We start from the raw sequence: 118,716 nt of genomic DNA, 5'->3' as shown, positions 1-118,716 counted from the left end.
ATGCCATCGACTGTGTAACCTTGGCGAGGAAAGCGTGGCGGGAGGATGACTCTACCACATTGATGTTAAGGTTGAGCTCAACTGTTTTGTTGTAGTAGGAGATAAAACACGACTGCATTCTGTGGCAAGAGCTAGAGCTCTCCTTAAAATAAAAACCAAACTGGTTAGATTAAATAATCTAAATCACAAGTTTGAGGATTGCAAACCTTTGTTATCTCGCTTGAGTGTGGTGACAACTGGTGACACACAGGCGATGCCCACAGGCAGCCATGCTCTAGCATTGATGAAGGCTTGAGATGCTCGTGATATAACAAAAAGGCTTGGGATGCCCGCGATACCAAACGACTAGAGTAATTTGGTTATTGCATCTAACTATTCCTTGATTGAAGTTGTTGATTTATTTATTTAGTGTGAAAAATACTCTATATGGCAAGAGACACTTTGTGTGGCGTGCACTTGGCGAGGAAGGCTCTAGCTTGGCGAGTAAGTGGCAAGGAGTACCCCGTGAGTGGGCAATTGGCGAGCAGCGTCTTGTGGCGAAGAATTGTGTATGGATCATCTCTTAATGGTGAGAACCGATGGCGAGAACCGATGGCGAGCACTGGTACTGCATGTGGCAAGGAGTGTCCCATGAATCCCGTGAGTGGGCAATTGGTGAGTAGCATCTTGTGGCGAGGAATCGCGTATGGATCAACTCTTAATGGCGAGAACCGATGGCGAGAACCTTCTATTGGCGAGCAAACTCAGTGAGTGACCACTTTGTTCTGAGCTGCACTGCAACTTGCAACCTGCCTGAGTGGGTAGGCGACTAGTTCTTTGTCCGCTTGCCTCCTCTTCTTGTATTTTGGCCAGCGTGAGCGGCTCCCGTGGTGAAAGAGCTACCCCGCCGGCAACAAAAAACTCCGGCAGTTTTAGTGGCTATTAGTGTTGCCCCTGCCAACTCATGGATGCAATGTGTGGGCCTCCGACAGCTTGACCTCCATCAACTGTTGAAAACTTGCAACCTGTGGTCAGGAATGGCGATGGAGGTGAGGAGCATCAATGGTGGCCAAGAAACACCACTCCAGAGGCAGAAATTGCCAGCAGTTCTAGTGGCTTCTGGTGGTGTCTCTGCCCACACACGGAAGCCTGTGAGTGGGCCTCTAGCAACTACTTTCTTCTCAATCAACACTATGCACAACGTGCACTATTCGCTACTGCGGTACTGAGTGACCTGTACTTTCTTCTCTTTCCTCGTGCATGTTGCCCTCGCATAGTGCATGGTCAAGGTGTGAGCTGTGCGGATGGAGGAAGCCAAGGAAGGTGTTGTCCAAGGGGTGGTGCTTCAAGCGCCGTGGAGGGGCTGCCGAGGAGTCTACTCACGTGGAGAGTTTGTGGCCGCGTAGGTTGGCCGTGGGTGAGGAGAAGGACGCCGCCATGAGCTGGTTGTGGCGTCCTTGGGTCGAGGAATGGTTATGTATGCTTCCCTTACTGATGCGTGGCTTCAAACTGCCACTGGCCACCTTGTGACAGGGGGCAAATGCAGTACTAGGCCGAGGACAGAAAATGCCGGCGGTCCACATGGTGGCCGTCGGCACCCCCCACTGAGCCATGGTGCTACTGGGCCGAGGTTACCTTAGTCGTGGGCAGTTCTGTTCGTGTGGCTACGCGGTGTGGTCCTTGCCTTGTGGGGAGGCCGTCGGCCATCCCCACGGGGACAAACGGAGTCGGTGGTCACAAAGGTGACCGCCGGTGCCACTCCAGCCCGACGCCACGGCGGGGCAGTGGCTCTTCTCTTTATCCCACTATTGTGTGTGGTGCAGATCTCGTTCGTTAGCCGCCAGAGTAAGGTGTCCCACCTTCAGAGACAGAAGGCGCTGACAAACCCAACGGTGGCCTCCGACAGGTCCTTCGAGCTCACGACGAGGTAGAACGGACCTCCTGGGTGCCCGGCAATGTGCACTTGTGTGCACTTTGCGTGGCACGGTTTGTGTCATGCATGGTGTGTACGTGAATAGAAAGACCTGTATGCGTCCATTGTTTTCTAATGTACCGCATATTCAAAGTACATGCAATAATATTTAAAGCTTAAAAGTGGCCGGGAAGTTTGGTTCCCGGCCCTTCATGCTAAATATATATATAAATATTTAAACGCAGTGCCTTTTTAATCGCCCATCTCTTAGTGTTTTTCATGAAAATAAAAGTGGAAAGATTGAAGATACTTATCTGAAAGAATTTCATCTGCTTCTTTGAAGATAATTTAGAGCGTCGGAAAGTCATCCTTCTTCCGCTTCCAATATAAAAAATCTAGATCCCACAGACGGTGCTAACTGTTAATACCAAAAATTGTACAACAGATCGAAAAGGAAGAAAGAGTCATTCAGAACCCACGTTGGTGATTCAGGCTTCAATACGGTACTCTTCGTGTTCATCCATGAAATAAATAATAACAAGATAACAAAAATAAATAAAGGGAGACACATGAATTTATGTGGTTCAACATAAAAGTTTACGTCCACGGATTGTTGGGGGCAAAATTCACTATAACAGGTGATGATTTTACAATGTCTCATGGTCTCACATATCGCTCAATACAATGGGAGAATTTAGTCTCAGGAGAGTCCCTCTAGAGAATTGGTGGAGAGTGCATGGAGAGAGTTTGTCCGATTTGTAGAGGAGCTGCTCTTTATATAGATGTTATTTATTTAGAGTGATAAAGTCCAACTTGATTTGTGATAACTTTTCTTTTTAGGAGTTTGAGCCATCTTCCCTGCCTTATCTTTTCTGCATTTTCTTTTAGCTTTATCTCTTCCCTTAGTGATAGGTTTCTAGAGGGTTTAACCCAGTCAATTTAGTCTCTAACAGATATCATAGTTGATTTTTATCATAGTTGATTTTTCTGGTTTGATGGGGTCTGAATATAAAATGTTTAATAGCTTTATAGATTTGTAAACTGAGAAATTGGAACAAGAATAATTTAGGTGGAAGAAAAGTTAGCCATTTTAAACCTTCTTATATGAAAGATAAAGTGTTCACAAAACCGGTGAAAGTTTTGTTACCCTACCTAAACATGGTTGTGTGTATTTGTTATAGTCTTCTTTTTTGTTGGCATGACGCAAAGGGTCACTTATTTTTTGGTTTTGTTGTGATTATAATTTATTACCATGTTACAAGGGCTTGGGAAGATAACATTAGATTATTATTAGAAATGTGTGAAACACCAAGTCAGAGGAAATTGGAAGGATAAAATGTTACGACTTACGATTCCTACTTTTACGGTCCAAATTAAAATGAAGTTTATAGAAACATGGTGTGATTGACCTGGAAGTATCCCTTACTTTGAGATATCCATATAGCATACATAACCTTAACGATCTTGGTGGCTTTTCAAAGTCAAGAGTTGCAATTTAACATAGATATGAGAAGTTCTACTACTTTAGTTTCTTTTTTCCATTGTCTGGAGGCTTCTCGAGTTATCTAACATTTAATAGATAGGCATATCCTTTATAATGTAATTTATTTATGAGATGAGTAATCATTGAGTTTTACTATCTTTATGTTCTTATATTGATTGTGAGAATTTTGATTACTATATTCTTCAGAAAATAATCTCTTTACATGAAGTCATTAGTGTATGAAGGGCGAAGATAGCAACGATCTTCCCTATTGCCATAAAAATTGTTACTGGAGGCAAAAATGTAATTCTAGATATGGACTTTTATTTATTCCCATTGGCTTTGTAGAGATGATGTCTATAAGAATGTGGCCTGAATTTGGTTTGATATTATCTTTGTCATTTCAGTATCAGCTGCAATGTCTTAATCCAACTATTATTATGGCAAAGTATAGTGACATTTTTTTAGTTCTTATAGTCAAAGAAATAATTACGAATGCATGTACGAAGTTGTCATATTTTTGTATTTTATTTTTTTAATAGATGTACAAAGTTTTCATATTTAAAACGTGAAATTCTTGAATTATAAGCAAGGAGAAGGTAAGATGCCAATTTTTCATACAGGCAGATATACTTCAATTGGTAGAGAAAAAAATCTTGACAAGAGGAATGCAGTTCGAAAGAGGAGTCTATTGTACTAATTTTTGGTTGGTTCGGACTATAGATGTATCGTGTTACTTTTAATTGTAAATAGATAGTTTGGATCGTAATCGTATGCTATATTCTCTGTATGACAGCTTATTATGGATGCTAAATTTTGTGTTTGTGAGAATGGTAATGGATGTGTTAAATTGTTGCATCCTCTCTGTTTGTGAGAATCCGACGGAAAATGCATTTTGATATTCTCTAAACATGCTTACTTTGTATGCTGCAATCATTTAAGGTTCCAGGATTGAGCAGTGGTGCTATCAAGGCTCTTTCTTTTCTTGTGAGCCTTGAGGAGTGCAGTACGTACAAAGGGCCAGGAAAAAAATTGTGATTCACTGCCCTCTAGAACAAAAGCCTTTTAGAACCTGAACTTATGCTTACTCTTACTCTTTTTCTTCGTTTACCGATCAAAACAAATAAATCAAAGTACATGTACAAAATCAAAGTAATACACAATTACCCATTTACCAATTTATATACACAAATCCAAAACTTTTTGGAGAGTCTAGACTATTGGAACTGTTCTCTTCCATGGGCAATCTCTGGTTGGATCTTTCGTCAATAGCTAAATAATTCTTTTCTCCATGCATGGCTTTTCCTTCCCACACCTCCTATCACGACATTTTCAAATAAACAATGTGTATCATATCTGAGTTGATGAAATTGAGGTAGAAGGTCTGGATGGCCTTCCATCTTTCTCATCGCCCATCACGTTATTTCAACTGAGTTTTGAGAACGACAATTAATATCATATAGCAACAGGAAAACATACATGTTGATCTCTCACTCAGAGAAGTGGTTTGATTATTATTTTTTTTTTTAATCACTGTCTCCCTAGTATTTGGCAAATTACTAGTATATATTTTATTTTGAAGTGGTTCTCTGCCATCATTATGACAATGCTAAAGTCATATGGAGCTTGTCATATTTTTACATCCTAGCTTTGAATTTATAACCACTGAAGGCTAAAGTCTAAACCCATCATTGCTGGAGTGGACAATATTATATAATATGGCATATTTGTGATCATGACATCTATGGGAATGGAATGAGAAATAAAAAAAATAAAATGGGAAGGTAGCTCTAAACGCACGTTTCAATTATTAAAAAAAAAAAAAATTACACGTAAGTTGGGGAGGTTGTGTAGATGGCTGATTCTCCTAACACTACTCCTTTATTTTCTCCTCAAAAGATGCATTCATTTGCTGCCACTCGTTATACCGACCGTCGAAGCAAAGAAACGGAGACATTAATCATTTGCAACAACAAAACACAAAGAAATTAGCAATTAAGATCCTGTTTTGGATCAAAGAAAGCAGGGAATCGAAGTGGAAAGAAAATGGCAGAAATGAGTTTAGAAGAGGACCCATGTACGGGTAAACTAACAGCAATATTTACAAGGGCGGCAAAACATGTTTTCGGTTTCTTCTTAATGGTGGTTCTCTGCAATGTCACGCATTTCCTTTTAAGGCCCTTTTCACAACCTCGTATCACCTCTGATACCATTGTAAGTCTCTCTCAGCCTCCATTTTGGGTCAATAAACGAGCCAAAAAAAAAACTGTCTGTTCATTGTTCTCAACGTTGAAGCACTGTTAACTATGCATATGTATATATTCGTGTGTTTCCTACGTAGATGTCTAGCTTATAAATTAAGTTTTGTTAAGACAATATATAAATAATAAAATCTCGGTATATGAGGTCAAAAAACAAACCACCACATATATTACACAACTTTCCACAATTAATGCATTTCGTGCATATATCGTAGGGGCTAGAAGTTTGGTTTGAGTTTAAGGAATGAAGATAGTTATAATCATATGGTTGTTGTCTGGCATGACTTCTTCATCCCAACTCCAAAAAACTGTCTCGGGGTCCTAACCATGACTAGTGCAGGCATATTTTGCAACATGGAAGGGAAGGGGGGTCCTAACTTGATCTATAATGGTGCATGCCATCATTGGAAAAGGGGATCAGAGTTGCATGATGCATGAAAAACACAAAACCTACTACCAGTAACTTGCATTGCATGAATCACCTTAACCTCTTTCATTGTGACTAAATTTCTGTCTTTTTTGTTTTTATATGCAGATAGGGATGCTCATTGGCAACTTAGGCATCGTACATTCCTTAATTGATAAATCAGCTCAGACTTTGCGTTTCATAATCGATTTTGGGATGATATGCTACATGCTTGTGTTGGGTATAGAAATGGATCCATATGTGCTCTTTAAAGTTCCAACTCGGGATGCTAAAGTGGCCTACGCTGGAATGCTCTCCACATTCCTCCTAGCCTGCTTCCTAACCCCATTTCTTAATCATACACACGGATTTAAGATACACTTCACCCTCACCCTCTCCACTGCCCTCTCCGGCACTGCCTCCCCTGTCCTAACCCGCATAATTACCAATTGTAAAATAGGCAAGTCAGACATCGGCCGGCTTGTGATTGCTGCAGGAATACACTCTGATTTTATAACCACTCTTCTCATTTCCATTGGCTATATTGTATGGCCAAACAGAGAAAAACCTTCAGGTAAGAGTCGACTTCAAGAAGGCATAGAGATGAGTTCTGCACTAGTTCTCCAAACAGTGATCACTGCCAAAGTTTCACCCATTATTATGAACTGGGTTAACAATGAAAACCCTGAAGGCAAACCCATGAAGGGTTCACACCTAGTGCTCTCACTTGCCTTCATGGGCTTGGTATGCTGCTGCTCGCCTGCGTACGGGTACAGCCCCATACTTAGTGCCTTTATGGCGGGGATTTTCTTGCCCAGCGAGGGGAGAGTATCAAAATGGGTTATTAACAAAGTCAACTACTTGTTAACTACCATTTTCTATCCAATTTTTTTCATCTGGATGGGGTTTGAAGCTGATTTCCGAGAGTTTCAACCTGGCCAAATAGGAACTTGGACACGCCTAGTTCTACTCTTTGTGATAACGACAGCTGGGAAGGTAACTGGAACAGTCATCTCAGGGGTGATGCTGGGGTTTCATTGGCCGGAGTCAGTTGCACTTGGGTTGCTTCTCTCTACAAAGGGCCATTATCAGATCTACTTGGCTATTGCTGCTAGAACTGTAAGAATCTATTTTAGTATCTTCTTCACAATATTTTGTTCGGAGGAAACTTTATATGTTCTCTTTTTCTTGTGACTGGATAATCACTATGATATTTATGCTAAGACGCGTCTAAGCCACTGTCTACTTGCTTTTTTTAAATTTTTCCTCAACCCTTCCTTTTCTCTGGTAGGTATCTTCACGAGTTGTTAAAAACACAAAATGCTTCTAATTGTAGTACAAGGCAAGCTTTTTGGGGCCTAAAAGCAACAGGCATATAAACACTAAGGTGCCTATAGGCAACCATGAAATGGGATATTTTTATTTTTGTGTTTCTTGTATGATTCTTTGACACCAAACTATATAAGAAAAATCATGACAATACGTAAATAGATGTGCAGCTAAGGCTAAACGGTTGCACTGCAACCTGAAAAAAAAATTCTTAATACTCAATAAATGATTCCGCATAGTAAATAAGAAGAATTATCTTAAACAGCTAGCAAAAATAAAATTGACTCATTTCATATCAATGCAAGTAAGAAACAGAGACTGAAGACTGCAACAAATGATGGTGACAGATACAACTGTCAATAGCTATGATTTCCATGCCCATGAGCACTAGAGAGCTACTCATTACCATTAGAACGACCATAATCTTGTGACTTTGTGCTCTTGTAACCAATGCAGGCTGGTACCACATCAACTACAACCAGTATTGTGATGGTAATTGCAATCTTTTTCACTGTTGTGCACACCCCATCAGTTGTTGCGCATATCATCAAACGTGCAAGGAAACGCGCACCAACTCATCGAATGGCACTTGAATGGCTTGACCCATCAAAAGAGCTCCGAATCTTGGTGTGTGTTAACGGGCCTCAAAATGCATCTGCTGCCATTAACTTCATGGAGATCTCTCGAGGCGCAGCTGACCCTGGAATAGAGGTGTATGTCACTGACATGATCGAACTCACAGACCAGATAGCAGCCACACTTGTGCAAGGTGATGATGGAGTGAACACGTTGGCTGTGACTGACGAGTCAGTGACAGACTTGAGAGAACAAGTAACTACTGCAGTTCAAGCCTATGCAGATATGAGTGGTGATGGTGTCACAGTCAAGCGAATGCTTGCACTCTCCACGATCAATGGCATGCCCCAGGAGATTTGCAATTTGGCAGAGAACTTGATGGTAGCACTCATCATATTGCCATTTCACAAGAGCCAGCGTGCAGATGGAAGATTGGATGCAGGCCATTCAGGGTTCAGATATGTGAACCGCAAGGTAAAATCAGAATATTTTACCAAACTTTTAATCAACCATCTCTCATCCAATTATTTGAAAGCTTGTCTTCCAAATTGTAGCTTGCTTATAGATGTGGTTTTCAACAGGTTCTCAGGAGTTCCCCATGTTCAGTGGGGATTCTGGTGGACAGAGGTCTTGGATTGATAGAAAAAATATCAGGAGCACATGTATCTCTCAATGTTGCAGTTATTTTCATTGGTGGCAAAGATGATAGAGAAGCACTAGCCTATGCGGGGCATGTAGCACGACATCCTGGAGTAAAACTCACGGTAATAAGATTCTTAGTGGATGCCAATTCAGAGAATGCATCAAGAAGAGCAGGCAACAATAGGGTCAAAATTGCAGAGCAGGAAGAGGAAATGAAACTTGATGATGAGTGCTTTGCTCAGTTTTATGGAAGACATGTTGCAGGGGGGCACGTTGCATATATGGAGAAGCATCTTATAAATTCATCTGAGACCTATTCTACTTTAAGGTCATTGGAAGGGCAGTATGCACTCATCATTGTAGGACGAGGGGGAAGGGTAAACTCAGTATTGACAGTGGGAATGAATGATTGGCAGCAGTGTCCAGAATTAGGTCCTATAGGAGATGTTCTTTCGGGTTCTGATTTCTCAGTGAAGACATCGGTTTTGATCATTCAACAACACAACGTAAAAGGAAAACTAGATGGACTTGAAGATGACTTCTCGATTATGTAAATGTCAAACTAAATGTGGTAGCGTAGGACATTAGGAACTAATTGTAACAAGGAAACAGATGATTTCTAGAACCTTAGTTTGTAAAAATGACAACCAATATGTGAGAGTTTGCAGTGGGATTGGCCAAGATTAGTTATCTAAAGGGTGCAAAAAAGAAAAAAGGAACAAAAAATATTAGAAGGCAGAGATACAACTTGTAGAAACAGCTATTGACAGTGTGCGAGATGAGTGTTGACCTGTTACAGAGGCGAGTCATTCCTTTATTTTCTGTTAGTGGTGAAGGGTCATGGAAACGATGACTACACTTAGAGCTGTTCTTGAGTAGTAAAGCGAAAACAATGATTACTCAAGTGTCCTGGTATCCAGTTGCTGATGTGATATATGTTCGATCCCATTGTCCACCCGTTTGGCCTAAAATCCTAGATCCATTCGAAAATTTCCTTTTTTTCCCCATGAGCTATCCTCCTATCAGGTTGAAACAATTAGGCATACAAAAGAAGTCCATCCAAACTACTTGGCACGAGCCAATCAAGCTTCTATCAGGATATAACTTCAATCGTAACATATGGTAATAACACATAAATCGTAACATATCGTAACTTCCCAGTGCAGAACGAAAATCATGAAGCAGTAACGCATTACCACAATTCATCTTCAAAAGATAAACTAAAATCAGAGGGGCTGCTTGCGAATGAAACCCAGAAAGGGTAAGTCGAATGTCCATTCATACAAAGATCCATATGGTCCAGTTAATTCTGCAATTTACTTCAAGGGCTGGGCACATCAAAATGCTATTAATTGAACTACGATCAAATTCTTCATTAGAACATTTTTTTAATAAGAGACAAACTCCTCATTAGAATATTTAACATTCTTCCCGACTGCATAGAAGTTCATTAATCCATTACACAAGATCAAATTCAAAGTAAAATTCCTGTAAAATTCTGACCCTTCCAAATTCCAATTGAGAAGAAGCACCCTAAACGTGAACACTGAACACGCTGCTCCTTTGCTTGCCTTCAAAGCATATTAGTACTCTCTTGAATGCTTTGCCAACTCAGTCTGCAAGCAGGGATTTAAGATTGTAAGAAATGAGCAGTTTGATGTTCACAAGAATATGAGAATGCTTGAAAATATGAGATCAGCATATCTTCAGAACTTAACCCCTTAAATTATTTAACATTAAGAGTGCAACACTCATATCTCTCGGTATCATTGACGGAAAGTTCCTAGATATTTTGTTCTTCAACTTCATGTTGTCCAAAACTAAGAGGACCAAAATCAACGCAAACACACGATCCACTTATCACTTAGATATGAGGAATTAGGAGCGTTGTGACAGACAATAACGCAGCACTATTGCCTTTTTCTACTATTAAAAAAAAATATATAAAATGCAAGCATCATCTTTGTATGTAATGAACTAAAATTTATTATAGAGGAATAGCCACAAGTACACACATTGTACACACATTGACATAGTATACACCAAAACCTCCAAACAAAAGGCGAAACAGTAGTACAGAGAATGGTAGACATTGAACTCATAAAAAGATTATGCTTGGTTAAAAAGAAGAAAGCACTAGGTCCAAAGCTAAAACTAAGGAAGTTGCAACTTTGAAGAACCCACAGCAAGTATCCTAGTTTTTGTCTGTGGAAACCTATGTAGGCACTGAATGCTCTGAAGGAAATGGAATGATTCTACATCATCTCACAACGCCACAGATCTTTCCATGCAAAGAAATTGTGGGGTAAAATATGGAACAAAAAAAACACACTAGAAAGTAGATCCAACTGGAGGGAATAGATGCCCTCTCTGAGTATAAAACAAGATCCGTCCATTCTAGACTCCAAAACAATATTCATCCAACATACCAACCTTCCCAGCATGGCAAGTGAGGCACCCATGTTGGACCCACCATGAGACACAGGCTCTTTCACTCACAATCTTGGATCGCAATTCATTTCTAAGACTATATACAGCAAGATGTCACCATGGAAAATATAAAAAGATTATTACACCAAAGAATATGACAAACTAAAACCTTTTCCCCCCGATGCTTATATATATACCAGTGTCTTGATACATGAGATTTTATAAAGACGCGTGCTTGGGAAAGATTTTTTTATCATTAATCAAGGATTTTATCAATGAAATCATTGGCATAGCCAACGTACACAGGATCTATACAAGAAAAACAACATGGAAAAGAGAGATTAATATTTACGGATACTTATACTTTCAACATTCTCTCCAAATGCAGGATAAATAGGGATGTTATACCTCGAAAGCATTCTTCAAATGATCAAGTTCCTTGTCAATATCATTGATAGCCTGGTTATACGCCTGCATTGGTGATGACTGGCTTGTGGTGTGTATCTATAAAAAAAACCCACCAAAGCATGAAGAACAAAGTCTACACAACATTAAAAAGTACAAGAGACCAACTCATGAAAAAAAAAAAGGACTTTTCAATCATCAAAATATAGTATAGATATTGGTAGTTGTATCAGTATGAGATGCCCCCAAAAAGACAGACTGAAAAAGAAATCATCTGACTGAAATGCAAAAATAAAAAACATTCAACTAAGATAGGTTTTATAATTAAAATACCACAGTGGAGTTACCCTACAGACTGCGTGCACATAAAGATTTTTTTTTAATAAAAAAGGAAGAGGGGAGAGAAAATCACTAACTCTAACAATGATTTTATACTGAAGGGGGTGAGGAAGCTTGTACCCGGCGAATAAAACGTTCGGGTCCCTGTGCAATTGCCTGATAAAGACTAAAAAAAAGTAAGAAAAGCAGGAGTTTTATTAAGCTATTTTAGGAAAAGTAATAACTTAAGATAAATGGAATAAGCAATTCGAAGACAGTACATGCGAAGAATGTTGCCGATTGTGTGGTCCTCTCTCTCGACGGTGAACGACGCAGCGTTGATTATCTTCGTGTCCCTCTCGTACGATACCCTGAAAATTAAAATTTTAAAGAAACTAAGAAAATGAGGGTCAGAAAGAGAGGGGTTTAGAGATAAATCTTTGTAGAAAGATACTTTTTGGTGCCTTCAGGGACGACGAAACGTTCGTAGCGGTCGGGAGCGTTCATATCTCTTCTTCTTTCTACCGCTGCTTCTGCTCTATGAACGCTCTCTCATGGAACTGAAGTCATACGCTTCTGCTATGCTACACCATATTGAATGATGTCGTTTATATAACTTTAGAAAAAGAGTTCTGCTACCAAGAAAGCTCCTCTATTTTGCACACCCTACACATCCGGTGACGTGGCATTATCTAGGAAGGAAGGAAAGTTTACCTCTCGCACAAAGGAACTCAATTCATTTCGGAAAATTGCTTGTGTCTATCTGATTATGGCTGCCTAACAGAAGCATTAGCAATTTAGCAAATTTATTCTCTCTCTCTCTCTCTCTCTTTCTACCTTGAAGATACTCGAGCTTTGTCCCAAAATCAAGCATTTTCTTCATTCTTTCGATTCCACTCTTTGTCTATGTTTGTTCACCGCAAACCAACCAAAACCTCTACCTGTGTTACTTTCTCAAAAGCTTGAGAAACATGAGCTTTGCGAATCAAAGTACATGGGCCCAAACTTGTTCAATGTTTATGCAAGCAGGAAGATCCAGACCCCCACCTTTCCAAAACCTTCATCCTTTGAAGAACATACCCATTTCGTTCATATCCTCGGAATGCCGACGAAGATCCATTTATGTGGGAAGAGCCTTTCTGTAGATCCTTTCTGCGATTTGTGATTGCCTGAAGATGGTTTCCGGTCAAATGGCTGAAGGACGAGAACTTCTCTACCAAACGTGAAAAGTTTTGCCTATGAGAAGTGGCTTTTGGAGGAGAGGGAGAAAGCAGTTTTAAACAAGGGTAGAATTGACAATCATACCTGGTGACGTGGAGGGTGTGCGTGGTGTGCAAAATAAATAAGTTTTCAAGGATCGTGCTACAGCTCCCGCTGGGGCTCTGGGATGTAGTGTATTTTTGTATGTGTTTTTTTTTAAGTTATTTTTTATATAATTTTTTTTAATATTTTTTAATATTTTTTAAAAAATAAAATGAATTTAGAACATTATTAAAAACACTTTCTTAGTCAAGAAGTAAAAAAAAAATTATTAAAAAATACTTCCTTAATCACGAAGTAAAATAAAAAATCATATAAAAATATTTTATATTTTACTTCGTGATTAAGCAAGTATTATTTAATAATATTATAAATTTTTTTATTTTTTAAAAATATTTAAAATCATTAAAAACATCTACATAAAAAAAAGAATTAAAAAATACAAATAAAAAAATACACTAGAGCTCCAGCGGAAGCTCCCAGCGGGAGCCCCCAGCGGGAGCTCTAGCATTTTCCTTTCAATAAAATTTTTCATGGAGATATGCTGGGGACAATCGGAACCCGCAGCACATTGTAAAGAAAAATTTTTAAAATTTTTTTTTTAACTCAGCATATTAGGTGTGCTAGGGCTTCTTCACACAGTAGAGTGTGAAGAAAATTTATTCTTTTTCATATGCTCTTTTTTCGAGGGTTATTTTTTTTTTTTTTAAGAAAAAGTTACTTTGCTTTCCAATTGTATAGTTTAATTTGACTATTTGATAAATTTTTTTTACTTAGTGATTTTAAGTGTGTTAGAATTTTTTATTATTTTTTTAAATATTTAAATATATTAAAATAAATAAGTAAAAAAATTAAAAAATAAAATTTTTTAGTACTGTTGTTAAATTTTAAAAAATAAAATTAAAAAATACATAAAAAATGAAAAATGGCTTTGTTGGTGGGCAATGTCGTGACCCACTCTGGGTGGATCTAGCACTGCCCATAGAGTGGGTCACGACATTGCCCATAAATTTAACTTCGTTCTCTCTCTTTTTTTTTTTTTTATAAAAAAATAATATTATATGTACTTATAATTTTACTTATATTTTTACTTACAATACGTATTTTATTAGTTTTTTTTTTGAAATTCAAATTTTATGATTTTCAACATCATTTAAAAATACTTCTTTAATCATTAAATAAAATAAAAAAAGAATCAGTGGCTGCTTTCGGTGGCCTTCATATGTGGATTAAGCATTATCCATATAACAATGCTAAATACAGTTTTAGAATATCCAAGTTCTCGTTTTCTTTGAAAAAAAGTGAGCTCAACATTAAAAAAATATTTTTTTTATATAAATTTCAAATTTATCTATTTTTTTAAAAGAAGTGTTCATGATTTACACACTCTATAATTACAAATATCATTTCTTCTATATATATATATATATATATGAGTTTTCATTTTTTTTAGTTGTCACTTCATATGTTTGATTTACGAAAATAATTCTTTAAATTAATTTAAGTTCGATCTAAGCATGTTTTGAACATTAATTTTCTTAATTTCTAAAATAATTTGTTTAAATTTTGGAAATAAAAAACTAAAACGAAGACAAGTTTTAAAAATAAAAATAAAAACCTCTTCATTGAGCTTACATTCCATTGATATAAAATCTAATTTAGAAGTTGTTTGGATTCAGAGGAATCCAAACGAGGCCTTATTGATGGCTGGAACATATCTCAAGATTGGGTCTTGAGGTATTGAACAAGAAAAACAACCACCTCACTCATATTTCACCCTCTTAGCTCATAATATAGTTTATTATAGCAAAGTTCTTAGCGATATATGTTATATGCTATTGCCATTATTCTACTTGTGTAAGGGGATTTTTCCTCCTTTAGGCCCGTGTGACAAGCCCATGAGGGATCTCGAGGGGCCCAACTCGACCCAACAACCATTCTCTAGAGAAGTCACTGGATCCCTATGGAGTAGTTGGCCCATAAGCTAAACTAACCCTTGAAGCAACCCCTATGTAGGAAAGACGAATTGTAGAGATATATGAGACTCACCACTCTGACACCCCCTAATGACACCTAACACTCGAGAACCTGTATAGAAAGGCGGGCGAGAGATGCGAGGTACTCTCGATCTCCTGACATAATGTATAGAGAGACTCAGCGATGATCACCTGTAGGCTAAAGTCTATTCAGGGAGCCACACCGCATTAATGGCGTCACACCCCGGACTCCACACCGTATTAATTGGCACCACAGTGGCCTCAGCTTCGGACGCATCAACCAGAATCTTGGCAGCTCATGACACTACTCTCGCCATTTGCATCTAGGACAACTTTGTCACCTCCACCCCCTCAGAAACAGCTTCGGTCGAGACAACCTCGACTTCGGGAGAATAGGCAATGGGAGATTCCGGGATGGAAACCTGGTCAAGAGAGTCCTTGGCCCCAACAGGACGCTCCTCAGTTGTTGGCGAGGGAACCATCTCGATATCTATTTTAGGAGACGAGACCATTATTTGGGACACCCAGGTATGAGGGTCCAAAAGGACTCCATAAAACTGCAAGGAGAGCAACTCATCCCCACCGGTAAAGGTTCTTGATCCCCCTCTGCGTTACTTGGCGAGGTCAGAGAAGGAACCTTCGAAAAAATTGGAAGGAAACCCTAAGGCTGAGGAACATCGGCCATCGAAAGGTTGGCCTAGACCTGCTGAAAGGCCTCGACCCCACCTGCCTTGCATGGTGAAGAAGAAGAAGACGTTGCTTTTGGAGACGAGGAGGGTTTCCCACCCCTCTTCAAGGATGGCTTTGGCCGCCAAACAAGCATCGGAATAGAAGACTGTCATGTGGGAGTCATCGATGTCAAATCAAAGCTGTTGCGGGCGGGAATGTATCTCCCAAGTTTCTTTCTTTTCCCTACCGTCAAAGGGCTAGGGGAACGCCTGTGAACCTGGAGAATGGCTGGTTGCATGGGTATACATCGATCGGTAAAACGCATGTTGGCTAGGGGAGCCAAGTATCGCTAGAGGCTACTCTAATCCAATAAGGCCTTGGAGTAACATCATTTGGGTGTGCCTTCACCCAAGCCCTGACAATCTCAATCCAACTCCCCTCCTCGTGAGTTGCCGACGACCGAAAGCTTTTGTCCTCACCGACAACTCCCTAGATGGCGTGAACGGGATAGTCACATCGGTTGACCTGGCTGACCAAAAACTCCCATCTTTTGCTAGACAAGAAAAAGAAATGCCGGTTCCACCCCTTCACCCGATTGTCTTGTAACTCTAATGCATGGATGGACTGGAAGCTACACGCGTTGCCGTTTTGTTTCAAGAGGTTGTGGGTGAGGAGGAACTCGAGAGCAGTGAGGTCAGGGCATTCTGAACCCACCTCCTCCAACACCCGCGTGCCAGATGATGCAATAGGACACCAAGATCCTCCATGCCTTTGGATGGAGTTGTGCTAGTGCCAAGTGGAGGTAGTCTAGCACGTTGCAAACCGGACGCCAGAAGGGTAGTCGAAGGCCACTAGAGAACATGCTGGGGTACAAGGCCACCTTTGAGGTGTAGCCTTTAGAGTCCACCACTCCTTTTTGGGGCACTGGCACCACAAACTCCATAATGCCAAGCACCTTGAAAGTTGATTTTAGAGACTCCAACTCACTGGGAGTCACCATCGACTATTAGGAAAACCCGTCGAACTATTGTGACTCGATACTAGCCTCAAGAAGGTCTAAACCCCCAGGAGCCTGTGAGGAACCAGAGAGATTGACATAGTTGTAGCTCTTGGGAGTAGCACAGAAAGAGTTATTGAGAGCCATGAGAATATGAAGATAAATGAATGAGAGGCAAGAAACACGCAGAAGAGGGGAAGAAAGGGAAGCACGAAAGCACGAGGGATTCAGAAGAGGAAGACAATGGTAAGAAACATAGGTAAGCTCCAAATGACGAAGGGGTTAGGGTTTAAATAAGCCTTGGAGACGGTTGAGGTTTAAATTAGCCCAGCGAGTCCAGTAGATGGGCATGAATCCCGTAATGCGTGCTGTATGATGTGATGTGGGAGAGGGAGAGCCACTTGAAACAATCAATGCCAGGGAAACTGAACGGATGCAATCAAGTGCCAAATCTAACTTTCAGAGAATGTGCCACAAAAACCAAGAGAGGAACAACTGCCTGACACCATTAATGATAGAGAAACCGAACGGGTGCAATCAAGTACAAAAAATCTAGGGTGTGCAACCAAAGTCGGGAGTAGTAACCGCCCATTTTGAAAGCCCAAAAGTTGAATGGACACAACCACATAAAGGTCAAAACAAAAAGATAAGGGAAATAATAAATTCCCATTCGGACCAGTTTGATAGGAATTGACAGGATAACTGTAAATGGATTTTCCCTCCTATAAACCGGTATGACAAGCCCATAAGGGACCTCGAGGGGCCTAATCTGGCCCAACAACCCTTCTCTAGAGAAGTCACTAGGTCCTTACTGAGTACTTGGCCCATAAGCTAAACCAAGCCCCACGCGGGAAGGACGAACGATAGGGATATATGAGATTCGCCGCCCTGACATCGCCCAATAACACCTAGCACTTGAGAACCTGTACAGAAAGTCGAAAGAGAGATGCAAAGGACCCTCGATCTCTTGACATATGGTATGGTGAGACTCAACGATGATCACACGCAGACTAAAGTATATTCAGGGAGCCATGCCTCATTAATGGCGCCACTCCCCGGACTCCACGCCTCATTAATGCCGTCATCTCATGAACCAAGCCGCATTAAATGATTATGACCAAACAACAATCGAACTGACATGAGCCCCCTAAGGTAAGGTATGAGAAGTCCCCAAAGAAACCTCATATAAAAGTCGACATCCAGGTACAAAGAACTCTCTCTAAGCTTTATCACTCTAGCACAAACTACTAAAGAGATATACTGACTTAAACATTGGAGGCTTCCCACCTGCCACCAAGCCCCCCTCCCCCCCTACCCCTTTTCTCTTTTTTTGGAGTGTGCAAGTATAAAAATTCAAACCCGAGTTGCAAAAACTCGACCCAAAGATGTATGAAACGCGATGTTAACAACTTGCGTGCTAGATAATAATAAAAAAATAATGTTAGATACAGTTTTATGGTATGTAAGCCTATAAATTATTATATTAATTATTAATTTTTGTAATAACATGGTGGATAGATGACATCATATTAACAAAGCAAGATAATAAGTAAAGTATAATACTAGATACAATTTTAAGGTATGTAAATCTCATGTACTTTTTTCAAAAAATGTAAAGTCTACACTTTAAAAATATTTTTTTTTCACGTAAATCTTAAATTTATCCACTTTTATTAAAGAAAATACATTGAATTTACACATCCTAAAACCGAAAATATCATTTGTGATGATAATAAAATGGGTACAAACATCATTGCATCATTGGGTGAGGGCAAAGCACCTCCCCCTAGACAATAATATTGCGTTGAAAACTCCCAGCCCAAAGGCAAACAGATGGCCGCTTCACTTCAACAAAATTAAATACATTCAAAAGAAAAGAAAAGAAAAACGTAGGCCGCGAGCGGAGCCAGAGAATAGCGATCCCTCGCGCGCGCGCGCGCTCACTCAAGTCTCAACCAAACGCTCAGGAAACGAAAAAAAAAAAAAAAGGAAAAGAAAAAAAAATTATCGTCTACAAACTACATGGCCTTTCATGCAGCTTGCCCAATTACATGGTATGGTTTCCCTTAACCAACACCCCTCTCTTTAAACACACACTCTCTCTGAAAAGTTTCTCTCTTTCTCTGCTTCTTCGTGTGGTTGCAGTCAGCGAATTTGTTGCTGTTCGCTAGGGTTTCCGGGGAGCCTTCACAGCGCCAATGACAGGATTGACTTTCTGCTCGATGTTCATACAATCGATCAGTTTCTCAACGATCCCTCCTCCTCCGGTATTTCGGCCAGTCCCGACTACGCCGCCGCCAGTAACCACACCTTCCAGGTTCTTGTCCCCAAAGTCGTCGCCCTTCCTTTGGTTTTATCCGACGGAGGGGTTGTTGGTGGAAATGCAGTCGACGAGGTCGCGCCCTCCGCATCGACCCGGAGCAAGCGCATCGCCCTCCAGAAGAAGGCAGCCGACGCGATGGTCGCCGCAGAGGACTATGCCAGGCGGTTCGAGTCCGGTGATCTTTCGGCAGTGAGTGAGCTTCCTTGCATCTCAATTCGATGTGTAAGGGTGACTTTACGTGCGTTTTGTTTTTGGGGTTTGGATTCTGTTTCGATTTTAGTTTTTCTAAACTTTCTGAAATGTGAGTTTTTGCGGTTGATTGCGAGCTTTGGTTTGTGAACTTTAGGAACTAGGTTTTACTTAAGCTTGCATTTTGTGTTTCTATTTTATCTATATGAAGATTGTTTAAAAAAAATCCAACGTACGAGATTTTTGGGGAATTAGCATTAGTTAGGCTGTTGAATGTTTACCAGATGAAGTTCTGTTTTTTATATTTTTGGCTGGACATAGTTTGTTTGTCTGGGAATGTATCTTGCTATATACTAGCAGTTTTATGCTACATGTTTTTTTTTGGTATTTGTGTTTCAATATACTAGATTTTTAATTTTCTCAATGTTGTTTGGTTCTTGAATGCCAAAAAATGTGGAATGCATTCTAAAGTTTTCTTAGTTTTCTGATGCTAGATTGACCAATAAAAAAAAATGGTTTTCTGAGGCTAGAGTTTGGGAACTATAAGTTTATACTGAGTGGTTTTCATTTCAATTTGGAGTTATGTGGCAATATAAGTGAATTTAATGCTTGCGATTCTGTTTTGTGCTGCAATTAACTTCTGTATTCTTTTTGTTTTCATCTTGTTTCCATGTTGACTTCTTTTTTATGCTCTATTTTGTTGCTGTGGCTATACTGATTGGGCTTTCTATAAAACAGGATGCCTCAAGAGGTCAAGCTGGGGAAGATCAGTCCAATGTGAATGTAATGTGTCGTTTGTGCTTTTCTGGTGAAAATGAAGGTAGTGAGAAAGCAAGAAGGATGCTTCCATGCAAGAAGTGTGGCAAGCAGTATCATAGGAGCTGCTTGAAGTCTTGGGCTCAGCATCGAGGTAAGATTTACTGGTTAAACATCTCTATGAAGTTACAAGCAACGCATTCTCTCACTTGTGGGACTTGATTACAGATTTATTCCACTGGAGTTCATGGGTCTGTCCCTCTTGTCGGATATGTGAGGTAAAAAATGATGTGCAGTACCGCTAAATCCTTGTTACATCTTTTCATTCCAATTAAAATTATTCTTTCTTTGAAGCTCTAGAATGGAAAAAAGGTTGCTATTTATCCAGTTGATTATTTTTTTTAAGTAATTGATTAAAAAAGAAAATACAATGGAGGGTTGCAATCTTAGTACATGATAGGAATTGCAACTCGTATTCGTTATCCAAAAGTTCCAAGACTATGAATATATGTGGACTATGGCAATAGTATAATATTACTTGAAGCCAATGGATAGTGGAGGTAATCTTTGTTATTTCTTTAGTCCTTGCCAGTAGAAATCAAAATATTTCTTTACTATATTTTTCTCGTCAGTAACTGTTATAATTTATTTTTTATACCTTTTTTAATTGATTTGATTTGCGCATTAACAAAAATTAGAATCTGTGTGATGCTCAAGATCAATCAATAGAACTATCAGTTCATAGCACTCCCTATTGTCCATTTTATTAGCATTTTTTCCATGTTTTTGTGTTGTTTTGAATTTTCACTTTGAATTGTTTTGATATGAAATTTAAAGTAGATGCAGACAGATTAGGCTTGTTTGGACACTTGGAGTATCTCAAAATTCTGTGAATAAAATTTTATTGACCGATAAAAAAAAACAATTATGTGAATAATAGTGAAATAGTCTATGAATAGTAGTGAAATAGTCTATGAATAGTAGTGAAATATTTTGAGTTAAGACGTTTTATTGGGTTTTTGGAAATGTGAGAAAAAGTTAAATAAAAATATTATGAAGTTAAAAAATTGTTTGAATATTATTTTTGTTTTGAAGTGTGTAAAAGTTGTAATGATAATTAATGATTAGGCCAATGACTTGTGGGTCAACTGGCAACCACCCTAGTCCTTAGGGATCATGGGGCCTTCAGCTAGAGTTCGAATCCCCCAAAGAACATTAGCATTAACATTGGATTGGCTATTTCATTAAACAAATTTCCCCAATTGTGACCTAACTCTAAAATTTTTTCTCTTCGTACACTCGAGGAAAAATGCTGTGTATTTTCATTGGTGTTTCTTCCATTAACGGTGGTTGAGACCAGTGTTGTTTTTGCTCAATTTCTTCTCAGTTCTTTGTTGTAGTGGTCTTGTGATGGGGACTAGTAGGAATGTTATTATTGATAAAAAATTCTTTGATTTTAAGAAGGTGAATGTAAGGTGGTGGAGAATCACGAAAAGCAGCTGTCGTGTTGTGAATCGCATTTTCATTGATAAAGACTCGTTGGGATGGCTGGCAACCATGGTGGAGGAAGGTCTTGCTTTTGAGGGACCCTCTATTTTCCTCAGGTCGCGTAGAAATGGTTCTTAGGTGTTGGTGGTTCAAAGGCAGAGGAACTCTTATGGGAGTTTTTTCTCCTTATCGGAGTTTGGTCAAGAGAAATGCCGCGGCTTACTGGCGATACCGGAAGGGAGGAATGGGGTAGGTTGGAGGAATTTTGGTGAGTTATTGAAGGATATTTCTGCAACTTCCTCTGTTTTGGGAAGGAATAATAGAGGAAGCCACCCTTGGACGCCTTCTCCACCGCAGGGGTACCAGGCCTTCTCTTCGTACAGAGAGGCCTTGTCTCGAGCTCCAAAACCTGCATAGGGGACAGGCTATTCTTCCTCTCTGGTGAAGATGCGGCTCTGTGAAGAGGCAAGTTTGGGCAGGAGTCTGTCGAGGCCAAGTTTGGCAAATCTGTTGCATGCTTTGTCTGAGATGTAGACGCAAGTGGGGTTTTTGCATTTTAATATGGGGATTATTAAACGCAGCGTTGAGGAGGGTCTGCAGAGGGAGAAGGCTCTTTAAATGGGCCGGTTTTTGTTTTTGGACTTAAGGGCAAGAGTGTGGCCTTTGAATGTCCAGTGGTCCAACAAGTTGGCCTAGCCCGTCTTTTAGGCCCAGTCTCTAGGTAGGCCAGTCTTCAAGTGGCCCACCTCGCAGGCCCAGCCTGCCTCTCAGGCCCAGTCTGCTTGGAGACATAGGGTTGCTATTAGTGAAACCCCACCGTCGTGTGGGCCTCAACCTCCACCTTTGGCGGTGGGTCAGGGGTCGATGGAGGCGGTGGTGGGTTTGTCGGAGGCGGTGGTGGGATCGTTGGCAAGGTCTGGGGTGCTGGAGTTGGCGTCAGTAGGGATTAGAGCTCTTGAGCCGATTCTAAGTAGTGCCGTGAGCTGTTTTTTAGCTCCGAAATATGCACAGAATATGCCGTGCATCCCAGAGGGGTAGATGGGGGAAGTTTTATTGGCGAGTTCTGGGGTTGTTGGGAGTGTGTCGGCAGAGGCTAGAGAAGCAAACCCAAGCTTGTGTAGGTTCATTTCGGCGCCGGAGTTGGTACAGAATCAGACGGCTTCACATGCGTCGGCGATCCAAGCCCCCGATGAAGCCATTTGTCCTGCGCAATCTTTGTCGGAGCATGGGGAGCTTATGGGTGGGCCGCCACCCATTGAGGTGGAAGAGACTTGGTCGCCGCAAGCTCTGGCCTTTCACCCGACGCTCTGGCGGCGAAACCACTACTGGTGTTGTCACAGTGTGGTGTGTATGCATCGGCACAGATAGACAGTGTTTTAGCTAAGTTCTCGAGTCTGGTGGTGACACAGACAGTGACGCTGTCACCTTCTGGGTTGCTTCCTGTCCCCTTGGCGGCGAAGGAATTGGTCCAGTTGTTGGATCAAATTGGGTTGGGTAGAAGAGCCCAGTGTTTTCGAAAATTCTGGCTCTTTGGTTATGTTTACAGCTAATAGGGATGGGGAGGTTGAACCTACTCCACTCAATTCCTTTCATCCCAATGTGTCAGATTGGGTTATCCAGAGAGCGATGGACATTAAGCATATGGTAGGAATTTTTTACAGGGATTTTGAAGCTAAATTTATGGCCCTACTTACAGCTGTAGAGGCTGTAGAGGCTGTAAATGCTTAATCCAAGTCCGATCAATCATTGGTTTCGGCCAAAAAAAGGGAAAGAGAACTCAAAAGGCTAACATGGGCAATGAAAGAGGATGGGGGTGAGAAGAGCTTTACTTGGGAGCGTTGTAAGGGGAGGGGTAAAATGGTTGTCCCAAGAAGCCAAAAATATTATCTTGGAATGTGAGGGGGCTGCACGATCCTAATAAGTGGCTCCAAGTCAGAAATTTACTTCGCCAAATGGAAAGGAAACATCATATGCTTACAAGAGACTAAGTTGGAAGTTATTTCAAGACAAATAGTTCGTAGCCTATGGAGAGGACAATATGTCAGGTGGTCTTATCTACCATAAAAATGAGCTTCTGGGGGAGTTCTAATTATGTTTGACACAAGGGTAGTTGAAAGGGTACAGGAGTGTATGGGTGATTTCACGGTTGCATGCTCCTTTGTTAATCTTGAAGATGGTTTCAAATGGGCATTTGCTGGTATTTACAGGCCAAATATTGATTCGGGGAGAAGGTTTTTGTGGGAAGAACTGGTGGGAGTCATTAGTTGTTGGGAGCTACCAAGTTGCATTGGGGGGACTTTAACACATCTCGCTTTCCAAGCGAAAGGTTGGGTGCTTCTCACATCACTCCAGCCATGAGAGATTTTTTTGATTTCATTTCAGAACAGAGCTCATGGACATTCCACTATCAGGAGGCACGTTTACCTGGTCCAACAACCGTGATTGTCCATCTTGGTTGAGGATCGATAGATTTTTGCTGACTCCCGATTGAGAGCCACATTTTTCGGATATTGCTCAAAGAAGATTATCCCGTTTATGCTCCTATCACTTCCCCATCATTTTAGATTGTGGAGGCTTCCAATGGGGTATAATGCATTTTAAATTTGAGCATATGTGGCTTAAAACTGATGGTTTTGTCAGGATCAGACAATGGTGGACTTCCTATAGTTTCCAAGGCTCTCCAAGCTTCATTATGACAAAAAAGTTGAAAGCGTTGAAACAAGACCTGAAGCAATGGAATGAACAAGTTTTTGGTAATGTGCTTCAACAGAAGTGCTCCCTTATGGAGGAACTACAGGGTCTGGAACGCGAGGAGGAGGCCAGAACCCTTTCAGAACTTGATAAAATTCGCAAGAATCAAGTAGTTGCTGATCTTGAAAGGGTTACTTTGATGGAGGAGATTTCCTGGAGACAGAAATCAAGGGTACTTTGGCTTAAGGAAGGGGACAAATGCACGAAATTCTTTCATAGGATGGCTAACTCTCACATGAGGAACAATGCTATTGATGTATTGATGGTAGATGGGACAGCTTCTTTAGATTAGATGGTAATCAAAAACCACACTGAACAATACTATCAACAACTTTTAACTGAAGAACACAATTGGAGACCGAGAGTGGATGATTTGTCTTTTTCAACATTAGACCAGCAGAGTGCAGGGTGGTTAGAAAGGCCATTTACAGAAGAGGAAGTGGGTAATGTTATTAGAGGTATGACAAGTGATAAGGCTCCCGGTCCGGATGAGTTTACTTTGGATTTCTTTCAAGTTTGTTGGGAGGTGGTCAATGAAGATATTATGCAAGTCTTTCATTAATTTCATTCTAATGCTAGATTTGAAAAGAGTCTCAATGCCACATTTTTAGCCTTCATTCCTAAAAAGGTGGGGTCTAGGGATGCGAGAGACTATCGCCCCATTAGTCTTGTGAATGAGATGTACAAGATTCTTTCTAAAGTGTTAGCAAATAGATTAAGCTCAGTGGTGGAAAAGCTAATCTCGAAGCCACAAAATGCTTTTGTTAAAGGTAGACAAATCCTTGACTCGGTACTTATAGCAAATGAAGTCTTGGATGATAGATTGAAGTCTAGAGAACCCGAGCTACTTTGTAAGTTAGACATGGAGAAAGCATATGATCATGTCAACTAGAGTTTCCTTCTTTACTTACTTGGAAGATGTGGTTTTGGGGGTGGGGGGGTGGGTAGAATTTTGCATCTCTTCAGCTCGTTTCTCTATCTTGGTAAATGGATCACCGGTGGGTTTCTTTAACTCCTCTCGTGGCCTAAGATAGGGAGATCCGCTTTCTCCTCTACTTTTTTTATTTGTCATGGAAGCTCTTAACAAGATGATTGAGAGCCTGGTAGGCGGTGGGTTACTGCATGGTTTTTCGGTGGAGAATGGTGCTCTCAACATTTCTCACTTGTTATTTGCTGATGACATGCTTATCTTTTGTGGTGCACACCTTGGACAAAGTCCAAGCCTTGAGGGTAGTACTCCTTTGTTTTGCTGTTGTATCAGGTTTGAGCATCAACCTTGCAAAGTCGGAAATAGTGCCAGTGGGGGTTGTTCCCGATGTGGAGATTTTAGCTACTACCTTGGTATGCAAGATATCTTCGCTTCCTATGAAGTATCTTGGCTTACTGTTGGGTGCTTCTTTTAAATCCGAAAGGATTTGAAATGATGTAGTTGAAAGGGTGAAGCGCAAATTGACAGCTTAGAAGAGGCTTTACTTGTCGAAAGGCAGTAGGTTGACTTTGATTAAAAGCACTCTTTCAAGCTTACCCACTTATTTTCTATCTTTGTTCCCGCTTCCCACTAAGGTGGCTAACCGCATTGAGAAGTTACAAAGAGATTTCTTAAGGAGTGGATTGGGGGATAAGTTCAAATTCCACCTGGTTAATTGGTCAACAGTTTGTACCCCAATTTCTGAAGGAGGGTTGGGGATTCGCTACTTGATGAAATTCAATCAAGCTCTTTTGGGTAAGTGGTTATGGAGGTACCAAAATGAAAGGGAGGCCTTATGGAAGTTTGTTATAGACTCACAGTTTGAGGAAGCTTGGGGAGGATGGTACTCGAATGAGGTACGAGGCACTCATGGAGTGGGTTTGTGGAAAAATATTAGGAGCCTTTGGGGGAACTTCCGAGAACATGAACATTTTATTATAGGCGATGGTTCGCGTGTCCGTTTTTGGTTTGATATATGGTGTGGTAACCTTTGTCTACGAGATACCTTCCCTGCCATCTTTGTGCTTGCTAGAGTAAAGGAGGCATCGATTGCCGAACTTCTGGTCGTTTCAAATGGCACCCCTCAATAGAATATTGACTTCATTAGGGCAGCTCATGATTTGGAGTTGGAGTCTATTACGGAGTTCTTTGCGACATTATATTCCGCAAGTATTCTAGGGGGCATCAAAGATAAGATGCTTTGGAATCATTTTAAGAAAGGTATTTTCTTTGTCAGTTCTTTTTATCAAAAGCTCACGAACTCCGGATTGTCTATGTGCCCGTGGAAGAGTATATGGAAGATGAAAGCTCCCTCAAAAGCAGCTTTATTTGTCTGGACATCATCTTTGGACAAGATGTTCACTACGAATAATTTGAGGAAACGACGGGTTATTGTCCTAGATTGGTGTTGTATGTGTAAGAAGCATGGAGAGTCAGTTGATCATCTGCTTTTACATTGCGAGGTGGCCAAGGTTATATGGGATGATTTTTTCTCAAGGGTCGGATTGTCTTGGGTCATGCCTTGCAGATTGGCGGATTTCCTCACAAGCTAGAGAGCATTATACGGCAATTCTCAGATAGCGGCAATTTGGAGATTAGTCCCAATATGCTTGTGTTGGTGTATTTGGAGGGAGAGAAATGCTCGATGTTTCGATGATCAAGAGAGAACAATGGATGAGCTTAAAGTTTTCTTTTTTTAAGTCATTGGTCTTTTGGACTTAGCTATAGTTTGTAACGGACTTAGTGTTCATGACTTTGTTCTTTCTATTGTAACCTCTAGCTAGGCGTTTTTCATGTATACTTCCTTTTGTACTTGGGCTTTGCCTATTTCTATGAATACAAAATCTTTGAGAATTTCTCATCTCATCTCAGCACCCAAACAAAGCCTAAATTTCCTAAGGAAACTTTGTCTAGCTGTGACCTGCATTCTAAATTTCTTCTACTTGCAACAGAAGGGGGGCGAGGGATCTAAAACTCTCAAGTTATATTTGGAACTGACGGGCTTGATTTATTGGAAATGGACAGACCCCCTCTGGGTTGGTATTGCCCAAGCATAGGAATTTAATTGGAAGAATGATGATGTGCTACAGGAAGCTTTACTAATTTAATTTGTGGCGGAGAAATGTCTTTAGTGGTTGTTCTAATGTTGGTATATTGGGAATGAAAAACTGATCGAATGCCATTTTTTAGATGTGTTAGCAAAGATTCCCTCACGATGAAGGACTGCCAGTCCTGCAAAAAATGTAGCTAAACGACAAGTATGGGCCCCTTAATTATAGAAGGTCTGATGTCCTGAGTATTCAAATGATCAAGCTAGTGCACCATAACATTTGTGGGATTCCTACTGATCAAGCTTTTAGTAAGCACTTTCCATTCAGCTAAATTTGCTTTCTTCTCAATATGCTTGCCTAAACTCATATTCAGAGATCAGCTATGGACTTTCAAGGATATCAAATTATTATAATAATAAGCTGTAGGAGATATATGATATGATGCATTTTTTTTTCTATGTTGTACTGTGTGCTGCCTATGAGTAGAATCAACAGAAATATCAGTTATGGGTTTGAGAAATAAGCAATCAAAGTAAGGTCAGGAGTCAGGAGTAGGACTACAACTTTTGTAGCTTCTTGGGATCTTTTTTTTTTAATCTAAACTTTGTCAATAAATAATAGGAATACCTGAAGGTTAGCCTTTTTTATTGGCTGTAAAGCGTTTTCCCCTTGGAGTTGCATTTACATTATAACTTTACTCGGCAAGCTCCTGCATATCTGGTTGGTATCACCTAGTTTTCCCTGTTTATAATTGATATCTTGTGTATCACATTTTTTTTTTTTTGCCTTTTACTTTCTCCAGGTATGCCTAAAAACAGGAGACCCAAACAAATTTATGTTCTGTAAAAGGTGCGATGGTGCTCACCATTGTTACTGCCAAAAGCCTTCTCACAAGGTGAGTGTAAATTGTTTGTTCTCAAGATTCTATATCTTAGTTAAAAGCTTGCTTATGCTTGTGAATAGTGCAGAATGTCAACTCTGGCCCTTATTTGTGCCCGAGGCATACAAGGTGTCACAGCTGTGGCTCAATTGCCCCTGGAAATGGCTTAAGCGTGAGGTATTGATTCGTAGATGTGATATGCTGTTTGTATTCCTCCTGTGTACTTAGGCTATGCCTATTTACTTATATTAATAAAATGTTATCTTATAAAAAAAATTATTCTTAGACATGATAACAGACTCTTTTATATGCATTTGATATTTAATTGATTGTTATAGTGTTGTGCACTGAATTGAAGTGCTTAGGGTGTCAATGTTGGGTGCTGGGAACTATTTCGTGATCATTAGGCCTTCTAGAACTATGTTTAGTTGTGTCCTACCTTTAATGTACAAAAAATGGGAAAAAAGTATATTCATTGAGATTTAGTGCTCATGATATTTAATGAGCTTATGGCAGTAGCTCTATTGACTAGTATATAAGAGCTTAACACAGCTTGCTAATGGTCTTTTAAATCAAATTGCATGTCCCTATCCATAAGCAATGGGTGCAGTGCTTCAATTCTGTATGGACGTGGCATTAAAAAACATTGACGCAGCTTATTGTTGTTTGCACTTTTAGTAATTTAAATACTTATCTTTACTGGTTGTGCAGCCTGGATTTGGAGTGTGGTTCTGGATTTGTACCGCCAAATAAAATGTGTATTTAATATTCATGATGCTTCTTTCAATCTTTCATTTTTTTTAAAAATTTTTTTAAGAGCTGTTCAAAATACTTTTAGATATTTTTACCATGCTTTCCACCCCCAAACTCTAGCTAGCAAATAAATAGATGGAAAGTAAAGACCAGTTCACCCTTCTATTTTGGAGTTGAGTACAGGGTCTACTATACACTATGGATTCATGATTTGCTTTTTAAATTTACAGGTGGTTTCTAGGTTACACTTGCTGCGATGCATGTGGAAGATTATTTTCGAAGGGGAACTATTGCCCTGCTTGTTTAAAGGTTTCGATTATGCTCTTGATATTTATCGTCCTTTTGAAGTTCCTTTACATGATTCATTTGCATATTTCGCATTGGTTGTATAATGCACACTTAATGGTTTTAGTGAGATGATTATGACAAAGTGCATTCAACAGTTGTATGCATGAATGTAGTACATGAGTTCTAGTTCAATTTACACGTCCTCCGCCAATGAAAATGGCAAGGAGAGTGTTGTGAACCTTTAAACATTAAAGGTTCATTAATGTTTAAAATCTGTTATTCTCTCTCTCTCTCTCTCTCTCTCTGCGCCATGAGAGTTTGGAGAAAGTTGATCCCCCCCCCCCCCAGCCCATAAAAAAGGAACTTGACTTAGTTGTGTTGGTCCAATTTTGTAGGTATATCGAGATTCAGAATCAACACCAATGGTTTGCTGTGATGTTTGCCAGCACTGGGTGCATTGCCAGTGTGATAACATCAGGTTCATTTCTGCCTCTGTTCTTAATGGACCAACTATGTTTGTTCTGTGCTATTGTGTTTTTTTGCTGGTTTCCTGGGACAGATCATTAGGAAAGGTTAGTTGCAATAGTAAATGTCTTTGAAAATAATTCAATTTTTAAAAAGTAGCTATTTTTTTTTAGCTCTGAACTGGCGAACCATGTTTTACAGTGATGAAAAATATCGGCAGTTTCAAGTAGATGGAAATCTTCAGTATAAATGCCCCACATGTCGTGGGGAATGCTATCAGGTTTGGTTAAAAAGAGAGTGCATTCTTCCATTTGTTATCAGGTTTTGGTTTGGGGGTTCTTGCATTTGACTGTTGTTTTTGTAACTAAAAATTTCTATATGTCAGGTCAAGGGTATTGAGGATGCTATTCGGGAGCTTTGGAGAAGAAGAGATGAAGCTGATTGTGATTTAATTTCTAGCTTGAGGGCTGCTGCAGGTTTGCCAACCCAAGAAGAAATATTTTCTATTTCACTTTATTCAGATGACGAAGAAAATGGTCCTATGAGAATGAAGAATGAACTTGGACGGTCCTTGAAGTTTTCTCTTAAAGGGTTGGTTGAAAAGTCACCAAAAAAGACCGAGGATTATGTAAAGAAATCGTTGAATAAAAAGAATGCCAAGAAAAAAGAATATGAGGCACCTTTAGTCATTAACCTAGAATATCAGGAGAGTTTTGAAGGACACAACAATGCCCAATCTTTTGGATACAGCTCGGATGACAACAACAATGATGATAAGCTGTCCTGCAGAAAGGAAGGTCTACAAAGGGATTCCTTTCCTGTGGCTGGAAGTCTGAATCATAGCAAAGGGATTTGCTCAATCAATCAGCCAGGTGTTATGAAACACAAATTTGTTGATGACGTGATGGTGAATGATGAAGATAGGGCCCCCAGAGCTGTTCGACTCGAGAATGTTAAGCCTTATGGTTTAGATACTGGAGAAGACTTTGGAAAACATTCTTGTAAGTCAAAAGATGTGAGAGGGAAGAAGATAGTTATAAGTTTAGGTCCCCGAAAAAAAAATGTAACCGACTCTCCTATGTCAGATGCTTCAAGCTGCCAAAGAGAAAAAGATCTGATGACCCCTAAAGGTATGTATACCACTTAGAATTTTGTTTTCTCTAGTTTTTTATCATAATTATTGTTAGACAGGGATGATTGTTATGATATGAGGATAGCCGCGCGCTTGTGTGTGTGTGTGTTTGATTGGGATTTGTAGGTATTGCACAAGATTTGTTTATTGCTGCTGAGTTTGATATGGTTCGTCTTTCTTCTTCCTGTTTTTAGGAAAAGGCATTGATAATCATGCTAAGAGGAGAGTAGTTTTATTGATTTTTTGTCTGTGAATGGTATAGTTTCTTCTATCAATCTGAGATAAGTGATTACATTGTGTAGTTTTATGAGAGTTAGTATACTTATCAATATAACCAGAGAATTCAATTGGATGTCTTCCATTTGATTCTTGGTATTGGTGAATGATACTTCAAAGGATTTTTCAATAGTTATTGTGATTTGCACAACTCACAAGGGAATCTTGTATCTCCATTTTTTAAATCATTGTTAATGAAATATTGTGTATGATATCTGCTATGGTGCATGAGGATTTGTTATTAGGTTTGCCGTGGGACCAAGAAATGTAGATAAATTGATTATTTCACATGTAATATCCTAGATTGAGTACTGGAGGGTAGAGAATGGGATAATGTACTGCCTGGGAGAGAGAAATTCTAGGGGGTTTATAATGAATCTAAGGGGTTCCAATTTTAATCTTCGCTAGCCTTTTTGGAGTATAAGGTCAGTTGTGGCTTGGGATATTCATGGGTTGTTATAAATGGTATTAGAGCCAATCCTCAACTAGAAGAGTGGAATTTGTATTGTGCCACTTACAATGAAAAGGCCTGATGAGAACTTCAGAGATTTTTAGCTAGGAGATTGAAATATCCCAGACTGAGTATTGTAGGGTAGTGACTGAGATTCCACATTGTTTAGGAGGTAGAAATTCTTGTGATTTGTAACGATTCCAAGAGGCTCCAATTGTAAGCTTGGCTATTCATTTCGGAGTATAAGGTCATTCATTTAAAGGAATGAAGTAGCAAATGGTTAGTCAATAATACAATATGGTAGCATGTGGGTTGGATGGCATTTAAATGAGGCCGGTTCCTTACGGAGTTGGGGTGTGGAGGAACAATTATCTATTACTTTAAAAATGCAAAAACTGATATTGAATGGCAGCTATAATGATTGTATATTCCCACGCCTGACCTGCATCATTCTCAACCTATTCGCTTATTTTAATCTTTTCCTTTGCTTGTTGTCTTCCACATTTTATCTAATAAAGCGACTTACTGAGTGATTTTACTTTCAGCAACTTGTTTATTCAAATATTATTTTCTAAGCTCTTTCCTAGAATGTATTTAGGTGTTCTTTGTTTACTTCCTGTTTACACAGGCTTCGCCTACTTCATTCTTATCAATAAAATTTTCATTTTACTTATAAAAAAAAAATTATCTTCAAGGCTCTTGCTTCTTTGGTTCTGTTGTTTAGCCTGATCAAGGAGGAACGCAAAATGCATGTTTCTAATATAATGAGTTTAACTTTTTTTCTCTATAAACTACAATTTTCTGTGTATTGAAAGATGATAATTGTAGTATGTATCTGTTTTGGGATGACTTGTTGATTGACAAATTGATGTTGGGGAACGCAAAATGCATGTTTCTAATATAATGAGTTTAACTTTTTCTCTCTATAAACTACAATTTTCTGTGTATTGAAAGATGATAATTGTAGTATGTATCTGTTTTGGGATGACTTGTTGATTGACAAATTGATGTTGGATAGACATTTTGGCACTGCAAAACTTGGTGATGAGGTAGGAGTTGTTTGGACTTTTTCATCCACTGAAAGTATGATCCTCCCACTCTTTATGTCTAAAACCACTTCTAATTTACAATAATAATATATACTTATAAAAAAATTTACAATAATATATGAAGTTGATATTTATTTTAAGTTGCACTAAAAACTTCATTTGAACTCTGCAATTGGCAGGAGACAGAACTGATGGCTTTGGCCAATTGAAACTTTTGAAGGTTGCCGGGAAAGAAGGAAATTTCCTAAAATTGGGAGAAGTTAAACCTGAAACTTCTGATGTGAATATCAAATTTGGCAGAGGTGGTGCTGAGGTACATGAAAGTATTACTCAAGAGTGTACACGAATGTTATTGGGAAAGAGAAACAGTGAAGGAAACATGGCTGCAGCAAGGTCCTTAGGTGAAGTAAGAGGTAGCAAGGAATTGTTGGGGAAGCCAGCAGAAAGGTCTGAGAAGTATGACGAATGCAATGAAGATTATGGCCAGACAACCGGTTCACATTTGACAAAAGATATCAAATCCTTGCTGAAGTTCAAACTTAAGAAACCCACTCTTGAAAACCAGAATTCTCCTCAACCTGAGGAAGAGAAGAGTTCTATCAAGGGTCAAAGGTCAAAAAGAAGGAGACCATCTCCCTTGGAGAAATCATCATTTAATGAAAGCGGTTTGATGGATGAGATCATGGATGCTAATTGGATATTGAAAAAGTTGGGTAAAGATGCAATTGGAAAGAGAGTTGAAGTTCATCAGTCATCTGACAATTCATGGTGAGTTATTATTTTCTTTCCTAGTTTTTTTTTTTTTTTTGGTGGGTGGAGGATGGGAAAAGGTAATCACGAAGGGAAAAAAATGAGAAAAATATAGTCCACTAGAAACAGTGTTTTAGTTGTCAGCGGAAAGAGACCTTTTTTTTTCAAGTTTTGTTTACCAATTTTTGTCTTCAAGCAGAGAACACAGAGTCCACTAAATAGGTAATCAATGTAATCATGAAGGAAAAAATAGAAAAAACATAGTCCACTAAAAATAGTGTGTTAGTTGTCAGCTGAAAATGATCCCTCCCCCTTTTTTTTCAAATTTTATTCACCAAATTTTGTTTTGAAGCTGAGAACACATTTGATTGTTCTATCTATCTACAATAGGAAGTGGAGAATTGCTGTAGGATGCATAAATAGTTTAGTATGATTACTTAGAGGTCTTCTCGTTTCTACATCTTGTCGCTTGGATTAATTTAAGCCCCTAACTTTACCTTCACCCCCTTCTCTCCACTGCCGAAAATTGATTGAATGAAAAAAAACATTTTTTTGATCAGTAGGATTAAATGAAAAAACATGTCCTCATTCCTCATGAGTTTGCAAACTCCATTAACACCGAAGGAAAAAGGAAGTAGTTTGCTGTTTTGTTGCAAATGCCATGAAACTGAATGATGAATCCCATTCTTGTTCAAACTCAAATGTCTCCATTTCTTCTGAAATAATTATGAATCCCTCAATTGCCACGTCTCTGCATTCTGGGTTAATTATCCTTCCTTATCTAGGCACAAAGGAGTGGTTACCAACATAACTGAAGGGAAATCATTATAATATGTGACCCTAGATGATGATAAAGTGAAGACGTTGGAGCTTGGCAAACAGGGGGTTCGCTTTGTTCCTCAGAAGGGAAAGAGATCGAGAATGTGAAGAGCTTGTTCTTGATGGGTGTGCAATTTGTTTGTTTCATGTTAAAGATGAAGAGACAGCTCTCTGTTCCCCAAGGTCTGAAGAGGTTCAGCATTCGTCCAGTCACTTGTAGTAGTGCCGATATTTTGCAGCAGGATTATGTTATCCATCTCTTTTCAATGTTCAACCTAAAAAGTTCCCTATATTTCATTCCTATTCCATACATGAATCTGAGAACACTTGGTCCTAGCTTTGCTTGGGTCACCACTTTGGTGGGGAACTCAAGACATTTAGGGATCCCACTGTAACCAAGTAGGAATGAGTGGCCTGAAAAATGATAACGTTCTTTATTTTGTTGACAGCCTGTGATGTCTCTGATTGCATAAATAAAATCTGATTAAGAAAAGGCTTGTTTTAAAGGATGTAACATTATTGGGAGTGATAAATTAAGCACATATTAGAATGAAATCTTCCTGTTTGCATGCCCGCCTGATAAGGTCTGCCGAATATACAGCTTGTGGAGTGGGGGGACCTGCTTTCACGTGGCCCCTTCATAATTCAATTTCTTATTTGTCTCTGATTATTCTAAATACCAGAGATAATTGAGTTTCTTGCCACCCGCATCAATGATAAATGGGCGTCGATCAGTAGACCATATATATAAGAAATATCAATGGACTTTGTCCCCAAAACTCTGATTGATATTGAGTTTCATCTCATATTCTAACTCTTCTTAATTCCCATAGATAGGCTCAAACTGGCTCCAACTAGACTCAAAAGAAAATAATGCCCCACAGTTATTGCTGTACAAAATACAAAGAAACTAGACGGATGAATGAGTCTGGACCATATATATGTGTTTTTTGTCTTGGAAAAAGCTGCGACCATGACATGTATGGCCCCTACTCTCAGCACAACGTTGCCAGTCATGATGACTTTTGAGTACCGGACAGACATACGACAGCCCGTGCCACCAAAGTCTCTAGGAATGTTAGGTCGTCGATGATTTTGCTGAAAAATATCTTTTTCTGTGGAGATGCTTTGAGCTGGAATGCTAAATTATTTGATCGATCGCAACGTCTTGAGAATTGTCTTTTTTGTTTTTCAGCTTGCCTAACATGCCTTAAATCATGATCGTATTTCCTTAATTTTTCAGTGGCCGGATTTCTTGGAGGAAAGCATGCATTTTCCGCGTGTACGTACGTACGTATCTGATCCTAAAAACTTAGTCGGCACTAAGAGTTGGCTGAAATCATTCATAATATCATACGATTGGACCTTCAAAAAAACGTGCTCGTATTTGGAAAATGATAGAGCAACCGCTGGTGGCTCTTGCTGAGTCATCATTGGCTTTATCATGTGTTTTTTTATATATTTTTTTTACAATTATTTATATATATATTTTTTTAACAATTTTAAATATTTAAAAAAAATAAAAAATATATAATATTATTAAAAAATATTTCTTTAATCATAAAGTAAAAAAAATTATTTTTTTATTTTATTTCGTGATTAAGAAAGTATTTTTTAATAATTTTTTTTACTTCATGATTAAGAAAATATTTTTTAATAATATTATAAATTTATTTATTTTTTAAAAATATTTAAAAATATTAAAATTTTTTTTATAAAAAATAATTATAAAAATATATATATAAACAAACGTATGCTAGATCAAGCAGGAGTCACCAGCGGTGGCTCTAGCTGTACTCATATTAAAATCAACACGCTAAACATACGACTCATAACGAAATTTGCATGTTTTAAAATGTGACATATCAAGCGGGAGCCACCAGCGGTGGCTCTAGCTGTACTCGTATTAAAATCAAAATCAACACGCTAAACATACGACTCATAACGAAATCTGCATGTTTTAAAACGTGACATCTTTCATTATACAAAAAATTTTCACAACATCTTAACACTCCACATTCTACTTTTTTAAAAAAAATTATTATTATTATTTTTTCTTTTATTAAATATTTATTATATAAATAATGAATAGAAAATTTGAAATAATTTAAAAATAATAAATTCAAAAAAAAATTAACAAATTTAAAAATATAAAAATATATAAAGTATGAAGTGTGGTAGAAGTTATGTAGCAAAACTCTTCATTTTATTATCGCGCGTGTACTATATATCTGCATGCAGACTGGCAGATCAGATCATACTTGCTGTAAGTTGATGTATTTGCGACGATATTGAATTTTTGGAGGCTCTAATAATTATAATGTCATATTTTAAATGAAAATGATTAACTTGTAATTAATTCTTTTATAACTTCATGTGAATTGAAGAGTAATTTTCTAAAATTACAATTTATTTTTAATTAAGTGATCGATATTTGAAGTACAAATAAAAGAAAAAAATATATTCATCATCAATCATTTTTTTCAACATCTTTTATCATTTTATAATATGACATTAAATAATAGATTTACAAATAAAACATAATGAATAATCTCTAATTATTTAATGTCATTATATTATAAAATAATGAGTAAATAAATAATGAATAAGAATATTATTCCAAATAAAAATCGAAGGAAATTAGAGGGAGGTGAGCATCATGCACTATGAAAGAGTGAACTGGCCGCCTGGGACAACAAATTAATAATAAGCTGCATGCGTGCTCAACGTTATAAAATAAAAAAATGATTTGAGAATAAAAGAGGTTTACAGTAGAAAATATCTTATTTAAAATAAAAAAGCCTCTCATACATTTAAAACTCTCATACCCAGACTTCCATGGTCTTTTCTTTGGACCGTGCCCGTCCTGATGCGTTCTGCTCATTTAGTTCCTGTTGGGGGAGGGTCATATATAAAAATTAAAATAAGTCGAATACTCATTAAGCATTACTTCATACCGTAAAGATATAGCAACATAAGATTTCAGTCATGCATTCATCACTTATACATACATACATACAAGACAATAGGCAAACATTCATTTTGAAAACGTCACTAGGTGGGGATTTTATTAAAAGGGTTGGTTTTCTTTCCGTAAAAAATTTCTTGCTCACCTCCCTCTAATTTCCTTCGATTTTTATTTGGAGTAATATTCTTATTCATTATTTATTTACTCATTATTTTATAATACAATGACATTAAATAATTAGAGATTATTGATTATGTTTTATTTGTAAATCTATTATTTAATGTCATTATATTATAAAATAATGAGTAAATAAATAATGAATAAGAATATTACTCCAAATAAAAATCGAAGGAAATTAGAGGGAGGTGAGCATCATGCACTATGAAAGAGTGAACTGGCCGCCTGGGACAACAAATTAATAATAAGCTGCATGCGTGCTCAACGGGGAACGGAAGAAGCTAGCTAGCTAGCTAGCTAGCGACGTCTTGTCAAGTTGCGTTGCAAGCTGATACTATTTAATGGGGGTACTATACTATGATCATATCATATGCCTCAAGCTGCTTTCTTATTAGAGAGATCAGAGAGAGAGATCAGATAGAGAACATGGAGGCCGAGGAAGCAAAGGGAGTGGCGAAGCACGTATTTATAGCAAAGTTCAAAGATGGAACTTCAGCTGCACAGATTGAGCAACTCATCAAAGATATGGCCAACCTCGTCAACCTCATCCACCCAATGAAGTCTTTACACTGGTACGTACTCATCATCATATATGATTCCTGATTCACTAATTAAGATCATGAGAAGACCCTAGCTAGCTGCTTATAAATTGATCTCACCATGCATATAATATATATATATATATATATATCCACTTTAATTCGTTTAATTTTGAAAATTAATACTTGATGTAGTCGTCATAAATATTATTAATGTTTTTATTTTATGTAATAATTAATTAATCATATAATTAATGGTAATAGGGGCAAGGATGTGAGCCCTTGGAACAAGAATGAAGGTTACACTCATGTGTTTGAATGCAACTTTGAGAGTATGGAGGGAATTGCAGAGTATGTTGCTCATCCTGCCCATCTGGAATACGCAAAGAGCCTCCTTCCTTGCGTGGACAAGTACATTGTGTTTGACTACAATCTCAGTACTACTCGGCCGGCGGCCATCATCTAGATCATCATCATCATCAGCCCTGCTTCAACTGCTTGCTTGCTAGCTTCAATAAATAAATATATATATATATATATCATGTAATGATCTCTAGCTAGCTAGGGAATTAATAAGCTGGACATGCACGTCCAAGTGATCTTTTCTAATTAATTATATTATTAATAATGCATGCTAGCTTAATTATAATGAACTTATTTGAATTAATTATGTAGGTACGTGCATGCATGATCATGATCTGTAACTCATGATCATCTCAATAAATCATGTACGTTCTCGAATCTATATTATATATATGATATTCGATCATATTCAAATAAATGTGTTTCTTTATATATATATATATACTCGATCGTATCATGAAATGTTCTTCTTAGCTAGCTAGGTCTCTCTAATTTCTTCTTCTTATATAGCTATGAGAAGTAATTAGGAGATAAGGATATGATCCAACATCATATCCTTATCTCCTAGCTAATTCCCTTGCCGTCTGCTCGAGGAAGTTCTGACGTTTGTTAAGGAGTCTCGATCGACGATATAATTAAATAGATAAGTAATTAAGAGGCTTAATTATTACGTACGTACGTCTGAAATAATTATTAGAGGTGGACATATCTTGTGCCCGCTATCTCACTCGTATCCACTTCTTATATAAAAATTGATTTAAAAGATAAGATAATAAAAAATACAATTGTAATAAGTTTATATTTTTTAAATATATAAATTATAAATTATAATTTAAGTTATATTACAATTTGAGTCTAAAAAATAATTTTAGACCCAAAAATAATTTATAGACCCAATGAGTTCTTGGGTTGAGCGGGACGGGGTGGGGTGCAGTTTCAACCAATGTTTTGAATATCGTACCGAAAGTCGTACCGGTCAAGACACTGGAACGAAATATTTCGATATCAGTACCGTTTTATTTACTATTTCAGGATAATCGATATATGAATAAATTATATATAAATACATATATATATAAATTATAAATAATCTAGTCTGAATTGGGAGTCAAAAAATAAGCTTGTAGTTTGAAAAAATAGAAATAAAAAAAGGTTTGAAAGTCGAAATATAGGTCGGTACAGACCGAAATTGAGGCCAGTACCGACCGATAAGGCCGGTATTTGGATCAGTACGAAACGTATATAATATCTTTACCGACCCAACGGCCGGTATGGTAAATATCGGCCGTACCGATTAGTACTGTACGAAATTGAAAACAGTGATTCCAACCCCACCTCCTGTACCAGGGCAGGGGGCCCGCCCCTACCTCCTGGGGGTGGGGGGGAGGGAAACCCTCCCCTGCATGATGCGGGGTGGGGTGCGGGGTTAGGTCCATCCCGCCCCACACCATGCAGGTAACATCTCTAATAACTATATTTGACAGAGACTCTTAAATATCCGACAGCCCCAACAATAATGTAATAACTAAAAGATAAAAAGAAAAAAACAACCTTACTCTTCATTTAAAATTTTATTATTCTTGGCCCTACTAATAATCTCGCACAATTTAAATAATTGATACATAACAAGCATTCCAAGTACTACAAATCAACGTGCCCATATTGTGATGTTTTGGTCAAACCAAGGGAAAAATCATCGTAAGATCAGATCGAGGCCATTAATTATAAGTTTGTCCTCCGGAATAAGCTGACTCATGCATGTAGCTAGCTAGGTTGTAACAAGTGAGGTTAATTAATTATAAAGTGAGGAGGTGCCGTCCTCCCTTACACGAAAAAATATATATATAATAAATAAATAATTATAATTGATATATGATATATCTTGTATGTTCTTGAGAAGAATATATAAATTAAGTAAACCATAAATTGATATAATTTATAATTTATTTTACAATATAACATATGATATCAAACCACAGCTTCCGTTTATGAATTTACACATCTTTTAATTTTAATTACATATGAAACGTTAGATTCAAAGAGTGCACATGAGACGCACATATATATATATATGTCGACTATGCCGAGGAGTACTCGAGTCTCCAATTACATTAATGCTGGCCTCTAATTAATTAGGTAATTGGGTGCTATAAATGAATTCAAAGCAATGGAGATATCCATGATCAGATCTGATCGATATTTGCTCTGCTAGCCGTTTGGAATCCCGAATTCCTTTCTTCATTTATTTGCAAATTAGTTAAGAACGAGCAAACATGATGGCGACCACATTCGCGGCAGGAGTACTTCTTCCTGTCATACTCGATAGATTGGCTTCCCGTGGGTTCTTGAACTTCGTTCGGGGGGGAAAACTCACTGATGAATTAAGCAAGTTGGAGATAAAAATGCTGTCCGTGAATGCTGTGCTAGAAGACCCGGAGGGAAAGCCAGATACAAATCGGAACGTGAAAGACTGGATTGATGACTTAAAAGATGCCATCTATGATGCAGAGGACATTTTGGAAGAAACTCTTATTAATGCTACAAATGCCAGCTGGGGTAAGTTACTCAACTATTTCTTTAGCCCTGCCATCATCAGTAAAGTGAAAAAGGTACACGATAGATTGGCACTTCTAGCAGAACAAAGGGATCTTATGGACCCACTTCAAGGTGTTGGATGCAAATCATTCATAAGATTGGCTCCCACAGCTTCTTTGGTCCAAGAATATTTTATTCTTGGTAGAGATGATGATAAGGAGGCTATAATTAGCCACTTGCGCTCAATTGGCCATTGTAGGCCGGATGATAGCAAGATACGTGTGATTGCCATTGTAGGAACGGGGGGAATTGGTAAGACCACCCTTGGTAAGGTTGTATACGATGACATTAGGGTGAAGGAGCATTTTGACATTCAAGCTTGGGTTTGTGTTTCCAAAAAACTTAACATGTTCAAGGTATCCAAAACATTGCTTGAAGCGATATCTTCGTCAACTTGTACTAGTAAGGATCTAAACATGATTCAACTTAAACTAATGGATGAATTGAGTGGGAAGAGGTTTCTATTAGTTTTAGATGATGTTTGGAATATGAATTTTACTGTTTGGAACATCTTAAGTAATCCCCTCAAATGTGGGGCGCAAGGAAGTAAAGTCATTGTAATAACACGCGATGAAGATGCTGCATCAATCGTGTGTGCTGATGCAACTCATCATCTAAACCCGTTGCCAGATGAAGAGTGTTGGTTGCTATTTGTAAAATATGCAATCCAAGAAGGTAGTTCTAATAACTCACCTCTTGATCAAGAGCTAGAGGAAATAGGTAGACAAATTGTGAGAAAGTGCAAAGGCCTACCTTTAGCAATCAAGACAATCGGAGCACTCCTACAATGTAACCAAGTTGTTGCTGCATGGAAACAAGTATTGATAAGTGACTTATGGGATTTTCCCAATGAGCCGATACTTCCTGCTCTAATATTAAGTTACAAATGTCTTCCCTTAGAGTTAAAGCGATGCTTTGCTTACTGTTCAATTTTCCCAAAGGCTTATATTTTTGAAAAAGATGAGTTAGTCTTACTGTGGATGGCAGAAGGTTTCCTGAAAGAATCGAACAAGACAATGGAAGAAGTTGGTGATAATTACTTCTTTGATCTTGTGTCAAGATCGTTTTTCCAACAAGCAAGCGGCAGTAAGTCGTCATGTTTCGTTATGCATGATCTAATCAATGATTTAGCAAGATTTGTGTCTGAAAAGTTCAGCGTTGCGCTGGAGAGCAATGATTCTAAGGAAATTGTGAGCAAGACTCGTTATTTCTCATATATCATTGACGTGTTTGAGAAGTTTGAGCCTCTTTGTAAGGATGCTCGAAGGTTGAGGACGTTCTTGCCACTTGAATTGTCACCAAGGAACTGTGACTTCCTCTTAACTAAAAGATTACCACGTAATTTATTTTTGAAACTAACACGCTTACGAATGCTCTCTCTATCCCACTATCAGGATTATATGATTGAGTTGCCTGAATCAATTGAGAATATCATATATCTACGCTATCTGGACCTTTCTTTCACTAAAGTTGGAAAGTTGCCTGATTCTATATGCGAGCTGATCAATTTGCAAACTTTGAAGTTATCAGGTTGTAGAGATCTTTCTTTATTGCCAAGAGAGATGCGAAAGCTCGTTAATTTACGTCATCTTGATATTACTGGAACTAGAATAGAGTATATGCCAATTGAACTGAGTAGGCTGGAATGTCTCCGGACCTTGACTACGTTTGTAGTAGGCAAAGATGGTGGGTCTTGCATTGGAGAGTTGGGAAAACTTAAAAATCTCCAGGGAAAGCTTTCAATTTTGGAGCTCCAAAACATTACATCTGGTAAGGATGCGTGGGATGCAAGCTTAAAGAGTATGGAAAACATCGAGAAGTTGGAGTTGAAATGGAATGCTGTCGATAATATTTCAGAAAATCAGAGAATTATTCTCGACAATCTCCAACCTCACACAAACTTGAAAAGTCTCACTATCAACTATTATGGTGGTAATAGTTTTCCAGATTGGTTGGGGCATCAATCATACCGTAATATAACATCTCTTCATCTGGAAAAGTGCAAATATTGTTGCAGCTTGCCAGCTCTTGGGCAACTACCCCATCTACAGGACCTCTCTATTATTGGGTTTTCAGGAGTCACTACAGTGGGTCTCGACTTTTATGGTGGTGGTTCTTCTTCGATTGAGCCTTTTGGAGCTTTGGAAGTTTTGAAGTTCCAACAGATGATGAAATGGGAGGAATGGTTACCTTTTAGCGCTGAAAGTGAAGCAGGTAAAGCTTTTCCCCGTCTCGGAGAGCTTTATATCGATGACTGTCCAAAGCTGAAGGGAGGGTTACCCGTTGGTTTTTCTTCTCTGGATAAACTTGCAATTAAGAAATGTCCAGAGTTGGTGGTTCCACTCCCAATGACTCGTAACACATGTGAATTGGAGCTAATACATTGTAACGAGGTTCTGTTGAAGGAGTTGCGGAGTGGAGTGCAGAAACTTGCAGTTGAGGGATTTGATGCACTAGACTCGCTACCAGAAGGGATGATGAACTCCAACGATAATCTTCAAGAATTAAGAATCACTGATTGTTTCTCGCTCATGACACTTCCTGACGGCAGTCTACTCTCCAAGTTAAAAACACTCGAAATTAACATGTGCCAGAAGTTGGAGATTCCAATGCATTCGCAGTATTCTTCCCTTGAAAGATTGAAGTTGTTCAAAACCTGTGAATCTCTCACGTCGTTTCAGTTGGACCAATTCCCAAAGCTTTCAACAATCACCACCTCTTGCTGTAAGAATCTAGAATCTCTTGCGGTTTCAGAACGATATGAATATGATTCAATGGTCTCGTGGATAGAAATCCATAACTGCCCTAATTTTAAATCTTTTCCGAAAGGTGGATTGCGTGCTCCAAATCTTACATACTTTTGTCTCAGTAATTGTGAGAATCTAAGTTCCCTGCCAGACAATATGCACCTACTCCTTCCTTCTCTTATGTGTCTCCATGTACTAAATTGTCCTGAAATTGAGTCTTTTCCTAAAGACGGCTTGCCTTCCGGTTTGAATTCAATTATCATCTACTGCTGCGACAAACTTTTTGCTAATCGGAAGGGATGGGTTTTGCAAAAACTACCCTCTCTTACAAAATTGGAAATCGGGGGCAACTCAGAAGACTTGGAGTCTTTTCCTGAGGCTGGATTGCTGTCCACCACTCTGACCCATCTTTCCATCAATGGATTTCCAAACCTGAAATCTTTGGACAGGGAGGGGCTTCAACACCTAACTTCTCTTCAGCGTCTTCGGATCGATTATTGCTCTACCCTCGAGTGCATACGAGGAGTGGCCTTGCTCGCCTCCCTTTCTCATCTACAGATTAATCACTGCCCCAAGTTCAAGGACATGCCAAAAGAGGGGCTACATTGCTCCCTTTCTCTTATACAGATCAATGGCTGTCCTTTGTTGGCCAAACAATTCGATGGGAAAAAAGGAAGAGAATGGCACAAGATTGCCAAGGCCCACCGTATAATGGTTGACGGAGAATTTATTGAATGAGCTGAAAATCAAGCAAGAATCCCCACTTTCTGCTGTATCTGCATAAGGAATCTTTAGTAGGGTACGTGCTCTTTGTCAACCATTTATTATTAGAATTCCTCTCACTTGCACTCATAATTTTGTCAATTCTTTTTTTTTTTTTGCATATGATTTTCAAGCTCATGAGGAAGCATAGGTGTGTAGTGCAGGCATATGGATTCTGCATGGTGGATCCCGCGACCCATGAATGCCAGAAGGTTTGCTTGTATTTCCAACTCCTAAATACTTGCTCCTCTCGTTTTCTTTACCTTTTTTAATTGAGTCTTCTTTTATCCTCATTAATTGCTTGTATTGTTTAACAAAATTTACTGAGGGAGGGAGGGAGGGCGGCGGCTTCGAGGGGAGGGACGTGCCGTCCTCGACGAAGGCGCTTCTAGGGGATGGAATTGCCATCTTCGATAGAAGGGTAATCGTGGAAGAATTGAGAGAGAGAGTTCTAAACTAGGAGAGGAAATGCAGAGGGCGGGAATGAGGAAGGAAACTTTTTGGAATCGAAACAGTGCGTTTCAATTAAGGCCTCATTTGTTTTGGAAAAACATCTCATCTAATCATTACAATTTTTTCAACTTTTAATATAAAATAAAATAAACAATTCAACTTTTTTAAATTCTAAAATAAAAATAATATTAAAAAATATACTCTAATAATATTTTATTCAACTTTTTAACTTTAATCTCATCTCATTTTATCTCATCTCTAAAAACAAACGAGGCCTAAATGAATCCACATCAACAATCACTTACGCAGCGTTTACCTCAGGCGACTGAGGTTGCGTTTGGATGTTGAAGTGAGTTGAGTTGAGTTGAATTGAAATAATAAAATATTGTTAGAATATTATTTATTATTATTATTATTATTTTGAGATTTGAAAAAGTTGAATTGTTTATTATATTTTGTGTTGGAATTTGAAAAAGTTGTAATGATGAGTTGAGATGAGTTGAGAGAAGTTGTGATTCCAAACGAAGCCTGAATGTATAATTTCTCCTTTTAATATGATAATCTAGCTCATATGCTATTCCCCCCCGGATGATAGATGTTTGACAAATTCACAATTGTATCATATTTGCTAAATTCATTTGGCTATATATGCATTAATCTTACGATTTATTCTTTATTATCTTATCTAAATAATATTTCCGAGGAACCAATTGAATGTAATTAATAATTGTAATAAATTTTCATATTTTACTATTGTTTTTCTTAAAAAAAAAAAAAAAATTGAAATCAAAACGACCTCGTATACTCGAGCATAGATGTCGACGATAAAGTAATATTTGCCGCGGGATGTAGAAACAAGAAAAAGTGAGAAACTACACGGTTCTCTGGATCCAGCTCTCTCCAACTATCTCGGGTGCAGTCCTGAAATTTCCCTACGGTTCTCACGGCGACTGTCTACGCACATACACCTGTATATTGTTTGTGGATCTGTGTGCGTCTATGTATGCAATCCCGCGCTGATCATCTGTTCGAGAAAATGCCTCTTTTTTGGTTTCATTCGTTCAATCATTTCTCCATTTCTTTGCTATGCAATCAAATGGAAAAAAACTGAATTTTGTTCTTTTTTTAGAGTCCTTCAATGGGTTTGCTCCACATGCATTTCATGTTCATTTGATGCTTCTCGTTCTCTCTTTCTTTTTCTTTATTTGTTGTGCGTGCTTTCACTCTATTGGATGGAATTTATCCCTTTTGTGAATGCTCTGGAAAGTCTCTTCTTTAGCCTTGGATTATTGGGTCTAGAAGTAGCATCTACGATGAGTAATCTTAGTAGAGCTGCGCTTTGTAGGTAATTCTAGAGAAGCTTCGATTGACTAGTAAGTTATAACGCATATTTGACTACCATTTTTTCTGGGTCGTTACATTTGGCTTGCAAGACTTGCACAGATTTAACCAGCCTAATTAGATTGCCGACTCCTTTTTGGTTTTCTCGAAGATTTTTTTTCTCGAATATGGCAGTACGAAACTCCAACCTATGTAGTATTCTTTTATTAATTTACATAAAGCTGACCTTTTTTTTTCCCAAAGGTAAACTTGGAATTTTTGCGTTGCACTGTTGCTAGTATATGAACTTTATTTTCCTTTACTGTGTATAATCTTCTAGGAGTTTATGGATACGCTGTGAATACTTTTTGCTGACTCACTAAAACTATTTTGTTTGTCTGTTTTTTCACATGTATTTGGCTATATTCAATGGATAGGTACTCAATGGAGCAGGCTATATTGTCTGATTAGAGGGGAATGAACTTTTCAGGATGCTCTCTGACAGCTTCATTCACTCCTATTCATTCATATCTCCTAAAAACCAATTGCAGATTGCCATTCGCTATATTCCATAGGAATTTGACCAAATCAAAGAGCCTGTCTGCTTATACTCAAAAAGATCAACTATTTGTGAATGCTGTGATGGTTGCAGGGCGCTATCCCCCTCCCTTGTTTAGGTGGCTATTCATATCTTTCAATTTTGTATGCTCAAAAGTAAGTGTATTGATTCTACGAACCTTATTTTGTATTGGGTTTTGATCAGTGTTGCTCCGATGATGGAGTGGACGGACAATCATTATAGGACTCTTGCCCGTCTCATCTCGAAACATGCATGGCTCTACACAGAGATGCTTGCAGCTGAAACAATTGTTTACCAGAAGGATAATCTTGTAAGTTAGTAAAAGAATTTCCTTTTGAAGGAGATTGAAGAAGTATTAACAGTATTGTGAGCAACTGAAGTATTTAGTACATGAAAAATGACGTAACCTTGTAGGATGGAACATGCAAAATTGTGAGCATGATTCATTAACATCACAAGATTTTTGGTGTTATGTTGCATATTGGATGAATCCAACTCCAGGCTTCTCTTCTCCTAGGAATCCTGACTTGGTATGCAAGCTCAAAAATGATGGACCTTTGGTCCATGATTAAGATGGAGCAGTACAACTAATTGTTTGGCTTTCAAGCAACAATTTTTTTAACCCATTTTGAAGCTTGTTTCTTACCTCATTTTAATTTTGTTATATCCTGATGTGGTAGACGCTTGAATGGTTATGAAATTTCAATTTCCAGTTTCACTGCCATTAACATTGTGTTATGCCCTCATTTCCTCAAATTTTGGTGTATCAGATGCTTTGCTGTCCCCATACTTCTCACTCTTATGTTTATATTTCTCTTGCTCAGGACAGATTCTTGGAATATTCTCCAGAACAACATCCCATCGTGCTTCAGATTGGTGGGAATAATTTGGAAAACCTGGCAAAAGCGACCAAACTTGCTAATCCGTACCACTATGATGAAATCAATTTCAAGTTTGTACAATTTATTGTGCCATCTCTTTAAGTTTCTTTTTTCCTATTTGAACACTAGACTGAGCCATTTTAGTGTTTACCAGTTGCGGATGTCCTAGTCCAAAAGTAGCTGGACATGGATGCTTTGGTGTTCGTCTTATGCTTGATCCAAAGGTTTGATAACTATGCTGATTAATTTGATTACTGCAACATGCTGGTGCATAAACGGCTATGCTTACCAATAAAAAAAAAATGTTTACTGCAATGTCTGGATAGTAACTTTCTTTCTCAATATGCTCTGATATGGCAATTGGTGTTTACAAGGATAGTTTGTTGGGGAAGCCATGTCAGTGATTGCTGCCAATACAGATGCTCCTGTTTCTGTTAAATGTCGAATTGGTGTCGATAATCATGATTCGTATAATGAGCTCTGTAAGGTCCACTCATCAACATTTTTTTGTCTGTTCCAGTTCAAGGCAAACAATTTAAGTTAAATTTTCTTTGGTACCTTTTTTTCTCTTAGTCTTCAAATTTAGAACGAACTGCTGGAGGAGAAGAAACTAGAACCAAATTGTGCTTTCATCCGAAAATACTCTGCAACCATCGATTCTCTATGGTTGCATTTGAATGTCTTGCCAATATATGGGCTTTCAACTTAGAAATTCTCATACGTGCATACATGCATGCATATATAGCTTTCTCTGGACAGCTTTGGACAGTTTGCTAGACTTTAGACTTTAACACTCTCTTCCTCTAAACAGCTTTGATAGACTTTAACGGGCATAGCTTTCATGATTTTGTTGTTTCTTTTTCTTCTTCTAGATAGGCGTATATCTTGTATACTTCATGTGTACCTGGATTGTGCCTTTAAATGAATTCTTATCGCTTATAAAAAAAAATATATAAGTTTGTCTTATAAAATTTGATTTCTTACAGTAACATAGGGTTGCTGACCCAAAATTTTGTGGTTACTGTAGCACGCGTACATTTGATTGTAACGGGCATTAGGTTATATGGGATCTAATTCAATAATGGTACCGTAAATTTTTTTTTTTTTTTTTTTTATCAGTAAAAGATAATAATGGTACCGTAAATAATGCACACAAAGTTCTTTTTTTATGGATTTCGTTCTTGTGAGAGCAGTTTATGTAGATAATAAGCTTAACCGTGGCTTAATCAGCTTAACCGTGGCTTCAATTTCTGCCAAATGCAATATTTCTATGCCTTTCCATGTCTTTTAGTGACGCATACTGTGTTACATGATTCCTCTCCTGGAGCTGGCTATGTTTTTTTGCTGTTGAGCCAAGAATCAATATTCTAGAACTATGATTAGGTTATATGCCAAGGTTGCTAGGGTTGCATCCTCATATTTTTGTGTTTGTTGTTGTTGTTGTTGTTCTTTTCATCATTTCAGGCGATTTTATCTATAAGGTTTCTTCTCTATCACCAACTAGGCATTTCATAATACACTCGAGGAAGGCCCTCCTCAATGGCATCAGCCCAGCTGAAAATCGAAGTATTCCTCCCTTAAAGTATGTACTTGATTATTCTACTCTTACTAAAACTAATTACCACAATTACCACTCTTGAGTACTTGGAATGCGCTTGTTGAGGTTTTTAATGAATATTTTATTATTTATCAAGACATGAGCATCAGAATCCTACACTGCTACTCAGGATATGTCAATTGCAGATATGCACTGTTATTAATTGATATGTACACTTTCCAATATATTTAATTACGCAGATACGAATACTTTTATGGTCTCCAGCGTGACTTTCCTGACTTGAGATTTACAATCAATGGAGGCATAACTTGTGTTGACGAGGTGAGACAATTATCTACTTTTTTCTCTGTCAGTATATGCCTGGATGTCAAGAATTGTATCTATAAAGCAAACATGCACACACATCATAGATTCATACATACGGCATATGTAGGGGTCGAGATACATCTAAATGCTGGAATAACTGAAGAAGACAATGGCAGCTTGCTATTAAGAGTGTTCATTGTATTTGTGGTAGAATGTATGAACTTGGATTGGCCCGTTTGCATGGCTTTACTACAACAAACCTCTAATCTCTCCCTCAAGGCACTATTGTGATTCCCATGCCTCCTAATGAAAATTGAGATCCTTTATGAAGTCACTACTTTTTGCTTATAATCATCCGGTGTAAATTAATTTTGTTTGCTTTTTTTTTTTTCATTTTATAACTATCTGGTGTAAATATTTGTTATTTTGTGCTTATATATATATATATATATATAAATGGTTGCTGCTTTTATATTTGGTCCTAGCTTTTTATTTTGCTTTTCTTTTCTGTTTATGTATTGGTTCTAGCTTTTGATATGGTTTGTTAGTTCTGAGTTATGTTCACGCAATTTTCTTTAAATGAATTTGCTATCTTGTAATTTATTGGTGAATTCTCTGATACTTCCACTTTTACCTATTTCATGGTCATTTAAATCATAGGCCAATGCGGCTCTAAGGGCAGGAGCTCATGGTGTGATGATTGGACGTGCCGCATACAACAAGTATATGTTATACATATTTTGAGAATTTTCTTGGCTGGTCATTGATAGAAAGTTTTAAAAGTTGGTTTCATTTATGTGATTTCTAGCTTGTGCAGTTTTAAACAGTAACCGTAAGTATGGTAATTCTAGTTCAATTGTGACAGCTATAATTAGTGCAATTAACATAGAGTATACAAATGCACCCTCACACAATGCAAATAGGAGTGGGAAAGGAAAAATTGGGTGAATTCCCTAGCTTTCTTGAGTTTTTAGAGTTAAACAAGATACTTTACACACACACACAATACTTTCCGCTGTTGATACCAAGTAGTTGACGAAATACCACTTGCCATTTTTAATACAGCCCTTGGCATACCTTGGGACATGTTGATTCAGCAATTTATGGTTCACCAAGCAGCGGCCTTACACGTCGTCAGGTTCATTAACAGATTCAGCTCTCAAATGAATGCATACACACATTTTCTCTGATCAATTTACTTGACTTACAGTTTTTACTTTCTTTGTCATTCTAGATTTTAGAGAAGTATCAAGTGTATGGAGATTCCGTTTTGGGAAAATATGGGCCAAGACCACGTGTCCGGGATGTGGTGATGGTGCGAATACTTTAACTGATTATTGTTTTGCTTTTTATTCTGTTTCTTCACTAAATTTATTATTATTATTTTTTTTTTGCATGGTAAGATTTACTATATAGCCATACTTCTTGTAGACATGGATGATTGAACAATAAAACAGAATTATCCCTGCATTATGTACTGTTCTTTTGCATTAGGCTACCTTGGCTATCAAGCTGATTTGATCCCAATATGGTATTAAAATTTAGGCTATGTCGCATTGGGTCCTTTAGTATATGGGAACATATGTTGCCCAGAGATGATGCCATTTTGTGAAATTTGGCATTCCACGTGCCAAAGAGGAGATGTAGATGTTTGGGTCACAGATCTTCGATGTTGCTGCTATGCTACTTATAAAAATAAAAAATAAAAAATAAAAAGATGTTGCTGCTATGCTGGCCCAGTTTAACTGCCTCGTTGCTTACTACCCGTTGGCTTATAGTGTCCTACTTTGGAAATGAATATCGAAGTGGTGGATATACTTAGAAGTGCAAAAGTAAATATTGTATTAGAATCCCTAGTATCTGATTGCTGCATATAGACTATCTGGGACACACCTGTTTTTTCCCTGAAGTCAGTTTACTTCCCCTCCCACCCCCCCGCGGGTCTCCTTTTCTCACTTGCTTATGCTTACAATAGTCCTAATATTTTCTGACGTGTCTTCTGTGTTGCAGCCTCTCATTAACTTTTTCCATTCAGAGCCTGGGAATAGTCTGTGGAAGCGCAAAGCAGATGCCGCTTTCCAGCATTGCACGGTGAGAGTTGTTTTGTTGTTGTTGTTGTCGTCGTCGTCGTCGTCGTCATCCTCATCGTCATCAATTGTCGCATTTTTTGCTTGAAGAAGATTCTGACACAAATGTGAAAACCTTGTAGACGATTAAATCATTTTTGGAGGAAACCCTGGTGGCAATTCCGGACCGTGTGTTGGATTCAAGTGTTGCAAAGGCAGCAGCTGGTCGTGATGATCTATTTGCAGATATACATAGTATGTTACCCCCTCCATATAATGTTAGAGAACAGGAGGTGGTACTCTATGCGTAGTTTGTGAATCTTTTTGAACGTGAACTGATTGGTCTCATGTAACATTATGCGTTAAATTCATTTGTGGTGAATAAATCTTGAGGTGATTGATTACACACAATAATATAAACATTATTAACAATCAAAATGAATTATATCAATCGCACGTAGCGAGTGGAAACACTGACTGTTTATCATTGTCCTCCTCGATATCTGGCTGCAACTATCGGAGGTCTCTCAAGGCCACGCATGAATTCCTCCCACCGGAATATAATTATTCTCATCAGTCACTATTTATTATTTACACTTTATGAAAAATACTTTACACTATTATGAAAAATAAAAATAAAAAATTATTAAGTGTAGAGTATACTGGCGAATAGTAGTTGATGTCTTGTAAAATTTATGTTACAATTTGTCATCAATCTTTGAATAAAATATATTTTTATGTGTAAAGATTGGGGGTGGGGCGGCATGAGGTCATGTGTTGAAATCTTTATGCTACCATGTTTTTTTAGACATAACTTGGCAAAAAAAAAAAAAAAAAATCTAAAAATTTAGTGGTTAGGCCACTTGCTTTTAGAATTAGATCACATGTAATAAAAAAATATATATATATTTCAAAAAACAATCACAATAGAAATTATTTCATCAAAGATCAAAACAAAACCTCCACACTCCTCTTATGTATTCACTCTGTTTTGTTCAACAGTTAATCTATGAAACCTCCAGTAAAAATCCCTTTAACCTACAACATTCAATTTGCAGAGGGATTATATCTATTTCTTCAAATTTAAATTGCTTTAAAAATCTCTTATAAAAGCATTGAATATTTTACTTCCACTTGCACACATTAAAAATATCTATCTGAATAATCGAATTTGAACAAAAAAATAAATTAAAAATAAAATATAATTTAGTTATGCAATGCACTGTAAGTTGTAGTATTTTGTGGCGCTAACGCTTATTAATACGGGCCCAAAAGAAAAACAATAGTATTGGAAATACGCAAGAAGGAACCTTTATCTACTGTGAGAGAGTCAGAATCAGACAAACTCAAACGCACCCACCAGCTATGGAATCATGGAGCTCTTCAACCAACTGGACCGTCACCGGCGGCTCTCTCGCGAATTCCCTCGCTTTCGAGTCCTCTCTTTCCCCGATCGACGACGACGACGACCCAAAAATCACTTGCAATCCAACCGTCTTCAAATCCCCTCTTGTTCTGCGCCCTCCTTCGCCGGATTCCGGCCCTTGCGAGATCACAAGTTAGTGCTGCTAATTTCAGTTTTCTACTCCTTTCTTTTGCTTCTATTGGAATATTTTGTCTGATAACTTCTCCCGAGGAAAAATCAGTTGGCTTTCGTTGTTTCGGTTTATATGAGCTATGAGAGCTTTTTCCGGTTAAAATAATTCGCCAACTGTTTCCTGTATTATTTTGTTTTTTATTTTCAAATGAATCCGGATGGAATTCGTGAATTCATGTTTGCAAAAAGGTTCGGTTTTATCCCTCTGTTTGAGCCAACTTTTTTTTTGTAAGAAAAAAAAAATCCGGTTTTCTTTTCCCAAGTTTCAGGAAATTTGTAGAGCATAGATTTTTCTTTTTTTCTTTTTTATCTGGTTTTAGAAAAAAGTATGAAAATGTCGCTTAGCTCAGTACAGGATTACGCGTAAGAGAGGGTTGTTTGAACAATAGTTGAGATTACTTCTTGGTACACTATATCGCATAGTTAATGTGTGGTTTTATTTTCTTCACGGATGAGCACCGTTTTGTAAGTGATAGAATACATAGACAGGGGCTGTTTCTTTGAGGACAAGAATTAGGCAAAGTTGGGTGTTAGTGATGACTCGTTGATTATTTGAACAAATTTATAGAATATAACTTCTTGGTACACTATATCGCATAGTTAATGTGTGGTTTTATTTTCTTCACGCATGAGCACCGTTTTGTAAGTGATAGAATACATAGACAGGGGCTGTTTCTTTGAGGAAAAAAATTAGGCAAAGTTGGGTGTTAGTGATGACTTGTTGATTATTTGAACAAATTTATAGAATATAATAAAGGTGAAGAATTGTTTGTAATGGCCTAAACAAAAGTAGTAAGGATTGTCAAAGTTGCGGATTTGTGAGCAGAACTCTGATTTACCAATTGTGAAGAACTAATCAGGAGATATTATTGCATTGAACTGGAGGAATTAACTCAGTTTCATATTTTTACTTATAAAAAAAATTAACTCAGTTTCAACAGTGTATGAGTAGTGATAAGCATTAAGTTCGTTTTGTTTCAAATATGAGCACTTTTGTATTCTCTGCATTGTGATTTGCGGTGTGACACCCATGAAGTTCTTGGCATGCTCAAAAGGAGTTGAGAGGGCTGCCACCACCACCAACTCATTGATGGTTTTGTAGTTTCTGAGTCTTCTGGTAGAAATTATATTTTATGCTTTGTGCGTTCGAAAGGATTTGTGGAATCCTATTGATGTTTGTTATGTTTTAATATCCATGTGAATGATCAGGCCCAACCCAGCTGTGCCCAAACTCGAATTTGCTTCCTATCATGAATTGTGAAACTCCAGCTTGTTTACTCATGTGATGTCAGTATTGGTATTTTACATCCACTGTTTCTCCTTGCTTCTTAGGAAGAAGACATGTAGAAGCCCACTACACTTGCTATAAATATGGTCATCATCTGTTCCTATTATATTGAAATTTCTTTCTGATATGATGTTTATGGATTAAGGCCATCGATTAAGTAGCTCTTGAATTTACGCATAATTTTCCAAAAACCTTATTTATTTTCTTCGAGTGAAAGTAGATGAGATAATTGTTGGAACCTCCCACATTATCCTTGTAAATGATAAGCTTCTGTTGCAGTTGATTTGATGCAAAAGCATGAGGTGAGGCAGGTTTATGTTCGAAGTACTGCTCGAGTCTATGAGATGTACTATCATTCTGGTCTACAGTGCGGCAATGAGTATCTCTGTACTGTTCGCTGTGGCATTGCTGCTAGAGATGAAGAAGTGCTCACAGCTGAAGTTGAAGAAGTTATTTCTCCCAATCTAGATGGGACTAATAAAGGCCTGGGTGAAGCAGATGTGAAAAGTGGGCGTAATTTGACTGGTGGTGAAGATGACTGGGTTGAAGTGAGAGTCCCTGATACTCCCATGGCTGAGAAGAAAAACTCATCTTTGACATCAGAGGCTGATAGCGTTGCAGGCAGAAACAAGCAGGTATATTTTGGCTATCTATGTACTTATTGAAGCAAAGCTCTTTTTGTCCCCATTTCCTGTTCTTAAATGGTGGGTATAATATTTTGATGTATATCACTTGGCGGCATGTATAGAGGCTTCCATCCCTTCCCAAGAAACACAAAGGGAAAAAAATAAGAAAAGGAAAAGAAGGAATGATCTAGCCATTGATTGGGCCAAGTAGATTATGAGTGCAAATGATTAAAGTATCAACGAACGAGGGCATTCTTTCGATAAATTTATTTTTGGGTGAACTACTTCAACCTCCCTTGCATTTTGACAAATAACATAGACACTTCCCTTCTCTGAGAAAATTACTTGGGCGTCCCTCAAGTGCCACGGAAGGCATACATTGAGGTCCATTCTGTCAATTTACCATCATAGAATGAGTCAGGAATTATCATAAGTATTTTTTCCAGTTCCAATACATACAGAAGTTTGAGTTTACGGAGCCCTCCTTTCTTGTGATATGAACACAGCCTTAATGTGTTTCTTCTTAAAGGGGGGACTCAGTTGACCACTATCTACTACCACCCATGGGTAAAGGCCACCGGTTTTGATAAATATAGCCACCATTCTCTCAAGCCAAAGTTCCACTATCATCTCCAACCTCTGTTGCTCTTTGAGCAGACCCAATTGGCCATTGATCACGAGATCTTGGCATTTAAGGTTGCAGGCCAAGTTTTGACGTATGAGCTTTGCCTGTCTGCAACCAAAACATCTGTGCTCCTTAAACCTACTTCTAAAGGCCAATGCTTGTGATGGCAACAGAAGTCGATCTGGAATATTTTATGCATATTGCCAAGAGCGGTAGTCATTTTACTATATGGATTGAGATTAGCAGATGGAATATGGTTGGGGTTAAGATTTTGGATTGGTGATTGGAGATTTGGATTAGCAGATGGAATCTATCTGGATTTGGGATTCAGTGATGGTAGTTTGGGGTTTGGAAATTTAGGGCTGGTAGATGAAGGATATGAAATGTTAAGGTTAGAAAAAGAAGAGGGGGGAGGAGGATGAACAACATGAAGGTTTTAAATTCTAACCTTTTTAATTTTTAATGAAGCAAATCTCTAACATTTTATCAAAAAGAATGAAGGATAATCACCAGTCTCCATTTTCTGTTTATGTCGTCTTTTATCATGGATGGGAGTGTAATTTTATAAAATACAAGGGAGGTACATGTATTTGAAAACAATAGGGGAGGTTTAATCAATTTACCTTCATGTGTTGGGCTTACTTCTCCAAATCTAGTCGGGGATGCTACGATTTAATGCTCAGAATAAGGAATATCCAAGTTGTTTCAGTTATCATGACGTCCTATAGTTTTTTCCTATTTGCTTTTGGTTTTTCTTCCATGATCTTCCCCCCTTAACCTTAAAAATTTACAGGAGTTTTATGAGGCTACAGCAGAGATTACTGATGCAAGTCCTTGCTTATCCCTTACACTTCGTCTGCTCTCACTTCAGAGTAAAGATTGTGTTTATGTTGATGAAGTGTATGTGTTTGCTGATCCTGTTGCTTCAGCTGATTCTGAAGATCAGGAGGATCGGGTGGAAAACCCAGCTGGAAGTTCTCTTATGGCCATGCTTGTACCAACCCTTTTGCAGTTATCTAAGACAACTAAGCATAGTACTGGTACAATGGAAAAGCAGAAATTCCCTGACTATGGGTCAAGGTCAGCTGATCCGACAAACTTTGCAAGTAAAATTAAACAGCAGGAAGGAAAATCCAGTCTAACCGATCATCAAGAAGTGAAGTGCCAAGAGGTGAATGGTTCTAGTGCAGGTCGACATATGCTGAATCCTCCACAAGTTCCTGTTTCAGAAAACAAGCCTAATCATCCCTCACATTCTCATCTTGAAAGAGCCATGGACCAGCTTGTTTCTCGAGTAGGCAGAATAGAAGATCTTTGTTTGAGGTTTGAAGAAAACATGCTAAAGCCCATAAGCAGCATTGAGGTAAGACTCCAGAGGGTAGAGCAGCAACTTGAAGTACTGATGAAGAAATCACTTAATTCTGAGTTGCCATCTTGCTCAAGAATTTGTGCTCCTGATTTTTCATGCAATGAATCAGATTCCAACTCCTTCTATAATAGTGGAAGTGATTATCCTAATTGTGGATCATTTGAATCAGATAAGAAGGACTTTTGTCCAGATGTGACGCCCATCCCTCCTTATGAAGCATGTGATTCAGTGAATGCTGCTCAGTTGCTCCCAGGTCTTGTTGTCACTGCTCCTGAGTTTTCAAATTGTTATGATGTGGAAGAAAATTTTGCAACAGACCCACTGAAAAACTCTTTGAAGGATAGACCAAAGCAAGCCTTTTCAATTGATGATGCTTTAGCATCTGCACTTGCACGATTTGTATCTTCAACTTCAATCCCGCCTCCAACCTATACACAAACTCTTGCAGTTAAAGCCCCCGAGTTTTCAAATGAAGATGATGAAAGTGACAATAAGAAAGCTTCACCTGGAGTTCAGTGTGAAATAGATCATCCAGTTTCTTGCTATAGAACAGATGGGAAAGAGTGTACGAAATATTCAACTTCATCCAATACTTGTCTGGAGGGTGAAGGAAATGTAATAGGATCTCCTAATGATGACTGCCCTGAGGAGACGGCTGGGGGAGCTGACAAAGACTGCCGGCACTCCGAGGGAGGGGAAGGGGACTGTCAGGCCACAGGAATTGACCCTATAGTTGAACACGAAATAACAAGAACAGATTCCAATCAGATATCGAATGATAGTGTAAATTTAGAAGTGAGCAACGAGAAAAGCAATACCTCAGTTCCTAATAGCGAGAATGTCTCTGATACTACCCAAGAAGATGATGTTGCAAGCTCTGAATTGGCTGCTAAATCAGAAAACACAAAATGTGGATCTGAATTTCTGCAGAAAGTTCTTGACTTTTCATGTGCAGCTTCTGTAGTGGATTTCAAGATTCCAGTCCTGGATGTAAAATTTGCATCTCAGGAAAATTCCAATACCAAAGCTCCCCTTGAAGCCCTTTTGACTGACATGCAGGAATTAAACGTCGAAGTTCCTTGCATCAAGGATACGGATGATGACTCCCCAATTTCCGAGCAATGCAACTTAATTTCGCTGGAGGATGGTGAACTGTCATCTCATGCAGACAACAGCCATATTTCAGTGGATATGAACTACTGCGATGTAGTGGATGTGCCTTTGATCATTGAGGGTGAAAGCCTGCAGGACCATCGGACATTCTGCAGCCATGAAATCTTTGCAGAGAGTCTCATATGATAAAACATTTTTTTTTTTGTATAAACTTGGTTTAGGTAAGTAATAGATGTATGCTGGTCATCATTTTATTGTATAGCCTTTTCTGTTAACTTTTTTTACCCTTTTCTCATTTTGTTTTAACCATTTAAAAGTAACTTGAATGTCTAGTACATTTTGACCATGGAGAAACTGCTGTGAACTCGGAATGCTCCTAGAAAATTTTTCAATCATTAAAATATCCTCGGCAGGAGAATTGTAACATCTCCAGCCAAAAAAACTCTTATCCTATAAAGAATTTAACCTTACAATAGAAATGTCTCATGTCTTAACAGAACTTATCCTATTATCTTCAGAAGATAGTGTTGGAGGGACTACATACGTATTTGTACTGTTTTGATAATTCAGATTGTTTTATCTTCGTATATATCAGTGCATATATTAAATTATAGTAAATTTTCTTCAGAGAATGTTTTATAACCGATAAAAACCATGAAAAAATAAACTATTGAATTAAAAATAGTCATTAAAATTGTAGTAACTGGATATTAGAATTATCAAAACAACCTGAATCATGACTCTCTACCATGTCAATCATCTTGTGTAACACTTTTCTTATTGGATCATTCAATTGACAGACTACAAAAATTATATTAACAAATTTTAGAGCATTGGTATTGATTTCATCAAATTTATCTCTAAAATTGAATAAAAAATACATGTTTTTCATAAATCCAAAACCTTCATAGCCATAACCTCACGTTGGATTAACTATTGGATTAGTCAAAATAATAATATTATATTATTTTTTAATAATAATATTTTTAATTTATTTTTTTTTCATATTTTACAATTATATTAACTCTATGTTAATTAATAATTTAATTTGATACTTAAATTATTGTTTCCTAACTTAAATATATTTTAGCTCAAAAGTGAGAAATAATAATTTAAGTAAATAAAATAATAGTTATAGAGTGTGAACAGTTAGCCTTCAAATTTAGAGATGAACTTAAATATATTGTAGCTCAAAATTAAATATTTTAATATAAACTAAATCCAATGCAGTGATTTTAAATACAAATTCATCAAATTTTAAAGATAACACTCATTCAATTAACCCAATGCCAATACACTTAGTCCTGATAGGTTTTTTATCATTTTCATAATAATAATAACAATAATAAGAATAATAATAATGAAATTATTATTATTCTTATTATTGTTAATATTATTCCCAAAAGAAAGCCCCAACCAAAGAAGAAGAAAATACTAGTCCACTGGTAGATTCAGCACGCCAACGATAAAAAGGTGAAGGCTTTGCGAGCTTTGAAACACTGGCACTGTTTGTTTTTCTCACTTCTCGAACTCTAAGCTTGGGCTAAGCTTTCTCATTGCTTCCACAAAAATTTTAACTGAAGCTTTTTGTGCTCAAAAGCCTAGGGTTTTGTTTTGGTTTTGAGCCAAACCAACTCGATGGAAGCCGCTGTTGTCGACGCCGGCTCCAAGTTCCTCAAAGCTGGACCCGCAATTCCCGATCAGGCTCCCTCCATGGTACTATAAAGCTTGCCCCACCCTATGTTTTTGTTATAGACCAGTGTTTTTCCTCAATTCTTATATTTCTAGACTTGATTTCTAGGCTTATAGAAGAGTTGTGAGATGTAGTGTTTGCAGATTCTGTTTCACAGTTCACTCATACGGCACGCTGCATAAGTTTTTTTTCCTCCCCATTTGTTCGCGGTGGCAAGTGTAGAAGATAAAACAGAAGAAAGAAGTTGAAGCTGATATTTCTTATTGTCTTGGGCTTAGTTGAGTAATTTTTTTCCATTAACGTATAACATTGAAAAAAAAAATACAAATTTTGTAACAGGATTTTTTCCCCTGATTTTTAAATTTTGGGTGGTTTGAAAACCTAATGAGAAAAATTCGTGGTGAAAGGCTTGGTTTGAACCCCGTGTTTGTTTTATTTTCTGTTTGGCTACTGGGACAAGTGAGGACTATCACGGAAAGTAAATATTTTGATTTGATTTGGTGGCTGCTGTGGTTTTTATTATGTAATGCAGAAATTGCATGGGCGACCTCAGGTGGGCCCAATAGTTGTCATAGGTTCAGCTAGGGTTAGGTTTGCTTACCCATTTTTTGGTTGCCTGGAGAACCGATGAAGCTAGAAGAAACTGTTTATTTTCGGTTTGGCTAGAATACTCAATTAAGCCAAGCTGTTCTATGTGGATAGATGGTATACGCTTTTGCTTACCTTCAGGCTGGTCTCTTATCGAAGGCTGGGAAAAGGGAGAATTTAAATACATATGGTCTGAGTTGCACCCCAAAATCCCTTTGTGTGCTCATATATAATGTATATTAAGGCCCTCGAGATTTATTCTTTTACTTTCTTCTCTGCAATTTAGATGATTCCCACTCAAATGAAACGCATGCTTGAAGATGGGTCAGTGGCCGATAATTCATTGTGTGAAGATATTACTGTCGATCCAGTTGTGCGAGGTTTTATTAGAGACTGGGATGCTATGGAAGATCTGCTGCACCATGTTCTGTATACAGGCCTTGGATGGGAGATAGGGAATGAAGGACAAATATTATTTACAGATCCGCTTTCTACCCCCAAGGTTAGAAAATCCTTATTTCTTGGAAAGGTTTTTTTTTTTTTTCCCAAACTTAAGGTTCATTAATGTAGAGAAAAGCATGATGCAGAGTTGTGGTATTCTTTGAAAATCATGACGGTCTATATTTTTCGGAGTAAATTATTATCTTTCTTGTATTATCATTCTTATTATTCATGTCACCATTACTATTATTGATATTATCTAATTTATGGAGGATTGTGAGTACATTTTAGTGTGCATGTGCACTGGCTTAATGAAAGTTTTGTGTCTTTCTGCAGTGATGTGGGTTTTTCTGGTTGGACTTGGCAAGGGTGTTTTATTTATTTATTTATTTTTTTTTATTTTTTTTTGGGGTTTATATGGTGTTGGGGAACTATTAAGCAGTTTTCAACCGTAAAGATCCAACTTGCTACTTAATAAAAAATAAATAAATAAAAAAGATCCAAACTTGCAAAGCTGTTTCATTTCTTCGCACTATGATGGAAGTTTGCCAGCATCAAATAATCCAACATTCTGTTTTTTAATTCTCACTACAGATAATTTGAGGAAACGTCGGGTTGTTGTCTTAGATTGGTGTTGTATGTGTAAAAAGCATGGGGAGTCAGTTGATCACCTGCTTCTACACTGCGAGGTGGTCAAGGCTATGTGGGATGATGTATTCTCAAGACTCGGTCTGTCTTGGGTTATGCCTTGTAGATTGGTGAACTTTCTAGCAAGTTGGAGAGGCCTTCATGGTGACTCTCAGGTAGCGGCAATTTGGAGATTGATACCAATATGCATGTGTTGGTGTATTTGGAATGAGAGAAATGCTAGATGTTTTGAAGATCATGAGAGAACTTTGGCTGAGCTTAAAGCTTTCTTTTTTAAGTCATTGTTCCTATGGGCGGGGGCTATAGTTTGTAACGGATCCAGTGTCCATGATCTTCTCCTTTCTATTGTAACCTCTAGCTAGGCGTTTTTTCATGTATACTTCCTGTGTACCTGGGCCTTGCCGAGTTCTATGAATACAATATCTTTGATTACTTATCAAAAAAAAAAAAATTCTGTTTTTTTAATAGTTATATTTATTTTCTGAAAATTAATTCACGATTGTTTTTAACAGTCTTTCAGAGAACAGTTGGTGCAGCTGATGTTTGAAACATTTAACATCTCAGGCTTTTATGCATCAGAGCAAGCAGTATTATCACTCTATGCAGTAGGACGTATCTCGGGTTGCACTGTCGATATTGGTCATGGAAAGATAGGTATATATATCTTAAGCAGGGAACTTCTCAGCTCTTTAAGCCTAAGAAGCGTTTTGTTTTATAAATACCTATGAAGCAGTTTACTAGGATTCTTTAGGCATGATGGTGAGATCTGTGTGAATCCATATCATTCTAAAATTTCAATTGACTGTCTACAATTAAGCACATCTATATTCTCTTTGCTGTGGACGAACTTTTTTTATAAAGATGTAAGCAATTAATTACTATCATATCCTTTCCAGCATATGATCAATATGCTTGCATGATCTTCTAGTAAGATAGCTATTTAAATGAGGTACTAATGATCAATAATGTTACTTTTATGAAGCTGTAACCATATTGTTTCTTTACTTTTTTTTAATCGGTAAACAAAAGTTTATTGATAATAAGGCATTATTTATTAAAAGTACTGAGTTGTAAGAATAGGATATTGTTACTTTTGTGAAGGTGTAATGATGAACATAGAGCATCTAGAGCATTGGACCCTCACTCAATGAAAAAATCCTAGATTATGGCCTTAAATCTGATCTTCTTGTGTTGTGTCTATGCATTGCAATTGGCGTTGTGCCATGCCCATTCTGAAAACCGTCTACAGCCTCTTCTCTTATTGCTTCAAGTATGCACTAGTAAGTTAATACTTTCTCCTCGGGCAATGTAAGGAAGAGCTTCTAAGCAATTGTGTATATATCCTGACTTTGAAAAATGTGAAAAAAGTAACTTCTCAAAACTAGGTGTGGACTAAACTTATGGGTAAAAGGAAATGTATGTAGCTCCTAATTTGTAACTCGGTGTTCTCAATTATATTCTTTGTGTACTTGGGCTGTGCTTTGTTTCTTGCTTCAATTAATTTTATCTTAAGAATTCTCTCAAAGCAAAATGAACTCTTTTAGTTGTTTAGCTATAGAGTCAAAGGTTTTTGAGGTGAGAAGACTTGGGGATAGGGTGTCCATTACTGAGAAAGGATGGAAAGGTGTGAGTTGCATATGGTTGGGTTTAGAGACTATCAGTTGGTTGGCTAACTCACTGGAGGCGTGTTTGAAGGCTGAGAACAAAGGCTTCTACTCAGCTCGACGGGAAGGCGACAGAGGCCTTACAGCCCAGCGTTGCTCTAACTCTCGTGGCTCATATATGGCTTTGGCTGTGTATGGGGGGGGAGGACGCAGGAGCTACATTCTCATACCTGAAGACAAGGCAGGAATGGGGTGGAGGAAGATGGTGGCAGTGTTGAAGGACATGGGCAGAGTAGGTGTCCAGGGAAGAAACCCATCGCCTGAGAGGGTGAAAACTTGGCCATCCAAGTCGTACAAGGAGGCACTGGAGGTGCCTCGAACTGTGCAGCTCAATGTGATGGGAGACTTGCAAAAGGGATTAACTCCCTTTTCGGCAGAAACACAGTGTGGAGTAGGTGATGGCAGAGGGGTGATGGGACTAAAAGAAGGAAAATTTCTGAAGGAGTTACGTGAAGTGCAGGAATCGTTGGGGGAGCTAACTAATAGAGTTGGGGAGTTGATACGGTGCGTTGAGGGTTATGGATTGGAAGGAGTGGGCTCGGGTTGCCATTTGGGCCTTGGGGACACGGATGGTGGGCCTAAGGGGAAGGGCCAAGTGTTGTATACTGAAACCCAGCCCAAGAGGGCACGGCAGGGAGGCCCTTTCTGGAGGAAGAAGATGCAGGCCGCAGGTGGCCCGTCGACGAGTGGGCCTGAGCCACCGTCGCCGGAAACGACGCAGTCGACTCCGTCGAAGGTTGCAGAGGCCACGTTGGACGTTGCATCGCCGGCGGGTACAGAACCAGAGCAAGTAGAAGAGATGTACGACGGCCTCTGTGCTCACGATGGCCCGAATACTGCACAGAATGTCACGATGAAGAGTATCGGCGCACAGACTACGTCGACGACGTCAGAGGAGCCGTTTGCGAGCAGCGACAAGACCATAGGAGGTTCGGACTTATACGTGATGTTGCTCTGGCTACTGTGTTCGAGCCTAAGTCTTCGAACCAGACACAGACAGTCCCGATGACGTGGTTGGAGCTTGCGGAACCAGTCACAGGTTGTCCCGATGAAGTGGTTGAATCAGACGCAACTATGGGTGGGTCAAGACTCACTATCTTGGCGGGAGCAGATTCTGTCGCTGGAAAGGAGATGAGTACCAGTCAGCTGAGCATTTATGGGGACTCTGTGGGCGGAGAAGAGGAGGAGATGGGTAGCCCGTCACCCTTACAGATGCTCCCACCTCATATCGCACCTCGAGCTTCAGATTGGGTACTAAAAAAAGTAGAGGAGCTTCATGGTTGGGTGGGGATTTCATGTGAAGGGTACGAAGACCAATTCATGGCTCTCTTAGTAGCCATGGAAGCTGGTCGTTCTACGGTACTGAAGTCGGCTGCTAAAAAGGAGAGAGAATTGAAAAGATTGCAATGCTCCATTAATTATGATAATAAGGAGGGAACCTCGGGAAGAGATAGAGCAAAAGGGAGGGACGTCTATATTGTTAATGAAGCCTAAAATCTTATCTTGGAACGTGAGAGGGATCAATGACATGAATAAACGACTATTTATTAGGTCCCTTCTCCGTAGTTGGAAAGTAGACGTTGTTTGCCTACAAGAAACTAAACTGGCACTTATTTCTCTTCGTACTATTAGGAGTTTGTGGGGCGGTTTGCATGTGGGATGGCTGTATTTACCGTCCAATGGAGCTTCCGGGGGCATACTAGTTATGTGGGACAAACGAGTGGTGGAAAAAATGGAAGATTGCGTGGGGGATTATGTGGTGGCTTGCTCGTTTAAGAACATAAGGGATGGTTATCAGTGGGCTTTTGCAGGCGTCTATGGTCCTAATCTTGACCGGTCTCGAAGGCTACTATGGGATGAGTTGGCCGGTATTAACAGTTTATGGGACTTACCTTGGTGTATTGGAGGTGATTTTAACGTCACCCGTTTCCCGAGCGAGAGATCAGGTGGCTCGGGTTTCAACTCATCAATGGTAGATTTTTCTAACTTCATTTCCGAACAGAATTTACTAGATATTCCTCTTGCAGGTGGTTCCTTCACCTGGTCTAGCAATCGAGAACTTCCATCTTGGTCGAGGATAGATAGATTTTTAATCTCTCCGGAATGGGAGGCACAATATCCAGATCTCATTCAGAAGAGACTTCCCAGGTTGTATTCAGATCATTTCCCCATTCTTGTGAATTGTGGGGGCATCAGAAGAGGCCCAAGGCATTTCAAATTTGAGAACATGTGGTTGAAGTCGGAGGGTTTTCTGGACAGAATAAGACAATGGTGGTCTTCTTACCATTTTAATGGTAACGCTAGCTATAAAATGGCTTGCAAGTTAAAGTCTTTGAAAAAGGACCTGAAGGAGTGGAATATACAAGAGTTTGGTAATGTGGACAGTCAGAAATCTGTTCTAATGGAGGAGCTTAAGAACATGGAGGGTGTGGAAGAGGAGAGGGTTTGCACTGAATCCGAGCGGGCCCGCAAATCCCAAGTGATTGTGGAAATTGAACGGTTGTCTCTTTTGGAAGAAATATCGTGGCGTCAAAAATCACGAGCTTTATGGTTAAAGGAAGGGGATAAATGCACCAAGTTTTTTCACCAAGTGGCCAACTCACATAGGCGGTACAATGCTATAGATACTTTGTTGATAGATGGGGCGGTCTCTTCCAACCATACCGAAATTTCAGACCACATTGTCAATTACTATGATAAGTTGTTTTCGGAACAATTTGGGTGGAGACCAAGACTCGACGGGTTGGTGTTTGATGTTCTTGACCCGCAGGTTGCGGAACGACTCGAGAGGCCATTTGATGAGGTAGAGGTCAGGTCGGTGATTAAAGGTATGGCGGGTGATAAAGCCCCAGGTCCCGATGGCTTCTCCATGGCTTTCTTCCAGACATGTTGGGATGTGCTTAAAGATGATATTATGGAGGTTTTTCATGAATTTCATAGAAGCGGGCGTTTTGAGAGAAGCCTTAATAGTACATTCTTAGCACTCATTCCTAAAAAGCCCGGAGCTGTAGAAGTGAAAGATTTTCGTCCCATTAGTTTGGTGGGTGGGCTATACAAAATTTTATCCAAAGTATTGGCGAACAGAATGAGTAAGGTGATGGAAGGCTTGATTTCGAAGCCTCAAAATGCATTTGTTCAAGGTAGGCAAATCCTTGACTCGGTGCTTATAGCCAACGAATGTCTGGAGAGTCGTATTAAATCAGGAGAGCCGGGACTCCTTTGTAAGTTAGACATGGAGAAAGCTTACGATCACGTCAACTGGAGTTTCTTAATTTATATGTTGGAAAGATGCGGCTTTGGCTCTAAATGGTGTTCCTGGATCCTTCATTGTATTTCCACGCCTTGTTTCTCTGTTTTGGTGAATGGCACATCCAAAGGTTTTTTTAAGAGCTCTCGAGGTTTGCGACAAGGAGACCCTCTTTCTCCTCTTCTCTTTGTTTTTGTGATGGAAGCTTTCAGCAAGATGATTTTAGGGGCGGTAGAGGGAGGATTCATATCAGGATTCTCAGTGGGAGAGGCAAGTTCAGGTTTGCTTAACATCACTCACCTTTTGTTTGCCGATGATACACTAATCTTTTGTGAGGCCAGACGGGAGCAAATCCGAGCTTTGAGAGCTCTTTTATTATGCTTTGAAGCTGTGTCAGGCTTGAAGGTGAACTTGGCTAAATCAGAGGTAGTACCAGTGGGACATGTACCCAATGTGGAGAGTCTGGCATCCATCTTGGAGGGTAAGATAACTCAGCTGCCCATGAAATATCTTGGTCTTCCATTAGGCGCGGCGTTCAAAACGAAATCTATTTGGGATGTTGTAATAGAAAAAATGGAGAGGAAACTAGCTGGTTGGAAGAGGATGTACTTATCTAAAGGGGGCCGGGTGACTCTCATAAAAAGCACTCTGTCTAACTTACCAACATATTTCCTTTCCTTATTTCCGCTCCCTGCTAAGGTGGCTCATTGCATGGAGAAAATTCAACGTGATTTCCTATGGGGAGGGATCAAAGATGAGTTTAAATTTCACTTGGTGAAATGGGCTACAATTTGTTCCCCTATCAAGGAAGGAGGTTTGGGTATACGGAATTTGAGAACTTTCAATCAAGCCTTACTTGGCAAATGGTTATGGAGATATCACCAAGAACGGGATGCCTTGTGGCGAACCGTTATTGCGTTGAAGCACGGGGAATCTTGGGGAGGGTGGTGTTCTAATGCAGTGAGTGGACCTCATGGAGTTGGGCTTTGGAAACACATTAGAAGAGGGTGGGACACATATGCAACGCTTACTTGCTTCAAAGTCGGCAACGGATCTAAGGTAAAGTTTTGGCATGACTTATGGTGTGGTGATCGGGCACTCAAGGATGTTTATCCACAAGTTTATAGCCTAGCAAGAAGGAAAGAAGCTTCTATCGCAGATCTGATTATCTCTTCCCATGGCTCTTCCTAATGGAACCTCACTTTTCATAGAGATGCACAAGATTGGGAGATGGACGACCTTTCGGCCTTTTTTGATTTTGTGTATTCCACTAGTGTGTCGGGGGAAGGAGAAGACAAGTTATGTTGGCGTCCATCTAAGAAGGGAGTGTTCACGGCTCGCTCTTTCTACCATTCCTTAAACTTGCACAACTCAATCCCGTTCCCATGGAAAAGCATTTGGAAGACAAAGGCACCGCTAAAGGCAACTTTTTTTGTATGGACAGCATCTTTGGGGAAGATTCTTACCATAGATAACCTAAGGAAACGTGGCATTATCGCTATAAATTGGTGTTACATGTGTAAGAAGAGTGGTGAGTCCGTTGACCATCTATTACTACATTGTGAGGTTGCCATGTCTTTATGGACAGATGTCTTAGCACGGGTGGGGTTAGCGTGGGTGATGCCGGAAAGGGTGTCTGATTTTTTAGCCTCTTGGGGAGGTATTAGGGGCAACACTCAAATTGCATCCATATGGAAGATGCTACCTATTTGTCTATGGTGGTGCATTTGGAGGGAGCGGAATGCAAGATGCTTTGAAGATCAAGAAAGATCAATGGAAGAGCTTAGAATTCTGTTTTTCAATACTTTACTCCATTGGTCGATTGTAATTGATTTTCATGGCAGGTCTTTTCATGAGTTTCTTGTATCTCTAAGATAGACATTGTGAACGTGTTCATGTATATGTCCCGTGTACTTGGACACTCTATGTCTCCCTTTTGATCAATAAAAATCTGTTTACCGATCAAAAAAAAATTAATTTTATCTTACTTATTAAAAAAGAAAAAGGAAACATATACATTTACACAAAAATATCCAAATATAGACATACGCATAAATTGAGGCAAAATGTTGTGTGGTAAATAATTGTAGTACAAACCTGAATATCAGACTTAATTTCAGAGAATTATTGTTTCCATTGCCTTTGATTCTTTAAAAGTAAGGTGGCCCTAATTTCCAAGATTGCAATCTGTTCATGATAAGAATCATAATTCCTATTGCATTATGAAGTACCTATCAAAAAAAGAATCATAATTCCTATTGCATTATGAACAAAGTAAATCACTCCTTGAATACGTTCAATCTCTTAGCTGATGTAGAGGGTTTACTTATGGCCTTTAGAGCATTTGTATGCACAGTCTAGCTACTGGATATGCAACTCAATGGTCTTCGGGCAAAGAAAGCCATGATTTGAACTAACCAATCTTTGTGTTTCACATGATCTTTCTTGCTTTATAACCAGATATTGCACCCGTAATTGAAGGTGCAGTTCAGCACATTGCCTCTAGAAGATTTGAAATTGGAGGTATTGATTTGACGAAGTTACTTGCTCAAGAGCTTGGAAAATCTAATCCGCTAGTAAATATCAGCATGTCTGATGTTGAGAAAGTGAAAGAGCTATACTCATGTTGTGCTGAAGATGAACTTGCTTATGAGAAGACCAAAAATTCATGCCAGATAGAGAAGCATACCCTTCCGGATGGACAGGTTTATGTTCAGATTTTTCCAGTTTTGAGCTAGCTTTTCATATGTGAGCCTTCTAGAACCAATTCAATACAACTTCAGACCTGGCTAGAGACTTGAGTGGCTTACAATGCTACTCAGATCTCTCTCATTGTACCTGTTACTTTTGTTTTTATTATTATTTACCTTGGCACTTACTGGTTAACGAAAAAAGATAACAAATTAAATCTTCACCAATTGGTTTCACTTCTATAAGGGGAGTGAACTGAAGGGGCAGAAAATGGAGGTACCATAACATATGAAGTTACGAAGATTTGTTACTTGGTTTAAATAGTTCTATACCAGACATTGATGAATAATGTACTCCCCAAACAGGAAGCTTTTTGGTTTAGGTTGATGGCCAATACGAAAAAAGTAAGAAATGTGACTTTGAGTAGTAAAAATCTTGGAATGGTTGGGATGAATATATGTTGACTTGAGTACATGATATTGTTCCTCAATCTAGCCAGACTATTTGTATGGAACTTTCAGTCTTTTTTCTTGGTGGATTTATTTTGATGGGAATAATTATTTTTCAGGAATCCAAATTAATCAGAAAACACTGTAAAGCATGATCTTATCCGTTCATTTCAACAGTGTCCTTGAATAAAGATATGCCAACAAATCCTGAAACACTTGACCAACTTTATTCGCATATATTTTTTATAAGTACTAAACTCATTAAAAAGTGCAAAAGGCGCAAATCCAAGTATGCAAGATGTAAGCAGTCTTTTCTTACATATTGAAAAGTTAAAGTTGCGAAAGCATTGGCAAGCTTATTCAAAAGATATGTAGGTCGCATGTATTATTTATATTCCAAATGCAACCTACCGATTGGCTGTACATGCTATCTGACAATATAAGAAACTCTGCATCATGACAGTTATGTGTAGCTTAGGAGCTTCAGCATGATAGACTTGTAGACATAACATCTGGTTATTATCTCAGGTGATAACAATTGGGAGAGAAAAATATACTGTTGGTGAGGCTTTATTTCAACCATCTCTACTGAGTTTAGACGCACATGGAATTGTTGAGCAGCTAGTTCGTAGTATCTCAACAGTGTCATCTGATAACCACCGGCAGCTGCTTGAAAACACAGTACTTTGTGGTGGCACTGCTTCTATGCCTGGTGCGTTGTAATTTATTGATTCTGGTGATGCTGTAGATATCATTACCCCCTCCCCTTCTCTCTCCCTCCAATTCTTCTTCATAAATAGTCATTGCTTATGGATCTCCATGAGCATCAAATGGAGCTCTACTTGTTCCCATGGATTCAAAGGTGTACAGGCTCTTCTGATTTTTCTTTTAAAACTTCAGTTTTTAGCATAAAATAAAATTGTCTTATTTATAGCTACAGAGACAGTGGGCACATCATACATTTTCAAGTAGTAATTACTGATCAAGGGTGAAATGTCATTGATATCATGTGTTATTTACACAAAAAAGAAATCGTGCCTTACAGGCATTGGGTTTAAAGAGGGATGAGAGTCTCAGTATAATATATTGGGTGAAGTTATGTGGCTTAAGGCAGATAACCAAAAACTAGGGGTGATAAACGGTCCACATTTTAGAAGACCGAAAACATTCGGTCCGGTCCACAGTCCAAGGTTTTTTTGGACCGGACCGGACCGGACCGAATGAAAAAAAGAAAAAAAAAAAAATTATATATATATATATTTTATATATAATAATTGTACAATTAGCAATATAAATTTTTAAATATATTATTAATACTTGTTAATATTCTATAAATTAACAATATTTTATATATATATCTTCATCTAACCTATCACTATTAACAATATAAAATTTTAAATATACTATTAACACTTGTTAATATTCTATGAATTAATAAATATATAATATCAATTAGTTAATTATATAGTAATTATATAAATTAATAATATAATTTTTATCTAATTTATTATCATTGACCATATAAAATATTTTTTTATTGAGTTTGTTACATAATCCATATTAATAAGTCACTTAATTTAATTTAGTATTTTAAATAAAAATTTTTTATTAATTATTAAAAAAAAAAATAGGGCGGACCGACTGGACCGGACCATATCGGTCCGGTCCGGAAAAATGATGGACCGAAAATATTCGGTCCATCGCCGGACCGGACCGTTTGCAGCCCTACCAAAAACCTTATCTTTATGATTGGTTTTGCTTAATATTTCCTTTTATTTTGATTTTCTTGTCACTTGCTCTTTTGTAATTTATAAGTGCAGGATGTTGCCCTTTTTTGTCCGTGGCAACCTAAGCCAGCCCCTAATGGCATATTGAATTATTTATTTTGTTTGGCTTGGGGGTGGCTGGTGGCTGAATGACTACACACCTCTACGGTTAACTGTTTTTACAATAGTTCTGATATGGCGATCAATCTAGGCTCTTAATTACGTAATTCATTGGATTTTTTGTAGGTAATTGATTGACAGGATACATAAATTGTTCTCAATTTTGGCATGAAAAGAGGCTATCTTGCTTCTGTCAGTGAGTGAGGCTTTTAGGCAAATTGAGTGCTGTATTGCCCATAGAGGTCCTTAATAATCATTAAGCTCGTGAGAAAACAAAAACTATTCAACTTTAGGTTATTATTTTAGACTTATGATGTGGATGATGCTCCATTTAACATACCATGTAAGATAGAAAATAGATTTGATAAGCTTGGATGGTGACCTTTATCTGTGTTGCCAATGCTGTCCTGGTGAGAAGGCATTAGTATTGCCAAGTACCTTGTCAGTTGAGCTTACCTTTAATGAGGAAAATTGTTGCTCTATAGCTTCTAACCAGTGGTTGTATTAATCCAACTCCAGGTTTTGAAGAAAGGTTTCAGAAAGAAGCTAGCCTGTGCTCATCTGCCATTCGTCCTGCTCTAGTTAAGGTAACCTATTTTATTTCAAAATGGGATGAGCTAGAGATTTTAACTCTTTTCTACAAGACTAATGTTTGTATTTTCTTGCATTTTACATTATTGCAACTATTGGCTTGATTTTCTGACATCTAGAATTCAATAATTACATGTAAATTTTTCTTAAATCACAACTGGATGGATATCTTCTTATTTGACACATGGATTAATATTTTCAAAATGAAAATGGTGAGGAATCACTATTGTTTCCTACTCCCAGGACTGTTTTTCTAGCAATTTTGTTGTAATTTTCTTGGACATGTATGGTGCTTGTTTTATGTAAAGAAATGGAAATTCTTAATTCTATCTTTTTGTTCATTTCAGCCTCCAGAATATATGCCTGAGAATTTGACAATGTATTCGGCATGGGTGGGCGGTGCAATACTTGCCAAAGTTGTCTTTCCCCAAAATCAACATGTAACCAAGGCAGACTATGATGAAACTGGACCTTCCATTGTTCACAGGAAATGTTTCTGACGATGTTCATCCGAAAAATTTCTCAAAGTGTTTAGTAGGTTCATCATGCCTCCTTTTGTATTATAGCCAATGTCTATGGTAGTAGAAAACCAAAACCGAATTCTAGATGCAGAAAAAGTCTCCATAACTTACATGATCTAACACATTGTAGTTCATCTGGTTCACCCAATTTAAAGGGTCGACTTCTTTTATCAATTCTAGTAACCTAATGATGTCTTTTGGGATTTGTGATTGACTGAGCGGGCATTCAGCCATGGCCACAGCCTTTACTCTTAGCTAATTAGTGTTGTGTGATATTGGGACAAACTCTGGTTTATTTTGAATGAAAAACCTATGATGCATGTGATAGAGGGCACGGTGGAGTTCGTTAATGTTTCCAAATGGCTTAGTCATGTTATCATGGCTAGGCCAGTAGATTGGTTGCTAAGAGGAAAAAAACAATAAATTGCTCAGGTTCTATGGATGTAGTCGCAACAATAATTTGTAGGGATGTTATGATCCCCCTGCTCTCTCTCTCTCTCTCTCTCTCTCTCTCTCCCCACTGGTAAAACTTGGTTCAATGAGTTGTTGGCCTTCCTTTCCTTGTTAACTCTCTGAAAGCATGCATTAAGAAAATGTATTGAATTATGGGTTGGGGTTTATTTTGATTCTAAACAAAGGGAATTCTTTTGTTGATCCCACACTGGGCCTATTCTCTGTGCCCTTAACTTGCTTCGCATGTAGGCTGTGGCACCGCACAAATTCTAGTATGTCAAATTTGTAATGTGGCACAGAGGGTCAGTGATTTATCAAAGCCAAAAAACAAAAAAAAACAAAAAACTCGAATTCACACTCGAGTCACTCGACCATCTGCATCGAAACTTAAAAGGGCACAGAAGAATAATCAGAGTCATATATAGCCATCTAGCTTTTCTTCTCTTTACCCCCCACCCCCCACAGGCACATATTCTATGATTTGTTTTTTCAGCCAATGGCCTTATGACTTTGAGAGAGATATGCCCTTAACTGACTTTAATGAAATGGAACCAAAATATGACAATAAATATACAGATAGATAACCCTGTGGGATAGCTCAGCTGGTCCAGCCTTGGGTTTGCTTCATAATGGTCACCAGTTTGAGTCTTCTTAGGACCACAGGAGGTTTACCAGTTCTAGTTTCCTTAGGATCATTAGAGGTTTATCCGGTCGTTAATTTCAGGATGCCGTGGCATTAATCGAGGTGTGTGTAAATTGGCCTCAGTTACAAAATATATATAAATATATATATATATACAGATAGATTTGGGATTTACCACTCGAGATAATTGAACAGAGACAGAAATATTTGGGGCCATTTTGCTGTCCTCTTTTTTGTTTTTTGTTTTTTTATTCAAACAGAACTACTCCAGGGCCCAGGCTCCAGCACATATAGGGTATATAAATAAATATATACAGATGGATGATTAAGATCTAAGGTCTTAAGGCTTCCCCCACTTGGAGTAGTGTAATAAAATGGGCCCATTTCTCAGCTTTGTCTGCGTTCTACCTTGTTACGGACTGGCGCATACTCCTGCAATATACAATAAAAAAACATTAACAATTCTACCCCACTTTCGCCTGCAACTTTGTTTTGTCATCCTCTACAATAATTCAGCCACCAACCCTACTAATTAATTAATGGAAACTGTTTTTATTTCAAAAAAAAAAAAAAACAATTGCATTTCTTCAAGTACCTCCATTTTCTTTACGAGTTCTTCTGCTGTGTTTGTAATGATCAAGATATGGCTTGCTGACTCCTCTATGAAACCCTCTTCCACTCCTTTATCAAATAAGGCAAGCAAGCCGTCATAATACCCATCTACGTTCAATAACCCCACCTGTTACACAATAAACGATATCAAACAAAAGCCTGCATTGATAATGAGAAATTATATATTGACCGATTTAATGGAAGCTGGTACGTAAGAATCATCTCACTGGCTTGTCATGGATTCCAAGTTGAGACCATGATATCATCTCTAGCAATTCTTCCATGGTCCCATAGCCACCTAAACGGATTCAAAGTTGGATCCAACAAACATGCATAAGAACTTATATATTCTGTACGTGTAAGAACAAGTGAAAGCGGATCTATATATATATATATGGATGAAGCTTAATTAATTACCGGGAAGTGCGATGAAAGCATCGGCATGTTTTGCCATTTCCGCCTTCCTTTGGTGCATACCTGAAACTATTTTTACTTCCCCGATGGCCTCTCCTGATATCTGCAAGAGGAGTCTGCTCAGTTTGATTCTTTCACAAGGAAGTACTTCAATTGAAGAAAGCATTCAACAGTACTGGAATAAAGATTGAGTACCTCATGACGCAAAAGAGCTTTAGGAATCACTCTATACAAACATAAAAACAAAACAAAGATACACGTTGATTCTCTTGCGGAAATCTAAGGAAAAGAAAATTGATGCATGGGTTAATATTAAGATAAAAATATATATAATGTATACCCAAGAACATGGCAACCTCCATTAAATACTGTCCGAGAGATCAAGCCCATTAAACCTACGCTTCCTCCGCCATAAACCAAATCAATCTTCCTATCTACCTGTTAAATAAAGAAGCTCGATCTGAGAGACATGCAACTTCTCCAAAAAAAAAAAATAGGGGTTAGAAGAAGAATTTGTATCTCTTTGAGTAGGGCTGATTGGATATACATGATTACCATTAGTTTAGCAAGCTCGAGAGCTGCATCACTAAATGCAGCCTTATGTCCTGGTTTACTGCCACAGAAAACACATATTCTTTCGAATTTTCCTTTCTTTTCGTTTGGTGCGGATGTCCCTTCTCCTTCCATTCTCCCAAAGATACTTATGTAAGGGAGAAGAAAGTGTGTAGCCAATGGAGAGGGAGAGAGAGAGTGTATGAAGAAAGCAGAAGCGAGATACCCTTGCTCTTGAAACTCCCTTACTTTTATCCTAATTGAGACCTTTTGTCTGCTTAAATAAGTTGTTGGTGTTGGGGAAGAAAGTCAAGACTCAAGAGACAACATGAGCCCGTCGGTCCCCCTCTCTCTCTCCTTAATTCCAGATCAGATTGCACCTCTCTCTCTCTCTCTCTCTCTCTCTCTCTCTCTCAATCCTTAATGGGCCTTACTTAATTGGACGGCGCTGTAACGTACGGTTTAAACAATGAAAAGAAATAGTTTTAAATAAAAATTAAAAATTAAATAAAATATTTTATAAAATAAAACACTTTTATTATTCAAACCGAATGACTAAAAAGTTCATCCCATTTTGGGACCAAATAACTTCTTGTGTTACTTTGGTTACTCGTTTATGGTAAAAACAAAAAGATGCATTTTTGAAGTATTATATTTCGTATATTAAATCATTAAAACAGATATATTACATCTTTTAACTATAAAAGTCGACATTTTGCAACATTCATCAAGATCCTATTGTCAGTATCTTGCTGCATCACCTATTTTTCATTTATTTTAATACATAAAATTGAACAAGTTTTTTTTATTTTAATGATATTGTTAATTGTGATAATTTAGTGTATAAATACAAAATGCTTCACTATACACAATTTACTTTTTCCCTAAAAGAATTATTATGGTACAAGTTAGGAGGTTTACTTTCTCAATAATCTGTCTGTTTATGGCCGCCTATGGATTACACAACGAGTGGTTACCATTTTCCATCTCAGGGTTCATGGATGGATGGATCCTCAAGTGAAGTGAAAGAGAGAAAACAGTGGGTACTACTTTTCTATTATAAACTATTTAGTAGGAGGGCGTAAAAATTTTAAAGGCTTGAAGAGAGATTTTATTTTCTCCTTTGGCAGAGGTGAAGATTGAAATTGGTTATTTATTCATTAGGAGGATGGATCGGGCAAGTTCTCAAAAAATATAAATCCTCTCCCCAAACAAACACGAAATTTGACTATCATCATCAATGATATTTACAGCATATACATAATAGTATGAATATCGCTAATCCTCTGAATTAATTTGACTTTCCCCTTGTTTGTCAATACAACATTGTCGCAAGAAGCATTGACATTACTCGCATCTCCTTCACGTACTAGATTTTAATATTCATTCTACAACGATGAGGATTTCTATTACTGTAGTCAGATTTTACGGCATCCTCCAATGGCACTAGTTAGAGCATTGGCAATGGACTAGCCATTTGCCAATGCAAGTCTAAATTAAAAGTAAATATAGAAAAAATCATCTACATTGGCCTAGCTAAACTTCAAAAGTTTAACATTTCTCTACAGTAACTCTTCACCCCTCGCCAAGTTTGGCGAGCTACTGCACACGGATCAAACGTTTATTTTATCATTTGTTTTGCTCCCGCAAAATTCTTTCCCTCGGTTTTTCTGTGTCTCTTCCCCACCATTTCTTCTTTCTTTTTTTTCTTTTTTTCTCTCCCAAAACTCTTCTCTTCCTTTCTTCTTCGACCTTCTGTCTTCTTCTTGAAACCCATTTCCTCTTTATTTATTTTTTTCTCCCGAACTCCTCTCCTTTCTTCTTCGATTTTCTCGTTCTTCCCGAAACCCCCATTTTTCTTTCTTTTCTCTCTTTCTCCCGAACTCCTCCTCTCCTTTCTTCTTCGATTTTCTCTTTCTTCCCGAAACCCCCATTTTTCTTTCTTTTCTTTCTTTCTCCCAAAACCCCTTCTCTTCCTTTCTGCGTCGCCCTTCTCTTTCTTTCTCCCGAACCTTCTCTTCTTCTCTTCCGCCCTTTTCTTTCTCTCCTCTTCTTCACCCTTTTCTTTGTTTCTCTCGAAACTCCCTTGTTGAGTTCTCTTCTTCGCCCTTTTCAGCCTTCTCCCGAAACTCCCGAAGTGGTTAGCAGGTCTTCTTCGTCTTCTCCTCACTGGAAGTGTCCGCTAGTGGTAAGTCACTCACTCTCTATTTTACTCACGGGGTCTCACACCCCCGATTGGACAAATGCACACACACACTCAGATTTCTTTACTTTCACATGATGAAATTTGTGGGTTTTATAATTCCAGACTTGGAGGCAATTTTGCATCACTAACCGTGTGGCACGCTCGTGAAAGCAATCGATCCCCACGTCCAGGTTTAGGTAATTTTAATCTGTTTTGTGGAGTGTGCAATTTATACAAAATTTTCTTGCGGATGTATATATTTTTTTTATAAGAATTTAGGAGATGTTTAATTAGCCGTGATTTGTGGAGATTTATGAGGGTTTTATTGATGTGTGCAATGTTGTTGGTTATTGAAAAATGTTGATTGGTATTCTGTGAGTGATCTGTACATATGAACTCAAACGAGTATTTGACAATATAGGAACATCATACATGCCGAGAAATTGGACTGTTTCAACTTTGGGAAATTCATCAAAGTAATGTTGCATTCATAAACAAGCATGGCATTTTTGTTTTCAAAGCATGGGAATTCATCATACATAGCTTGTTTTCAAAGCCTATAAAAATGACAGATACTTGCTGGAGTACTTGCTGGCAATTTTGTTTTCAAAGCATGGCATTTTTTTAGCTGGAGTACTTGCTGTCTGGTCATTTACAGATAAAAAGTACTCGAAATTTTCTTCTTTTCTTTAAGCATTTTAGTGAATTTCTGTGCTCTTTGTTTCTGCTCTTTTTACCTTTTGTTTCGATCTGCGCAGTAGCAACAAAAGAAGAGAGATTTGTCAGCCCAAAACATCATATATATATATGAATATATTTCCCTTTTGCTGGCCATTGATGCACTTTTGTTTTATGAATCATACATCATATATATATATATTACCAGTACTGTTTTTGGTACATGTATATTAATTAGTCAGCCCAAAACAGTTGCTGACTTTGATATATGTTGACTTTTGCTAGAATAGTGGACTGTTTTTGTAATTTTAGTGGACTGTTTTATAATTATTGGACTGTTTTGATGGAATAATAGACTGTTTTTATAATTTTAGTGGACTGTTTTGTAATTATTAGACTGTTTTGATGGATTAGTGGACTGTTTTTATAATTTTAGTGGACTGTTTTGTAATTATTAGACTGTTTTGATGGATTAGTGGACTGTTCTTGTAATTTTAGTGGACTATTTTGTAATTAGTGGACTGTTTTGATGGATTAGTGAGATGTTTTTGTAATTTTAGTGGACTACTATAATTATTGGACTGTTTTGATGGAATAATGGACTGTTTTTATAATTTTAATAGACTGTTTTGTAATTATTGGACTGTTTTGATGGAATAATTGATTGTTTTTATAATTTTAGTAGACTGTTTTGTAATTATTGGACTGTTTTGATGGAATAATGGACTGTTTTTGTAATTTTAGTGGACTGTTTAGAAAAATAGAAGAAATGTTGGTATGTTTGTATATGTGATTTTTGGATGAATGGTTTACAAAATATATTTATTGAATAATTAGGTTGAGGGAAAAAATAATTCAAAAATAATAATTTTATTCTTTAATAAAGTTATTAATTAAATTTGTAAAATATTAAAAATATATATATTATTAAAATAATAACATTTTATTATTATTTAAACTTTAAGATAGCTAGTCCAATGTGAACTACTTTAGCTATAAATTCATGTTATAGTCAAAACAATTCATTCTAGCTAAATTTTAGACTTGACAATGACTAGGCGATTGTCAATGCTCTTAGTAGTGGCTTTGCTGTTTTTGTAAACCACATGCTTAGTTGCATGGCCGGGGCCTACAGCCATTAGAATAAGATGATTTGCATCATATCATGATTGCTAGGATTGTGAGTGAAAGTAAGGTTTTTAGGAGTTTTACGTGTTCTTTGCACGGAGCTTGTTTTATCACAGCAGTTATTTGGCATATCCAGAGCCTCCTTCCTTGCATATGGATAGACAACAAAAAAAGACGTTGGAAGCGTGAAATATATATATACTATGCATAGTTCACAGTGTCAAGCTAACAATATATGTTTAAAATGCCAAGCTAAATTGTAATTGCACAACTCTATATATGGAGATTATTGCTTGGAGTTGAGATAAGGTAAAAATCAAATCTTTTTTATACAAGTATGGAAATAATTTGTAATAATCAAATAAAAGATTCTTGATTTCATTTCATCTCTAACAATCGGTATTGCTTATACAGTCAGTGAAAGTGCTTGCTTAGGCAGATTTATGGGGTGCTGCAATGGAATTTTAGGTGGCTCGATCGCATTTCGGATCGCAACATACAGCCTTTGCAGACTACAGGTTACTGCTTTAGTATGTATGTCATGAGACAACATGGGTTCTGTCACTAATGTGTCTTTTTTTTTTTAGTGTAATGTGGATATGAAAGTGAAATCTATATGAGCTCTTACCGATGGGAAAGCTCCTCTGTTCAAAACGCACAATGCACTGCTAATTATCAAACTGCGCAATACGCAGTTAATTATGCTATTCGGTATTTTCAGAGACACCCAATTTTCTGGTTTGCCAAACAGCCGGTTGTGAATGCTTGCGGAGTTACAAAATAAAAAATGGCTCTTTGTTTCAAATCCCAGTAGCGGAAGGAAGTAATTTGTTAGCTGTATACGTTTGAGATGCGCCGTTATGGTACACAATATATGTTTTGAGCAAGAGAATGTAATCTTTTAATGCAAACATTGAAAACGAAACTGTGTTTTGTTAGATCACAGAAAGGACATATGAATGAATCCCTTAGGTTAAATCAGATCACTAAACCTGGTCAAATAATAAAAAAAAATCCCTCAGGACGCCTAGTATCAACCTGGGAGGGCATGAAACCATGGGTTCCTCAACCTCTGCAGTAAGCTTGCAAATGGGAGCCCCCATGCTTTTCCTGAACTGTGAAATCCATTTCCATGCACCCATTTCAGATTACTAAACTCTTCCTCATTGGGATCAGAAATTACAGAAACCTAAATATTTTGACACGCGGAGAGAGAGGGAGAGAGAGTACCGTTAGCCGTCGGGGAAGTGCGCCGCTGTGAAAGTGTGTAGAGGGAGCTGTTCTGCCGCTAGGGCTTGTGCTACGGCTCTGAGTGACGGTGCCTTCGCCTTATATACACCCTAAGCGCGAGCTGGTGTGAGCCTGAGGACACGATTCCCTTTTTTATTTCTTTCTTTTTCTAAAATAAGTTTTATTCTTTCTTTATTTTTATTTTGAGAAATATTCTAGTAATAAAAGAATTTTAGTAAAATAAATTTACAAACTGACGTGATTTGATATGATACGTCAAATTATAAATTTATTATAAAATAGATCTAATAAATTACATAAAACCATACTAATTTATAAATTTATTTATATGAAATTCTTTTATATCAGTAGTAATGAATCGCCTATTGAATTTTTTCTTTTCTTCAAAGAAAAAACTAAAAGCGTTCTGAAAGAATTGATTTGATACCAATATATTTATTTTTCAATTAAGAAAGGAACGGGGAAGAGCTTAAAATTAGTACCAAACTATATCTACCTGGTTTTTAGCCTTGTTTTTGCTTTTGATCTATGCATGACATTGTTTTTTTTTTTTTTTTTTTTTTTTATAAATAAAAAAACCCTATACCTATTTAATTTTTCCAAATTTTCTCGTCCTGTTTACTTGCTTCAATTTTGTTTCCTTGTTTTGTTTATGTAGAAATTTTTGGCTAGCAATATCACACCAATGGAATTAGTTTGCTAATGATGCAGACTATAAGCTCTGATCCAGATTGGCTGTCTATTTGCAAGAAAAAAATTGAGAATAAACTCATGATTTCAGTCTGATATATGCCAGAATCAACACCTCCAGAACCATGACATCTGGGGCTCATACAGGAAATGAACCAAGGAGAAACCAGACTTTCTTAATTTCCTCCCAACCCCTTATCTCAACCGACCTATGGGATGAAGGGCTGCTGTTATAGGCAACCAGACCTCCATTCAATCATAGATTGATAGGATGCACCTCCTATCTGTGCTTTGCATCTTTATTGTCATCTAACACTCGTCAAATTGCAATAAAAGCAGAGAGAGAGAGATAAGCTCATAACATTGTCAACACAACACCATCAGGCTAGCAAACTCTTGTCATAAACAAGCATCACACTTCTGAAACCTCCATACCTAAATTGTTGAAATTTTACACATACATAACCATTTCCTACTTGATAAGTTAGGAACTTTGAGCATTTTACACTAGGAGGGAAAGGAAGAAAAATGTATGAACTTCAGACCATAATGGCAGCGAGTCATATTTGTCTCCCAATTCTCACCTAGAATTAAGACAAGTAAACTTGTTTTTTTTAAGCCAAGAATGAATTGCCTGAGAAACACGAGGGTTTCTCCCAAAGCTGGATGCGGCGAACACCTTCTGGTTCACCTGCACAATAGTCTCTCATAAGATACAAAGTTACTACGTTCTCGATTACAACTAAACTCAAGAGTCATTAGAACTGAACTGGTAAACTATTTCAGGAGGCATCCCACCTTCAGCGAATGTCATTTAATGGGGAGTGCCCCATGTGCAACCCCGTTCACCTGCATGCTCTCTCTCTGCTGACCCAAGCAGTCTACCTCCTTACCATCACTAAACAGTGAATGGTAAGTTGATGACAGGCCATTGCTACTGCTGTTACCTTTGGAAAAACAGTGCGCTCCATGTGTGTTGTGAACTATGGGCAGTGATCCTTTGTGCTGATTAAGCGAGGAACCTGAATTCCCATTGCCATTGTTGAAAAAGCATTTAGAGCCAGATGAGATGGTTGGCCCCATAGAAGGTTTAGCACCCATATTCATGCCTTCTTCTGAAGGGGGATCAGAAAGATTATCAAGCTTTTTTGTATTAAGAAAGCGCCCCCCACAGCCTCTTGCCCTCCTCATAGCATGTAGGTGTCGAGACTCGTGCAGATATGGCTGTCACATGAAACCATCATACAATATCAGGAATCCTTCCGGCCATTCTAAAATCTTCACAAGTTAGAAGGTTGGGGTTGGAGAAGCAAAACAGAAGCTGAACTCACAAGATAACCAAATTATTACAAGTCCAAGCTCCTTACAATATTTTTATCAGACAACTTCCAAAACAACCATGCACCCCAAAAAAAAAACAAAAAACCCCTTTTTATGTTTTCTATTGAGGCTAGACATAACTTCAGCCTCAGACATACCCAATCCCATCCCACTTATTCATGCCCTCACTATCTGCCACGATCGAGGCCTGCATTTGACTCCCCATAAACAACAGTATGGCTTAAATATAGACCACTTCTTGATTTGTATCAAGTAAATGAATATGTTTGAAAAAGAAGACTCATTCCAATTATATAAAGCAACAGAAAAGAAACGACTAGATTATTGCAAAGACAATAAACTTTCTTATTGGCACTCCCGTCATACGAAATCCCGATACTAGAAAGGGCAGCAACATGCTAAATCTCCTTAACTAATTCCATTCTACACATAGAACATAGGTATGTAACAAGGACCTGGTCCAATGACAGAAATTGTTGAGGTCCACTGGTCAACATTATCAATTTCATTCCGCCTTCATGATTATGGGTTTTTCATGCCTTCAGGACAACCCTGTCCAATCTGGTTTGATTTGTGTAATCGTGAGAATAGAATCCTTTCAATAAATAATGCAACTTCAAGCATCTAATAATATGTAGACAGACAATATAATGAGATAGGCTTTTTATTTGAAAGTGTGATTGATGAGTTACAATCCCCCAATGAAGCAAGCATTAAGGGAGTCAGTTATTCAAAGAGGTAACACAATTTCTAATGGATCCCAACTGTAAGAGAGCTAACCAAGCTATGAAACCCAGCAGGAAAATTTCCAGCATGCAAACACACATTAAGTAACAATGTCCATCCACAAAGGCCATAATGAGATACAAAACCTAGAAGGAAACTTGCCAATAATGAATAAATTTAGCTGAACATAAAAGAACTTTGACCAAAAGGAGATATACTAAATGAAAGTAGCCTCAACTATTCAATGCATGTTTTTATTCTGACAATATATTATATATCCCAGTTTATATAGCATGGTCCAGGGAAGAAAAAGATTACAACAAATTAATTTTACCTTCCGAACTTTTATCATTTTCTTCTCAAGCTCAGCCTTAGCACGTGATTGTCTTCGTCTCAGAATACCATGATATTGTTTTGCATTTACATAGACAGGTTCCTCTTCCATTTCAAGAGGTAAAGGCATTCTAGCATGATGCATTCCATATAATTCAGGTATCTGGCATCGCAGCAGGTAGCATCAGAAGATTGTTACATCCCAAAGCAGACGACTAAAAATAACTACTCCCAACACCAAGCAGAGTGGCTAAATAACGAAATTCAGTTTTCTTATATGTGGAACATACAAATACCATATTCTATCAAGTGGATCTTATATTTTTAAAGTGATAGCAGTCAGTTCTCATTGAAATAAGCAAGAAACGGTGTTACATCAAATTGCATACCATAGCTTGGGGCCCATAAGAAGCAAACATTCCACCATACTGTTGATCTGAATAAGGATATGATGTCAATACCTGCATAAATTACATTGAAAGGTAATAATTTTTTCCAGTATCCCAAATAAAAGCAATCCAAAGCACCAGATTATTAATTGAACATCCAAACATGCAGGTGTATGAATTTGAGAGAGAGGGATGAACAGGACTTACAATTGAGTGACCAACAAGCTCCATCTGGGAGTTCGGATCAAGGTGTTCAACCATTTTAGGGGTTAAGGATGGAACACGGTTATTATCTCGGTGCTCTTTCCCAATATTCCCATCTGATATGAAAAATAAATTTGAATATTAACCAGATACTCTGCACTTGTGACATACATGTTCATAAAGCAGAGAACAATGACCTGTTAAAATTTTAATTCTAAGATATAAGAAACATTCCATCCACACCTTGGCACAACATTGCATTTGTGAAGTTCGTGTATCTCAGATCACATGAATATGTAGATCTATATTTTCCCCCTATTCTGGGATACCTGGTGGTGTAAGTCAACATATCTTCCTAGCAGTATTTCATAAGAGGTTCACATAGAAAATACTATGACATAGAGTTTGGGAAGGACCCAGTAAGGGACCATAAAATAGGAAAAGGATAGAAAAGAGCTGCTTGAATTTCGCATTAGGACCAAAAGCACAGTTTAAACATTTTTTTTTATTGGTTCTGAAGCCGTTCCATTTATGGACAACTCGTGTAACAAAGGAAAAGATGACAGTCACGGAAAAAAGGGGAAGTTTGAAATGGAATAAAAAACACAGTTTAAACATTGGAAGCCCATGAATACTTAACAGCCTGAAGCCTTTGTTCCATATATGGAAAACTCGTGTAACAAAGGAAAAGATGGCAGTCATGGGAAAAAGGGGAAGCTGGAAATGGAATCATGATTGATCAGCAATTGATGGTCTCGGTCAAAGATGGTCCACATCTTGACCTATTTCACTTACTCCAAAAACTGAAGCACAATGCAATTTCTTGGTCTGCTTGTCTGCCATAGTCAGCTTCACATTGCACCAACTGAAAGAAACGGGAGGACGGGGGGAGGACTACACACTCTTAAATAACTGGGGACAACATTCCAACTTATCAAATTTTCAATTAAAAAAAATATCATACAGGTGTATATATGCAAACATAATTTACAAATTAGGAGTAACTCCTAGTGCCATCAAGCAAACATTTTCCAGCTTTTCAAGGCAAATAAACATTAGCGGAGAATTTTAATGGACTTTTATGAAGCCATCAAAGCCAAATTTCTCTCCTTTCTGCGATAAGGTTTTGTTTTTACTAAATTACAAAAATTTTCGCGAATTTAATAAACAAAAGTAGTTGAGGAATTAAAATTGTAATCATCAACCATTTGGATATAGAGAAAGTGGTTTCTCCAATTGAAACAACGTGTGGTTCGATACATACAATAGCTAGAAAATAGATAATACACACATACAAATAAACATATATGAAGCAATATTCACAACACTTCATTGAGAAAAGGGCAGCTCAAAAGTTAACTACCAGATTTTGATGCTACAGTACCCCGTGTTTCTTTGTTGAATTTGGCTCCATCATCTAGCGGGCCATTCACTTTCAATTGCATGGCTCCATTCCCAACAGAAACATTTAAGTGTTCCATTGAAGTTGATTTTGAAGCATTGTCACCTAAGGACACATTGCTCCCCACGCCACGCCACCAAGGTTGAGAATATGTGGCTGACTGCAACACAGTCTGCCCACCATGTTCTAATCGTCCATCTTCATTTCCAGGCTTTGCTGGCATCATTCACAACTTCCTCCTTCAACCCATAAAAGTAAGCAACTAAAATAAAATAAATTTTGATTCTTACAAAAAATATATTGGGCAAATTCGGGACTCCATAGGACCATACGTAAGCAAAAGAGAACACGCACACCCAACAAAATGAATAATAATATTATAATCGAAGGGAGCATACAGCTGAGTAACTGGGCTCGGAAAGATGATCAACGACCATTGTTCGTCAGCTCAAAAATTTGAAGGAAGAAGCAGAACAAGACTTATTTAAGTTGTAAAAATTAAAGACCCTACTCCACCAAACTTAGCCTAATACAACTATTTAGCCCAATTTGGCTGAATGTTTCGTCTGGGTATCTCTATTTCCACTCTAAAGTCTGATACGCCCAATCTCTCACAATTTATAACAAGTACATATTCGGAAGGGGAAAAAACTTTTTGAAAAAGGTGTGAAATATCGACCATCCGTAGCATTTTGAAGCCCAAAAAAACCAAAGCTTTTCTCGTATTTCCTCGTGTTTTCTCAACAACTAAACACTGGATAACAAAAGGAAAAGTAGAGAATTTAGGTACTAGTAAAATCTTTAGGTACATATTGTGATCAAACTTTTGAATCAGAGTCCAGGAAGAGAGATATGAGAGGAAACTGTTGGAGTAGAACTTACGATGCAGCTGATCGGAACTCAAGACGCTTTGGTCTTTCACAAGTCGAAGCTCATCGGGACTGGAGTCTCTCTCTCTCTCTCTCTCTCTCTCTCTCTCTCTCCGTGTAACCTTAAAGAGAGACAGTGGAAGTCCACGGAGACAGAGAATAATTATATGTAGAAAAAGGAGATCATATTTTAGGTTTTGGAGATAGAATTTTGTTTGCTTTAATATTTATTTTCTCGCAACTCGCAAGCGTCGCTATCTTTGTCCAAACTAAACCTACTTTTAGATAAAAAGAAATCTAAAATTCATTTCTATTACAGTACTGACACGTGTCATTTATTCTAGTCTTTTTTTTTTTCTTTTTTTTTTAGAATTATTATTTTTCTACCATTTTCAAAATTTCATGAAATTAAACATAGGCATTCGAGATAATTGATGATTTAATGTGATATTATTAAAATGTAAAAGTAATTCCAATTAAGATATTGGAAATCCATTTTTCTTACCAGACCAACATTGAGAATGGACAATTTTAATTTTCCAATATAGTCTAAATGTATTTAATATATTATTTATAAATAGCATGATTGAGAATCAATCAATCTAGCACAATTTACAATTTTTTTTTTTTAATTTTTTTTTATACATTAGGGTTAGGGGAGGGGAGGGGAGGGGAGTTGAACCCATTATCTCTATTTTGGAGATGTGGGTGTTGAGCCATCAGGCTTTCCTACTTCTAGCTGTGATAGTTTTGGATAATAAACTTTGGTAAATAGCATTATCATTCACATTCTTTTATTTTCTTAATCAAAGGCAATAATACGATTCCTCTAAATCCATCAATTCCATACCAAAAAGGTATAAAATATATTTGCTTACAAACCACTTCTTAAAGGATCAAATCTCGGGAGAACAATACGAAACAAAAAATACATTTGTTGATAAAATAAAATAAAATTAAATTAATGGGGATTAAAGTACTGCCGAATTGGATTCCTACTGAGACTTCTTTTAACCCAAAGGATGTCGATGCCTTTCATTGACTTTATATAAAATGGTTGAATCATTCAAATCAACACCACCACAAGTAATTAAGTAAGAAAGAATAGATTCCATTATATAATTTTTTATTTTTTTATTTTGTCCATTTCATATTACCATTTTATCGAAATAAAAAAATATGAAATTGCTTTTTATAGACATGTTGTTGCTTACCTTCCTTTGTCGTTTTGTCAGTCCTATTAAAATGGCATTATCATATATCATGTTTGCAAGTAAAAAACAAAAATTTATATATTATCTCTTCCTTTCATTCCAATATTAAAATGGGAGCAGATAACAAGAACTCTTTCAAGTTTTAACTAACACCCATTATTGAGAGAGTGAGCTTAAAAACAACTCAATATGACAAAAAATAATCCATGGCTTTAGCATTTTTATTTTAATTGAGATCTAAAAATGTCATTGCCAATTAATACACAACGTGTCAGGATCAGTGGACCATTGGGCCCACATTTAGCTGTTTCAACACGTTGTCCCTTAACAGCGCTGCGCCCTAAGTAGACGGCTTCGTGGTTGTCCTCATCCTCTGTGGCAGCCATGCCAAGATGTGTGCCACCCCATGCTGCGATTGCCTTGTAGAGCTCCCAGAAATCCACACGTCTTCACAGTAATTACAGCACACCACTCCAGAAGATGCCTCTTTGCCCCCATTAATGGCAATGAATCATACCTCAATGATTAGTGTCAAACTCTTCCTAGTCAATCATAAAAGTGATACTCAAAAAGTAGAATGCAATTCCAATACATCCTAAAGCAACCAAACATTTTCATAGTACACCAACTTCGAACTCAAATCAGACTGACATGTCATGTTACATTACAATACAATACAAACCACAAACATTACTACTTCATGGTTACTATTCATTCCCATGTCACCAATTGTCACAATCTTTAAAAAGGTATCAAAACCTTTCTGCCTACCAAAGCTTCTCTCTTGCCTCTGTTGTCGCTGCTGTTTGTTTGTTGTTATCATGTACACTAACAAAAGACAAACCATTCTGGTTTCCGAGGGGAGAGACAAGAGGCACAGCCAGAATAGCCAGCAAAGCCGGATTAAGAAAATGAAGTCTACTTTTAGCCTTCCCTTCACTACTGAACTGGAAAAAAAATATACACGCACATATATTATTCTTCATCGGCCAAGGTTACATGTTTTTAACTTTTCCTCTATTTCTAACTGCCAAATAGGCGATGAAGAAATACCTTTGAATTTGGCAGCAGTCATTCAGCTGTTCGTCCCTCACGGAAACATCCCCTCAAGAAACTCATCAAAGTTATCATCGTCATCAATTTTACGATCATCAGTTGAAGTTGAAGCCTTTTTCCCTGCAAACAACAACTTAGTATCAATTCCCCACTGTTTGATCAAACAGAAACAACCAGCAAGGGTCTGGTTCAGAAAAGATAGAGATGTGTATGCTGGAGCAAATTTCTATCCAAAGTAATAGGTGCTAGTCTTTCAATCTATTGTAGAGGTCACAATTACAACAGATGCTTGGCTAGCTTAATGAAGGTAACACCAACATGTGAAACTTGGAGGAAGCCCTATGTAATATCGGAATATCCCTATCCACATATCCATGGAGAGAAAGTCAAAACTGAAATTGCTCCCGAGTCTTGGATAGAGTTCATCCTAGCAAATAGGTAAAACACCTTCTCGGTAACCAACACCAAAAAATTGAGTCAAACTTTAACCACAAATATGAATATACTGTTACACAGATCTATTTAATTTATAATTAAACTTGTACTAATTTAAAAATCGACATATTCAAGAAGTGACCTGCCCACAAATGGACAGAGTAGGTTGAAAGTTTTGAAAACCAAAAGCTCCTAAATTCTAGTCATGGTCACAACCCCCGGAACATCCCTTCTTTAATCCCATGGAATTGGTGTGCACAATTGCAAGTCTAATTCGTAATTGCCAGACAGCAGAGTATTAAATAGGAGTTCCAATCATTTCCAAGACCTATCCCATGATCCTACCACAAAGTAGAAGATTGCTAAGCCACAAAAAACTAGATGCATTAATCTGAACTGAAAATAGGCACAATAAACTGCAATGAAAAAAAAGGGAATGAGCATAGCTTATGTAATATTGGAGTTCAATCAGAGGCAAGTCCAGACCTTTTCTCCTCTCCTTGATCCCTTCGTACTCAACATCTGTTTCATCATCACTTCTTGACCGGTTCCTGGAATAAGGAGCTGATAATTTAATCAGTAACTCAGTACAATATACACTGCAAAGTAAACAATAGACTTGGATTGGGACCTCTTCCGTTTGTTTTCTTCTTGCTCTCTTTTCTGTGATTGCTCCTTCTCTTTCCGCCTTTTATAATGAAGCTTCTCCGCACATCTATTTGAGAGTGATCAACAACATCAAAAGGTGTTGGAGCATATTAATGAAAACTTCAAAACCAGTGAACCAAAACATTCATTAGTAAGAGAAGAAGACGGGTTTGTCCAACCCATGAAACAGACAGCACCATATCTGATCACCTTCCAACGAGAAATATCAAGAAAAAGATGATATCTGATATCTGACTTATTATTCGATTTTACCTGTGCCAGTTAAAATGTATATTATTCTGAAATTGAATTAGAGGGAAAACCTACTAAATCCCATTCAATTATAATGGCCAATTGCTGGCAGAATTTACGATGAGAAGCAATGTTTCAAATACCCCTATAGAACTAAAAAAAGGAGGGGATGGACACTCCCGACCAAAAGAAACTTAGAAAACGAATAAAGAAATTTCTAAACCTGTTTCTTTGTAAAACAAAAAGGTCCCTGAAATTACATAGGGTTGATCAATTCAACCATCAATTGGACAAAAATGTTAATCAACTATTTTTCTCTCAGATGATACCTATAAAAAAAAAAAAAATTCCTCAGATGAACCATTTTTCGCTCCTTAACACAGACTGTAACCCTTTCAAACAGTACATCATACTTCCAACTTAAAATAAGTATTATTGTCAAATTTGCTATGTCCCTGCCAGGAACATCAATAACGGATTGGGAAAACAAAGTCAAGTAATGTTTCATTCATCTGTTTAAACTCCATGCGGATGCCAAACATTCATAGTAAACAACTAGAAGGGCCAAACTTCATATAAAAATATATATGATTTCAGAATAGATTATAACAGCCGTCTGAGATTTTAGATCCTGCTGAACAACAACATCAACTAAATAAGTTACATAACCATTTCAGACATAGATGTAGAAATGAATATAGAACCAGCAAAAACCAACTAACCTCTCACAAGTCACCAATTTCACAAGGGCTTGTTTATTTTCTCCAGCTTCAGAGTAAGAAAAGTTCACCTGTAATGTAACAGCCAAGAAGTGGTATAAAACTTCTTTGATACATAAACACAGAAAATTTTTATTAAAAGAGCACTAGGGAAGCAACCAAGTGCACATGAAGTATAAAAAAAGGCACCTAGTTAAAGCAAAGAAGAAGCACAAAAATCCAAAAAGTCAAAAAAGCAAGAAAAGCAAGTGTTGTTGTAGGCAGTTGTGTAATCATACAGAGATCTGAGCATAGAGTTTTCTGACTCTGGCAACGCCCTCTTGCTATCTTCGAGAGTGGTATAGAACTTGACTAGAGAACAGATCTAATAGGATAATATAGCATGATTTACTGTTCCTTGAACTAAAGCTTATATATTGCAAAAAAATAATAGCAATCATATTCCACTATTAGTTCAAACATGAAGAACTTCTACTTATCACAAAAAAAAAAAAAAGAGACAAAAATGCAAACCAATATTAAATGCTGGAGGAAAAGGACATAAAACCTTGATTAGTCAAGACTCAGAAAGCATGGAATACCAATGTATGAACACATAGTTTACAAGGGTTCGACACACACACAGCTGAAAAGAATTAGCTTTATGTAATTTAACCATCTCACATGTCGCAAGTACCATCCAGAACCAGTGCAATAGTGGTATAAAACATTACTTGGCATGGAAATTGGTATCGAATATCTGTCAGAATTGATTTTGTGTGTGTACACAGCTGAGACAGCTGAAAGCAAGAGGAGGCCTCTCACAAAATTCAGCCTATGCTCCTAGTTCATTAAATACATCAAGCATGACATCTTGAATATGAGCAAAGAATGGACAGACAAAGCAAGTCTTACTCAAAAGATTGTAATGATGTCCAAACCAGCTTGTAAAAATTTCAATCTTTTTATCTTTCATTCTATTTAAAGACAATGGACATCATGTAAAAAAGGCAATCTTTTTATCTCTCATTCTATTTAGAGATGACACTATCTGAATTTTAAGTACTGCACCCATATTGTTGGTGGAATATTGAGTACTCATATTAACAGAATCATCGCCAAGACAATCACTGAATACAATTATACAGCTAAAAAAAAGATTTTTCTGATGACAAACTCCAAAAAGTGGTTAAATAATGAAAAATTAGAGGGTGAGTGGCTTGATGAAATCGGTAAATAGATGATCCTTACAGAACAATACGGTTCTCAAAGTAGCATACCAACTGTAAAAATATTACCCAGCATTGGCATGCACCAATGCAATATATTAAAGATTGTAAACATATAATTTCCCCAATGTCGTTTAGATGAAACATTATAAACCAAAAAAAAAAATTTATACTGCACCATAAAATGGTTAAGGGAGCTAGTTCAAGTTGAGGGAAGGCTAAAGAGAGGGCTTTCGGGTAGAGGTTTTTACAGAATCTAGGGGCTGGGGTTGGGGAGGACAATGTTGTATTTTGGGTATTGGTTTATTTTGGGTTTCTCATGGGCTTTTGGGTCATTTGGGGCTCTCTTGTATGGGCTAGGTGTTTTCTTGTATACAACCAGTGTATTTGGTTACTCCTATTGATATTTATATATATATATATATATATAATATTATTACTTATCAAAATGGTTAAGAGATCAATGACGTTTATAGAAACACTTGCCTCATAACTTGCCAAGCCATCTTTCTCGTCACAATGTTTGTTACCACATATAAACTGCCCTGACAAAAAAGGGTAACAAGTCGATTCTAAACTCAAAAAAAATTCTCAACTAGGAGCAAAACAATGGTATTAAAATAATTAATGAGGAGAATGATATTACCTTTCCCAGACATGACTTCCTTCTCTGTCCTCCACCTCAGACCAATCTATAAAGAAACTTTTATATATTAGAGTAAAATTTTACATGTCATGCAAGTACTACAAGACATTCAATACAGCACAACACAGAAGCTATAAACATGTAACATTCATTCGATTCCCCTTAAGCATGAAATTTCAATTGGACTCTCATTTATCAGAATCGATTGACCAATTAAACAACTCCATTATGTTAGCAAAGTTTATCTTTTAGAGGCTTCCAACCCCCAAATGCTCTCCCATGTAAAAGGACTCCCTTTTTTATCGGTAAAAGGACTCCTATCAAAACCTCTTCACGTTCACATCCCCTTAGATCCCATTCTTTTAATTTACTTATAAAAAAACTCTTCACATTCACAAGAACCCCCGAAACTCAATTTATCAGTCTACTATCAAGCCATTCATAAGAATTGAGAAGGAATCTAAAATCCATCTTTCTTGAACATGTTCTGTTTTCTGACTAACTTCCTGCAATAGATTTTAGTGAGTATCTTTAGTAGAATATTGAATATTTTTTTTTATCCGAGAACAAAGTCCTGACTAATCCCATGGGTGCACAAGCCCTCACAAGAAGTTTCCCGCAAGTGCACCTCGGGTAATTCAAGGGAAAGTTCCCCTAGTCCGATGGCCCCTAGAACTTATTTGCACCAAAGAGGATTTGAACCTTAGACCAAGAGGGAGCATACTCACAAAACCAAGGCCTTTACAACTTGAGCCAACCCCTAGGGGTATCTTTAGCAGAATATTATAAAAGAAGCATTGAAAATTTTCAAACTAAAGTAGTAAAAAAAACAAAAACAAAAACTTCCCCAACCCAAAATGCTAAATAGTACCATAGACCCAAAACCAGATTTAGTGCAAATTTAGAACAGCTTACAGAACAAAATGACAGAAACCAAAATGAAAGGGGAAGATACAGAGGAATCAAAGATAAAACAAGAGGAGCAAAATGTGATCTACTTCACACATTCTCTCAATAACTTTGTTTACTTCACTGGAAACTCATCAGAAGACAAACTTGCCTTCATATGCAGGTAAAGGAAGCATTTTCAAAGGACTAAATTAAAATCATTACTGTTAGGTTCATATCTTAAACTTAAAGAAACTGAAATTAGAAAAATGTACTGAATAAACAATCACCTTGCCACTTTTGTAGTGTGACATGTCGGCTATGCAATATCTTCAGCAAGTTTAAGGCAATGAACATGGAAACATATCTGAAACAATTTCACAACTTTGAAGGAATATCTTTTTTTTTATAAGTAACTTTGAAGTAATATCTTCTCCCGAAGGATACTCTTTAAAAAGCTTATCATAATAACGCTTCACCAGCCTTTGCTCCCAAGAAGGATCCATATCATCTTCCTCAGTACGTATAAACCTAATCAATTGGTGAAAAGAAAATCGAAGTCTTAGATTTAAGGAAGAGAATTTCACAAAAGTAAACTGGGGAGACAACCTCTGAAATAGGAAAATAAAATAAAAATAAAACGATAAAAAGCTAAAATAGCCAAAGGAGACACTGCTGCTTTCTTTCATTCTCTTTTGTATCTCACAAGAAAATAAAAGTCCATATTTCTCTTTGCACTTACGAAAATAGAAAAACAGTTTTTTTATGAGCAACAGAAAACATAATTGTTTGTAATTAATATTATCTAGTATTTAATAAGCATGTTTCCTCCATGAAAGTAAAGTACAATGCAGCCAACAGACTTTCCCATGAGCTAGTAAGTAGGGGTTGCGTCTAAGTGCAAAGAGAAAGATGAAATTCCATAAGATACTCAAAAGGCTGCCTAGTGGAACGGTAATCAACTTGATTACATTCAAAAAGATCCAACCAAAAACCAGAAGGTTTTCCATCAAATACATATGGAAAAGATCTGAAATTGAGTAATAAATATAGAAAATAACACATCACATAATACAAGCCAAAGGGGTGTAATACAGATGTGCAGCCAATTGCGAACTTGTAGAGATTGTAGAGAGTAACGCAAGAGGACGTACCGATATCCCTCTCTTAGGGTGTCTTGATCAGTTTTAACAGGCAACTTTACATGTGTGGCTTTTTCTTTCCCATAAAATCCAACTGCAACCCAAAACAAGAATCTTAATGAATATGCATTAACCTTAACTACTACTATACCATTATGTTTAAAAAAAATAGCAAGCTGTGCTCGGCTTTCAATTAAAACTCAAAAGACTATTTTTTTAAGTTTAAATCGAAAACTTAAAGGACTGATTTAAAACAAAATTTCTTATTGAATGTTGAAAACAATAAGGAGATGTATATGTGATACAGAGAAGGGTTCACAACAAAGTATTATAACTCAATGCAGCACTACATCCAGTAATAGGTTCATCGAACGATGAAATTTAAAAGCCAAGAAAATGAAAAGTATAGACACTTGATGTGAAGTATAAATCAGCAACATTTGCTAAATACAAAACTAAAGCACCATAACTGTATAAATCATCAAGATTTATAAAAAAAAAAAAAACTGTACAAATCATCCTGCTCATATGAACATTGACAACTCAAAAAAAAAAAAAGAATAAATAGAAAGTTAAGTACTTACTCATAAATAGAATCTCATAATTATTTTTTGAACTGTAGAATCTCATAAAAAATGAACCTTATTGAGTCAAAAAAATCCACAACAAATTGACATGGAAGCACGTGCGCGAGACGTACATATGTAATATTTCTAAATACGTATCAAAATGCAGCAAAAACATTGGGTATGAGCTCCCTCACAATACATTTGAAAAATAGCTACATTTCCTACCTCCCTTGTACTGTGTCTGATCACTTCAATATCAAAAATAGTAACTACTAGATAATTCCATCTACAATGAATATATGGATGATTGTAGCCCCCTTCCTCCTTAGTGGAGAGGATTGTTCATCACCCTTATTGCTTTAGGACAAGAGGAACCAACAAACAAAATGCTCGTCATTTGCATCCATCTCATGTGTCCATTTCAATCACAACCTATTCCCCAACTAATGGGAACAAAACTAATACTTATTTATCGAATCTAGTTAGACAAGTCAATCTTCCAGAGCTCATATGTATTCCAGAATACAAAATATTATTCGCATCTAAATGAAGTCAACAGTGCCTTTTTATGCAAAACATGGGAATTTTCTAATTAAATACACGAAATCAATCCATATTCTGCTACTAAAATTCATGTTTCGATATATATATATTTGCGCAGTACAAATTCGAAGGGTGCTTAGAAAACGATTCAAATGCACAGACACAGAAATAGTCAGAGAGAGAGAGACGAGCCGTAATCATGGAGAAATTTCTTGTGGCGGTCGTACGCGTTGAGGCCGCGAATGTGATCCTGGTACTGCCTGTAAAAGATTAGGGTTTTGCAGTTAGTCAGCAGCAAATCGAACAGTGTGGGGAAATTTAAGGGGAAAAAGGAAAGAGAAATGGCTATTTTTTTTTTTTGGGAGGGGCGGAACTTACTGTTTTCGCTCTTCTCGGTCGAAGATTTCAGATCTCAGTGATCGGAACGACGCCATCTGGTTCTCCTCCACTCTTCCCCTCTATCGCCGTTCAACTGGTTCTAACTTCTGTTCGTGCCCTCGACCGTTCTCCAAACCAAGTACTGTGATATATAAATAAGCTTTTTAAAATTTATATAACGCTTATTTTTCATATCACGTGCAATCTTCTTTAATTTTTACAAAATAAAAAATGAGTTTTCCTGAATTTAGGTCTTATTTGGATAATAAAAATATTTTATTTTATTTTATTTTATCTTTTTATTATAATTTTTTTAAATTTTTATATAAAATATAATAAATAATTCAATTTTTTTAAAATTTTAAAATGTTAAAGATCCTACAGCAAAAGGACTTTTATCCAGCTCAAACACAATCCATCGAGAAAATAGATGAGATTATCTCAACAGTTTTTGTATTTTAAATATAGTCTTCGAGATGTAATTGGTTTCACATTTCTATCATATGTAACAACTCTATTTATGTTCACTTATATTCTGTGTGTGTGGGGTCTACCCAAGTTGTGTTGAGTTTCGTTGTCTCATTAGATATGGTAAAATATTGTTATTTATTTTCCCTCACCATCATATGTTTTGTACTGCAGATAGGATGGATTTATGATTCTGTTACAGAAGATATTCTTACAGGATTCAAGATGCATGCTCGTGGTTGGCGGTCAATTTACCGCATGCCCAAGCACCCTGCCTTTAAAGGGTCTGCTCCTATTAATCTTTCTGATCGACTGAACCAAGTGCTGCGATGGGCTTCGGGTTCTGTGGAAATTCTTCGCAGTAGACACTGCCCCATATGGTATGGCTATGGTGGCAGGCTTAAATGGCTAGAGAGATTTGCATATGTGAACACCACCATCTATCCAATCACTGCCATTCCTCTTCGTATGTATTGCACTTTGCCAGCTGTCTGTTTACTTACTAACAAGTTCATCATTCCACAGGTTCGTCATATGACCAAATTCATCGCATGTATTTTCATTGTATGGGATACTTTTGACTTTCCTGGCAATAATCCTTGCTGCAATCCCTGCATCTTACAAAAGCTTGCAAGTCTTGTATTTGTGAGTTAGTAGTGATTTGGCTTCAAAATATTTTATGGTGAATATTTAAATTTGCAGTAGGAGTTCACATTTCCACAATTAACATGACATGCATTATTTTATTTTACCTCTAAAACAAAGTAACATGGCATGCATTCATTATTTAGTGATAGCGAGATTTACAGAATAGTGATTTATTGGAAAAAGAATGCATGCTTCTCACAACCTTCGCACAAACTTTCATGTTTCTTTGTGAACACACGAATCAATTTTAGCACGGTCTAGTTTGTGTGTAATATGAATATTATTTCATAATGCAGCTGTCTTTGGAATGTTCGAAATTCTTTTGCTCGTCTCATTTTGCTTGCAGATCAGTAACATTGCAAGTATATGGTTTATATCACTCTTTCTTTCCATCTTTGCTACTGGTATTCTAGAAATGAGGTGGAGTGGGGTTATAATTGATGAATAGTGGAGAAATGAACCGTTTTGGGTTATCGGTGGTGTTTCTATCCATCTCTTTGCCGTTTTCCAAGGTTTGCTAAAAGTGCTTGCTGGAATAGACACCAACTTCACAGTTACATCCAAGGCATCAGATGAAGATGGAGACTTTGCCGAACTTTACATGTTTAAGTGGACAACCCTACTCATCCCACCAACAACACTCCTCATCATAAACTTGGTACGGGTCGTTGCGGGTATCTCCTATGCCATTAACAGTGGTTACCAATTATGGGGTCTGCTGTTTGGCAAGCTTTTCTTTGCCTTTTGGGTGATCATACATATGTATCCCTTCCTTAAGGGTTTAATGGGTCGCCAGAACCGAACACCCACCATTGTTGTCATCTGGTTGATTCTCCTTGCTTCCATCTTCTCCTTGTTATGGGTGCAGATAGATCCATTTACCACTAGAGTTACGGGTCCAGATATAGAGCAGTGTGGAATCAACTACTAGAATGATGACTGCTTGGAACATCAAAAATTTGTTCTTAAGCTATTTAGGTGATCTCCTTGTCCATGCCAACACAAGTTTGAGAGGTGGGAGTTAAGTTAATTGTCTCATATTTAATTTTGCTGTAACATGTTGTTGTTGTATGTGATCAGCTTGTTTCATGTGTACTTGGGAGTTTACGTACGTATATGTGCAGATCATAGGTGGTAATTAAGAAAGTCATGATCATTTTGTTGTTACAGGAATTATTTTATGTATTAGTTTGGACATAAATTGTTCTGAAAACTATGGCCGGACACTGCTTGTGGAATTGATTTAATTATGAAAAAAGTTGGATACAACCACGCAGGGGACCGCGGCGTAACTACATCCTACGTGGAAAAAAATGAAAATGCATCACAGAGACCCAAAACGGCATAGTTTTCATTTCCCTCCTACCCAAAACCAAAAAAAAAGACAAATTCATTCGTATCCCCACAAATCATAGAGACCCCTTTCGTCTTCCCCAACTCATAGAACAGTCCTCCTCCCACGGTTCCTGTGAACCGGTCACTCGTCCACACACGCCCAACAGTTTCAACCACCACGTCACAGCCTCCTCCACCGTGCAACGTCAAGATCGTCCACAACTCCTGCCCTACACCACCGTCGCCCAAGCCAACATTGGACGTCCAAGAGGCTCTTATTTTTGAACCAAAAAACAGAGCACTGAGCTCTCCAATTTTGAGCCACCGTGAGCCATTGCAAACAAGCATCACTGAGAGTCCAACCACATTGGAAATTCCATAGAAATCGCCAACCGTTGTCACCTTAGGTCCGTTGTCCTCCTCACGGTAAGCCATTGTCATCTTCTTCATTTCTCTCCCTCACGCCATGTCCTCTCTCTCTCTCGTTATTTCTCTCTCCCTCTCATCACTCATTTCTCTCAGTGCCTGGACGCTCTCTCATCAATGAGAGAGGGCTTGGGCGACCACCATTAGTGCTTTGTTTTTTGTTTATTTTGGTTCCCTCCAGCGTGCATGTGGAATGAAAGGAAAATAAAAGAGACGGAAGCCAAATGCACGTCGAAGGGAATCGAAAAAGAAAAGAAAAAAAAAAGCATTCACTAGGAGAAAGATGCGGAGCTTGATTTCGGTTTTGAACATGAAAAAAAAATGAAAAGAAGTAGCAGCTCGCGAGACCATCCATTCTTGATGCGAAAAACCATCCATTGTTGATATGGAAAATTAAATGCAGAGACTTTTCGGCTGGATGCAAGGCTTGGAAGGTTGACATGCAACACGAAAAAGGAATAAAAATTCACGCAATCCAGTTGCGGAAGATACAAAACGAAGACAAAATTTGGAGAAGAAATAAAAAAAAAAAATGGAAGAGAGGGACAGTAACTTTGGTGGTCGTGGGTCTGATTGTGGGAAGAGAGAATTAAATTTATCTTATCTTTTATTTTATTTAAATAATATATCGACTAACGTGCAAAATATCATGTCAGCCGATTCCCCAAACATTACTCATGCTAGTTGTATATAGAAGAGTTGTTTAATTATTCTTTATATATCCAAGTAATTTGTACGCAACCTTTTATCGTCCTGCAGCTAGTAACGGGTCTTAATTTTTACGTTACGCAATGCACAATATTTCAATGCAAAGCAGAATAAGAAAAGAAATGCATGATCAATTAAAATCATGCGACGGAAAGTTTACAAGTTAACAACTGATCACGTACTCGAAGCTGCATAAAGGCTAACAAAACGCACGACCCCTTGTCCCCAGCTTCTCTTCGAAACAAATATTAATGCAACTCTCTCATCATTATCTTTATCCATCTTGTCTATATATATATATATATATATATATATATATATATATATATATACTAGTAAAGGGCAAACACGTGCATTGCACGTGTGCCCAATTGTGAAAATATAAAAAATATTTTTAAAAATAACATTTATGAAATCTAAAAATATGTAATAATAAGAAATAGGTTAATATGTATAATTATAAAATGTAATAATTTCGTCTATATTTTAATTTTCTCATTGATTATAAAAATAATCACATACAAACACGTAAGAAACTAATAAGAAATCAATCATGTGATTAGTAGTTTGTAGTTTGGATTTTACCATATCTGTTTATATGAGAATTTTATTTTACAACTTTTAGGGATGACAATATGTAGTTTGTTGTTCTAGTTTTTAGTCTAATTTTTTAACTTGCATATGTAGTAACTATCTCATAAACACTTTGCAGTTTTCATTTTAGCATGTGTTTAGATGAGAATTTTATTTTACAACTTTTAGGGTTCATGACCATATGAATTTTAATTCTTCTACTTCTTAGTCTGTAGTTTTTTAACGTGCATGTGTAGGAACTATCTGATAAACATTAGCATATATGTTTAGATAAGAAGTTTATTTTACAACTTTTAAAGATTGATCATATGTAGTTTATTTTACAACTTTTACACGGTTTAGCTAGTTTGTAGTTTGTAATTTTTTAATTTGGATGTGTAAGAACTACATGATAAAAATAGATAGAATATATGATGTAATTGAAAATAAAATGAATAGAGACGTATCAGTTTCAATATAATTTAAAGCCAATGAAAAATTAACTAACAAGAAAAGCCAAAGAATTACATATGCTATTAATTTTCGTAACTAAAAAAACATCCATCATATATGTTCAGATGGTAATTTTGTTCTTACAATTTAGTCTAGTTCTTGAACTTTCATGTCTACCAACCATGTGATAAATGGTCTGCAGTTTGCAATTTTTTTTAATTTACGTATATAAACATGCCATAAGAGCAGATATGGCATATGACATAATTGAAAGCAAAAACATACAGACCACATCAGTTTCAATATACATAAAAATAAAGGAAAAATTAACTGAAGAGAAGAAAGAGAACTACATACCTAGTTATCTTTGAAATTTCAATCCCAGGAACAAATCTAACAGCCCTGAGCCACTGAATGTTTGTGCGATGTGAATAAGAGGATGTTGATTTTAAACGTGAGAGAATTAGTAGGAAGATGAACGTAAGAGCAAATGGAAGTAAAGATGAGGAGAATTACTCTTATAGGAAATGCAAAGCGGTGCAAGTGATAGAAGAGTAAAGAAAAAAAATAAAATTACCCGATTTTTGTAATCTAAATTGCAATCGGTCCAAGCGGTGGTAGATGAGAGTGAAAAAAAAAAAAATTTATCCAATGTCTACAAATCCGAGAATGACAAATGCCAAACGTTCCAAGAGGCGACTGTTGACGAGGATGGGAAAATTTATTATCTAATTCCTGCTAATCTGAAAACAACAAAAAACAAATGGTGGAAGTGGTGCGAGACGGGGGGAGAACAAACTTATCCGAAGGTTAAAATATATTCTAGAACCTCGCTGGTGTATTTTCGTTAAAAAAAAAAAAATGGTTTTACATAAAAAAAAAAAAAAAACTATTCGATGCAAACAGTTTTGCAAGCGAACCTAAGTAAACCGTAATTTAATAAAAATAGGGAAAAAAACCTAACAGAAAACGTTAGGGAAATTGAATTAAAAAGCAGGGGTAAAATCGATAAAAAAAAATGGACGAAAGCAGCAAGCTAAGGATATGAACGAAAAAGAAATAAATAAGAAGGGCAAAAATGAAAAATATTGGTAGATGCTGCAGAAGCCAATGATACAAGAGGAAAATAAATAGAAATGGAAGGATAAAAAAGAAAAAAAAAAAGAAAAACCGGACGTCATGGCAAAATGAACTGAAAAATAGGGACAAAATGGAAAGAATATAGTGGACGACACCTGCTTATAGCCACTTATTACATATAAGATATATATAAGATCACAGAAATCCACACGTGCCCATTCCTCTTCTATTGACTTGGCCCTCTGCTCATACACACTCATCAATAGCATCCTCATCCTAATAATTAACCATGACATTCCCCACATGATCAGCGTAACACGTGTCCTTTAGTTCCACCGATACATGTCCTAGATATATGTAATTGGATTCGTGGCAAGATGTAGTAATTTTTACATCACACGATCTTATCCTTTTAAAGGGAACCTTGTAGTCCAAACCGCTCCATAATTGCCAGTTTTCTGGGTAGGAAAGGTCGCAAACAAGTCCTAGTTTTTTGAGTATTTCATGCGTTGTGTAGCTAGAGGGTCTCGGCAATGGCCATCGTGGAGGAGCCCATTACTTTTAGGCTTGATCGTTTGGATAACATGGTGGGTGTTCGTAAAAAGCTTTTTGTATATATGTGTATGTTTCATGTTGTATAACATTTTTTATTTATTTTTTTTGGCACGATGATGATCAGTTGAGGCATTTGGAGGAAATTAGAGGTTGCAACGTCAGATCATCCCCAAAGAGCTCTTGTGCATCAATCGCATCAAGCGGGACCCAAACGAGCGACGGCCATGCATCATCCACGGATCTCTCCCCAAAGAGCCTGGAGAAGAAAAGCCGTCCGATCGAGCACGTCATAATTGAGACTGAAGTCAAAGGAACGCTCATCGAGAGGCTTGAACTAGTAGAGGACCGTGTGCTAAAGGTAACGAAAACAAAAAATATGAAATTGAACCAATTAATTAATTATTAATGCATGCATGCATACTAACACTAGTTTGATCGATCATGAAGGAGTGTTTATATATATATATATATATATGTTGATCTGATTATATATGATGAGCTTCCTTCCTTGTATTTGTATGATCAGCTGTGTTTGCAGTTGGAAGAGGAGGAATTAGAGGCAGAGAGAAAATTAGCGGAGAAAAATGAGAAGAAGGCCCACATGAATAAGGGATTGAAGCAACTTGCACATAAACTTTGTATGAAGGGATCAGCGCCAAGGAATCATATATAATTAATTAATTAGTTAGTTAATTAGTGCACGTGCTTTTGGAGAGTGTGATTTTTCTTTTTCTTTTTCTTTTCCGTAGGCAGAATTAGAATTAAACAACTCCCGCCACTTTTATGCATGCATGCATGGATCCCAAGTTACGGTTTGTATCATGTACTCATCAACTACTAATACCCAACCAAAAAAAATAATTAATTTAGAAGTAATCAGTGTGTGTTTTTTCCCCTTCTTTTTGGGGTCTTTTTTTCTAATTAAGCTCCTTGTACGTAGTACGTACTTGTATATATGGAAAGGTTCCCTACAAATTTCATGCCAACTTTTGTGCAAAGTGATGTTTTCAAACGTTAAATTAATTAAAATCCACTATAACAAATTACTTTTTGAGTTTTGCTATGTATAAGTAAGTTTGCGTACTAATCTGCGTATTAATGTTGTTGTTTTTATATTCTAAATTTAAATTAACATTATTTTTAATAAAATCTATTTTCTGACTAATTAATTTGAATAAATAAACGTATTAATACTCAAAATCGTTTATAATTAAATTTTTTATTACTTTTTATTAAGAAAAAAAAAAAGAAAAAAGAGAGAGAGAGAGATTTCTCATAACTTTTTCAAAAGACTGCCACGCAACCAGCTGCCCGCGAAACGGCCATGTAACTATCATTGTTCTGGCCCCTTTATCTACCGTGCTACCGGTCTCCCTTTTATGGGCCTGCTGGATTGGGCCCTTTTTGTTTTTAACGGTTCCGGTTACTTGTTTGGGTTCTTTCGACTTTTTCCTTTTAAGTGGGCCTTTAGAATTCATTTATTTATAAGGAAGAATTAATGAATTATGGAACATGCCAAGTGTGCGGTGATGAGAAAAAGAGCCAAAAAAAAAAAAAATTTAAAGTTTGGGATTGGTTCCCAGTAGAGGGAGCTAATTGAAATGGCCAAAATATGGGTCATTTTCACATTCGTGGATCTGATGCTTGATAAGAAAGTCCAGTAGTACTAGATAGCTAGCTAGATTGGTGGTTAAAAGGGACCAAGAAAAGCTTTTGAAAAAGGTGGGGTTGTTCTTTGCTAATCTCTATCTACCTTGTTTTTCTAAGGTTGTTGAGGTGGCATTATCCAACACCTTAGCTACAAAAAGACATGCATGGTACGTATTGTATGTATATGGGACATGTGTCGAGGAGATGTTTGGATTTAAAATTTACTTTAATTCATCTCATTTTATCATTATAATTTTTTTAAATTTTTAAACAAAATTTAATAAACAATTTAACTTTTTCAGATTCTAAAATAATTTTTTTAAATTTATACACAAAATATAATAAATAATTTAATTTTTATTCTACTATTCATAAATTATCTCAACCCATTTCAACTTCGGAGAGGTTTGGATTCTCATTTTTAATCATCAAACATAAACCTAAATCAAATTATACTAAGTTAGACATTATCTTTAATGGTTGACACATGTTCTAATTCTCATTTTTAAATGAGTGAACACTAAACAACCAATTTGCCACGTCACTCTTAACATGAAAAAGCCAATCTTCAACGAATAACTTTGTCCTTGACAGCCTCATTTTCTTACACACATATATATATATATATAGAATTGATTTAAAAAAAATGATACAAATAAAAACATGAACAATAAATCAGTGTTTATATCTCTATTTATGTACAACATCAGTGTGTGCAGTGTGCATAGCATGACTTGTTCTTTTAAGTCAAATTCAAATCCAAGACTTTTTCACCGTCTATATCAGAGATGGGTCATATGACATATCAATGTGAAGTATTCAAATGATAAATTAGTAATATTTATTTGTTGTATATTATCTAATATTGAGTTTCCATGTTCACTATCTTTTGGGAAAAACATGGCAAAAATGCTGTGTCCACAAACAGGATAGGGTCTCGACAAAATACAATATCTGTTTTTGACTTTATTATTATTTATAAACTATTAATCATATTTTTATTCAGTAAACAAAACAACACATAACAGGTAAAAAAAAAAAACAATGTCTCTGTTTACCTTGGACTCGATGCCGCTACATACTTCCTATTCTTATAATTCATTTCAACTCATTTTATTTGTTATATAAATAAATATGAGTTGAGATATTTATAAATAGTAAAATAAAATAAAATATTTTAATATTATTTTTATTTTAAAATTTAAAAAAATTAAATTATTTATTATATTTTATATAAAAATTAAAAAAATTATAATAATTAAGATAAGATGAGTTAATGTGAGTTTATAAATAATTTAATTTTTTTAAAATTTAAAATTATAATAATATTAAAAAAATATATTTTAATAATATTTTATTTAATTTTTAATTTTTAATTTTTAATTTTAATCGTATCTCATCTAGGAACGAGGCGGTCTTCCTTTGCACAAATTCGTCAAATGCATTATAACTGATTTATTATATAATATAAATAACACGTCGCAGCTTATCATTTGTGGACTCCAAACCCCCCCAATTCCAATCTATTTTACTCCATCTCCAACACGTCCACTCCACTGTCCACCTACTCCACCGGTCACCCACTCTCCTCCACTAACACCGTCTGCCTCCTCTGCAAGTCTGTCCCCTTTTCCCTCCCACCGGCCCAATCAGTCACCCGTTCCCCTCCCCCACTTCAAACTTGGACTTCATCTCTCGTGCATTTCAATGCCATTTCATTTCATCGCTCGTCCCTGTCCTATATCCCCCACCTCGTTCGCCCCAATTTTCTCTTTATTTCGTCCATTTCCATTTCACTTTCTTTTCTCTCCCCGATTCTCTCCCATTCTCCTTTGTTTCTTCGACACTATTTATTGTTGATAGAAATGGAAGCTACAATTTGTCGCTCTTCCTTATCTTCTTCTTCGCTGTTGTTGTTGTATTGTTCTCTCTTCCAGACAGTTTCGCCGCTTCATCGATGAGCGAGCCGTGCTTCTAGCTCATTTACCCCTCTAGATCTTTTGTTTAACTTTGATCCCGTACTGATAATCGGTGAGTTTTATATTCTACAGCGCTTCGTGTTTGGAATTTTTATCTGCCTCTGTTTGCTTCGAAGGGAATTTATTTCCAATATACAGTATTTTACATAGGGATATTTGTGAGTTCTGTCATTCATTGGTCTTCAGTATTCGTTGGTAATTTTCTTGTTTTACTGGAATAGTTCAAGCACTTGTAGTCAATCCAAGTCGCTGTCTCTGATTTTGAATTCTATGCATTTTTAAGTGATTGTGTGAAGGTGTTTTTTCGTCTGATCTTGAATTGCTTTCTTTGTTTGGTTTCCGGGAAAGGTGGACAAAAATGGAGGAAAAGAGGAAAAATTATCTGGAATGTTTAATTTTTATTGTTTCGACCGACTGTAATATAAAGTTTTAACTTGAGTCCGCTTGATTAGAAGTCGGGAAAACCTGGAAGTTGAATTTTACTTTTTAGTCCGAAAGTATACACTTTTTCGAAAAAATTTTCCTCCAACATTCGGTGATTTTGGAGCGGAATGAATCATGTATTTGAGTGATTTACAAATTCTTCATTTTTTGTCTGATTTTTTTTTTCTCTCTCTTGGAAAAATATTACGTTTTTTTAAGAGAGTATGAGTTTCTATTTATATTCTTTCTCGTGATATTAGGAAGATCTTCGTTTTTGTTTGAGAAGAACAAGTACGATTATGTGTTCTCTTTTTCCAGAGGACCATTGCTATAATAGATCTAAATCTAGATGACGGTAGATTACCGCAGATCTAATGCATGACCTGAACTGTAAGATTCGTTGTTGATTTTTTGCTCGGGTTTCTGCTCCTGGTAAGGGCTATCTACTAAATTCTTGAGTTTAAGGAATATAATTTGGTGAATAATTGTTTCTTTGCTAACTTTACTTCATAAGTAGATGTGTTTTAAATTAGTTATGATTCGAGAGCTATTTGTAGGTTCTCGTATGAGTTTGGGTATTGCACGATTACCAATTTCCACTTTTTCCCCTTCATGAGTTTATGGACTCTGAGAATTGATTGATAGCTTTCCATGTTTCTGTTAGTTTTCCATTGCTCTTTTTGCCTGGGAAAATTTCGGAAAGGAAAACAAGGTAATGTTTTTTTTGTGTGGAAAATATATAATTTGCTTAGGTCTTTGTTGGCTCAGTCCAGAGATTGTGACTCATTGAACTTGTAACTTGCAATTTCACCGAGGAATACAATTCCAGTAGTTTTTTCCATTCTCTTAAAGTTTTATTTATTTTTTTTCTGGGGCAATCTTAGGAAGGAAAAGAAAATATGAAATTTTCTGCGCTACTCCTAGAAATGAGGAACAATTGGGTCAGTTGATTTGATTTATTTGTTGTCTTCTTTCAATCAGGAGGCCTGAAAATTTTCTGCTACATTGTTAGACACAAGATATGGATATGGACGTGCATCCATTTCCAATATGTTTTCTTTAGGTTTGATATTGTCCTTTCAGTTAAATGAATTCTAATACAGTTTTTTTCCTATTTGGATGCCATGTTCCAGCTAATTGAAGCATGTGCAGTGGCCCGGAGCAATCTAAATCGTCATCCACTCCATCTGGGATAACTGTAGAGACCACATCTAACACCAAAGAAATGAATAACCTAGCTGCTCAAACTGAAGATTCTCTTTTCAGCTTACTTGATCTTGCTGCTAATAATGATGTTGAAGGCTTTAAGCGATATGCAGAGATGGATGCTTCAATTGATGAGGCTGGACTCTGGTATGTACGCCAGAAAGGCTCAAAGCAGATTGTTCTCGAACATAGAACTCCATTAATGGTTGCTGCTACCTATGGCAGTGTTGATGTTGTTAAATTTATAATATCGCATTCTGTGGCGGATGTAAATTTCTCGTGTGGCCAAGATAAAACCACTGCTCTTCACTGTGCTGCTTCTGGTGGATCAGTTAACGCAGTTAATGTTGTTAAGATGCTTTTATTAATGGGTGCCAATCCAAATCATACTGATTCCAATGGCCTCCGCCCAATCGATGTTGTTGTTGTTCCTCCAATGTTGCAGAGCATGAGAGTGGCTCTTGAAGAACTCCTTTCTAACAGTGCTTCTGTTGGCTCTGTTTGTGAGCGCAATCTACAAGTATCTAGTAGTTCCTCTTGTTCTGACTCACCAGCCCTTTCGTCATCCCCAGAAAACGTATTGCCATCTTCTCCTTCAGGGATGGTATCTTCTCCAATGGCTTCAAAGTTTTATGAAACAACTGTTAGTTCTGCATTGGAGAAGAAAGAGTACCCTGTGGATCCGTCACTCCCTGACATTAAAAATAGTATCTATGCGACGGATGAATTTCGCATGTTTTCATTCAAGGTTCGCCCTTGTTCTCGAGCTTACTCACATGACTGGACTGAGTGCCCTTTTGTGCACCCTGGAGAAAATGCTCGGAGAAGAGACCCAAGGAAGTACCATTATAGCTGTGTCCCTTGCCCTGATTTCCGGAAGGGCGCTTGTAGGCGTGCTGATATGTGTGAATATGCTCATGGAGTTTTTGAGTGCTGGCTGCACCCGGCTCAATACCGGACCCGGCTGTGCAAGGATGGTACCGGCTGCAATAGACGGGTCTGTTTTTTTGCTCACACAGCTGAGGAGCTCCGTCCATTGTATGTATCCACTGGATCTGCTGTCCCATCTCCCCGCACGTCTGCCTCTGCTCATAGTGTCATGGACATGGCTGCTGCAATGAGCCTTTTACCGGGGTCTCCATCATCAATATCTGCCATGTCGCCTTCTCCATTTGCTCAACCTATGTCTCCATCTGCAAATAATGGCATTTCACACTCAGTTATGGCGTGGCCCCATCCAAATGTACCAACCCTTAATCTTCCAGGAAGCAACCTTCAATCCAGTCGCTTGAGATCTTCCCTTAGTGCTCGAGACATTCTGCCTGATGATATGAATGTGATGCTGGATTTTGATGCCCGGCAACATCCTTTAAATGACCTGACTTGTTTTTCACAGTCCTGGTCAAATAATGTCTCTGCTAACCGTCCAGGTCGATCCAAGACACTAACACCTTCAAACCTTGAAGAGCTATTTTCTGCTGAGATCTCTCTGTCCCCCCGGTATTCTGATGCTGCAGCTTCTGCTGTTTTTTCTCCTACTCACAAATCTGCTGTTCTTAATCAATTCCAACAGCAGCAGGGCATGTTATCGCCCATCAACACAAATGTTTTCTCCCCAAAAAATGTCGATCACCCTTTTTTACAGGCTTCATTTGGTATCCCATCCCCAGGAAGGATGTCTCCAAGAAATGTGGAGCCAATCTCCCCAATGGGTTCTCATCTCTCTGCATTTGCTCAGCGTGAGAAGCAGCATCAGCAGCTGCGCAGCCTCAGCTCGAGGGATCTTGGAAGCAATAACCATGCCTCCATTGTTGGTTCTCCTGCGGATTCTTGGGCAAACTGGGGATCATCCCCAAATGGAAAATTGGATTTTTTGGTTAATAGAGATGAAGTGGGGCGACTAAGGAGATCATCATCGTTTGAGCTTGCTAACAATGGGGAGGAGCCTGATTTGTCATGGGTCCAATCATTAGTTAAGGAGTCACCAACTGAGATGACGGAAGAGAATTTTGCAGTTCCAGTCTCAAGGGCTGCAGCATCCGGTGAAGGTTTGAATTCTAATTCTCAAAGTGAATCAACTGATCATTCTGTTTTAGGAGCTTGGCTTGAGCAGATGCAGCTTGATCAGCTCGTAGTTTAAAGAAAGTGAATTATTTTTTACTTATTGAGATAGGTTAAAAGATTTCGGAAGGTACATAAAATTTTTTTGTGGGCTACTTTTTGATGGTGAAGGTCAACTGGAGAAGTTGACATTAGTGAAGTTGGAAATTGGTGGTTAAGGCCTAAGAGCAAAGAATGGCTGGATAAAGGTTAAGGGACATGATTCAATTTTTTTACCTATTTGTTGTTTAAAAGCAGAAGTCTGGAGAGAAGGAAGCCTAACTTTGGGCTAATATTAAAGAAACCCAAGTCCTGGTTAGGTATCTCTCTAAAGTATATCTGTTTCTAGGGTTAGTGTTTTTGCAGAACTTTATATTTTTCTTTATTTATTTTTTATCTATTCATCTTTAATATATCTCTTTAAAGGAAGCATGCCAAATTGCGACGGAAACATTAGCTTTGTTTCCTTTTTGTTGGTGGTTAGGTAGTGTCGCAGAAAAGAGGGAGGCGATATGTTTATTCGATGATGAAGAACTGAACTAAAGTTGTTATGTGATAATTATTATTATTATTATTTTGTTCCCTGTAATGGCTGTGCAGATATATTTTTAATCCTTGTTTGTGTCTCCCTCCATTATTTTGAGTTTGTAGAGATTATTATGGGGGGGAATCCGGCCGTCGGGCCTCCTAGTTGAATTATCTCCCTAAAAATGGGTTCCTACCAGCGTATGGGGGGGGATTAGGTGAATGAATATATGTATGTTTGGATTGTTTCAATCTTTCTGGAGAAGATCAGCGAACAAGGGACCGGATGAACTTTCGTACCCATAAAGTAAAAGAGAAGTGGACTGTGGGGGCAACCTGTACACCCTTGTTTGATGCCCATGGCTCATGGGTTGGTGGGTCTTTTTCGGAATGGGGCTGAGAAAGTAAATGGTCGTCTGCAGAATTAATGAATTTGGATAGTGATGTGTGGGGCATGTGGTAGGACTTCCATGGCTTTGCTTTTTGGCTGGTCGGTTGAGAATTTTGATGCTTGGTTTCCAAGTCTTTGGTTTTGTCCCTCGGCACACTCAAAAACCCATCACCGTCGTCATCATCTTCCTCGTCAATGGTTTGGTTGTGACGGGTCCAAATCTTCATTATCATTATTATTTCCTCCATGCTGGATAGAGATGATTTGATAGTAGTTTTATATCTCCATCTTTTAAAGCCAGCGTTGGCAGTGTACTAAAAAGGTGCTGGGTAGGGTGCTACCCGCCCCTACGGGGCGGGGGCACCCCTTCCCCGCAACCCGTCCTGCATGGGGTGGGGTTTTCACCCCCGCCCTCGGGGTGCGGGGCGGATTGAGCACCCGCCCCTACGAGGCGGGGGCACCCCTTCCCCACACCCCGCCCTGTATGGGATGGGGGGTGGGGCTTTCACCCCCGCCCCCGGGGTGCGGGGGGATTTCCAATCCGTCCCGCCTCTTTTCACTTTTTTAAAAAAAAATTTACTTTTATTTGATTTAAAAATTATTTATAAGTGTAAATGTAATTAAAAATATATTTTTAGATCTAAATTATAAATTTTGTAAATATGATTATAATTTAAAAATTATGTAATTTTTAAATTTGTAAGTGTATATTTTGTGTAAATTGTAGTATATTAATTTTTAAATTATGTAGTTTTTAAATTTGTCAATAAATATTTTGTAAACAAGTCTAATAAATTGTAATATATATTTATATATACATAATTTGTAAAATATAAATATATATTTATGTTTATATATATGTATATAATATATATATAAAAAAATGGAGGTGGGGGCTGGGCGTGGTTGGGGCCTCCCCGCCCCTGCTAGGCGGCCTAGATGTGGCGAGGATGAATGTGTGCAAATTACAACAAATAATATTTACGAAAACTAGAACCAAACCTTGAATGAGATTTGACTTGTTTGGAGAAAGATTTTATCTTAAAATTATCTTCTCAGTTTATATTCTTCTCAAATATAAAATTTTTAAATTAATCATTATAATTTTTTTAAATTAATATTACAACTTTAAAAATTTTAAATAAAATAAAATTTCAAAATTTTAGATAAAAATAATATTTTAAAAATATATTATAAAAATATTTTAAATTTATAATATTTTTTATTTAATTTTTAATTTTTTTCTAAAATTTAAAAAATATTTAACTCATATTATTTCATTATTATTTATAAATTATTTTATTATTATTTATAAAATTTTCATTTCATCTCACTTTTCAACTGCTCTTATTTTTACAAAGTAGTTTGAAATAATTTTATATATAATCATAAAGTATATAAACGTTGGGTAATTATTTAAAAAAAAGAATAAAATATAAAATTTATATTAAAAAATAATTAATTTTATTGTGGTTCTGGATTGTGCTCAGTCTTTATTGTTCCTTTTTCGAAAACAATTGACATGATCCATAAAGAGTGGTGCCGAGGATGGGTCTCGATAAGTTATTTGATTTTTTATATTTATTATTTTTTTATACGTTTACACATTAAAAAAAAAAATTCACAAAATACTTCATTAATTATTAAGTTAAAAAAATAATTATCGGTACTCATTCGTCGGACAAGTAGTATTTTTCTTCCATAAATGTGTCCTGATGATATGTTGATAGAGGTGGCACACGCTTCATATAGTTGAAACACAGTTAAAGTCTAAATTGTAAACAGCAACACGATCAACATAACATTATTTAAGCATCTTAGTATTACAAGGCTGCCAAGTTTAAGAGACATGCATGGCAGTAAATTAGATTCATATCACGAATCCAAAATATAATTCGTTTCAAAATAAGACACAATAATAAGTTTGGGTCTTGGCGATCGAGATCAGTGCTACGTACTTCTCATGACTGACTCTAATATATATATTAAATTTTATTGTATGACGGACAGTCCTGATGAGAGTAACAACTCTTATGAAAGCATTCTGCCTCTGAGGAAGCGCCAAGGTCCAGTTGCTGTCCCCACCCTGCCATTTGCAATTAATCAAAATTAAATAAAAAGAAAGAAAGAAGCTGATATCATTCAAAATATTCCAAATGCTTATCCTATTATAAAAAATGGAAGTAAAATAGTGAAGTAGTGTGAGATTGGAACTTGAAATATATATCTCAATTATATATATATATATATATATATATATAGATTTCATTTGCTAGGGAATATGGATTACAAAAGGAAAAATCACCTCCAAACACCAGCAACTGTGCGCAAACCCATGTAGATGATTAAGGCATACCAGATTCCAATATAACCTCTGGCTTTAGCCAGAAGGTATTCTGAGGTAATACTTGCTATAGCCATAATAATCTGAACAAGAATATTTTTAATTATTTAAAGAAAAGTTCTGAAAGATAATTAAATATTTAACAGAGATTGAATATATATATATATATATATATGTATATGGGAAAAGAGGGTTTAGTGAACTTGCCATTGAATATGCAGTATATGCAAAGTCAGATGCTCCAAAGTTCACACCATCAAGAACAAAAGCTAAGGTGTTTATTGGTTGTGTACCTGCTATAAACTTCAGAATTAAGCCAAAAGAAAATGGAGAATTCGATCAGTACTTATCTGCTCAAATGAATAATTATATATTGAGATGTAATTCTTTAATTTAGTTGTGTTTTGAATATATATATATATATATATATATATATATTAGTAGGTAGGTAGGAAAATATATATATGTATATACCGGTATGCCCAAGTACATAAGGTGCAAAACATTTTTGTCCTTGGTAAACACTCCAGCTCCGAAGTATAAGCCACCTCCAACGATAACAAGGAGGCCCAAACCCACAACAACACCCATCTGCATATATATAATTACAAAGTGGTATTTAATTGTAAAAAATAAAGCCTAGCTAGCTGATCTGTAAACACTTCAATTATCTTGTCCTTGTAATTAGAACTAAAATTAATAAATTACCTGTGCTACCCGGATAGCAGTTGTAATTGCCTTTTTATGGTCCTTCTCAGTAAAAGCATAAGCTAGGATTGCCTTATAAACAACAGAGAAAGTAGATCAGTCCTGATTAATTAGTATTTGATTTTCAATTGGACACAAGTCGACCTACAAACGCGGACCCACACGGCCATCTAATTCATTAAGCAAGCATGCATGCATGCATGCAGAATTACCATCAGCAATAATGCCTACCTGTCCAGAAACGGCCAAACCATCAGCAAGAAGTGATGATGTTAACCAGACCTGTAAACAAATCTGGAATGCAGCCATGGGAATGGGGCCCTGTCTTGCAGCCAATCCTGCTGCAAATGTCACACAAGATGTCACAGCTATGACTCTGGTCAACATCAGAAAACCTGCATGAAACATATATAAATTAGAAAGTTAATTAAGTAGGGCTAGCTATTGAAGTCGATCGGCATGGATTTCCGATCGATGTATTTATTTAGTATTAGAGTCTCAAGGGAGATGGTGGTGGCCGCAACCAACGTACACCTTGGTTTTGTAATTATAAGAGAATTTCCTGATGGAGAAGTAGGCTCTTAATTACCAGTTTTAATAAACCGACCAAATTGTAATTCTTTCACACTTGGAGCCAAGAGATTCACTTGTTGCATCAACCTCAGGAAAAGGATCAGAGCAATTAAGTACCTTGAAGGAATTCATATCAGAGAATCACAATCATGAGATACATATATAGATGCATATACTACTAACTACTAAATTAAATTTTATCAGACCAGTACTACTAGTACTTACTGCGAAAGAGCATGTGAAATGGCTGCACCCCTCACTCCAAGACGCATAATAAAGATGAAGATTGGGTCCATAACGACATTCATTGCATCTCCCACAACTATATATTAAGCGAAATAAATTCAAAAAAATAAAAAATTAACAAACCTGATCAGTTAGGGCAAATGTCCAACAATATATCCAATATATATATTAGGAAAGTCCAAATAAATAACACTACATATGTGTGTGTATATATATATATATATATATGTATGTATGCATCATGTATAGCTTCGTAGCTACCCGTGGCATATAAAGGAGTTGTGGTGTCCTTAAAGCCTCGGAAGACCCCTTGCATGGCCAAGGAAAGAAGAACCGCAGGAGAACCAAGTGCTCTTATTGTCAAGTACTGTCTTGCTGGTATATACATAGGGGAATCCTATTCATGAATAGAGATGATCAGTAGCTACCACTATATATATCTGTTAGTACATTATCGAATGAAGTTATGAAAACTCATTAAAAAATAGATATACATTAATAACTTCCATGATCATTATAAAAAAAACACGCAGAGAGAGAGAGAGAGAGAGAGAATTCCTCACAGTCTTCACACCCATGAACCTTAAGAGAACTTTTGCACCAAATATAAGTAACAAAGCTTGCGCCACGCCAAGAAGTGTGCCCATGATTATTGCTGTTGTTGCCGAAGGAATCTTTCGCTTTACCTTTCTAGGCGTTGCAGCGGCATTTACCTGCATAGAGGGAGTCTTGCTTGCTGCTGTTTCGTGATCAGGATGACCTGATACAAATTAGGCCAAAAGCATGCATATATATATGTAAGAACAATGACAACTTATAGCACTTTCACATTCTGAACGTACAGTTATAATTACTTGAGAATGAAATTCATTTTTTTCTAACTTGGCCCATAAAAAGAGTTATTTTTAGAAACTAAAAGCATATTTCTGATGAATCCTTCCGGGACAAACGATTAAGTTAATGGAATATATATATATATATATATATATATATATTTATATATAAAACTGCGCAGAAAAAAAAAAGTTAATTAAGTCGGAATAATATATATAAGAGAAGATTGATATGACCATTGAGTATCAATAAAGTCTTTGATAATTACTGTAATTGCCAAATATATATATATATATGTATATATATATGATGCATATATATTGGACATGTGAGCGCATGCAAATCAAAAAGAGTGAGCTAGCTGGTAGGCAGTACCATTTTGTAGGGTTGATTCTGAAGTTGTTTCATTAACATGATTTGATGTGGTAGAAGCTTCTAAATCCAAGTTGTTAAGCCTGTTGGCCTCGACCTTTTGTGCTAATTCAATACTCATTTTATCTGCAGAGTGTTCCTCGGCAACAAAAGAAGTGGTAATGCTAACAATGGGGTACATGGTAATCCTTGAAGCTTGGTTAAATATGGCTATTGCAACCCCGACGGCACCAATTTCGACAGCACCTGAACAAAGATATATATGAAATTCTACATTAAATTTGGCTATATAATATATATATATATTATTAAATATAAATATTCCTCAAAGATATGATCATCAGTACTGGCCTAGACGGCCGATGAAAATTGTGTCGATGAGAGAAGCGACAGGATCAGCTGCTAATGTAAGGATTGCAGGAATTGCTATTCCTAAAATCTCCCGCCCAAGTGCGTCCAACTTGCAAACAAGTCTGCATGCATTCATTGCGCGCATTGTTAATTCACAATTGCAAAAGAATTAAAAACACTATAAATAAAAATAAATAAAAACTCATGATACTAGCTAGCTAGCTAGTACTGCATTAATAAGCAAGCAAGATATATATATATATATATATATATATATATAAACTGAACTTATTATAAGCTTATATATATAGCCAACCTTAAGTCTTCAAAGAAAATGATGAAAGGAATTTTTGAGGTGCGCTGATATCGCTGCAAATCATCATTCTCATCATAAGACGTTTCATGCTGCTCATCATGCGAAGTCCCATTATTCTCATGATTTCCATTTTGATGCGATTCACCATTCTGATCAGCCATCATATCTAATCCATTTTTTTTAAAACAAGACTACAATTAGGTACGTACTTTACATGATCATGAGTTATTTTATTATCTTTTTCTTTCTTTCTTTCTTTCTTTCTCAGCTTGCATGGATACAAAAATTTCAGCAGGAAATGAACTTCAAAACACATGTATAATTGGCTAGCTATTAATTAACAACTGAAGATTTCTCTCTCTCTCTCTCTCTCTCTCTCTCTCTCTATATATATATATATATATATATATATGGAAGTGAGTTATAAAAAAATCATTGAATATTGGGGATATTTAACTTATGTACGTATTTATGCATGACTATAGAAGTAAGAAATAAAGATGGCAAAGAAAGTACTACTGATCAAAACTTAAACCTAGCTGCTAGCTAGCTCAACTGCTATATACATATATTTATACACATACACAAACTTATAATCAACAAACTTCAAATCACTCTTTAACAAACCTTCGATCGTTACAGTTTCTGATAATGAAGCTAGCTATCAGGTGGCTTCAATATGCAGATCAGATAGGCGAGATCAAATCGGAAGTTGATTGCTAGCTGAATGATATTGAAGTCGATCAAGTGATTTTATCGGGCTATATATACTACAAAAGCCATTGAATATAAAATATAAAATATTGTGTTAGCTATATAGGTTGTATTTGGAGAACAGAATTTAAAAAAGTCATGATTAATTGCAAATTCTTTTTAAATAATGTAACTAAAATCCAAGTTTTTGAAGGTTTAAAAACCTAGCTAGTCTAGATTTGGTACTGCAAATCTGAATCTAAACTTCAATAAATGATCCAAACACAATATTGGATACTTAAGATTGGATATTTAAGACATGAAGAATCCAAATCATTCTCTCCAAATCAAGTTATTCAGTGATGCACCATTAGTAAATTATATGCGCTCATATTGAGTATGTGTATATATATATATATATATATATATATATATATAATCGTTATTTGAGATGGAGAAGTTCATACTGTTTATAATGATTCTAATAAGACTTTCCAATTATACCATTAATTAGTCATTTTAAAATATGAGCTAGGTGTGTAATTTACAATTAACAGATCATCATCAAACACTTATAGTACTCTAGCTAATTAATATTGTACCTAGTCAAATATAATGCAATAGGAAAATGCTAAATGTATTTAAGAAAAATTTACAAAAAAAATTACTTCTACACATGTCAGTTATTGATATGCTGAAAATATGAAATTTTAAATTTTAAATTTGAATTTCGAAAGAAAACTAATAAAATGAGTCTTATAAATAAAAGTGCAATGATCTGTACGTATACTAATTATAGAATAATTAATTACTACTTAGAGAAACCATCTTGCATGACGTTTAATTTGGAAAAGAAAAAACAAATAATATTTATATATACAGCCGATATTAGAATTAAACATGATCATGTGCATCTAATGATAACTCTAGATCAAATTATTAGTTAATATGTATTATCAGACGCTGGCTAGCTGATATTCATGTTCGGTCGGTATATTAATTAAGGCAGCAAATAATTAATTAGTATATATACAACATTAATATATATCTATTCAATATGATTAATCAGAAAGTAAATTTTATTAAAAATAATACTAATTTAAATTTAAAAAATAAAAATAACAACATTAACACATAAATTAATACGCAAACTCACTTCCATATAACTAACAAAACTCTTAAAACACAATCAATTATAACATTGATCGAGTGTATTATATATATATATATACATGCAAGTTTCATGCAATATATTTGGCTTAAAATAATAGACAATTAATTAGTAGTTGAGGTGAGTTGATCGTGACAAAGACGGATGGATCTCGATCATTGGCTGGCCTGCAGTTTGTATTAATTGTTTCTTGATCTCGATCATCGGCCTCCCTCATCTTCCATGCACTTTCACCAATTTTTTTTTTTGTGGGAAACCACCATTTTTTGATCTCCTGGGTTCTTGCATGGGTTAATATCATAATTCAAAATATCCCGAGAAAAGATCTAATCAGTGATCCTTATATAAATATATATATATATATATATATATATAATATAGTGGTTGTTTGTAAATTATAAAAAAATAAAACATTAATTAATAATTAGGGATCAGGGGGACTTCTGGGTTAGCTGCTAGAAAATGACCCGTATGTCTTTTATTTTTTCTATAACTACATAACATAATTATATACATTATATTAAGGGATTTTCCAATGAGAAATTATATATATATATATATATAAATATATATTAAGGGACGTCGACGTTAGTCTCGCATGCGAGATGGATGGAAG

The 118,716-nt window shown here is 37.0% G+C and overlaps 14 protein-coding genes, 1 long non-coding RNA gene and 1 pseudogene across 30 annotated transcripts; 10 read left to right on the top strand and 6 right to left on the bottom strand.

Moving 5' to 3' along the window:
* The first annotated feature begins 5,498 nt into the window (after positions 1–5,498).
* Positions 5,499–9,154, top strand: LOC108987678 (cation/H(+) antiporter 28-like). The gene is made up of 4 exons (XM_018960656.2): positions 5,499–5,588; positions 6,171–7,160; positions 7,827–8,420; positions 8,528–9,154. Exons 1-4 carry the CDS (start codon positions 5,514–5,516, stop codon positions 9,140–9,142), a joined length of 2,274 nt encoding a protein of 757 aa, XP_018816201.2. The 5' UTR covers positions 5,499–5,513; the 3' UTR covers positions 9,143–9,154.
* Positions 9,155–9,838: 684 nt separating this feature from the next.
* LOC108988226 (DNA-directed RNA polymerases II, IV and V subunit 11) lies at positions 9,839–12,988 on the bottom strand. 4 transcript variants are annotated; one of them, XM_035689985.1, is made up of 6 exons: positions 12,456–12,968; positions 12,196–12,325; positions 12,023–12,112; positions 11,883–11,928; positions 11,427–11,522; positions 9,841–10,204 (listed from the first exon to the last, which is right to left on the bottom strand). In XM_035689985.1, exons 2-6 carry the CDS (start codon positions 12,246–12,248, stop codon positions 10,172–10,174), a joined length of 318 nt encoding a protein of 105 aa, XP_035545878.1. In that variant the 5' UTR covers positions 12,249–12,325; positions 12,456–12,968; the 3' UTR covers positions 9,841–10,171. The 4 variants fall into 4 exon arrangements, 3 of the variants coding, with proteins under 3 accessions (XP_035545877.1, XP_035545878.1, XP_018816988.1); XR_004801511.1 differs by having other exon boundaries at positions 9,839–10,204; positions 11,883–11,918; positions 12,196–12,968; XM_035689984.1 differs by having other exon boundaries at positions 9,839–10,204; positions 11,840–11,918; positions 12,196–12,968.
* A 5,557-nt stretch (positions 12,989–18,545) lies between these two features.
* On the top strand, positions 18,546–34,545 carry LOC108988206. Of its 3 annotated transcripts, none has more exons than XM_018961403.2 (12): positions 18,546–18,718; positions 18,810–19,209; positions 19,915–20,086; positions 20,161–20,210; positions 27,992–28,084; positions 28,158–28,246; positions 29,053–29,131; positions 29,506–29,588; positions 29,777–29,855; positions 29,961–30,705; positions 32,663–33,251; positions 34,078–34,545. In XM_018961403.2, coding segments are annotated over exons 1-12 (2,412 nt in total). In that variant the 5' UTR covers positions 18,546–18,686; the 3' UTR covers positions 34,079–34,545. The 3 variants fall into 3 exon arrangements, with proteins under 3 accessions (XP_018816948.1, XP_018816940.1, XP_018816933.1); XM_018961395.2 differs by having other exon boundaries at positions 18,547–18,718; positions 18,810–19,176; positions 34,019–34,545; XM_018961388.2 differs by having other exon boundaries at positions 18,547–18,718; positions 34,019–34,545.
* Positions 34,546–37,558: 3,013 nt separating this feature from the next.
* On the top strand, positions 37,559–38,512 carry LOC108987671 (stress-response A/B barrel domain-containing protein HS1-like). The gene is made up of 2 exons (XM_018960645.2): positions 37,559–37,769; positions 38,001–38,512. Exons 1-2 carry the CDS (start codon positions 37,624–37,626, stop codon positions 38,200–38,202), a joined length of 348 nt encoding a protein of 115 aa, XP_018816190.1. The 5' UTR covers positions 37,559–37,623; the 3' UTR covers positions 38,203–38,512.
* Positions 38,513–40,375: 1,863 nt separating this feature from the next.
* On the top strand, positions 40,376–44,363 carry LOC108987233 (putative disease resistance protein At3g14460). Its single transcript, XM_018960119.2, has 2 exons — positions 40,376–44,240; positions 44,338–44,363. Exon 1 carries the CDS (start codon positions 40,376–40,378, stop codon positions 44,177–44,179), a length of 3,804 nt encoding a protein of 1,267 aa, XP_018815664.1. The 3' UTR covers positions 44,180–44,240; positions 44,338–44,363.
* A 1,136-nt stretch (positions 44,364–45,499) lies between these two features.
* LOC108988195 (tRNA-dihydrouridine(20/20a) synthase) lies at positions 45,500–51,805 on the top strand. Of its 5 annotated transcripts, none has more exons than XM_018961356.2 (13): positions 45,502–45,657; positions 46,414–46,653; positions 46,740–46,866; positions 47,381–47,508; positions 47,592–47,661; positions 47,817–47,919; positions 48,902–49,019; positions 49,235–49,316; positions 49,962–50,023; positions 50,367–50,439; positions 50,536–50,616; positions 51,312–51,392; positions 51,511–51,805. In XM_018961356.2, exons 2-13 carry the CDS (start codon positions 46,454–46,456, stop codon positions 51,676–51,678), a joined length of 1,293 nt encoding a protein of 430 aa, XP_018816901.1. In that variant the 5' UTR covers positions 45,502–45,657; positions 46,414–46,453; the 3' UTR covers positions 51,679–51,805. The 5 variants fall into 5 exon arrangements, 4 of the variants coding, with proteins under 4 accessions (XP_018816901.1, XP_035546098.1, XP_018816909.1 ...); XM_018961364.2 differs by having other exon boundaries at positions 45,503–45,626; XM_035690205.1 differs by having other exon boundaries at positions 45,502–46,653.
* Positions 51,806–52,671: 866 nt separating this feature from the next.
* LOC108988187 lies at positions 52,672–58,331 on the top strand. The gene is made up of 3 exons (XM_018961343.2): positions 52,672–52,925; positions 54,532–54,887; positions 56,297–58,331. Exons 1-3 carry the CDS (start codon positions 52,733–52,735, stop codon positions 58,169–58,171), a joined length of 2,424 nt encoding a protein of 807 aa, XP_018816888.1. The 5' UTR covers positions 52,672–52,732; the 3' UTR covers positions 58,172–58,331.
* Positions 58,332–59,388: 1,057 nt separating this feature from the next.
* LOC108988173 (actin-related protein 7) lies at positions 59,389–72,689 on the top strand. 2 transcript variants are annotated; one of them, XM_018961331.2, is made up of 8 exons: positions 59,389–59,458; positions 59,586–59,701; positions 60,553–60,768; positions 61,868–62,009; positions 68,727–68,971; positions 69,935–70,118; positions 71,812–71,879; positions 72,231–72,689. In XM_018961331.2, exons 2-8 carry the CDS (start codon positions 59,624–59,626, stop codon positions 72,381–72,383), a joined length of 1,086 nt encoding a protein of 361 aa, XP_018816876.1. In that variant the 5' UTR covers positions 59,389–59,458; positions 59,586–59,623; the 3' UTR covers positions 72,384–72,689. The 2 variants fall into 2 exon arrangements, with proteins under 2 accessions (XP_018816876.1, XP_018816869.1); XM_018961324.2 differs by having other exon boundaries at positions 59,409–59,701.
* Positions 72,690–73,716: 1,027 nt separating this feature from the next.
* LOC108988157 (cytokinin riboside 5'-monophosphate phosphoribohydrolase LOG1-like) lies at positions 73,717–75,313 on the bottom strand. The gene is made up of 7 exons (XM_018961305.2): positions 75,082–75,313; positions 74,867–74,964; positions 74,722–74,752; positions 74,530–74,629; positions 74,340–74,410; positions 74,096–74,239; positions 73,717–73,932 (listed from the first exon to the last, which is right to left on the bottom strand). Exons 1-7 carry the CDS (start codon positions 75,211–75,213, stop codon positions 73,888–73,890), a joined length of 621 nt encoding a protein of 206 aa, XP_018816850.1. The 5' UTR covers positions 75,214–75,313; the 3' UTR covers positions 73,717–73,887.
* A 4,669-nt stretch (positions 75,314–79,982) lies between these two features.
* On the bottom strand, positions 79,983–80,403 carry LOC108988166. The gene is made up of 2 exons (XR_001995631.2): positions 80,300–80,403; positions 79,983–80,184 (listed from the first exon to the last, which is right to left on the bottom strand). It is a non-coding gene; the product is annotated as an uncharacterized LOC108988166 (long non-coding RNA).
* Positions 80,404–81,408: 1,005 nt separating this feature from the next.
* Positions 81,409–86,444, bottom strand: LOC108988110 (nuclear transcription factor Y subunit A-1-like). Of its 4 annotated transcripts, none has more exons than XM_018961241.2 (7): positions 86,288–86,444; positions 85,367–85,667; positions 84,007–84,119; positions 83,800–83,871; positions 83,412–83,573; positions 81,809–82,234; positions 81,409–81,701 (listed from the first exon to the last, which is right to left on the bottom strand). In XM_018961241.2, exons 2-6 carry the CDS (start codon positions 85,629–85,631, stop codon positions 81,821–81,823), a joined length of 1,026 nt encoding a protein of 341 aa, XP_018816786.1. In that variant the 5' UTR covers positions 85,632–85,667; positions 86,288–86,444; the 3' UTR covers positions 81,409–81,701; positions 81,809–81,820. The 4 variants fall into 4 exon arrangements, with proteins under 4 accessions (XP_018816786.1, XP_018816778.1, XP_018816795.1 ...); XM_018961233.2 differs by having other exon boundaries at positions 85,367–85,644; XM_018961250.2 differs by having other exon boundaries at positions 85,388–85,644.
* A 1,234-nt stretch (positions 86,445–87,678) lies between these two features.
* On the bottom strand, positions 87,679–96,095 carry LOC108988133 (protein FRA10AC1). Of its 3 annotated transcripts, none has more exons than XM_018961270.2 (12): positions 95,973–96,095; positions 95,787–95,854; positions 94,495–94,576; positions 93,788–93,871; positions 93,631–93,670; positions 92,453–92,498; positions 92,293–92,351; positions 90,602–90,669; positions 89,611–89,694; positions 89,466–89,530; positions 88,542–88,664; positions 87,679–88,435 (listed from the first exon to the last, which is right to left on the bottom strand). In XM_018961270.2, the coding sequence occupies exons 1-11, from the start codon at positions 96,026–96,028 to the stop codon at positions 88,579–88,581; spliced, it is 738 nt and encodes a 245-aa protein (XP_018816815.1). In that variant the 5' UTR covers positions 96,029–96,095; the 3' UTR covers positions 87,679–88,435; positions 88,542–88,578. The 3 variants fall into 3 exon arrangements, with proteins under 3 accessions (XP_018816815.1, XP_018816822.1, XP_018816829.1); XM_018961277.2 differs by having other exon boundaries at positions 87,679–88,430; XM_018961284.2 differs by having other exon boundaries at positions 87,679–88,030.
* A 243-nt stretch (positions 96,096–96,338) lies between these two features.
* LOC108988102 lies at positions 96,339–98,019 on the top strand (annotated as a pseudogene).
* A 4,025-nt stretch (positions 98,020–102,044) lies between these two features.
* On the top strand, positions 102,045–103,216 carry LOC108987662. Its single transcript, XM_018960632.2, has 3 exons — positions 102,045–102,250; positions 102,343–102,576; positions 102,745–103,216. Exons 1-3 carry the CDS (start codon positions 102,197–102,199, stop codon positions 102,889–102,891), a joined length of 435 nt encoding a protein of 144 aa, XP_018816177.1. The 5' UTR covers positions 102,045–102,196; the 3' UTR covers positions 102,892–103,216.
* A 2,364-nt stretch (positions 103,217–105,580) lies between these two features.
* Positions 105,581–110,153, top strand: LOC108988076 (zinc finger CCCH domain-containing protein 30-like). The gene is made up of 2 exons (XM_018961183.2): positions 105,581–105,899; positions 107,404–110,153. Exon 2 carries the CDS (start codon positions 107,415–107,417, stop codon positions 109,614–109,616), a length of 2,202 nt encoding a protein of 733 aa, XP_018816728.1. The 5' UTR covers positions 105,581–105,899; positions 107,404–107,414; the 3' UTR covers positions 109,617–110,153.
* A 2,370-nt stretch (positions 110,154–112,523) lies between these two features.
* LOC109015477 (protein DETOXIFICATION 43-like) lies at positions 112,524–116,397 on the bottom strand. Its single transcript, XM_035690167.1, has 14 exons — positions 116,352–116,397; positions 116,237–116,264; positions 115,921–116,042; positions 115,573–115,815; positions 114,927–115,099; positions 114,625–114,760; positions 114,343–114,439; positions 114,134–114,234; positions 113,776–113,939; positions 113,545–113,616; positions 113,311–113,427; positions 113,044–113,139; positions 112,798–112,919; positions 112,524–112,578 (listed from the first exon to the last, which is right to left on the bottom strand). The coding sequence occupies exons 1-14, from the start codon at positions 116,395–116,397 to the stop codon at positions 112,524–112,526; spliced, it is 1,572 nt and encodes a 523-aa protein (XP_035546060.1).
* Between the last annotated feature and the right edge of the window lie 2,319 nt (positions 116,398–118,716).

Source organism: Juglans regia, chromosome 5 (assembly GCF_001411555.2).
Source record: "Juglans regia cultivar Chandler chromosome 5, Walnut 2.0, whole genome shotgun sequence".
NCBI lineage: Eukaryota > Viridiplantae > Streptophyta > Magnoliopsida > Fagales > Juglandaceae > Juglans > Juglans regia.
Note: the sequence above shows the minus strand (reverse complement) of the source record. Positions and strands in the feature narration are given on the sequence as shown.

Excerpts from the sequence above, each read along its gene's own strand:
- LOC108987678 (XM_018960656.2), top strand. The coding sequence starts at position 5,514 with ATGGTGGTTCTCTGCAATGTCACGCATTTCCTTTTAAGGCCCTTTTCA. Across the intron at positions 5,589-6,170 it reads GTATCACCTCTGATACCATT|ATAGGGATGCTCATTGGCAA; the intron begins GTAAGTCTCTCT and ends TTTTATATGCAG. Across the intron at positions 7,161-7,826 it reads TGGCTATTGCTGCTAGAACT|GCTGGTACCACATCAACTAC; the intron begins GTAAGAATCTAT and ends TAACCAATGCAG.
- LOC108988226 (XM_035689984.1), bottom strand. The coding sequence starts at position 12,248 with ATGAACGCTCCCGACCGCTACGAACGTTTCGTCGTCCCTGAAGGCACC. Across the intron at positions 12,113-12,195 it reads GTCCCTGAAGGCACCAAAAA|GGTATCGTACGAGAGGGACA; the intron begins GTATCTTTCTAC and ends TTTAATTTTCAG. Across the intron at positions 11,523-11,839 it reads AGTATAAAATCATTGTTAGA|ATACACACCACAAGCCAGTC; the intron begins GTTAGTGATTTT and ends TTTTTTTTATAG.
- LOC108988206 (XM_018961388.2), top strand. The coding sequence starts at position 18,687 with ATGGCCTTTCATGCAGCTTGCCCAATTACATG. Across the intron at positions 20,211-27,991 it reads CCTCTTGTCGGATATGTGAG|GTATGCCTAAAAACAGGAGA; the intron begins GTAAAAAATGAT and ends TACTTTCTCCAG. Across the intron at positions 29,589-29,776 it reads TGCCAGTGTGATAACATCAG|TGATGAAAAATATCGGCAGT; the intron begins GTTCATTTCTGC and ends CATGTTTTACAG.
- LOC108987671 (XM_018960645.2), top strand. The coding sequence starts at position 37,624 with ATGGAGGCCGAGGAAGCAAAGGGAGTGGCGAAGCACGTATTTATAGCA. Across the intron at positions 37,770-38,000 it reads CCAATGAAGTCTTTACACTG|GGGCAAGGATGTGAGCCCTT; the intron begins GTACGTACTCAT and ends TAATGGTAATAG.
- LOC108987233 (XM_018960119.2), top strand. The coding sequence starts at position 40,376 with ATGGCGACCACATTCGCGGCAGGAGTACTTCTTCCTGTCATACTCGAT.
- LOC108988195 (XM_018961356.2), top strand. The coding sequence starts at position 46,454 with ATGAACTTTTCAGGATGCTCTCTGACAGCTTCATTCACTCCTATTCAT. Across the intron at positions 46,867-47,380 it reads TTTACCAGAAGGATAATCTT|GACAGATTCTTGGAATATTC; the intron begins GTAAGTTAGTAA and ends TCTCTTGCTCAG. Across the intron at positions 51,393-51,510 it reads CCGCTTTCCAGCATTGCACG|ACGATTAAATCATTTTTGGA; the intron begins GTGAGAGTTGTT and ends AAAACCTTGTAG.
- LOC108988187 (XM_018961343.2), top strand. The coding sequence starts at position 52,733 with ATGGAATCATGGAGCTCTTCAACCAACTGGACCGTCACCGGCGGCTCT. Across the intron at positions 52,926-54,531 it reads CGGCCCTTGCGAGATCACAA|TTGATTTGATGCAAAAGCAT; the intron begins GTTAGTGCTGCT and ends CTTCTGTTGCAG. Across the intron at positions 54,888-56,296 it reads TTGCAGGCAGAAACAAGCAG|GAGTTTTATGAGGCTACAGC; the intron begins GTATATTTTGGC and ends AAAAATTTACAG.
- LOC108988173 (XM_018961331.2), top strand. The coding sequence starts at position 59,624 with ATGGAAGCCGCTGTTGTCGACGCCGGCTCCAAGTTCCTCAAAGCTGGA. Across the intron at positions 60,769-61,867 it reads ATCCGCTTTCTACCCCCAAG|TCTTTCAGAGAACAGTTGGT; the intron begins GTTAGAAAATCC and ends TGTTTTTAACAG. Across the intron at positions 71,880-72,230 it reads TTCGTCCTGCTCTAGTTAAG|CCTCCAGAATATATGCCTGA; the intron begins GTAACCTATTTT and ends TGTTCATTTCAG.
- LOC108988157 (XM_018961305.2), bottom strand. The coding sequence starts at position 75,213 with ATGGAAGGAGAAGGGACATCCGCACCAAACGAAAAGAAAGGAAAATTC. Across the intron at positions 74,630-74,721 it reads AAGCTCTTTTGCGTCATGAG|ATATCAGGAGAGGCCATCGG; the intron begins GTACTCAATCTT and ends CTCCTCTTGCAG. Across the intron at positions 74,240-74,339 it reads TTGGAATCCATGACAAGCCA|GTGGGGTTATTGAACGTAGA; the intron begins GTGAGATGATTC and ends ATTGTGTAACAG.
- LOC108988110 (XM_018961241.2), bottom strand. The coding sequence starts at position 85,631 with ATGATGCCAGCAAAGCCTGGAAATGAAGATGGACGATTAGAACATGGT. Across the intron at positions 83,574-83,799 it reads CTTATGGGCCCCAAGCTATG|ATACCTGAATTATATGGAAT; the intron begins GTATGCAATTTG and ends CTGCGATGCCAG. Across the intron at positions 82,235-83,411 it reads AAATGATAAAAGTTCGGAAG|CCATATCTGCACGAGTCTCG; the intron begins GTAAAATTAATT and ends TTCATGTGACAG.
- LOC108988133 (XM_018961270.2), bottom strand. The coding sequence starts at position 96,028 with ATGGCGTCGTTCCGATCACTGAGATCTGAAATCTTCGACCGAGAAGAG. Across the intron at positions 92,352-92,452 it reads GGAAGTCATGTCTGGGAAAG|GGCAGTTTATATGTGGTAAC; the intron begins GTAATATCATTC and ends CTTTTTTGTCAG. Across the intron at positions 88,665-89,465 it reads GATCAAGGAGAGGAGAAAAG|GGAAAAAGGCTTCAACTTCA; the intron begins GTCTGGACTTGC and ends TGTTGTTTGCAG.
- LOC108987662 (XM_018960632.2), top strand. The coding sequence starts at position 102,197 with ATGGCCATCGTGGAGGAGCCCATTACTTTTAGGCTTGATCGTTTGGAT. Across the intron at positions 102,251-102,342 it reads TTGATCGTTTGGATAACATG|TTGAGGCATTTGGAGGAAAT; the intron begins GTGGGTGTTCGT and ends GATGATGATCAG. Across the intron at positions 102,577-102,744 it reads TAGAGGACCGTGTGCTAAAG|CTGTGTTTGCAGTTGGAAGA; the intron begins GTAACGAAAACA and ends TTGTATGATCAG.
- LOC108988076 (XM_018961183.2), top strand. The coding sequence starts at position 107,415 with ATGTGCAGTGGCCCGGAGCAATCTAAATCGTCATCCACTCCATCTGGG.
- LOC109015477 (XM_035690167.1), bottom strand. The coding sequence starts at position 116,397 with ATGGCTGATCAGAATGGTGAATCGCATCAAAATGGAAATCATGAGA. Across the intron at positions 115,100-115,572 it reads AGAATCAACCCTACAAAATG|CAAGCAAGACTCCCTCTATG; the intron begins GTACTGCCTACC and ends ACGAAACAGCAG. Across the intron at positions 114,761-114,926 it reads GGTTCATGGGTGTGAAGACT|GATTCCCCTATGTATATACC; the intron begins GTGAGGAATTCT and ends ATTCATGAATAG.